Source organism: Momordica charantia (assembly GCF_013281855.1).
Source record: "Momordica charantia cultivar OHB3-1 chromosome 5 unlocalized genomic scaffold, Mcharantia_2.0 BLBB01000005.1, whole genome shotgun sequence".
NCBI classification, from domain to species: domain Eukaryota; kingdom Viridiplantae; phylum Streptophyta; class Magnoliopsida; order Cucurbitales; family Cucurbitaceae; genus Momordica; species Momordica charantia.
Genome location: NW_028275163.1, coordinates 22,979,902 through 23,119,064, shown reverse-complemented (window position 1 = coordinate 23,119,064; position 139,163 = coordinate 22,979,902). Strand labels below are relative to the sequence as shown.

General features: G+C 33.5%; 18 protein-coding genes across 28 annotated transcripts; 7 read left to right on the top strand and 11 right to left on the bottom strand.

Annotated features, from left to right (window-relative positions):
- The first annotated feature begins 9,296 nt into the window (after positions 1 to 9,296).
- On the top strand, positions 9,297 to 11,778 carry LOC111014266 (2-oxoglutarate (2OG) and Fe(II)-dependent oxygenase superfamily protein). 3 transcript variants are annotated; one of them, XM_022288933.2, is made up of 4 exons: positions 9,297 to 9,400; positions 9,497 to 9,807; positions 10,057 to 10,644; positions 11,244 to 11,778. In XM_022288933.2, exons 2-4 carry the CDS (start codon positions 9,514 to 9,516, stop codon positions 11,490 to 11,492), a joined length of 1,131 nt encoding a protein of 376 aa, XP_022144625.1. In that variant the 5' UTR covers positions 9,297 to 9,400; positions 9,497 to 9,513; the 3' UTR covers positions 11,493 to 11,778. The 3 variants fall into 3 exon arrangements, with proteins under 3 accessions (XP_022144625.1, XP_022144624.1, XP_022144623.1); XM_022288932.2 differs by having other exon boundaries at positions 9,316 to 9,400; positions 9,482 to 9,807; XM_022288931.2 differs by having other exon boundaries at positions 9,358 to 9,807.
- Positions 11,779 to 16,868: 5,090 nt separating this feature from the next.
- On the bottom strand, positions 16,869 to 19,078 carry NCS1 (permease, cytosine/purines, uracil, thiamine, allantoin family protein). Its single transcript, XM_088123607.1, is given in 2 exon segments — positions 16,869 to 18,727; positions 18,730 to 19,078. Coding segments are annotated over 2 exon segments (1,653 nt in total). The 5' UTR covers positions 18,764 to 19,078; the 3' UTR covers positions 16,869 to 17,108.
- A 3,943-nt stretch (positions 19,079 to 23,021) lies between these two features.
- LOC111014242 (protein RGF1 INDUCIBLE TRANSCRIPTION FACTOR 1) lies at positions 23,022 to 24,746 on the bottom strand. 2 transcript variants are annotated; one of them, XM_022288903.2, is made up of 4 exons: positions 24,597 to 24,746; positions 24,306 to 24,497; positions 23,960 to 24,175; positions 23,022 to 23,604 (listed from the first exon to the last, which is right to left on the bottom strand). In XM_022288903.2, exons 1-4 carry the CDS (start codon positions 24,597 to 24,599, stop codon positions 23,467 to 23,469), a joined length of 549 nt encoding a protein of 182 aa, XP_022144595.1. In that variant the 5' UTR covers positions 24,600 to 24,746; the 3' UTR covers positions 23,022 to 23,466. The 2 variants fall into 2 exon arrangements, with proteins under 2 accessions (XP_022144595.1, XP_022144598.1); XM_022288906.2 differs by having other exon boundaries at positions 24,306 to 24,488.
- A 12,197-nt stretch (positions 24,747 to 36,943) lies between these two features.
- Positions 36,944 to 41,911, top strand: VPS37-1 (Modifier of rudimentary (Mod(r)) protein). Its single transcript, XM_022289057.2, has 7 exons — positions 36,944 to 37,227; positions 38,242 to 38,463; positions 39,442 to 39,529; positions 40,827 to 40,866; positions 40,960 to 41,006; positions 41,105 to 41,225; positions 41,487 to 41,911. The coding sequence occupies exons 1-7, from the start codon at positions 37,214 to 37,216 to the stop codon at positions 41,639 to 41,641; spliced, it is 687 nt and encodes a 228-aa protein (XP_022144749.1). The 5' UTR covers positions 36,944 to 37,213; the 3' UTR covers positions 41,642 to 41,911.
- Positions 41,912 to 43,038: 1,127 nt separating this feature from the next.
- On the bottom strand, positions 43,039 to 46,252 carry LOC111014234 (Tetratricopeptide repeat (TPR)-like superfamily protein). Of its 2 annotated transcripts, none has more exons than XM_022288893.2 (4): positions 45,906 to 46,252; positions 44,632 to 45,062; positions 43,726 to 44,056; positions 43,039 to 43,453 (listed from the first exon to the last, which is right to left on the bottom strand). In XM_022288893.2, exons 1-4 carry the CDS (start codon positions 46,056 to 46,058, stop codon positions 43,367 to 43,369), a joined length of 1,002 nt encoding a protein of 333 aa, XP_022144585.2. In that variant the 5' UTR covers positions 46,059 to 46,252; the 3' UTR covers positions 43,039 to 43,366. The 2 variants fall into 2 exon arrangements, with proteins under 2 accessions (XP_022144585.2, XP_087979856.1); XM_088123730.1 differs by having other exon boundaries at positions 44,632 to 45,104; positions 45,906 to 46,046.
- Positions 46,253 to 46,723: 471 nt separating this feature from the next.
- Positions 46,724 to 47,840, bottom strand: LOC111014344 (Pollen Ole e 1 allergen and extensin family protein). The gene is made up of 2 exons (XM_022289033.2): positions 47,417 to 47,840; positions 46,724 to 47,320 (listed from the first exon to the last, which is right to left on the bottom strand). The coding sequence occupies exons 1-2, from the start codon at positions 47,580 to 47,582 to the stop codon at positions 46,974 to 46,976; spliced, it is 513 nt and encodes a 170-aa protein (XP_022144725.1). The 5' UTR covers positions 47,583 to 47,840; the 3' UTR covers positions 46,724 to 46,973.
- A 747-nt stretch (positions 47,841 to 48,587) lies between these two features.
- Positions 48,588 to 54,610, bottom strand: LOS4 (P-loop containing nucleoside triphosphate hydrolases superfamily protein). The gene is made up of 8 exons (XM_022289022.2): positions 54,304 to 54,610; positions 53,612 to 53,905; positions 52,503 to 52,730; positions 51,535 to 51,600; positions 50,706 to 51,107; positions 50,460 to 50,601; positions 49,221 to 49,306; positions 48,588 to 49,035 (listed from the first exon to the last, which is right to left on the bottom strand). The coding sequence occupies exons 1-8, from the start codon at positions 54,574 to 54,576 to the stop codon at positions 48,979 to 48,981; spliced, it is 1,548 nt and encodes a 515-aa protein (XP_022144714.1). The 5' UTR covers positions 54,577 to 54,610; the 3' UTR covers positions 48,588 to 48,978.
- Positions 54,611 to 59,023: 4,413 nt separating this feature from the next.
- LOC111014226 (Eukaryotic aspartyl protease family protein) lies at positions 59,024 to 63,310 on the top strand. 2 transcript variants are annotated; one of them, XM_022288881.2, is made up of 10 exons: positions 59,025 to 59,424; positions 59,993 to 60,122; positions 60,218 to 60,468; positions 60,769 to 60,996; positions 61,611 to 61,773; positions 61,983 to 62,056; positions 62,172 to 62,268; positions 62,352 to 62,415; positions 62,597 to 62,668; positions 62,763 to 63,310. In XM_022288881.2, the coding sequence occupies exons 1-10, from the start codon at positions 59,183 to 59,185 to the stop codon at positions 62,924 to 62,926; spliced, it is 1,485 nt and encodes a 494-aa protein (XP_022144573.2). In that variant the 5' UTR covers positions 59,025 to 59,182; the 3' UTR covers positions 62,927 to 63,310. The 2 variants fall into 2 exon arrangements, with proteins under 2 accessions (XP_022144574.2, XP_022144573.2); XM_022288882.2 differs by lacking the exons at positions 61,983 to 62,056; positions 62,172 to 62,268 and having other exon boundaries at positions 59,024 to 59,424.
- Positions 63,311 to 66,332: 3,022 nt separating this feature from the next.
- On the top strand, positions 66,333 to 71,059 carry PAB7 (poly(A) binding protein 7). The gene is made up of 11 exons (XM_022288879.2): positions 66,333 to 66,715; positions 66,808 to 67,013; positions 67,595 to 67,713; positions 67,837 to 68,030; positions 68,173 to 68,432; positions 68,540 to 68,646; positions 68,728 to 68,917; positions 69,164 to 69,459; positions 69,607 to 69,756; positions 70,141 to 70,344; positions 70,498 to 71,059. Exons 2-11 carry the CDS (start codon positions 66,815 to 66,817, stop codon positions 70,690 to 70,692), a joined length of 1,914 nt encoding a protein of 637 aa, XP_022144571.1. The 5' UTR covers positions 66,333 to 66,715; positions 66,808 to 66,814; the 3' UTR covers positions 70,693 to 71,059.
- Positions 71,060 to 72,188: 1,129 nt separating this feature from the next.
- Positions 72,189 to 77,700, top strand: LOC111014224 (cactus-binding carboxy-terminal, cactin). The gene is made up of 13 exons (XM_088123857.1): positions 72,189 to 72,703; positions 72,840 to 72,931; positions 73,439 to 73,538; positions 74,130 to 74,201; positions 74,325 to 74,387; positions 74,524 to 74,664; positions 75,228 to 75,323; positions 75,882 to 76,166; positions 76,255 to 76,417; positions 76,505 to 76,635; positions 76,721 to 76,900; positions 76,999 to 77,265; positions 77,360 to 77,700. The coding sequence occupies exons 1-13, from the start codon at positions 72,359 to 72,361 to the stop codon at positions 77,477 to 77,479; spliced, it is 2,055 nt and encodes a 684-aa protein (XP_087979983.1). The 5' UTR covers positions 72,189 to 72,358; the 3' UTR covers positions 77,480 to 77,700.
- Positions 77,701 to 79,451: 1,751 nt separating this feature from the next.
- On the bottom strand, positions 79,452 to 81,957 carry LOC111014313 (wall-associated receptor kinase-like 20). Its single transcript, XM_088123952.1, has 2 exons — positions 80,505 to 81,957; positions 79,452 to 80,420 (listed from the first exon to the last, which is right to left on the bottom strand). Exons 1-2 carry the CDS (start codon positions 81,790 to 81,792, stop codon positions 79,888 to 79,890), a joined length of 1,821 nt encoding a protein of 606 aa, XP_087980078.1. The 5' UTR covers positions 81,793 to 81,957; the 3' UTR covers positions 79,452 to 79,887.
- Positions 81,958 to 82,109: 152 nt separating this feature from the next.
- Positions 82,110 to 86,027, bottom strand: LOC111014314 (FKBP-like peptidyl-prolyl cis-trans isomerase family protein). Its single transcript, XM_022288994.2, has 10 exons — positions 85,795 to 86,027; positions 85,587 to 85,718; positions 84,734 to 84,789; positions 84,546 to 84,601; positions 84,174 to 84,231; positions 83,227 to 83,301; positions 82,965 to 83,054; positions 82,786 to 82,863; positions 82,528 to 82,568; positions 82,110 to 82,440 (listed from the first exon to the last, which is right to left on the bottom strand). Exons 1-10 carry the CDS (start codon positions 85,874 to 85,876, stop codon positions 82,413 to 82,415), a joined length of 696 nt encoding a protein of 231 aa, XP_022144686.1. The 5' UTR covers positions 85,877 to 86,027; the 3' UTR covers positions 82,110 to 82,412.
- An 800-nt stretch (positions 86,028 to 86,827) lies between these two features.
- Positions 86,828 to 89,493, bottom strand: LOC111014337 (CHUP1-like protein). Its single transcript, XM_022289024.2, has 2 exons — positions 88,154 to 89,493; positions 86,828 to 87,305 (listed from the first exon to the last, which is right to left on the bottom strand). The coding sequence occupies exons 1-2, from the start codon at positions 88,922 to 88,924 to the stop codon at positions 86,994 to 86,996; spliced, it is 1,083 nt and encodes a 360-aa protein (XP_022144716.1). The 5' UTR covers positions 88,925 to 89,493; the 3' UTR covers positions 86,828 to 86,993.
- A 214-nt stretch (positions 89,494 to 89,707) lies between these two features.
- On the bottom strand, positions 89,708 to 102,965 carry UPL7 (ubiquitin-protein ligase 7). Of its 4 annotated transcripts, XM_022289023.2 has the most exons (15): positions 102,523 to 102,958; positions 101,993 to 102,115; positions 101,513 to 101,753; positions 100,377 to 100,966; positions 98,735 to 99,733; positions 98,316 to 98,650; positions 96,775 to 97,053; positions 96,430 to 96,682; positions 95,216 to 95,386; positions 94,856 to 94,948; positions 92,788 to 92,895; positions 91,375 to 91,491; positions 90,997 to 91,086; positions 90,685 to 90,783; positions 89,708 to 90,270 (listed from the first exon to the last, which is right to left on the bottom strand). In XM_022289023.2, exons 1-14 carry the CDS (start codon positions 102,544 to 102,546, stop codon positions 90,700 to 90,702), a joined length of 3,507 nt encoding a protein of 1,168 aa, XP_022144715.2. In that variant the 5' UTR covers positions 102,547 to 102,958; the 3' UTR covers positions 89,708 to 90,270; positions 90,685 to 90,699. The 4 variants fall into 4 exon arrangements, 1 of the variants encoding a protein (XP_022144715.2); XR_015790813.1 differs by lacking the exons at positions 89,708 to 90,270; positions 90,685 to 90,783; positions 90,997 to 91,086; positions 91,375 to 91,491 and having other exon boundaries at positions 95,256 to 95,386; positions 96,440 to 96,682; positions 102,523 to 102,965; XR_015790812.1 differs by lacking the exons at positions 89,708 to 90,270; positions 90,685 to 90,783; positions 90,997 to 91,086; positions 91,375 to 91,491 and having other exon boundaries at positions 95,256 to 95,386; positions 102,523 to 102,964.
- Positions 102,966 to 105,098: 2,133 nt separating this feature from the next.
- On the top strand, positions 105,099 to 106,704 carry LOC111014236 (uncharacterized). The gene is made up of 3 exons (XM_022288896.2): positions 105,099 to 106,075; positions 106,176 to 106,285; positions 106,371 to 106,704. Exons 1-3 carry the CDS (start codon positions 105,221 to 105,223, stop codon positions 106,495 to 106,497), a joined length of 1,092 nt encoding a protein of 363 aa, XP_022144588.1. The 5' UTR covers positions 105,099 to 105,220; the 3' UTR covers positions 106,498 to 106,704.
- Positions 106,705 to 116,191: 9,487 nt separating this feature from the next.
- LOC111014268 (uncharacterized) lies at positions 116,192 to 127,348 on the bottom strand. 3 transcript variants are annotated; one of them, XM_088123956.1, is made up of 5 exons: positions 126,960 to 127,348; positions 126,496 to 126,587; positions 126,188 to 126,402; positions 125,873 to 125,958; positions 116,192 to 116,696 (listed from the first exon to the last, which is right to left on the bottom strand). In XM_088123956.1, exons 1-3 carry the CDS (start codon positions 127,188 to 127,190, stop codon positions 126,291 to 126,293), a joined length of 435 nt encoding a protein of 144 aa, XP_087980082.1. In that variant the 5' UTR covers positions 127,191 to 127,348; the 3' UTR covers positions 116,192 to 116,696; positions 125,873 to 125,958; positions 126,188 to 126,290. The 3 variants fall into 3 exon arrangements, with proteins under 3 accessions (XP_087980082.1, XP_087980081.1, XP_022144627.1); XM_088123955.1 differs by having other exon boundaries at positions 116,192 to 116,691; XM_022288935.2 differs by having other exon boundaries at positions 116,192 to 116,691; positions 126,501 to 126,587; positions 126,960 to 127,343.
- A 703-nt stretch (positions 127,349 to 128,051) lies between these two features.
- Positions 128,052 to 130,411, top strand: LOC111014379 (large ribosomal subunit protein eL24). Its single transcript, XM_022289079.2, has 5 exons — positions 128,052 to 128,193; positions 128,835 to 128,910; positions 129,113 to 129,214; positions 129,828 to 129,976; positions 130,073 to 130,411. The coding sequence occupies exons 1-5, from the start codon at positions 128,183 to 128,185 to the stop codon at positions 130,227 to 130,229; spliced, it is 495 nt and encodes a 164-aa protein (XP_022144771.1). The 5' UTR covers positions 128,052 to 128,182; the 3' UTR covers positions 130,230 to 130,411.
- A 2,915-nt stretch (positions 130,412 to 133,326) lies between these two features.
- Positions 133,327 to 136,555, bottom strand: LOC111014341 (homeobox-leucine zipper protein ATHB-22). Its single transcript, XM_022289029.2, has 3 exons — positions 136,184 to 136,555; positions 135,427 to 135,770; positions 133,327 to 133,987 (listed from the first exon to the last, which is right to left on the bottom strand). The coding sequence occupies exons 1-3, from the start codon at positions 136,278 to 136,280 to the stop codon at positions 133,697 to 133,699; spliced, it is 732 nt and encodes a 243-aa protein (XP_022144721.1). The 5' UTR covers positions 136,281 to 136,555; the 3' UTR covers positions 133,327 to 133,696.
- Between the last annotated feature and the right edge of the window lie 2,608 nt (positions 136,556 to 139,163).

Sequence of the window (139,163 nt, the reverse complement as noted above, 5' to 3'; positions counted from 1 at the left end):
CGCGAGTCGCAGGTGGCAATGGGAGAAGTTTTTTTCCCATAATCTAAATGTCGACTGGGACAAGGATTACATCCTCTGTCCCCATTTCCTGTTTTCCGCACCTTACTTTTTTTTAATATATAAATATAGTTTGCTGCTTTTCTCTAATTTATTTCAAAATGTGTAAAATTGAAAAATTAGAATATAAAATTTTACTATTTTTTAAAAAATTTATGGCTCCGCTCTTAAGTACTATACTTATGGTTTCTAACATTATTTTTGTAATATTTCATCTAAATTTTGTTCAATTTAACGTCAATGATCAACTAATTAACAAGGAAAAAAAGAAATATAAAAAAGTAGAAATTTTAGAAAATGGCTTGATTAAGTCCTTTCACGATGTTTGATAATTTCCAACTTCATCCTTATGAGTTTTGATAATGTCTTCTATATATATGTATATATAATTTATTTATTTATTTCATCGGAGACCTTTTCTCTTAATAATAATAATAATTTTTTGAAGCAAGGATTTCCCTGAATAGACACCCAACTAATAATTGTTTTTTTAACAATGATATTTAAATATGTATTAATATTATACCGAATTTAGTGATGCAAATATTAAAAAGTAAACTTAAAAATAGTATGATGAATTAATAATGTTATCTAAACTCAACTACTTCCTTGCCCAATAATTTTTTTTTATGCACAATTTCTTTTATACAAATGTGAAGATAAAGATTCAACTTTGGATCTCTAGAAAAGTAAAAAGATGTCTTAACTATTTTGTTGCGCTCATATTAGCTACGTCAATACATATAATTGATATTTCATTTTATTTAAATTATATTTTCCATCCCTTAACCATACCTACGTTATTTTATTAATTTCTAAATTTAAACCATATCTTTTTATAAACTTTTATATTTACTTTCTAATTTATGTCTCTACACTTCAAATTTCTATTTCAGTTGGCTTAGAAAAATCCTATTTTAGTTTCCAACTTTTAAAAACTATATTTTTTAAGTTCATGCAATTAATTTTTCACTAAATAATGAAACTCTAGATAATCTCTAAGTAATTTTGAAACTTGATATTTGATCTATTGCATGTAACTTCAGAAGTAAGGTTAAATATGATAAAAGAATATGATTTTTTTTGTGAAATTATATAGATTGATATAGCCAATAAATTTTTTTTTAAACATATGTTACTAATTTAATCTTGTGCACCTAAACTATGGCAAGATGAAACAACCCTAACATTGATGGTTGTTAATGGAAACAAATAAAATAGAAGCATGTTGTATATAGAAAGTGCATCAACTTTCACTTGACTGATAATTCATTGGTAACCAAAATTCAAACTTTAGTTTTACAAATTGTTTACGTAATTAACTTTATTATTATTATTATTTTGCAAATGGGTAATTAACTTTATTGTTTATTAAAGGCAGTGACACTGTTTGAGTAGAGAAGAGGAGCCCATGATTGACAGCTTTAATTAATTAATTTTAAAGTGAAAAAAAAAAAACAAAGATTGAACTTTTTCCGATAAGAAAAGGCTTTTGGCTTCATCTTTATCCAACTTGGAAACAACTCAGAAGATTCACCTAATAATTCGTAGTTTATTTTTTTTTTCCTTTTTTTTTTATATATATAGAGTTTAAAAATCTCTATGATTTTGCATTTTATCACAAAAAATAATAATAATAATAATAATAATAATAATAAATGTGGATTTGCGAAATATAGTACCTATATTGAGATTTTTTTTTGTTTGGGGTCTTAAACCTCCCCGCTCAAAAGAAGGAGCTACAATTCTGTCACCATTGAACTACGCACACGTTGTTGAGAATATGTATCTTAATTAATTTAACTATATTTAGGTGACAGAATATATAGTACAAACTAGTCTCATTCCGTACAACTTTCATGGATGAAAATTTAAATATAAAGTAGACTTGGGGCGAATCCAAGTTTATTTATTATTATTAATTTTTTTTTGAAACATGGCAAAGTGAGGATTATAATTTTATTTTTTAAAACCATCGTAGGTGGCTCACTGATCCAGAGAGGCTAAGATAAATAAACATGATTTTGAGGGAATGATTTCAAACCTCATAATGACAACTTATCGAAATTAATTTTCATAAACATGTCTCTTAATTATAGATACGTGTCAATTACTACTGAACTTAAATCACACAAAGTTCATCTACCACCGTTAAACTAAGTTAGAGATATGTAAAACCACAATCGTAAAAATAAATAATCTCGACAACAAAATTAAACTGGTAAAAAAGCATCCGAGCGTAGCAACAAAATCATTCGATCGCACGAATTCTTATAATTAACCATAATTTAACTAATGGTAGACACTAAGTTTCAGCACTCATTCATGATTTGATCAAATTAAAAATCTAAAGTTAAAATTAATTTACCAAGTTACCAAAGTCACCAACGTGATGATAAAAATACAAACTCCTAAAAAGTAATGATTTATCAAGGAGTCTATTTTGATTGACCAAATTCAATATGTAATTATTAATTAGCAACTCAATTAGTTGGTGAACAAAAATATATATGACCAAACATGGAAACTTTGAGCTCCCAACTTCAAAACCGTGTTAAATCACCATCCACTTAATATTAATTAAAAATCTTTTGAATTATAATTATCTTAATTAAAAAACCATATGACATATGACAACTTGATATGATATAAAGTATTAAAGTAAGAACTATATCATGCATTATAAAACAAATAATAAAAGGCTAAAATATTGCAAATGCAATGAACTAAGAAGCAAAAAACAAATTACATAAAAACTAAAATAATAAAGAGGGATTAAAAAAGCCAAAAAAAAAAAAAAGAAAAAAAAAGAAGCAATGTGAGTGTGATGGGATGGGATGGGATTTATATCAAATTAGGTTTCATTATTGGCATCATCCTAATGACATAAATAAAAAGGGACATTTTTTTTCTATTGGGCTTTGAGTTGACTTTTTGAATATTAATTAATTTATATCCTAAATTTGCATGCTACGTTTTAGACCATACTTAATTAGTATTATAATAACCTTGTACGTACCATTTTTATTTTGAATTTGGAGGTCAACTCTTTGACTTTTTTAATTTTTTTCTTTAAGGGAAAAAAAAAATCTTTACTTGCATATTATTTCATTAGATGTTAAATACAAGGATTGTGCTAATAAATTAAAACCCTTTAATTTGTCTTACATTAAAAAATAATTAAAAAACAATTAAGAAAATTATCATTTTTTCTATTATATACTTAGTTCAGTGTGTCAATTTTAATATTTTTAAATAAACTCTAAATTCCAACTTGAATTTAGTTGTGGAGGTAATCATCTATTATTTCTCGTGAGGTCAAGAATTTAAATTTACATCCTCATATGTGTTGTACTAAAAAACAAACTCTACATTTAAATGAGTTATTAGAGCGATAAAATTATTGTAATAAAACTTCAAGAAAAAATATAAATATTTTTTATTCAATAATTGAGTTGAAATAGGAGCATCCTTGCATGTTAAAAAAGAGAATAATTAGATGTTATTAGAAATCAAGCCTTTTTTAAGTGTACTTCACACATTCAAGGATAAAACTATAGTTATTTGAGAGCATATATTATTATTAATCATGTTCAAATACATGTGATACAGAATAATTTCTACCTTAGGGCTATTATAGTTACGACTCTCATTTCTATTTAGAGTCGTCTTAGGTCTAATTTCTATTACTTGGACGGGATATCTCATACGAAAATATAACAGGATCAATTTGTCACAGGGAGCATATATATATATATATATATATATATATATATATATATATATATAAAGGAAAGCGAATAGTTATGTTCGTCATTTCTATTTAGAATCGTATTAGATCCAATTTTTCTATTACTTGGACTAGATATCCATTATCTCATGTGAAAATATAATATGACCGATTGTGATTAAAACGAACAAAAATATAACAAACAATAAACTAAAAGCAAAATGGAGAAATAATCCTTAAAAAAAATAAAGTTAAATGGAGTTTTTCATTTTCATTTTTTTTTTTTTTGCCCCAAATTGGAATTCACTAAACAAAGTGTAATTAGTATAATCCAAACGTGACATAAAACGACACTAATATAGGTAGCAAACCCCTTTTTAAGGTGGTCAACAACTGTATTTCCTTGATTAAAATTATCATATTTTTTATGATCAATATTCGAGTCACAAACCGCTCCATAGAGAGTATATAATTAAGTAATTACTTGTACGTATTCTATCAAAATTTTAATTAATTTTTTCCACTTCATTAACTTTTTAAAAGGATCTTGAATTATTATTAATTCTTTAGAATATATTTAATTACTGTTGAGAATGTATGCTTGATAGCATTTTATCTTACATGATTTGGTGGAAAATACCACTTAAATAGTTCAATATATCCAAGGAACTCATCTTAGTTGTCTACGTAATAAAAATAATAAAAATAAATCCTTTTTTTTTCTCATTCGTAAATATGATTAAAAATCCTTGTAATGATAATCAATATTTTTGAAGTCGAAGTCCTACATTCTTTTTGGTAAAATGTAATTAGGAACAATTTTATTTATTAAATTGCTTTCTATTCTACTCGATTATTTAGAGTGTTTTATTTAAAATAAGTTAGTATTAAATTAATAAATTTAATAATGGCTATTCAAGAGAGGAGAATAAATCATTTGAATTTGAATCCTCTTGTGTGATTTTTACTCGAGTTTTTGTTTATTTTATTTTGATAAAATCGATCATCCATCTTTTAATTTATGAACAAATATGATCATAAATATGAAAATCTTACATATAATTAGAATTTATTAATAAAGTTTAAAATATTACCACGTTTGTCCCCTCTAAATCATTTTATTTAAATGAACCACGTATGATAGTTAAAGCTACATAATTCATTAGGATCTATATTTATATATAAATTGACATGCTATATATTATAGATTTTTTTGCAAAGGATTATATATTATAGATCGATTCAAATGTCAAATACTTATACCTATGATGGTAGCTACCAAATTAAAGAAATTTTGAATCGAGAAAAAAAATATGCCATAAACATAATATATTAAATTTACATTTATTTTTTTCTTTAATAGGCAGCTTTTCTCTCTCTCTTTCTAAAAAAAGGTTTACAGCAGCCTTGTCAAATTAATAAACACAAGAAAATCCAAAATATAAAATAAGATAGGCCGCCATCTCACATGTGTTTAAAAATTTTGATTTAAATTCCATTTTGTTTCCTTAATTTTTTGAATTATTCATTTTGAAAATATCTATTTAGTTTGAATCTATAAACTTTCGAAACATCCCTCCATTTTTAATTTTTGCCATTATTTCTTTATCAATAATCTAACTTACGGTCAATGTGGTTCGAATTTATGTGTATTAATATATCAATGTTGGCATATATTTAAGCCATATAATTATTGGGTGTGTATTAATATCTACGTCCACGGCCCGGCCGTTGATGAGTATGTTCTTTTTATTATTTGAGTGGCAGGATATTTTGTTGGTCCCTGAGTCTTGAGGAGCCTCGATTTTTGTGTGGGCTATTTGGAATTCTCGAAATCGTGTAGATACTATGTTGAGTGAACGTCCAATTGGTTGTATTGGGAGTTGGCCATCAGACTATATGCACTCTTATAGGTCTGCTAATTTCCAATAGCCTGAGATGGTGACTCCCAATGGTAACCGTTGTTTATGCTGCTGGCAGCCCCTCAAGATGGATGGTTTAAAGTAAATACAGATGTGTGTTTTCTCGCGGGCTTGCTTCGAGAGGGCATCGGGATGGTCATTTGCAATGCCGACAATCATCTTCTTTTGGCAGCATCATCGTCCATTCCCCATTGCGCTTCAGTTGATTTTGCAAAGGGGCACTTCTCATGGTCTTCTACTAGTGAGTGAGGCAGGTTTTTGGAGCCCATTATTCTTGAGTCAGACTCTCTCCGGTGTTTCCAGCACCTCACACAGGATGTTGAGGATTTGTCTAAGGTGGGGTGCCTCCTTATTGAGATTCGCCGACGTTGTTCTTTGTTGGTTTCGATTCATTTCACCTTCACACACTATGAAGGCAATGTAGTGGCCCATAAATTGGCATAAATGGTTGTCGTTCGACATTTGGATCGTATTTGGCTTGAAGAGGGTCCTTTAGAAATTTCTAATTTACTTGATTGTTCTACTTTCTTTTCCTAGTTTCGTTTCTTTGTACTTGTAAAAAAAGGTTTAATTTAGATAGATATTGGGTGGATGGAAACTCTTTTTTAAGACACATATGTATGATGGTTGTGAGTTCAAATCCCCCATCCCACGTGTTCTAAAAAAACATATGAAAATGAGGATTCAAACCAACGATCTTTTAATAGTATGTGGAGCGGAGTCAAATTTAAACATAGATATCTTAATCAATTGCTGCTCAAATTCGCGACTAGTTTGTATTAAAGCAGTTCTTAGAAACTTCCTAGCAATGTACGAAACAAATTTAATAACTTTGCAAGGTCAATTTAAGACACGCCCTCCCTCTTTCATTTGAATAGGGTTTAATTTGATTTACCAAAACTGGCAAATTGGCACGTGCGACATATTATATATATATATATATATAATTAGGATGAATTTTCATAATAATCCAAAGTTTTGATGGCTAACCTCTTAAAGCCATTGCATTTTCGTTACTATATCCTTTCAAAAAAAACTTGTTTGGTAACTTTATTTCTAATCAAATCTTGAAATTGCTTTTGAAATCTTAAACAAATTCTTTGAAATGTATACTTTTTTATTTCTAAATTGACTAGAATTTGAAATGGTTATAAAATAAAAAACAAAATAAAGACATAATAAAATAGATTACTTTACTTCAACTTTAAATTAAATTAAACCTAAAATTGTTATTAAATAGGAACTGATTTTCTTTTCTTTTTATTTTTCATTTTCCTAATATTGATGGCATCAACTTTTACCTTTTCTAAATATTTAATTTATGAAAAATAAAAATAAAAATGCTATTTTAATTTATGTACTTTTAGTTTTGGTTCATTTTTGTCTCTATACCTTTAGAATGTTTTGGTCCTACTTTTAAAATTTGTTTATTTTAGTCCATGTACTCTCAAGTACCTGTACTTTTAAAAAGTGACCAATTTGATCTCGATTTTCAAACTTTTAACATAAATCATACACGTAACAAAAACCATTTAATATAAATTCATGGTTACATTTTAATAAATATATTTAGTGTTGCATCGTGTTTAAATCATGATAGAAAAATGAGATTAATAAAATTAAGGGACCGTACACATGGACTAACTTAAACCAAAACCAAAGCTAAAAGCAGAGAGACCAAAATCATATCTTTTAACCAAAAATAAATAACAAAAACATGTGAACATAAAAATTGCATATATACCATTGCCACTCACCATATAGATGACTAGCTACTATGTATTAGAGATGAGAAGACAAAATTGATTGTATTGTGAAGGCTTGTGAAGGTGGACCCAATCTGATTTTAGCCTATTATTCATGGAATCTGTGAAATTGAAGAGTTCCCTTGTTGATATTCAAAAGATAATACTTCTCAAAATTTTGTAGAATTTTTGTACATCTACATGTGAAGTCTAAATTTTACATATAAATTACAATAAAATTTTGTCAATTTTGAAATATCTCTCACTTTCGATGTTACTATATAAATGTGAGAGTTTGACATTTTGATCGATATCGACACTGAAATTCATGGACTTATAAGATGAAAATTCCAACCGAGTTGATAAAGTGGATTTGAAAACTAGAATTCAAAGAAAAGAAAAAAAGGAAATAACAAGAAGGCAGAAAAGTTTTTGTGAAAAAAAATCCCAAAAAAAAAAAGATGTCGACATTGAACCAAGCTTTGACATTTAGATTCAATATATTAACTGAAATTGTCTCTGAGAAAGGGAAGAAAATAGAAAGTTAGAAAGAGACTAAACATGGAAGGTGATAAGAAATGTCTCAATTTTATATTTATGTGATACTTATATATATATATTAACATTTGACTTAAATTATACAAGTTTTAATAGATGCATAACATTTTAAAGTTGTAACTATTTGGATCTTATACGTTTAAGTTTCCAATTAATTCCAAACTTTCAGAGTTCTACTAATAGGTCATTAATACTTGAAAAGAAAAAAATTAATAGAGTTCTTTAATATTCAATTTTGTGTCGGGTAATGGAATTTGATTTGGGACACCTTGTATCATTTAAAGATTACACGACATATTTATTTCAGATAGTTCAGCGAGGCATAATCATTAAATTAATGGAGTTAACACAATGACTTATTATGCATAAAATTAATCTTCCTATTATAAATTTTATTTATTACAACTATATAGATACAACCTTAAAACGTTAAAATGACTCATTTAAAACTTTTTAAATTAGAAAGTATAATATTTGCCTACTTGTTGGCCGAACAGTAAATTTCATTCCAATTAGAAATTTGATAATCTTTTAATTTTTCTTATAAAAAGAATTCTCATATCTCTTCTTATGTAAGTATTTCCCCCAAAGGCGACTAAATAACACACCATTATAAGTTCACAAATCATAATTGAACCTGGCATTCTTTTTTTATATATTACTCATAACTTATTCAATACTACATTTTGACTAAAATTATCAAAATCTAAAACCTCTCAATTTAAAAAATATATTGATGAAAGTATTAATCTGTCGACATATATTTAAGTCCTCATTTGATAACCCTTTGGTATTTTAAAATTAAGTTAATAAACACATCTAACTTAAATTTAAAAAACAAAATAAATCCTCCACTTTTTACTCTATAAATATAGCTAATTAAGAACTCAAATGTACCTAAAAATAACTAAAAACGAAATCGTCATCAAATTTTTGTCGGGATTCGGCGGGCGGGTGAACTGAATATGCATAATTTAACATCAATGTCAATGTGACCCAAGACACAAACATGAAGAAGAAATTAAAGCCAAGGCTGGGCCCTAGCTAGGCTATGCCCTGTGCCCTAAAAAGTCAGCCATTTTAGAGAAAATAAGAAGAAGACAGATAAAATTATAATATATATCACCTTCCATTAATGAAGCTATTTTTAAGCAGCTGTGGAGTGGGTTTCCTTTGTCCCTACCACTTCCAATTCCAACAGCTTCTGACTGGATTTTGTCAACGCTTTCTAATCCATTTTTAATTCCATTTTTCCCTCCCATTGATTCACAAATAATACCAATTCTGGTTTCCCAGAAATTGCCCTTTTTCCCCTCTCTCTCTTCTCTATATATAATCTCAAACTTTGCCTCCATTTCTCCACAGAAACACTCAACACAATCCCCAAGGTGGGAGCATTATTCTCTCTTAATTTATTTCTCTCTTCTTTCTCTTTATGCCACTTTGTGTTTTTTCTGTGTCTTTTTTAGGGTTTTGTTTTGTAGTTTTGTTTTTGAAGATTATGGCTCCGGCAATGGCAGCTGAGAAGAACAATAAGGCCATTGCATCTGAAGTTCAGATGTTCCAAAAGGGAGTGAAGCATCTGTGTGAAAACGGCTTGAGCAAGCTCCCTTCTAAGTATGTGCTTCCCAATTCGGAGCGTCCCGACTTGTGCCAACCTGATGGTGGCCATGTCCTCAATGTCGTTGGCACCGTTGAGCTGCCCGTCATTGACTTCGCCGAGCTCCTTGGCCCCAATCGTAGACAAGTCCTCCGTTGTCTGAGCGACGCCTGCCAAGAATTTGGCTTCTTTCAGGTAAAGAATTGATCCTTATACTCTTTCTAGGTTTTTAAATTTTTTAGTTTTCTAATTTTGTATCTAATAAATCATATCTTTAATATTTGGTAGGAACTAAAGTGAATAATCTAACACAAATTTGAAAATTGACGAATATATTTTTAAAATATAAAGATTGGGTAGGACACAAGTTATATTAAACATCAAATATTGAAATGATAAAGCACCTAACAAAAATTTATAATAGAAAATTTTGATAATACGCAGTTGATAAACCATGAAATTTCAAGCGAAGTGATAACGAACGTGAGAGAAGTATGCTCAAAGTTCTTCGAGCTTCCATTCGAGGAGCGAGCGAACTACATGTCGTCCAACATGCATGCGACAGTGCGTTACGGGACAAGTTTCAACCAAAACAAAGACAACGTTTTCTGCTGGAGAGACTTCCTGAAGCTGACTTGCAACCCCAACTTGGAGCACCTCCTCCCCCACTGGCCTTCGTCTCCGGCCGCCTTCCGTGGCTCAGCCGCCGCCTATGCCCAGCAAACCCGAGGCCTGTTTCTGATGTTGGTGGAAGCCATTGTTGAGAGCTTGGGGGTTATGGATGAGAAAGAAGAAGAGAGGGAGATTGTGAAGGAGTTTGAAGATGGAAGCCAATTAATGGTGGTGAATTGTTACCCTCCATGTCCACAGCCTGAGCTAACCCTAGGAATGCCACCACACTCTGATTATGGCTTCCTCACTCTTCTCCTTCAAGACCAAGTTGAAGGCCTTCAAATTCACTTCCAAAACAAATGGGTCACTGTAAAACCTTTGCCCAATTCCTTTGTTGTCAACATCGGTGATCATCTTGAGGTGGGGTTTTTTTTTTTCCTTTCTCCTACTTATTTTTTGATACGACTTCAATACACCTGATCCTTAACATGTCTCTCAAGATGATGATTCGATTGATGTTGGTCCGGATCACATTTTTGAATCGGATGCTCATTTGAGTTTTTTGGACTATAATCATACCATATCAATATTCATAGGATTCCATCTCAAAATCGTTAAGGATCCCATGTAAGGGTTTATAATATAAACTCCTCTCCAATTGATTTTGAGGTGGAATCCATGTATATTAATGTGGTATTAGAGTCCAAAAGTTCAAACGAGTATCCGGTCCAAAAATGGGATCTAGTTAAGATCAAAGAGTCAAAAAAACTACGATCTTGAAAAGGCATATTAAGGATCCTACATTGAAAAGAAAATTGACCTAACAAAATTTTAAGATGGGAACTACATAAATATTAATAAAATCAAGTTGCTAGCTACAAGGGGATCAGCACTGTATATTATAAACTTTTGTTATATTGCTCCGAACTAATTTGGAAGGGTTTTTGGATGAAACTATGGTTGCGTTTGTAGAAATTTATTTGAATTTGGGGAACTGATGAAGTTGTTTTTCACGACAGATATTCAGCAATGGAAGGTACAAGAGTGTTCTTCACAGGGTAGTGGTGAATGCAGACAGGCCAAGAATCTCAGTGGCAACACTGCACAGCCTTCCTTTCAACTCCACAATCAAGCCATGGCCAAAGCTTGTGAATGAAGAGAATCCAAAGCTTTATAAAGACACTGATTTTGAAACTTTCCTTGAATACATCACCTCTCGTGAGCCTAAAAGGAAGAACTTCTTAGAGTCTAGAAAAATTATTTATTGATATATATATATATATATATATAAAAAACAGAAGGGTTTTTGGTATTTGTCAAGGGTAAAGTTGGAAGAGGGAAAATTGGATTGTTAATTGTGCTTTTAACTAGGGGTTGGGATTGGTATGATATTATGTAATGAGTTTTGGGATTTTGTGGGTCTAAAGGAAACCCTAGTTTATGATTCCCCTTTTTTCAACTTAGATGATATATATATGGTGAATTGTTGTTTTTGTAATTGAGAAATTGTGGAGGAGAATTTGGAAGAATAAGTTCTAATGTTTTCATTTTTTGGATTCTTTTCTATAATGTTTTAGAAGTCATATACCATTTGGTAACTATTAAACACATCTTATTTTTTCAAATTTAAAGAGTGCTGATCTCAACATTATATATGAGGTTTAAAGACAAAATAAATGAGAAATGTCAAACTCTTTTTTCTTTTTTTTTTTTCTTTTTCTCTCAATAAAAATAGGGAAAAAGTAAAATTATCAAATGAATCTAAGCAATATTTATGAGAAATTAATGGTCTTATACATTCAAATTGTTTCAATTAAATCATTATAAACGCTAAACGTTAAAAGAATGATGAAATATGAATTTTTTTTCCCTTTTTGTGGATAATCGAGAATTGGTGCCGTGTGGCTTCACCAGAGGATCCCTATAATTTGGGGCAAGAACTGCGAATACCGTCAAACACCCAAACTGACAATAAGAAATTCGACCTGGACACTAAGTGTTGTCACCTAAACTGCTTCCTAGGAATTGGATATCAACACTCAACCTTGAATCACACTAATCAACCCACACGCAAGTCCAAATTAATGAAATATTGAATTCAGAAATAGTAATTTTTTATGAGCTTGGTCCATTTTCTATACAATACCATAAAATTTTGTACCATGTAAGTTACTACGTGCTAAAGTCAAATAAAATAAGTAAATATTTTATCGATCTCATGGGGTATAGTATTTGATCTATTTTATCAAATTAAAAATTTAAAACACGTAGTATTTCAAACTTCAATGCATTTCAACAATCTTGAGTTAGCCTAATGGTTAAAAAATGTTGAGTAAAATTTTAAAGTATGAAAAGTGAATGAGTTCAAACTATGAGTAAAATTTTAAAGTATGAAAAGTGAATTAGTTCAAACTATTATAGTCACTGATCTATGATCTAGGATTCAATATGACACTTAATATATATTTATATTGTTATATTCTCTCAAATAGTTTAATTTAATCTAAAGCAATATAGTAATTTAAAAGTTAACAAGATGGCTAAGTTTTTTAAATTTGATATAGTTGATTGTCATAATTTTATATTCACGTATAAAATATTAGATATATGATTAAATAAAGACAAGAAAAGTATAAAATAATCCTTTCATTTCTTTACAAAATTTTCAAATTAGAATTTGTCTTATTTTATGACAACTTTGTAATAGAAAAGTATACAAAATAAAGTAAAACAATTTTTGTAGGGAAAAGAAAACTATTATTTATAGAAACAACGTCAAACACAGCCCAAAGCCATCAATTAACGAAACGTAAAATTCACAGTACAAGAAATTATATTGTATAAAATTACAAAAAATATATATTAAACAAATTCCATTAACTTTTGGCTAAGAAGAATATGCTTTTTTGACTTTGGGTTTATATAAGTTGAAATTCTTGAAGCCACCAAATAATTCTGATTGCTTAACACAAGAAAAAGAAACATGTTGGTAAACCCATTTGCCACACTTTTTTATCTTCATTTTTCTCATAATTTTATTTAAAGTAATTTGGTTTTCTACCTTTTTTTTTCCCACCGTTTTTAAATAACGATGAAAGGGCTGGTTTGAGCATAGTAAAAACAACAAAAAGAAAATTAAAAAATTGACAAAAAGAAATTCACATTTGCTAAAAGATGTGATAGATTTAGAAAGAAATTTAGAACTTTTTTATTTTCTTTGTTTTTTTATTGGTGACAAACTTTAAAATTGACTCAACCTTGCCAGCAAACAAATAAATATCTTTCATCTACACCCAAAACGCATCTCTAAATATTGTTAGACACAAAAAAGAAAATCGTTTCATATGAGATATTCTTATTTTATAATAGATATTTTTGTTTTTTAGGTATGTCGGTGAATAGATGTAATATTCTCAAACTCTACTCCAAACACAATTGTATTAATTTTTAAAAAAGAAATTACTTACTTTTATTGCATTACACTATTATTAATTTTACAGTTAATTCAAGTTTAAGATTCAATCAGATTAATACAAATTTTCTTAGGTTTTATATTACTTTAATGGCGTAGCAAAAATAAATATTGAGAATAGTATAAAAAGAATCTTTAGAAAAAGAAAAAACAGTAATATCGAAAAAAAAATGGGGTTTAGGAAACGGAAAAATTCAAACGTCGGGTCAAGTCCGGCTGTTTTATTTCGATCGGGTGATTTGACCCGTGTAGCCTCACGATCTTGACTTCGACCCGGTCTTGGTTGACCCGACTCCGGGTCCACGCCTCCCGTTGACTTTTCTGTTTTGGGCCCCCGCCGGTAACAATACGTAACGTATAGCCGCGACGGACGGTGTCGTTTCTAGCTGCCACGTCAAATGTGGGGCCCGCGTGGATTTTCTCTCATTTTTAAATTTTAATCTACATTATTGCTTCTTATTTTATTGGTTTTTCTTAAATATTTAAGTTATAGATTTCTTCTTGGAATACTACGTGGAAATTCTAGCTGTCAGGGGACGTAATACAAAAAGAAAAATAAATAAATACACTGTAAAATCGTTGACCACCATATACAATTATTGACTTTAAACTCAAGTCAACACGATTTTATGGTTGTAGCTCAAAAAAAAAAATAATAATAATAATTCAAACTTTATTTCTATTATTATTTTTAATCAATTTTCTTAGTATGTGCTACGTTGTCACCCTTTCGAGAGTAGAATGGTTCGTTTATATTCATTCACTTGCCTAATTTTATTTAGAAGGGGTTCCTTCCTTAATTCAACTCTCTAATTTTAGAATTAATTTTTTCTTTTATGGCACATTGTCGTAATGAAAAGATATTGGGTGCAATAATGTGAGGAAAAAAATATTCATCTTTAAACTTTACAACTATATTAGTGATATATTTATGTGATTATCTATGTGACATGAGCTTAAGTAGTAAGTACTTATCTCCCTTAAAGCATATATCATCGATCAAAATGTTGTAAGTTCGAATCTTCACTCTTATTGTTATTGTATTAAAAAAGATAGTATTAATCCCTTAAGTTTAGAGGTTCGAGTCCTCACTTTCATGATATTATTCAAATGTAATTATCTACTTAGATGCTAGTTATTTTAATTTAAGATGACATTTATTCAACTTATTTATAAAGATTTGATATTGTCACTATCAGTTCAATAAATATTGATTTTTGTTAACATGAGCATAGTCCAATTGATTAAATTAAACAAACATGAGCTTAGATCAGCAGCAATTGACACCTATCTCTAACTAAAAAGTCATGAGTTCGAATTCTCACCCGACTTGTAAAAAAAATTGTTAAATTAGGTTTTTCTATTAAAAAAAGGTTAAATTAAGTCCGAATCTTTCACTCTGGTTTAATTAAAAAGGAATTATTTATATACACATTTTGGATTTCATTAGTATATAATATATTCACATTGGAGTTGCAGAAAATTTTTATACAAGTCGTTGTGATGCTGAGTTAGAATTTCAATATGGGCTGCCTTCGCTTATCCAGGCCATGGATGAAGCCCATTTTAAGTGGGCTTTCCTTTCTCGGGCCACATTGAATTGAATCCACGTGCTTGAAATTTACTGGGCCGTGGCCCACCTTGAACAGCGGTAAATCTTCACTTAATGGAACGAGCTATCTCAGCTAGGATGGCAAAAGAACTCGTGGGGCTGGATCCCTGCGGGTCCAACCTATTCGGATTGAGAAATCCCTGATTTGATCGGATACGAGGTCAAATTAAAAATTTTAATCGAGGTTCTCCGCCCTATTCTCGTCCCCAACCCCATCCCATTTAATATTTAAATAATAAATTATTATATATAACAATATTAACAATATATTAATTTCTATAAATATATTTCAAACTTTAAAAAGGCCGATTATAAATAAAAAAAAAAAAGAATTAAAACGTTTTCTAATAAAAAAAAAGTTAAGGAATTGTCACCTAACTCCGCCAGGTTGCCATATTTAAGCTCAGCTATAATGGAAATGATACGAGGGAATAACACATACATTTTCAATAATTTTATTTACAATTAGCTAGTAAGATTCTTAACATTTACGATTTGGTTTATCGGCTCAAACTTCAAATTAAATTAAAAAGAAAGTGCCAACGCGGGCTCGAACGAAGGAAAGCGGCTAACCTAAAAAAATAAAAATGTTAAAAAACATATTTAATTCGTGAACTTTCATTCAAGTAACGATTTAATTCTTGTACTTTAAAATTGATAACAATTTAATCCTTACGGTTAAAAATAAGGGGCATGTCGGTTCAATAGTGAACGGGTTCAAACTTGGACCAGTTCAAGATTAAAAAAAATAATTACAAAGCAAAAAAAAAATGCTGCTCAGTCCCCGCCTTTCTCGACCTTATCAGATGCACGACTTCCCTTGGTCCGCCTCCAGGCGCCATCCACGTCGGACTTTCAAGGAATTACACGCTCGTGATAGGTCTCATTGTCGTCGGAAATTCATTTGCAGAGTCGAAATCAACATGAAAACATTAAACCTTCAGCAATGAATCAGGAAATTTCACTGCAAAATTTGAAACTCAAACCAATTGGAAATCCATTCCAGATTCATTTATTTTGTTTTCCTTCGAAAATCACATAAAGAAATAAAGCTTGAAGAAGAAGAGAAAGCGCCAATAAGTGAATGGCAGAGCTTCAACTGTTGGATTGCGAAAATCAACACGCGATAGTAAGAAAATATGTGTAATAACTGTAACGAAAAATGACGAGAAGGAATTTTGTCGAAGAGGGGATTATTTAATTTAGGGCTCACATATTGATTTTGCATTTTCAGTTAGAAATCTGGTTAACACAACGAAAATAAAGATTGTGGAATTTCTAGTGAAGAACATGTGCTTGGTAGATTTGGAATTGGACTATATCAAACTCTTCACTTCGACGTCTCATATAAGTAAAGTTGTGTTGCTGAAATCTATTGTCACGCGGTTTTCTGCTTTGTCTTTTTTATGTCTCTTCACGAATGAAGCTCGTTGATTTCGACTCTGCAATTGAATTTCCAACGACGAGACTTGTGGCGAACGTGTAGTGACATGAAAATTCGATGTGGATGGAGTCAGAGGTCCAAGGAGGGTCGTGCTTCAGAAAGAGTTGAGAGAGATGGAGACTGAAAAAACATTTTTTTCCTTTGTAACTATCTATTAATTTGTACACATGGATGAGCCATGTCATACTCTCATTAAATCTATCCTTATTTTTAACAGTAAATATTAAATTGTTACCAATATCAAGGTATAATGAGGAAATGGTTATTTTGAAAGTATATAATAAAAAGATTTACAAATATGACAACGTTTCTTTTTTTTTTTTTCACCTCCTCCGAGAGAGTGGCGATTTTTCACTTCAAAGAAGTGGGTCCAAAGGGCGAGGAACTTTTTGCCGTTTCAACAGAACAGAGAGACCCCAATAGCAAAAACCAGCCAAAAAGGAGCTTATAAACCAGGCGTTTCCGTAAATAATTCCGAATACTTTCGGAACCCTAGACACGATCTCCACCTTCTCCAAAAACCCAGGAATCACCGGCAACACTCCGACGACCAGCGCCGCCATCGCCGCCAAATTGAACCCGCCGGAGTAGTAATAAGCCCCCGAAGGACTCGACGAATACAAGTCTTCGACGCTCAATTCTCTCCGGCGGATCAGATAGTAATCCGTCAGCATTATCCCGCCGATCGGACCCAAAAGCGCCGAGTACCCAACAAGCCAAGTGTAAACGAAGCTCTCGCTGGAGCTCAGAAGCCTCCACGGCTGGAAGACGATGCCGACCACGGCGGTGAGCACGGCGCCTCTCGTGAAACTGAACACAGAAGGGCTGAGATTCACCAGCGCGTTCGCCGGCGCCACCACATTGGCGGCGACGTTGGTGGTCACGGTGGCCAGGATGATCCCAAAAATCGCCAAAACCTTGGTGGTGAATCCGCCGATGTGGCCGAGAAGGTCAATCGGGTTGGAAATCACCCGGCCGAAAATGACCCCGGTGGAGGAGGTGACGGCGACGCCGACGAAAGTGAACGCCCCCATGAAAATCGGAAGCCCTAATTGGCCGAGGATTTGGTCCTTTTGGGTTCTAGCGTAGCGAGTGAAATCGGGGATATTCAAAGCCAGAGTCGCCCAAAAGCTTATGTTAGCAGTAAGAGAGGGGAAAAACAAAGCCCAAAATTCCGACGCAGACAATTTCGAGGTTAAAGACAGCATATGCCCTAATCCACCGGCCCTAACATAAGACCAAATCAAGAGCCCAAACGTGAGGAAAACAAGAATTGGGGCAGAATACGTTTCCAGTTTTCGAATTCCGTCCATTCCTTTCCAAACGCTGGCCAATTGAACGACCCAGAACGCCAAGAAGCAAGAAAACGCGAGAGGGGAAGTTCCCAGCCATGGAAGAACATGGGAGAAGGAAGATTCCTTGATACTTTCCGGTAATAGAATGAAAATCGCCTCGCCTGCGATCCATGTTTCGATTCCGTACCAGCCGCAGCCGATTAGGGCTCGAAGAAGCGTGGGGACGTGGGCGCCGTGGATTCCGAACGACGATCGGGCAAGAATCGGGAACGATATGCCGTATTTGGTCCCCGGATGGCCGGTGAGAACCAGCGCCGCTACGGTGACGGCGTTGGCGGCGACGACGGTGGCGATGCCCTGCCACCACGCCATTCCGAGGTCGACCAAGCTTCCGGCCAGGTAATAAGCCGGGACGCCGACGATCAGCCCCACCCAAAGCGTGGCCATCTCCGGCCAGGCGAGCGTTCTCTGCTCCGGCGTCGTAGGCCGGAGATCTTCGCTGCCGAGCGTCGGAGCAGAGTCGGCATCGCGGAAATGCGGGTCGTTGGTCGGCCGGCCGGCGGCGGAGGCCATGCGGGTGAAATTAGAGCGTCGTTTAAGAAGCAATTTGGGGCTAATCGGAGAGAAAGGTACCTGAGAGACGACGGAGCGGTGCCGGTGGGCTGAGATCGAAGGGGAGAGTGGTGGAGACGGAGGTTAATGGACTGAGTCACCATCACTCCGCCGAAAATCTTCAGGATTCCGGTGGGGCAATGAAAAGGAGGATTTGATTGGAGATGAGAAATTAAGGAGTGGGTGGTGGAAAATTACTGATGTGTCCTCGTCCATGAGTGGAGAGCAAAGGAAGGGATCATTGGAATAATAATAATTTGTGCATCTCCTGAATCATGCAGAAATATTTAATTTGTAGTTGTAAACATTTTAAAGTTTTTTTTTGTCTCTTTTTGGACACCGAATATTTTTAAAGTTGTACAATAATTTTGTAATAATGAGGAACACATATGAGAAAAGCTTGATTTTTCTTTAAATTACAAATTTTTCCAGTGATTTGAATATCATTTCAATTTGCTTCCTATGCATTGGAGTATTAATTACTTTCTATAACTTAAACTTAATCTCATAAATCGTCATTGTTATTGCAATATTGAATATGTGACATGTTGTTATAATTACTTAGTGTTATAATTACTTGACTAATTGTATTAATTGACTTGTATTAGAGTTTAAAATTGAGTAAAGAATATGTGAGATTTCCGGTTGGTAAAAGATTGTCTAATTGGATAACAAATTAAAACTTTTAAAACTATAATTAAGTTCAAGAAATAAGACAAAGATCTGAAAATTTTCTGTCTAAATTTTCCATAAGAGAAGACAGTAAAGCATCTTGATTTCTAATTTGTGAAGTTTGAATTTTAATTCAAGCATGTAAAAATATAAGGGTTTATTATTTTTTGTTTCTCTTTTAAGAAAAATAGAAATATAACTAGTTTGCTAATTGTTTATTGTTATTGTTATACCATTTTTTTATTAGAAAAAGAATATAAAATATATTTTGTAACCATTTTGTGCTTCTCATTTTTCAAAATTTTAAGTTAAAAAAGTATAATTTTATATGAAAATGAATTCCTTAATTAATATTTAAATTTATTTTTTATTTATTTCTTAATATTTATTATGTATTTTATAAGTCAAGAATTATAAAATAATATTTTTATTTACGTAAATTGAAAACAAACCAACAATAAGAAACTTGATTTTTTTTGTTTCTAAAATTTCTACATAATTTTAGAAACCGTTCTCGGAAATAAGACACAAGAAACATAAATAGTTATCAAACACGTGTTTCTAAAAACTAAAAACAAGAAACGAGAACTTTGCCAGACAAATCTATAAAAAAAAAAAACTCAAAAAATATTGATAGAATATTAAAAAATATGACGGTTAATTATGTTAAAAAAAGAATATAAATAATTAAACAAAAGAGCTCCTCCAAAATAAAAAGATTAGAGTAGTGTCTTTATTTATCACTCTAAAAAATGTGGTCAAATATTTGTTAACAACAAATGTCTACTTTGTTTTTTCCAAACCCTTTTTTAAATTTTCTTTTGAACCTTTCGCCTTTTTTTATTCGGTTATATATTTTTAAATCAAAATAAATTCTTTCTCACTATCTCTCCTACATTTTAACATTTTTATTTTCAGTTCATGTGTTATCCTTTCAAATTTTGTTACGATTTAACCTTTATTATTATTATTATTATTATTATTTTAACGAATTGTATTGCTTTTCATTTTTCTTCTCCCCTAAATTTACCTAATCGTTAGAATACTTTGCTACAGTTGGACCATCTTGAAGAATCATATGTTTTTATTCTACCAAATATTTAAATATATATATATATATATATATATGTTTTTTTTTGTTACACCTCTAAAATATTTGCACAAATCCAGTTTGAGCTGGCCTTACATATTGGGAATCTGATCTGAAACATTTTTTCAAAATGAATTTATTTATTAATCTATTTTTTTTATTAAAAAATGAATTAAATTGGTTAAAAGTCAATGAGAATCATAATTTTCAATTAAAGAAAGACAGAATATTTAATATAGGTGCTGTCCAATACTGGTTGCCAGCTCACATAATAAAGCCCATCTCGAGACTCGACGACCCAACAAGGTTATTAACTGTTCAAGCCCACTTGGAAAAATGGCCATTTAGAACCCAAAAATCTTTCGTTTATGAAAGTTTCTTCTTTTTCCCTTTTTTGTTCATATTATTAAATTATATTTTTATCCTCAACACTACAAAGCTTTTAAAAAAGAAAAAATAAATAATCAATGAAGAACAAAGAAAGTTAACATGACCAATTATTTTTGCTTGAATTTCAAGAGAGAGTAATTACAAAAGTTTAAGGTGCTCCCGAAAGCAAAATGAATCTTAATACCTTTTACGCTTTTGAACCACAATAATTGTTAAAAAAAACTTACTCAAATTTTTATTTTTCATCGTTAGAACAAAATAGCATATGTTATGTTACATCCACAAATAATTTGTTACATTGAATTATTATCCTTAATTAACGTTAGAGGTACCTGCCTAGTCCATATTAGACAAAAATTAAAATTTATTATTGTCATTATTATCCAATTGAATGTAATTCATTGCAAATGAATTCTCTAGGGTCAAAACCAAAAACTTCTTCCACTTTCTTCCTATGCAATTTATGGTAGATGAATGTACATAAATCATAAATTACTTATTTTTTATATTAAGTAATATTATTTAAGTTCAATCATATTTATGGGTCCATAAGTTATTTTTAGGGATGCATTCAAAAATTGTAATGCTTTGATTTCAGTGTTCTGTGATTTGATTTTTATAATTTACAAGTTGATTGGTAGGGAAATATTCAAATTTAAAGTTCAAATCCACAAAATTAAAAACTAAGGTTCAAATTGACTTACCAAGACAAACCGAAAAATAACAACAATCTTATGTAAAAGAAAACTCATAACATCTTACATCGTTATTAAGGGAAAAACTTATTTTTCGAAATCATTAGAAATATCGAAAACAAAACAAAACGATGAAGAAGAAACAAAAATTAAAAATAATAATAAGGTAAATGGTCACAATTTAAATAAATAAGGTAGTATACCTAATTTCTTTGGCCAAATTGTGGAAGATGTGTAGTCTAAGAACCTCTACATCCATCAATCCCCATCAACCCTACCTATTTGTTTCCCTCCAATTTCCAAATACACCCCTCCACCTCACATTATTATTTCACACCTTTTTTATTTTCCATTAATCTATTTTTATATTTCTAATTATTTTAATCTCATCCAATACCAATTTTGTTTTTAGTCTTCTTCTGTTGTTGTTTTTTTCTTTCAAAATAATGGTGTTTATTAATAATTTTCTCTTGAAATTTCTTAAATATCTTTTTTGGAAAGAAGAAAAATTGAAGAGGATTTTCAAAAATGTTATGTAAAAAGAAAGTTAATAAACAGGCTTTATTTTCTTGAATAATGAAATGATATTATTTTAGTAAATTAGTTGGATAGCTTCATACCGTGTCATTCTCTCTCTCTCTCTCTCTCTCTCTCTCTCTCTCTCTCTCTCTCTCTCTCTCTCTCTCTCTCTCTCTAATTATTTTTTTTCTATATTTTGATATTCTTTTTTCTTTAAAATATAAATACCATATAAGAATGTAAAATCCAATAATAAAAGTCTTGTCCCATCACTACACATAATCACAAAATAAATATAAGATTTAAGAGTAAGTTTGATAAGCGTAAGCAAATTGATAAGAAAACTTGAAAATTAATGCCAAAATAGACTTTTTTCCATTAATCAATCTAGCTAACCCGAATAAAGTCTATCTAATTAATGTATTATCTAAATTGACCGAACTAATTGAATTTAATTGATTTGGTTGATTTTTTAGATTTCAACTTTTTTGGTTTTTGCACAATAATTTTAGGTTCTAGAAATATTGTACCAAAAATTAAAAATGGAGAAACCTTGCTATTGAAATATAAAGTTTGGTTATTTTTCAAAAATTTTCAATAAATTCTACTTCAATAACATGCTATAAATATTTATTGAATAAAATTAAATACCAAAACAAACCATTGATTATTCTTAACTAACGAGATAAAGTTTTACATTTACTTCTTAATAAATTATATAAATTTTATTATATTGTCCGATTCTTAACATAAAAATGTTTACCTAACACTAACACACACTTTCAATTCCTAAAAAAAAACATTTCAGTAATTACTAAAAACTAATAATTCATTTAAAAAATTACCATTTAGACGACAATTTCATGTAAGACACAGTCGGAAGGTTCGATTAATTCAAAAACTCAAACTCAATAAAAAATAATCGTTGGGAAAAAAAAAACAAATAGATGGCATAATTAAATAAAGATGAAAATAGTTGTTTAACCATCGAAAAAATAATAATAATAAAATAGAATTAAAGTATTTATTTATATAAACGGCCCATGTGGTCGGTGGGCCCCTGAGGACTATAAAACGGACTCCACAAAGACATGTTTTATTTTCTTTTTCTTTTTTTCTTTTTTCTTTTTTTAATTTTTGAAATTGAATTTCTCAATAAACAAATATACACCTTGCAATTATCAACATAACAATTCCTCCATTATTGCTTCTTCACATCCTCAAGATAGAATTTGTTGTATATGGGACCCAAGCTTAGAAAGAGAAGAGAAGACCTTTCTTTTTTCCTCCCTATACCCTATATAAAAAAAATAATTATTTTTCTTTTTTTTAGGGACATACCCACCATAGAGTGCCCTATATTTTTATGGACAAAGACTCCAAATTATGGTATTGTAGAATGATTAAGCCTTCAAAGAATGGGTTTGGAAGGCAATAATTATTAGGAGCCAAAAGGTGCCCTATGAGGAATGCCTTTTCTTCTCCTTGATGAAATTCCTTCTCTTCTTTCCATTACCAATGCCTCTTTCTTTGCCTCCAAGTCAAACCTTGCATCCCCATTTCTCTTCACTCCTACAAGCTATATACCACACCATTTTAACCAAAATTAAACCAAAACCAATACAATTGTGATTACAACGATCTTCTCAAACACAACGACCTGGCTCTGATACCATGTTAAATTGGAGTATTTTCCTATCAAAACCCATATCAAATTTCCCTCTCGACCCCTCAAATATGATGCAATTTGATTCCCATATCCCCCATTTTGATCCAAATTATGAATGTAGCCCAAACAGAGGGGAATTGGAGAAAAGAAAAAAAGTGGGTGATGATGTGTGAGTGATGGGTCACTAACTTATCATGAATTGTGAATGATGATGAAGGAATTGGGCAAAGAGAGAGAGAGAGAGAGAGAGAGAAATAATGCTAACCTTACAGCCGAGTGAACAGAAACGAAAAGGATCCAATAGGCTTCTGCCACAGATTTCACAAATATGAGCTCCTCCTTTCCCAGCTTTTGGCTGAGGCCTCTCATTCAGAAACATAACTCTTGCGCTATTGATCACATACGTCTGTACTCCACTTATATCCAACGAATCCTCGATCTCTGCCACTCTCACCACATCGTGATACGAAGATCTTCTAATCTAATCAAATGATCAAACCCCCAATTTCAAAATCAAAAACCAACCCATTTCTCCAAATTCAATGCTTGAAAATACCCATTCTCCAAATCCAAAAAAAGGAAAAAAAAAATTGGACTTTTGTTTGTTTGACCTGAATGACTTGGTGGTCGTTGTGGTGGGAGGAGCGGCAATAGAAGCAAAATGCGTCGGCGTGGCAGTCGAGGCAGTACATATTCCGTTCGCTGCGGGCGGCGTCGCCGTGGGTGTGGCAGATTGAGAAGAACGCCGTCTTTAGCAATGGCTCCAGCCACGGCGGCGCCGACATTATTGATTTCTGCTTCATCTTCAAACAATCCGGCAATTAACAATCAACACAACAAAATGGAATAATACGCATTATTCTAGAGAGAGATCAGAGCTGGGAATGTGAAATTTTGGTTACCATTATTATTGTGGGAGGAGCTCAATGTGCGAAAATGAAAATGGGTATCTGAAAAAATGTGATCTTTTGCCTTCTTGTCATTACTCTCACGAGAAGTGAGAGAGAGAGAGAGAGAGAGAGAGAGAGAGAGGAGAGAATTGAACAAAATTGCAACAGGCCAAGGGGAAGAGGGGCAAAGGTTAAAGTTTGGGGGAGGAGGGGGTTGTGGACGGTGGAGATGGATTTGGTGGCGGAGGAATATTTGGAGCCGTTGGATGGAAATTGACAGAGATGGCAAAGTTTGGCGCTTACGCTGCTTTTGGATCTTCCTTGCGTCTCTACGTTGGCACGAGGTCGGCCTTTCCTCTACGCTTGACCTTATTCCTCTCACCTACCATCAACGGTTACCAATCCGCCACGTTTCCTCCCACCTGCCACGTGGCCGATTATTACTCTTCTGATCTACACATGGGGCACGTCAAAAAACTTGGTTTTCTCCCCCCACGAGGATCTCGCAAACACCTGCTTTTATGATGTCAAAAAAACCAATTACAATTTACGAATAAAAATATTCCTTCAATTTGTTTGGATTTATTTCAGTTTCATCCCTCCGCTTAGTACCTTTTTAGCTTAAACATAATATAATTATTATTGTCTAATATTTGCTCATTCAATATTCAGTAATTAAACTATAATTGACATAACCAAAACAGAATAATCTAAAAGACTTCAGGATATAATATAAACCAAATAAATTCTACCTTTTAAAAATTTTATAGCATTAAACTATTTAAAAAAAAATTCTTGCGGCTATTTTCTGGTGCTGACGGCTGACTATTAAAGCTAACTTTAATATCATTAAAACAACCAATAAAATTTAAAACTCTCTTTCTTTTTTCTTCAACGAAATTATCTTTCGTTTTTTTAGTGATGGATAAAATAAAAATAAAATTACCCCCACCCACCCCTTTTTCCATAACTTTTTTCCCTTTTGTGTTTGTCTTTTGTTTGATTCATTTCATATAAGTACACTCAAACTCCAATATCACACATGCTTTCTTTATTTGGCCCATGAAAACAAATCTAAATTTGTGTATGCCAAAACAAAATAAATTAAGTTAAATGATCACCTTTTTTTTTGTCTCAATGAAATGAAAAGGGAGGTAAATGAATAATTAGATAATTGTATAAATTGGGGTTCAACTTTTGCCTTTGATTAAAATATTTTAGGTAAGGTTTTGTGGGTAGGTTTGGTAGCTAAAGACAATTAAAAATTGGCTAATGGTTTGGTAATTTGGTTTGGTTTAATTGGTTCATTTTTCAAAAATTTCCCCAATTTGCCATTCCATGTCTTGTATATAAAGGTTCAATTCATGAGTCCTTTGGTAATTCAAAGCTACATAAAATAACAACCATTTCTTTCTTTTATGGTTGACTGAGTTTAATTTTTAATTTTAAACTAATATGTCACAAATTAAAGATAATTTAAAAGACAATAAAGAGTGATAATGATTAATATTTACATTTTTCCTAATTCTATATATATATATATATATATAATAAAGAGCTTTGCGGATATTTAAATTTAAATAAATGTTACTCATTATGTATTTTAATATTATTTTAGATTTAGAAGATTAAAAAATCAATTTGTAGAAACTGACAGGAATAAGTCCATGGAAAGCAATGTCTTTTTATTAATAAAACAGTAACTATTCAATTTTATGGATAATATCTCGATAATTGCTTAAAAATATCAAAAAATAATATTTAAATTGAAAAATAAGTGAATCACGCAATCAATTGACAAAAGTGAACATATTATTGAACTTATAACATAATCAATCCTCAATAATTTTACTTTACTCCACTAATGACGAAAATAAACCAACATTATGTTGTTCACTCTTCAATTCTTGTTTTTTGGAAAAAGAAAATCCATAGCCCCTATAATGAGCCAATATAATTTTAGGACAAAATAATTAATAGGTGCAATTGGTGGGTGGGATCAAATCGATTTCCGTACAAACCCGAACCGACCCGAAAATATTTGATTTAAACCTAGGTTGGGAAGTTTTTGGGGATTTTTTCTTCCACTCTCCTCTCCTTCCCCTTGTTAATAAATATCCTTTCAAACCCAAATTGAAAAAAATAATCGAAGACATGACCATTGTCAGACTCAAATGGAACCGATTTCGGTTCGAGTCGGTTCCTTTACCTCCCTAATAATTAACTCAAACCATCTTAACCTGAATAGTTTGTATTTGTTATCAATATGGGCATAGCTTAGCGATTAAGACACCTTGCTCCTTATATAGAGGTTAAGAATTCACCATCTTCACATTTGTTGTATTTAAAAAAATCATATTCATTACAAATATATATAAGAATGTTACAAAGATAATCTACATTAATCTATCAACGAGAGCTTTTAAACTAATTTAAAATAATATTAAAGTAGAAGTTCGTAAGTTCAAACAGCCAAATAGTCCACTTGTTGGGTTTGGTGCTAATAATTTTCAAGTCCACAATCGAGAGTGAATTTTAAAAATACGTATGAAACATTAATTAAAAAGAGAGAGAGAAAACATTGATCAATGTTATATTAAGTCCACCACCTAGTAAAGATCGTTAATGTTAGATAGATATGCATCTCAAACAATTGAGTTAGATCTGACCAATCGTTTAATCTAACCAAACGCACTCGAGCACGCACGAACACATCGAAATATTTCCTCTTCGGTGCAACATACCAAAAAAAAAAAAAAGAAAATTAAAACTTCCCTTATGATCCAAAAGTGGGGAAGAAAAATGTAATGTGGAATATAAGGGAAAGAAGTAAAGCGCCTAATATTTTGGTACTTAGCCAGGAAGGAAGAGAGTATCCTGCATTGAATATATTGCGCCGACGGGAAAGGATATGGAAAGCTCTGCCATAAAGAAAGCCATCTTTTTCATTTTCCCTTTTCTTTTTTATTCCTCTCATGAAATTAGGTTTAACTGTTATTTTGATTTTTTTTTTTTTTTTTTACTTTTGCCTTTAGGTCATTTTGTGTTTGTATTTTCAAAACAATCCACTTTTATTTATTGTACTCTCGAAAAATATTTATTTTGGTACATGTACTTTTAATAAATGACCATTTTGATTCATATTTGAAAGTTTTTTCGATGAAAACTTTTCATTTAAATTTATGTCTACATTTCAAGAAATTTAAGGCTTATTTGCTAAACGTTTCTTGTTTTCTATTTCCTCATTTTTAATAAAGAAAAATGAATTGCAAAACTCCAACATTCCTGAATTCAAATATGATAAAACAAACTTCTTATTTATATTTTGGAGAAAATTGGAAATGGGAAGAAGAAATTTGTTTTGATTGTTTCCGAAATTTTCTATACAATTTTGAGAATGTTCCCAAAAACGGAGAAACAAGAAACATAATTAGTGGTAAAATACTTAAATTTCTTTAAAAATTTGGAAATGAGAAACAAAAATGGGGACGTTACCAAACGAATTATTGTCAAAATATGAGATAAAAATGAAAATATATAAATCAAAATGATCACTTTTTAATATTACAGAGGTCAAAATAAACGTTTTGAAAATACATCGATTAAAATGAACCAAATATTGAAAACGTAGAAATCAACACAGAAATTTTGAAAATATAGAGGCTAAAATCAACCCATCCAAAATGGGGAAAACGGGAAAGAAAAAGTAGAAAATAATTGCATGCCATATGCATGCTTTTCGTGAAAGGCAAACGTTTGTTCCTGAAAATAAGAAAGAAAAAAGTGAGAATAAGGGAATTTTGATTAGTGGATGATGAATCATACGAAGTGGAATGAGATTCGAATCTTTTATGTAAAGTTTGGATCTCTATCTCAATATATAATATTTTTGATATATGAATTTTATTTTTCGTTTTCTAAATGCATCATTTCTACTTTTTCTTTTCTAAATTAAATTAAGTTGTTTTAGATTTGAATTAAATATATTCTGAGTCACTCTTGTGGTGTGAGTATATATATTCTTTTTAATTCAGCAACACGTGGACGGAGATTCGAACCTGTAACTTTTTCATCGATATATACTAAATGACATAAAATAAATATGTATTAAAATTTTTTTTTCGAAATATCACAAAAGTGGTTTTTAATTGGTTTTATTCATGTAATTCTATAAGTTTGCAATTTATGTCACTTTTGTAAAAAAATTTAAACCTTATGCTATATATATATATATATCTCTCTCTTTTTTTTTTGCTATTTTTGTAATTCTCTAAAAAAAAATCCATTTTTTAATAATCTTATTTTGAATATGGCAGTATGATAAGAGAATAATGGAGGACAATGCCTCTCAAAAAATAATTAGTCACGCCAACATGATCTTGTTCAATAGTTCGATGGTAATTGACATTTTTCTTTAATCAATAAGTCATGAGTTCGAATCCGATCTCACCTCCATCCTTGCTTGTTGTACTAAAAAAAATGATACTTTCATCAAATATAAGTATAGTTCAATAATAAATGATACCTACCTCAAAAAATTAAATAACTACAAGTAAGAAGTAAATGTTGAAGAATAATTACTATATTTAATTTTGATTGCATTGGTAATTTCTAAAAATGGACATTAAAATAAATAACATAATTAAATGAGATAGTTAAATCGAAGTTGGGTTAAATTTGATCCATATAATTCAGATAGAGTTTCGATTTAAATCCCAGTAGTTTGCTTTAGTTTCAATTTTAACCTTATGGCTTTAAAACTTTCAATTTGAGTTTGATGATTTGATTAAATTTCACAAATTGTTTATACTATTAGAAACCATATTAAATATTTGACATACTTTCTATTTACGTGAAAATTGGCTTGAAATATTAGCTAATTATATTGAGTTTAATATATGATTAAAAATAGAAATAGTAACTAAGTTTTGACGCGGGTTAAAAATGGTTTACAAACTATTTGTGAAGTTTTTTTTAGTACACTACGTGAGCTTGAATTATATGGGTCAAAATTAAAATTTTAAACTATATGCACTAAAATTTTAATTCAATATTAAAATTAAATGGAAATTTAGGACTAAATTGCAAATAAAAAGTTTAATGGCTACGAAACTGGATAGTCTGGACAGCTTTTACTTTCGGAATTGATTGAAACCAAAAGCAGCGCTGATTTGTCCACGTGGCACTTTATGAAGTACATCGAAATGTATGCAAATCATATAGATATCCAAAACCAATTATTGTAAAAACCTTCAACTAAACAAAAAAACAAAAAAGGAAATAAATTATTTAAAAGATATTTTGGTATCTATACTTCCGACTTTCTTTTTTATTATCGTAGTTTCAATTTTTGTTCTCGAAACTTCTATTTTAGTCTGTGTACTTTTAAAAAGTGACAATTTTTTCATTTCATCTCATTTCTTTTGAATTTTGATAATAATTTCAGCATAACATTTCACTTGTTAAATTTATTGAGATGTAACTATAAATTTGTATTAAATGATTTTTATTGTATATGATACTAAATTAATCACTTTTAAAAATTAAAATACATGGACTAAAATAAATATTTTAAAGTATACGAACAAAAGTAAAAAATATCACTACTAAAGTAATATTTAAGCCAAAATTATTAATTTGCTTAGGAAAGCAAAAGAAAAAAAAATCGCCAATGAACTGTTTAAGCACCAATTTTAGTGGAAATGTACGCATAAGGAGCTCTCTCCCCAACCTTCCATTATATTTTATAATATTTTTAGTCAAGATTAATTGTTATTTTAGATTAACATCTTATTTTAGTCTACTCCTCATCATACTTGTAGACATCGTATTTGGTCCGGTTTCATTTTAGTTTTGTTTTTAATTATTTTATTTTTATTTTATTAAATACTATAGGATTACTTTATTATTGGTTATAAGCCAAAGTTTAAATTAAATTAAAAAATAGATTTTGTTTTAAAGAATTTGATTTAATATTAAAATAAAAGAAATAAAAATAGATTTTGTTTTTTTTACTAAATAATTATTTTGAAAAACTCCAATGACGGGAATTGGAACCCTCCAATTTACTCGAGGTGCTTAATTTTTCTAATAGCCTTCATGTCACTCATACATATTAATTCATATCTTATAACAAAGTGTGAATCAATATAACATGGGACATTTCGATCAAAACAAAAATATTTTTTTCTTGGACCAAATAAAATAATAGGATAATTTATGATAAAATGTGATACCGTTTTCGAACGGGTGTCGTAGGGTGCTAACACCTTTCCTACGCTTAGTCGACTCCCGAACCAAAATCTGTTTTTCGTAGACCAAGTTTTTAAAATAGGTGACGAATCACACCTCGTAGATGATTGGTGGCGACTCCAAACCCTTATGTCAAAAGAGACCTTTCAGGAGATGACGTCGGTCGTTCCACGTCGCGATGACATTGCGACAATACTTGTATGTTTAACATCTTGAATTTCGCATTTACATACTAAAAAATTGTGTAATATTTTTCAATAATGTAGTTTACTTCAAAAGTGTTTAGGCACGTTTAAACAAACTATTATCTTTTATCATCAAATACAATTTAAAATTGAGCTCTTAATTTTTAGATACTCTGAAAGAGAATATATAAATTAGAACTATAGTTTTTTTTAGTACAAGATGTGGGGTGGGGGGTCGAACTCACAACCTCATGATTGGAGGTATATGTCAATTATCGCTGAGCTATGCTCGCTCTGACTAGAACTATAGTTATTAATATGTGATACAATGAGGAAAAAAAATTAAGAAGTTTGCGAAGAAAAGTTCTATTATGATTTATTACTTGATGGAAGTTAAAACATAACTTAAATGGTTGGTATTGGGCACCACTCTTTATGAGTTAATAAGTTCAAATATTCTCTCTATTTATAATTTAATTTTGGTTTAAAAATCAGTTTTGTCCTTTTTTTTTCTTTCCATTTGGTGCAGGTACTTTCAAAGCGGCATCGTAATTTTAACTTTGATTAATTTGAGTCTTCTACCTTCAAAACATCTATTTTGATTTCTGTACATTTAAAAATGACCAATTTGGTATGTATTTACAATACTTTAACACCAATTTTATACACAATAAAAATCTTTTAATACAAATTTATTATTATATTTTAAGAAATTTAACAAGTGAAGTGACATGATACAATTAAATCTAAAGAAATGAAATAAAAATAAAAATGAATGTATTAAAATGATCACTTTTTCAAAGTATATAGATTATAATTGACGTTTCAAAAGTAGAGGAACTAAGACAAACGCAAATTAAAATTAAAAGTACAAACATCAAAATAATATTTACACGGAGAAAATATATTGTTTAAATACAATCCCAAGACCCAACAATACCAGTTTGGCCCCATTTCTTCATTGTCATTTAAAATGAAATAACCACTCGACCGTATCAACATTATAATGATTCGTAATAAAAATAAAAGAATAAACTAAATTTATTTAATTCTTGTAATTTTATCATATCTATATTTGCCAATTGTAAAAAAGCTAAATACAAAGTTTAAAATTGAAATATAATTCAAGTTGAAAAACCAAAATTATGAACGAGCTACCTATGATCTTAAACTTTTACAATTATTTCGTTTCAGTCACGAAGTTTTAAAATATCTATTCTACTTCCTAAAGTTTTAGATTATTTTCAAATTTGTCTATAACCATGAAGTATTGGGTTAACTGAATTGTTCCTTTCTTAATATTCACTAATCAATGGTTAAACTAAATTAAAAGATATTAATATAGAAAGAGACTAAATTAACTAATAGGGACTAAATTGAAAAAAAAAAATACCCTACTATAATCAAAGCTTTACATGTCAGGTAAATATCGACAAAAAAAAATATAAATGTTGACTGCATTTTATAAAAAATTATGAGCAAACATTCAAATTAACATATAAGTATTTTACTATTTATAGATAAATTAAAAAAATAGTGATACAATCTTTTATCTGTATTAATATATTTTATTATCATTACTACTTTCATATTTTGTTAATATTTTTTTAATTTATTAATTCATCTTTTATGTTGATGTCTACCCCAACAAACATATATATTTTGTATTTTATTTATTTATTGGTTAAAAAAAGAAAGAAAAAAAAAGTTATGATGGTGAGTAGAAGTACAAGGTGTCAGAGAAGAATGTTTTGTTAAATAATAATAATAATAATAATAATAAAAGGAAAAAAAAGGGCATGACTGTGAGTGGGACACCGAAAGCTGAGGCGATGAAAGTTGAAAGCTGTGGTTCCAAAAACAGTTGGAGCCATTATGAGCCCATATGCCTCACAGTTGGATTTTGAAATTAAATATAAATAATAAATAAATATCCCATCTCCTCTATTATTATCCTTTATCATTATTATTATTATATTATTATATGCCTCGGAATAACCAAAAATTTAAATACTTGCACTTCGTTGACAATCAAATTGTATTCTACCAACAAAAAATAAAAAATAAAAACCTTTTCTTCTTTGATTTAAGAAACTTTTTTTTTTGTCTCCTCATGTGTCTACACTTCAAAATTATCTATATATGTATTCTTTATTCTATCTAGTTGGTTTATTATTTTTATAATTTGTTTATGGTGAATTCTGATCCGACTTGAGAATTGGTACGGATCGGGTAGACCAAGCTTTTGGAGTGAACTTAGTGAGAAAGAAAACAAACTGACGTTCAAGTTAATAATAGGCTGATCTTAGTTCTCAAGGTGAGAAATTAGATTGCGTACTTGACGTCAAAATAGTATTTAGTTAGGTCGCTTGAGAATAAGTTAGGTGGTTACTATATGTCGGGCTCTTTATCTCGACACATGACGTTTTCTTTAACTAATAGCAATTAGACCAAGCTATCAGGTTATAGTTGGTCGAGCATTAAAGACAGATCGCTTTGTATTTCATGATTATGAAGAAAGATTTAGAGTTCTGATTCTTTCCTAGTTTTCCACTTGGCAAGTCATATTTTGTCCTCTAACTCCCTCATGTAAAAAACTAGTAAAAAAATAAGTTTTAAACTGCGGAGAACATTTTGTTAGAAATTTTGGAAATGTTCAGATATAAAAAAAATAACATAAAATGAGTTATATTATTTCTTTCAAAAAGGTTTCAACAAAAATGTACTATTTTTTAAATTGAAAAAAAAAACAATAACCCCCTATATTATAAATTTTATTTGCTTAAATTATTGGTCTAAATTTTCTAATTTATTGTTGACCCATTTTCAACTATATAAGAATAAAGTTGACAGAGAAAAAAGTAAAAAAAAAGCCAAAAAGAAAAAAATTGAAAAAAGAAAAGAGAAAAAGAGGGATGCAATTTTATAACATGCACAATCAATGTGAAAGGACTTGAGTTAATTCATTGTTCTTTTTCTTTATGAACCCCACTTTTCAAAAACATTGGATTTTGATATGTCTCTTCATAATGGAATGTAGACCAATTTTAGGTCAAATGTTACATTCCTCTTCTTTTTGCACCAATTAGATGGAATTTTATTTTAAAATGTATAATAGATATAATTATTATTCATGATTATATTTTGAAACTTTTTTTTTTTTTTTTGGTAATAGAGACTTACAACCATAAAAACCGGATAAAAAAATTCACACGTGTCAGCCATTTGGGAACAATAATGAAAAATGTCCTCCATCTGCCATGGTTTTTCACTTTTTAAATTATATCAACATTAACTTCTTAAAAAAACGTGCGTAGAATTAACCTATTTCATCCAGGTCAAAATGAAAAAAAATATATATTTGTCATCTTCTCATCCCTACTTTAAAATGGGGAGTTTCTTCATTCTTGTGAAGAATTCTGACACTTCTATCGGATCATAGATCGATCATGGAAGTTAATACATGAAAAAGTTACAAAATTTAAATGACCGGGAGAGAGGGTATGACAATAACAGTTAACTAGTGGGATGATGATGAAAGAAGACTATATTTTTTATGGGTAATTAATTAGAAATGTTAAACCACCAACATGATTAGCTAGCCTGCTTTGCCATGTCTTCAATCAATCATTTAATATTTGCAACTTTATGATTCAATCACATTTATCAAATCTCCATAAGATCTTTCAAAGAGATCTCTCCCAAGTCTCAACTCAAAAGGCATCTTATTCTTAATCTTATCATATGGTACCTGATTTTTAATGCCCTCTAACTGTTTGTCAAAATGCCCAGCCCAATTTGGCCGCCGCCCCATACGCCCCACGGCGCTGCCCTTTGCCATTGGGCATGTTTGGTTATTTCTTGGCAATGCGAAGTTGGAAAGCCTATTTGTCTTCTTTTGTCTTTATTGCTATGATGCAACATAATGGGATGATGTTAGAGTTGGAGCTATTCAGCTTATGATTTTGAAAATTTTGAATCTGGGTGATTTGGATTTGATTTGAGTTTTAATATAAGTTTGTATAGCTGGTATGACTAATAAATTCGTGGGTAAACTTCTTCGACTTGGATAAACCACTAAGTCGAATACTCCGACAAGTAGCTTGTTCTCAAAAGTAATTTTTTGTTTACATTTTTAAAGACATTCTTTTTTTTTTATGACCATTTGTAAAGATTGTTGTGTGTTTATAATCTCTATTTATAATTTCATGATAATGAAAGAAGAACTAAATAATATGTCATCCGGGATATGAGAGAAGAAAAAAGATATCCTAATAATTTTAACTAATTTTATAGTTATTTTTAAACCACTTATTCATGAGTTTGTGATTTTTTCTATGAAGAATATCTTGGATTGTTTTTTAGAAAAACAAGTAACTAATCCAACGAATTAAAGGAAAAATAACAACTTTTATATGATTAAGAAACATTTTTTCACTAAATTTCGGTCACGTTCATCTTGAAGTCATTTATATTTTGAGAATATTACATTACAATATATAGGACGAGAATTTGAACTTAGGACAGAAAAATAAAAATATTCATATTTTGGCGAGACCATTCATATTTAGAAAAAAAAAATGGCATATTCTAATTTATCATACAAGACAATGAAATTTTGAAATAATGCAACCGCATATTTTATTTATTAACGTATACACGTTATCGAAAAAAAAAAGTTGGGTGTTATGTTACACACAAGTTTAACAAAATTGGATGCTTTTATTTTCCTTCTACTTCTGACCTTCCAAATTAAGAAAAAAAGAGAGAAGATAAAATTTTATTCTCTCTCGTTTCTTCTTCATTTTCTACCTTTTCCAATCAGAAAAGTAAAGTATTTTTCTTTTTTCCTTCTGTTCATTCTCTTCCCTTTTTGTATTTTCTATCCCAACACAGAATATTAAGAAAATCATGAATAAATCTATTACTTTTGTTTTCTCGAAACCCAAACCAAATCGTTTACCACTTCGACATAAATAAATAAAGCAGCCATTTTTGTATTTCAAAGTTAAAATGGCTACTTTTGAATTATTGGTCAGGCCATTATTTGTGGTCGAACTGGATTGGGCCATAAACTATAACAATACCGGCCCAATTAGTATTCTAAAGCCCACTCTTCGAGGACTGGGCCATTGGCGATGGTCCTTCTATTATTATTTTTTTCTTTTAATACATGATATAAATCCATAAGTTTCAATTTACCAAATTATAGCAAAATTTGACCACCATGCTCCTAATCCATAAGGTATGATTTGACCAAAATAATTGAAATTTTACGTGATAATTATATAGTTTTTTAGTTCAACAATATATATGATTGAGGATTCTATATTTTGACATTTTAGTTAAGGTTATAATATTTTAACCACTATGCTCCAAGTCGACTATATGATATTAGATTATTGTTGTACTTGTAGTTTTCGAGTAATAGTAGTTGGGTTGAATAAGAGTTTCTTGGTTAAAAATTACTTTTGGTCTTTGAACATTTATTGAAAGTAACGATTTAATCATTGTACTTCTAAATTAGTTTAATTTTAGCTTTTGAACTTCAGTATATAACAATTAAATCTACGGAGTTTAAAGTTTGTAATGATTTTAGTTTTACTGTAAAAAAAAATTGTTAAGATTTAATAAAATTTATTATAAATCGATAAAGTGACGAGAGACCAAATGTATTTTTAAATTATAAAGATTGAATCGTTAAATAATAAAAACCGGCGCTTGATTTCCATTGACGGTAGAAACAAAGCTGTTACAAAAGTAGAAACTAAATCGTTAATAACTTTGATGAACATTACCGATTCAAAAGTATATAAATTATAAATTAAAATTTTTTAACCCATTTGGAGAGGAAATTCCACGAAATTTACTCAATATACTATTTTAATTAAAAAAAATAAAACTATTCAAATTAACAGCACCGAAGGAAGATTGAGAAATCGACTTCACCGGTATAGAAATAGAAGCCGGAACAATTATCAAACTCAACCAGTTACAATCTGAGTTTGATTCCTGGCTAAGGAAGCGAATTCGCGCACGGCGGCGGAGTTGACGTCTGATTGTCCGCCGGATCCTTGCTTTCTCCGGTCGGAGGATTCATATCCTAGGGTTTTACTTCTCATCTTGTTGTTTTCTATCATTTTTGTTTCCTACTCCCGTCCGATTACCCGAGGATCAATTATCCCTCCGACCATGTTCAAATTTTGGTATGATCTCTTTCTCTTCTTAGTGGTTAATCTTGATTCTGCATGTTAATATTGTGATTTTCTTGTGTAATTCTTTGCAACTCTGGTTCTTCGATTTTTGAGCGTTATGGTTAATAAAGCTGCCTTTTCGACTTCGTATACCACTTGATTTTGGATTGAACCTGATTGATAATTGGTTTCCGATTGATTGATTAATTAGGAGATAGTTTTAGTTTTTTGTGGCTGGTAATTGAGGGGTTTAGTAGCTTATAGGCTTATCATTTCCAGCTGTTTGGAACTTCCTTTGTTTAAGCATCTGCTATCATGCTCTGTTTTGTCAAATTTCTTGCTACAAAGGCAAGAGGGGGGTGTTTTATATCATTGAGAATGTTGGTTCGTCCCGTTTGGGGGTTCCTTAGGGGCGGATTTACTCTGCATAGACCTGGTCAAACCGCATTCAAGCATTTTCGGTCCGACACATTTCTCCCCACTGCTGTGTTTGCACTTGGCAAAGCCAATTTCTTGGGTCCCGAAGAGGTCATAGACTCGCCCTTCGAGTTTATTTCAAAAGACGTCTTAATAGAATACATTGGAGAAGTAAGGACTAAATGCAAGCAAAAGAGAGATCCATCTGGAAGTGCTTCGTTTCCCATGTCATTCTTTTAAAGCCACAATTGGGAAGTTTGTACTTGCAGAAAGCAACCGTTATAACTTGCGGGAGAGTATTTGTTATTTCATGTTGTGGATAATTTGTTCATCGAGAACAAGGTTTTTGATTAGGGGGAAAATGACTAGCTAATGCCTTCATCTGGATTTGGCATCACTTCTTTTTATTGAATAGCGAGCATTCTATTCCACCTCATTTAGCTCTGGATTTTTCTTACTTCCCTGTTGTTCAGTTAGAAGGAAATGTATTATTCTTAGTTGCAACAGTTGTTGAATGGTGATATGATCTGATTCCATTTCAGCCTTTTTCTTTCTAATATGATCAGAATAGTCATTGACGCACTCGAGTGTTTTTATGTATACTTTCAGGGGATCCCAGGAGGAACAGGTACGTCCTCCACAAGAGGTTACCACACAATCATGGTATCCAGCATCTGTTGTTGGTACCCCCAGCTCCTCTCGCCCTGGAACACCAGGTAGCACCTCCTCCAGCCATTCCAGTTCACAGAGGCTTTCTGATAGGCCACAATCTCCGTCACATGTTTCACCTGCTGAAGCTGCCGGAATTATTTCTGCTTTGAAGGACAAAAGGTAAAGTTTAAGGTCCTTGATTATCACAAATTATGTCTGTGCCCATTGCTTTCTTTTGTTCTCAGTAACTATATTCATAATAGCCAAGGGGTATCAAAAAATTCCCCCAATCAGCATTAATAAAAAAGAATTGCTGTTACAAAAAAAGAAAAAAAAAGGAAAAAAGAGAAAAAGAAGAGATATAGCTCTGTAGAGAAACATTAAAATGGATGGTACTGCAAACTCTCTTTCTTTAGAAATAGCTTTAAAAGTTCTAAAGTTTCTGTAGTCATGGCTCCTTAGCAATTTTTTTGTTAACGCCCTCTCATAGAACTCGCCCTTTTGTTTTCTTGGTATGAACTTTTTACTCCTTTCAACAACGATTATAGTCTATCACCTTTTTATTTAAAAAAAAAAATATATATATATATATATATATATATTTGGAAGAGCTTTTTGTAAGCTCCATTGGCAAGAGGCAATTTTATACCATCCACGAAATTTTCTTATTAAGGGAAAAAAAGAGTTAAAGTCAACACCTTAAATGTTGGAAATTCTCACTAGTATGGAAGATAATTAAAATATTGTAGTTCATGAACTCTTTTTACAGTAAAGTATCATGAAGAGACTAATAACAAAGTAGCAAAATTTTCATTTCCAAAAAAACAAAAGGTGTAGCAAAATTTAGTTGGTTCAATATTTTTTTCTTACTTCCTTTCCAATGAAACCCCAAACTGCAACCTTCTGTATCTTCTACTTTTCATTTCTCAACAAGGTCACTCTTTTAGTGTTAATTCTTGTGAGGAAACCTATGAAGTTGCATGCAGCATGTTTATGGGTACTTGTAGTACAATTTTTATTTAATATTGATTTAGTGGTTCCTGATTGCAAATGCACGTTATGAATTAATTAACCAAACCAGATTGCAACCTTCCTGGTTTCATCATTGAGGATATTGACCATTCTCTGTTTTATTTATCCCCTTTTTAATCTGGTCAGTGTTGATGAGTTACGAAAGCTTTTGTCTGACAAGGATGCATATAATCAGTTCCTCCTTTCACTTGACCAGGTCAAAATTCAGAACAATGTAAGTTATATTTCCTCCCTTAGTTCTTAAATGCCTCAATTTGAAGTGTAAATGTAAGGAATTTAAGTACAAATGTTAATTTGGTTGTTTCAGATAGAGGAGAACTGATTTGCTTTCTGATGGTTCTCTAATATCTTGAGCATACTTTATTTTCTTTTATTCATGCAGTTTAGCCTTTTCTGATTCCATACAAGCAAAATGAAGGGCACTTTCTCAATATTTTTTTAGTATAATACCTTCAAGGATAGAATATTCGTCTTAATGAAATTTCAGTTAAGAAAGTAGTGGTATCTTGATCACCATAGTCTATTACCCTTAGGTTTGTGGCAATGGGGAGTGAGTTGTAATTGTCATAGACTAGGTCTGTTCCGTTCTGTAACCTGCTTCCATTTAGTTCCAAGGTCTGATTGGAGATCCTTATTGGCTTTGTAAAGTGAGCCAATCAAATCTGAACGTAGGGTCCATAGTGAACTGCTCCTCGAAATGATCAGCAAATTCTGACACAATCCGTTCCCAATGGATAATAAGACTGACAGGATTTTCCTTCCTAATACATCTGTTACTATATTATATCTCTCCTGGTTTAGAATAAGCTTGGACATTTTTTCAAGGAACAGTGGGAACTAGTAACTTCTCAACAGATTGCATCGTGCGGCTAGAGCAAGCTTTGCGCTTTGATTTCTTTGTTGGAATATTTTGGCCTGGATCAATTCTCCAAGAACCCCCCTGTTGAGCCTCTACCATTGCCCTAATGCCGGCTGTATCCCTTTTCCCATACACATCCATATCAGCTTTGGAAGCCTCAACAAGAGGGTTTGAACGTGGTGTGCTTGAACTGCAGTGCCATCTTTACCTTGGCCAAGTTTGGGAAGCTGCTTATCTTCCATCCACTCATCCCAAGAATAAAAATCAATCCTTTGTACACATGCTTACTTACACGCGCATCTAATATTTTTATACATTGAAAATATTATGGTGACTACTTTAAGTATATGAAATACAGCTTGAGTTACTAATAACTGCAATGTCTTAAGGTCGTAACTGTACCAGTTGGGTCTACACGTCAAAATCAATCCTTTTAATGACTGTTTTCGTCATGATTTCTTTTGTTTATCATGTGGTTTTTATAGTTGGTCAATATTATTTCTCTCTTATATAATTGTCTCTGTAACTCCTACCCTGAATTATAATATCAAGTTTTTTTATAATGTTTGTCTTTTTCCCTTTTTAAATTTAAGCTGATCCTGATTAGCTTTGCCATTTTCTTATCAATTCTTTTTTTAATACTTGTCACCAGCTAAGAGATGAGCTGCGTAATGAAACTCTTCAGCTTGCTAGTAAGTAATATATATTTTTCTTTTAAGGCTTATATGTTTGTCTTTTCTTCTTAGAACTTCTTTATGAGACAATTGTGATTTTAACTTGAAAAGGGGAGAACTTGGAAAAGGAACCACGCATCATGGAACTCAGAAACCAGGTATGGGTTTATGAGTAAATGGTTAATTCTCTTGCTTGTTGAACATCACTTGCGCTTCTTCATGTTGAGCTCCTACCTTCTGTTCAATTATCTTGCAGTGCAGAATAATCCGCACCACAGAACTGGCTGCTGCTGAGGAGAAGCTAAATGAGCTTGACCGACAGAAAGAGGAGATTTTGAAGCTCTGTTCTCCTGCTTCGCTTCTCCAAAGGCTTCGAGGTATAATGTAATAGTAGTTTATTGGATGTTGTTATCATTGATGATTACGGTAAGGCTTCGACACTTCTATTATGAGATCCAAACCACTCCATCCAAAAGACCATACAAAACTAAAGACAATGGAGATAGGGCCTTGAATTAAACATCAAACTTGTGTTGCGACATTTTATTCCTCGAATTGTCCATTTTCACACGTCACAGTTTTATCCATTATATAAATCTGGCTTTGAATTGAACATCAAACTTGCTTTGTGTTTTCAGAGAGAATGAAGAACACAGAAGAGGAGTCAGAGAATCTGCACAGGCAGCTCCTTGACAGAGACATAGATTTGAGTTCTTTTACTCACAAATACAAGAAGCTGCGTATGGATTACCACCGGCGTGCTCTCATCCAACTTTCTGCCAGAACCACCTGAACCGAATCGAATCGAATAATACTGATAGTGGCAAATCATGTAAATTCTTACCGACAAACTTTACTCTACTGCGTATGCTGCAACTGCTACAAACTTTGTTTCAGGAGTAGAGGTTTAAATCATTTGAATCCCAGATGGGTTCTCTACCAGTTGTGTCATTAGTGAACATCTGTTCGTTTTATTGATGATAATAAGTTGATTCTTTTCATTTTGATGATCTTTTTTTCTTTGTAATCGCTGTGAAAATGATATATTTCCTCTTTTTCTTCACATCATTCTTGTACTCGTACTCTTTTCTCTCTTTTTTTCTAGTTAAGAGTTCTTTTTTCTTTTCCACTTTTTTTCCTCCCTCTTATTCTGTAGTCTTGCGTAGTTATATTTATATCTAAAGGGTTATTGGGCAAAATGACCTTATAAAAAAAGAGTATTTGATTAAAAGCCCGAAAATAAATTACAAGATGATAAGGAAAAATTTATTTTTCATTAAAATTATTTTATGATTTCAGGAGGAATTACAATACTACCAAACAAAAACTATATATACTTCATCGTCATTTCCATCCCAGTCCTGAAAATAATTTAACCATCCTTCCCTTGTCCAAAAAATTATTTACCGATCAAAAGTGAGGATAACTCAACACATATACCTCCAACCATAAGGTTGCGAGTTCGAATCCCCTCCCCAAGTATTCAAAAAAAAAAAAAATCCTTCCCTTGTTCAAAAAATTATTTACCGGCCAAAGCGAGCATAACTCAAACGGTAATTGACATATACTTTCAACCACAAGGTTGCGACTTCGAATCCCCTCTCCAAAGTGTTCAAAAAAAGAAGAAGAAGAAATTATTTACTGTAAAACCCTTCTCAATTCGATAAATTATTTTTACATCTTCGATTTTCACTTCTACCAACTTTTAAAAACTATTTTTTTACAATCCTCCCTGATCCAGATTTTTTTTTGGAAAACCAATTTTTTATCATCTTGAACCATGTTTTTTTTCTTTAGCTCAAAAGGTTAATGAAACGTTCCATTTTTTAAATTAATCTTTCAAACCTTGAAAAATGGTTCAGGACAATCCAAAACATTTTTTATTTGAGCAGAGAATCCAAACAATTTTTTTTTTTTAAGTTAACATTTTCTCAAGGTTTTAAAACTTTTTCAAATGCAGTTACAATGATAAATATGAAGTTTTTAAAGAAAAACTAGAAATTTTAAAAAGCAACAAAAAAATATTTTTATTTTTTCAGAAAAAACCGATAATACACCATTTTTCCTCAAAAAAGAACGTTTTAATGATAAATAATTTTTTTTAAAATTTAAAAAGAAGAAGAACAAGAAGAAGAAAACTGGAGGAGAGGGAAGAGAGAGGGAGGGGTATGATTGTCAACTTTGGGTATGTTGACAAATATGAAATATCATAAGGGCATTTAGCCAAATTACCCATATCTCAAAACACTTCCTTTCCAAGTACATGCTCTACTATATATTTGATAAGCACTGCAGCAGATGTATGGATTTCATACAGAAACTGAAACAATTTTCTGCCCAATGATTTCAAATAACAAGGAAAAAAAAGGCTGCAAGATGAAAGAACATTCATCTTTTTTTCTTTTCTATGCTATTCCAAGAACAATTCTTCTATATATAGGATAGATATGATTATGAATGCCGCTTACATGGCTTTGCTTTGACCTGTTAAGCAGTGGGAAGAGGAGAAACAGTTTCATCATTCTACAAGACGATCCAGCTCTTTCTCCCATTTCAATCCAAACATTTGGCGGCCGAATGGAACTATCAAGTTATAACGAAAAACCTGCAATAAAAACATCAGCCTATTGAAAAACACCAGTAGAAATATCAGGTAGAGCATAGTGAACTCATCACGATTATGGTATATTTAATCTTTTATACACACTCTCCCAAAACCGCCACTTAAATCCCAGCAAGCAACCCAATTGGGAGGTTTTTAAGGAATGGTTCAACTGATCTACTTAAAACTAAAGGGAGTTGGAGCTGAAATTTGAATTAGAACCCAATTTGAACTTGCCAATGCCATTATCAAGTACCAGGAAACCAATAACTCACCTTGTCATTGATGTGTTGCAACTGCACCTTCAAAGCCTCTGTACTCTCGGACCATTTTGAATGATCTCCATTGCGTTTACTTTCAAATGCTCTATTCAACGACGATCGCCACACCGATATATTACTCCTGATCTCCTTGTTGAGCTCAACCCATTCTGGTGCACATCCATTTTTCGACAAAATGCGGTATAATGTGTCTTCTGCTGGATCAGCATGAGGATTAGTAGAGAGGTTAAGAGGTTTCCCTTTTCCTGGTAAGTTCTCAAATTGCCCTTCTTCCATGGAATTCCAAATCCGCCGTTCAACAACATTTATCAGATCAGTTTCAGACCTATCCAAATTATTTCAGTTAGCCTTAGACAACAGTAGGTTAAAAGCAGAGCACTTCAATGGAGTGTAAAATAAAAAAAAATCTATCAGAGTGAAGACGAACTCTGAAGTTACATAGAAATAATAGCATAAGGCACAAGCATAACATGATGAATTTTGTTAATCATGGATATACTACTCGCAGAGGAATCAACATTTATAAACACAAGAATTTCCAATTAATTCTGCATATTCGGAAGATAGTTTACTGTCTCTAAATTTCAAGCATTTTCCAAGTGACTGACAACAAAATCACATGAAAGGAGGAAAATATCTCCAGAAATGAGCAATTCCGTGGAGGCAGATGATGAGGAAGCGTTTAATTTTATTGAACAACACTCGGATCAATAAATCATATTCGCACAAAACAAGAAATGCTGGATTAATAAAATATGAGCAATCGTTTAATACAATACAGACTCCAAATCAGAAATTAGCAAATTCTCAACAAAAAGTAAGCATTAGGATGAATCTCTCCGAAAGCGCAAATCAAATCAGGTAATGTAGGTATATAAAATGGAGCAGACGGAGGAGGACCTGACGGCGTTACGCTGGCCTCGAAGCTCCGGAGGAAGTTTACGGTCATTGACGGAGTCTATCACCGATGAAAGACGGTCCACTAACTTCTTCTCCGTCTTCTGTGATTTATTCGGCGAAGAAGACGAAGACGAAGACGACGATGAAGATGAAGATGAGAACCGTCGCCTGAATCCGGTAGGAACAAAAACCAGAGAGCCATCATCGGCCGGTGATCGCGGAATTAGGTACCAGAATGGCTTCGTCCTCGGAAGGCGGGCCGCCATGGCGGAGATTCGAGTTCGGGCTCGGCGGAGAATTTTTCCCGATTGGAGTTCTGGAGAAAAAGGGCCAGCTCCGCGGCCCGCAATGGCGGTTGGGGATTTTACACGTTGCTTCTTCCCATCCTGCCACGTGTGCTCAAAGGAAGCATGTCCACAACTGTTTTTGCTCTTTTTTACCAACAAAAGAAAAATAGTAGCCGTAAATTACGGCTGAGTTAAGTACATGTTAGTCATGTTTGGAAAATATATAATACGACCCTATCTCGTTAAATATGGATTTGAGAATCTTCATATCTCTCCATAAATATTAGATATAAATTCATGCTTATGCTTTTTTATACATATATTTTTATTTTGTGTTTTTCGTTCATAAATTTAACATGTGTAACATTGCTAGCTATTATGACAAATTCCACCAATCATATCAAGAAATGATTAGCGAATATAATATATGACGTTGGTAATTAATAATTATAAATTCAATTGTTATGGTTTGAACTTGTTTTAATTTGATTACTATGATTTTAAAAGTTCGGAGTGAGTCGATAGACTTTGGATCTAGTTGTTTTTTTTTCTCGTTCCGAAAGTTTTAATGTAATAGTTGTTAAAACTCTACCAATTGTCCTTAAATAATTTCTTAATTATCTAAAAGCAAACTAATTTCTCTCTATTTTTTACTCATATCTAAACTCTAATATAAGTAGCTAGCAAAATTAATCAATTTATGCAAAAAAAGACTTATTGTTATATAGGGAGAAAACATGTAAAATATTCATTATCCGTAGGTAGGGATGACTTGTGAGGTTTAACTAAAATACTCTGAAAAAAGACATTCAAAGAAAATTTAAAATCATAAGAATAAATCAAACACAAACTACAACAACTAAATTGAAATTTTAACCATAAAATTGAAATCAATCTACATGAGGACTAAATTTATAATTTAACCAAATATTTTGTCCTGCCCTTACTGCTTGTCTACTCTACCGAGGAAAGGGTTAGAAGTATCACCTTACTGCTTGTCCTGCCCTTCGAAGATGTAGACGGCCTCTCATGCTCTCTTCTTTTGCAAGCGGCAAGATCAATTTGGAGGAGCTTATTCCCTTTGATGATTTTTGCCTCATACCCAAACCTGCATTTCAGATAAATCTGGGCAGATACCATTGATAATCTTGATTCAGATCAGCTTTCCCCAATTGAGACCAAATGTGCATGGATCTTAGATTATGCTTCCTCGTACATCTTGGCATAGGACTCAAATCGACGCTCTATTAATTGTGGCGCGCTCTCAGTCGCTCCGTTGGAACCCACCCCCCTCCGGATCTGGTCTCGCTTTGCTGCTATTTCTTTCCATCATCTGCCTCTTGAGTACAACAAGCCAGCTCACTCTTTGGCCAAATTTTGCTTTACCATTTCGTCCTCATCCATTTGGTTCTCTAATTTTCCATCTTGGCTTAATTGTTGCCCACGTGGCAAGTTAATTTCTTAATAATATTCCTTTTCAAACAAAAACAAAAAAACAACCAAAGTTTGGGACAATTATTTATACCAATTTTTTAAAAAGGTTAAATCTCTAGTATTAGTAATATCTTTTTCGTTTTTGCAAAAGTATTAGTAATTATATCTATATCGGTAATATTGTTGTTAATATATATATACACTTCATTTATATTATAAATTTATTGACTGGTTCTAATATTAATACTAAATCTTTTAATTATGTCAGTCCAATAATAATATGTTGAGCCATTAATAATCTCAATTCGAATCTTCAACCCATATTTATAATGTTATATTCTAAAAAGAATCTTCAAGATAAAAATAACAAGGAGATCAAAATATTACATCTTCATTCGAGAAAAGAAAAAACCCCCCAAAACCAACAGCAGTAATTCAAACAAATTTATAACTCACAAAAAAATAGCAGTAATTGAAACAAATTTTGTGGAGATATTGATTGACGATTGACCATCGTTTTGTTTTCAATTATAACTATATTTTTTCATCGATTCACAAGATCAGTAAGAAGTTCGAACTGAAAATTTTCTTTCACTTCCGTCGTGAAGAAAGAGAAGAGTTTCAGTAATTTTTGCCGTTGTTGTCATCGGAATCATCTGTATTAGGTTCTTCGCACATCGGCGAGGTGAAGTAAAATGGACCGAGAACGTACTTGACGAAATCGCGATACGTCAAGCTCGGTCCTCGGAGTTGAACGCCGGACCGGCCGCCGGCGAAATCGGTCATAATGTTGCACGTCGGATCTGGAGAAGAAACGAGCCGCACTGAGCATTTCTTCGGATTCAATTTCTTGCCGTGTACCAACTTGTCGATTGTGATATCAAATTGCCCTAATTCGTCCGTCAGATCGCTAGCGTAGTGCATCACTCTGCTTCTCTCGTCCAAGCACGTTACAGAGACCTTACAATCTGAAATCGAGATCGTCGATTAACATCAATTGCAATCAACAGTTCGCAAAATCGAAAGTCATTCCGATTGAAATCGAAGATTAGATTCAGGATTACCTTTGAGCGGTTTGCCATTGATCCACTCGTTCCAGCCCTGGGTGCAGTCCTGGCAGAGCACTTTGCCGCCGATATGAATGACGCCGGCGTCATCCGCGGCCGCTACGATATTGGTGCAGGCGATTAGAACCGAAGCCGCCATTATCAGCCGCAGGAGAGGTGCCATCTTTGTGTCTGTGTGAAAGCCAGTGTGTGGATCGGGGAGGGTTACGGAGGATCATATAGGGAGCGGGATAGTGCGTTTCCTGCACAAGTAGAGGCGTGGATTGGCACTACTTTCGACGTGCGATCCACCATTGGAGAGTCAAAACAAAGCTCCAGCCAAATTTATATGGATGGAATGGATGGGTTATTATCTGGAAACAAGTCAAAACGAAGGTTGCCGGCGCTTTCCACTGCCTCCATTAATTCAAGAAAAGAAAAGAAAGGGGAAAAAAAGGTAAGACACAAGGTTTAACTTATATATATATATATATCATTAAAAATCTTTAAATTAATCAAATAAGTATTTTATTTAATTTTTTTTTAAAAAAATCATGTCCTCGTTAATGATAATTTTTCTTTATTTTTTTTAGTATAAAATACTAGTAGAGATTCGAACTTACTTTTTTGGTCGGAAACAGATGTCTTAACCATGAAAAATTTCTATTTCTTGATCTCTCAGTTCATCATATCGTGAGTTTAACTTTATAAATAACTTTTAATTTTATGAAATGCTTGAACTTTAAGGAAAGAAAATAACATTTTACTCTATTTCTCTCTGCATTTCTTTCTCTCTTTTTTTTTAATTTATAATTTCTAAAGCTTTCAAGAGTCTAAACTTTAGGGTTCGATTTTTATTAAAGTTTATATACATCTATTTATTTTATTTGCCCCATTACAAAGAGAAGAATCTCAAAGTTGTGTTGTTTGTGACGCAAATAATTTGAAATTATTCAACCATAAATAACATCAACTACCTTACTACCTTTCCTTGAGGCTCAAACTCTTGACATTTCTGGATTTCGTTTCCTATTAGAAGAATGATTTCTGAAGAATTCAAGACTCAAGTCTGAATACTGGATGGATTAATTTTTTACTAATAGTATCAATGGGAGGCAAGGCTGTTTAATTAATAGATAAGACATTTTCTTATAATGGCTTTTTTTTCTCTTTTTTGAGGGACTTATAATGGTAATTGAATTTCCACCAACCAAACGACTTCAATAAAATACAAACATAACTTGACAACTTCTCCCAAAAAAAAAAAAAAAAAAAACACTTAACAAGTTGGTAGTATACAACATTCTAACCATATGCCGAAAATGGACAACTCAAACACACTGTATAGATCTCTTCACCAAATTCAATTTCTTGTAAAGCAAAAAGAAACCATGAAGCAACCCTCTGGTCCACTTTCCTGCATTCAACTGTTCCGAGTTTGAACACGAAGTCTAAAATCTAAGCCACTGTGGAAGAACAGATGAACTAAATCACGCCGTGGGGCAGGGCCCCCTAATTTGTCGCCTCGGTGCATGTTCTTCTTCAATGATGATCAACCATGGCAAAGTTGCTTCTACTCATCAAAGCAAACCAGCAGATTTTAGGGCTGCTTGGAAGTCTTCAACTGTGTCTCGAACCTGAAATAAAATTTCCGAAGGTACTGAGATAGGAATTCGATATCCATATAGATCACGAAAGCAACAGGGAATTCGAATGTTTCGACACCATGGAATGGCCAACATTGATTTTAAAAGCGACAAGAAAAAATAAGCAAAGCACATGGAGTAGATCTCGAGCTCTTTTTTAGCTAGAGGAATCTTACCTCTGTTACTTGAGAGCCAAAATGGATCTGAATTTTGCCCATAAGCATAATTTCCTTGTCGCCACAGAGCAAGTTAAACACAGCTCCTGTAGGAATATCACACAACAGCCATGGATTTTAAGTTAACAAAATACCAAGAAAATGTCTAGTTTGAGTTCAATAAACTAATACTGCAAAAGTTTGAACATATCAATAAAAAAGCAACCACTTGGTTCGCAGTCACAATCGTACCCCTATTTAGAAGTTGTTAAGATATAAAGGTTCAAATATGGATGCTTTTTTTAAATCACTGGGTTATTTCAAGGGTTGATATTAGCCACTACAGAGTTGATTTTAATCTGCAGGTTTGCTTTTTAAACAAATATTTTTTCTCAAAACACATACACAAGTGTTTGGTTATATTTTGTTAAAATTTAGTTTAATCACTAGTTTGTTTGATTGCAATATATATATAAAATTGATTCTATACATATTAAATTACTATAAAGTGATTCTAAAATGATTTCCAATCAATCACTTTAGAATTGAAATAATCAAATTGATTTATAATCATTTGGGTTGATCATCCAAAAAGTAATTCTAAAATGATTTTCAATCCATCACTCCAAAATCACTTTTTTGGATAATTAACTTTAGAGTGATTATTCAAAAGATGACTATAAACCAATTTTATTATTTCAAAAGTGATTTTTATCTTGTTACCAAACACACCATATTAAAAAAAAAATTATATATATATATTGGAAAAAAAAATTTTGCCCTCTAACATGACTTGGGAAGTTCATCCAAATAAGAAAAACAGGGACAATCAGAGTAAGAAAGCCAGCCTACAGCCAAAAAACAAAGTCTTAACAGCAATTAATGGCCACAGCATGACATCGTGCCTACATGAATTGTTCCTAGATCGCATGATTAAGGGTGTGTTTGAAAGTGATCGTAGGATGAGTGATTTTGAAAAAAAATAAATTTAAGTATAATTGATTTTTCAAAATCACCAAATGATACTTTAAAAATCAATTTAAAATTATTTTAAACTTTCCTAAAATCAATTTTTTAATTTGTCAAATATCATCGGAAAAGGAAAAGGAAGTGATTTTGACAATGGCAAAGTGATTTTGACATGGCCAAAATCACTCCCAAACACACCCTAAGATTTAGGGCAAATAATTCTCCTCAACCAAAAAGTGGAGAGTTGAGGAATGAGAAAGAGAAGAAAGCATTTTAAAAATGCAAGCTTACCCTTGCGCCCAAAACGCCCTGCCCTGCCAATTCTATGAAGGTACACCTCATTGTCAGGCTCAGGCTGTGAAGATCTGTATTTCATCGATTCTGAAGGAGTTTCATACTTCAGAGGAAGATCATAATTGATAACCAGATTAACCTAGTAAAAAGGAGGATATTTTAGGAGTGGGATATCAGAACCTGCACTGGCAGATACTATTAACAAAGAACAGGATGGGTTGGGAATAGAATTGATCTCAGTACCTGCTGCTGGTCAAAGCCCCGAGCAAGAAGGTCAGTTGAAATAAGCACTTTGGTCAAACCATCTCTGAACTCTTTTACTATTTTGTCTCTATCTTCATGTCTCAGCGCCCCTTGAATAGTAGTCACATCATACCCATAGTCAACTAGTGCCTTATGTAACATGCCAGCACTGTTTCTTGTGCGCACAAATATGATCGTCTGACCCATATTCTCTCCCAGTTCAAAAATTTTGTCTTTGATGACCCGAATTTTGGCAAGTTCATCAGGACATATCACCTTGAACTGCTTTACACCCTCCAAAGATAATTCTTCTTTCTTAACAAAAAGTTGATTGTAGTCTTTAACAACCCTAGAGACAAAGTATTTAACAGTCTCATTGAATGTAGCTGAGAACAGTAGCACCTGAAACATCAAAAAAATGAGATTAATATGGTTAGATGAATCCCTAGGATGTCCTTCATATATGTGTTGGAATTGGCGTTTACAACAGAGTAACTGGAAAGAGTCCCGTGGATGTGGGTAGAAATGGGCATGACATTGATCTTTTGCAGCTCACTATTTTATCTTGCATGCAAAAACTATAGGTGCCCACTACAGAGTTCTAAAAGATATCTCATCAACCAATCACTCGTGTTACATAGATAGTCCAACAATACTAGACGATTTAATATCCTTAGGACATTCTTTTCAAATGAAATTGAAAAAAGAAAAGGCACATAAAGCACACGTAAAATCGTCATGAGGACATATGACACATACATACAGTTATTTAATAACAAAGTAATATCTTCATCTAAATCACTTCGATAATGTACCCAGTTTGACAGACCTGGCAATGAGTACTACTTTTCTCAATATCCTTCATTATCCTCAATGAATCGTCCTTAAAGCCATCCTGTAGAAAATAAGATAAAATAATCTTAAGAAACTCTTTACAGAATCTAGAAATGACAACTTAATCAAAATCACTTTAATTAGTAACAAATAATGGATAGAAAGAAGCTTCTCTTGTAGTATTAAACAACTAATAAAGCAAAGCTATTTGCCATTGTTTGAAAGGTTAGTTCACAAACACAAAAGGACACATTTAACAAAAATACATCAAAGGCGTTGGAGTAAGATCTGGGATATTGTGGTCTTCGTGTTTCATCTTGGGCCTCTCTTTCAAGCTTCTTTGGTAACTATGATTTGGAGTACTATGGTCTTTGAACAGAGACCATGTTCTCAAGCCAACGTAATGAAACTCTAGAGTCAAATACCAATACATAAAATGTGAAAAAAAGATAATAAGCCACGGCAATACATCATGTGTAATCACTGCTCGCATATCCAACTCTACTGCACAGTGTTCTGAGGTATTGGTAGTGTCCCTTCTTAGAAAGCACTATCTACCTGGTAATCATTGTTGATCTACATCCAACGACACCATTTGTTGGAAGTCACCCAGAGGCAGAGACCACTTTCTCAGACAAAAATAAATAAACTATTACGGTTAAAGACAAACAGCCCACAGAATATATATCATGTATTTTTAACATTTCTATGACTTGCTCCAATGTTGTCTACAAAAATATCTCAACATGCAAAGTGCACGTTCCTTCATAACAAAGTCCCATCTCACCGGTGGTCCCTTTGAACCATCATTAATGATAAAAGAATATAACACATCCTACATTATGAAGAAACAGTGTTTCTGAATAACAAATGAAGAAGAGATCCGTACTTCAGAGTCATGGTGCTACAACAAGTGAAATTTATACATGATAATTTTGCAAGTAATAAGTGATATGTGCTTACCTCAGCAAGCATATGATCAGCCTCATCAAAAACAAGAATCTTCACACAACTTCCTCCAAGCTTCCGAGTTGACATCAGTCTCTTTATTGTGCCAGGAGTTCCAATGACAACTTGTGCAGTTACTGGTGCTCGCTTTGATGCAGATACATAGTTAGCACTATCCACTGGAACTGCACACTCTGACGTTATCCCTGTGTATTTCCCCATTTTCTTAAGAACCTCTATATTCTGCAAATGGAGATTTACCATAATCAGATGCAAGTTGAACAATACTAAATTCACTGACGCACCGAAGAACAATTATATGATTTCAAGATCTCTATGGCCATATAATGGGCTTCTTTTTAACAATCCCTAAGGCTTTTCCTAAAAACCAACAGACTAACATTGTCAAATTTTTGTTCATGAAATTTGACTCTACAAGTTATGTGTGGTTTAGGTTCCAAAAAAAAAATTTAGACAATTTTTCAAAAGTTCAAAAATTATATTATCAAGACTAATGTGAAAGAATTGTAACTTTCATCACCAAAACTCATACTGTAGAAACATCTATCTGATATTTCAAGCTCCTTATAAAGAAACGTTTTGAGCAGAGATTTTTTTTTTGAAGAAACGAGATATATTAAAACCAGACCCAAAAGGGAAAAGACAGCCCTCGAGAAGACACTCCCCTAGAGAACTACCACATTACAGCTTGCCAATTGTGAGAAAGTAAAACTAGACCGTAACTACAAAAGAATCTCCTATGAGTAAGACACCAAGAGGCCATAGTAAACAGTACATTTTCACAAAAAATATAAAAAATAGTAGACAGTTGAAAGTTTGTCGATTTCTTTCCTTCCAAATACTCCATAGGCAAGCTCTACTAGCACAGCTCCATAGAATTTTGGCTATGTTATTCCAAATACTCCATAGTGGAGATATTATGAGTTTATGTCACGTTTAAGGTTATGTTATTCTTTCTAATAGAAGAAAAATAAACGAATGAAAGTATCACGACCTAACATGAATAAGAGACAGAAACTCGTGGATATCAAAAGAAACAATAATAACAACATAAATAAGTGCTAAAGTCATGCTGTTAAACAAAATAGAAGGAGAGCTTTTACCTGTATGGCTAACTCCCTCGTAGGACAGATGCAAAGTGCCTGAGGAACCTTCAAGTTTGGATCAACACGACTCAACATCCCAAGTACAAAACAAGTAGTCTTGCCAGAACCATTGTGTGCTTGAGCAATTAAATCTTTGTAAGGAGGAGTCAAGATCATAGGCAAACTTATAGCTTGAATTTTACTTGGCTTTTGGAATTTCATCTCAACATATAAACCCTTCAATAACTCCGGAGACAGATTCAGATCTTCAAAAGTACTAGCTGATGAATACGGAGTATCACCGGTTGTCACCTACATCAAATAAAAATTTAATTAACCGAACAGCATGACAAGAAAGCCCACATTGCACAATTATCTAGCAAACAGACTACGACTTCTAAACAACTGCATAATTTTTACGAATCAACGATCTCAAAAAAGTTCTTATCTCTGTAGATCGGGAACTTAAATTCTGTTATTCCGATGCACGAAGAACCAAATCCCAGCCCGTTGTATGCAGCCAGCTTACAGTAAAGCTAAACCTCTTTGATCCTCACCAAAACCCTAAATGTTTCCTCAACTAAAATGGGAAACAGTATTCCGCACCAAATTCATCTCTATCGTTCACATCCCATTTCCTTCGCTTCATAGAAGCCCTCTCAACTTATTAGACTAGCACGCGCACTCGATAGAGAGAGGGAGAGACTTACCGCCGTGATGTTGGAGTCTTCGGGCTCCTCAAGAGTCTTTTCCTCTCGGATTTTAAGGGATTCCATGTAATCGGAAGGCGCAGAGGATGAATCTCCAGCATCAACCACGTCATCGTCTTCTTCATCACCCCAAGCACGTTTGGGCACTGGTGTAACTACGGTTGGGGCAGAACTGGAGCCGGCGGTGGCGGCGGCGGCGGCGGCCGGCGAGGCGGTGTCGGCGGGCGGCGAGATGGTGGCGGTGCCAGAGTCTGGAGCTGCGGAATCTGCCATCGATGATTCGCGCTTAAACAGAAAAACAAGCTCCTTTCAGCTGCCGCTATCTGCGTTTAAATAGTGCACCCCTGTGAGTAAAATCGGTCAATGGTCGTCAGATCCGGCCCAACTGTTTGAAAGCCCAGCCCATAAATTATTAACTTATTGGACAAGAAAACAAATATTTACATAGCAAAATATTCACAGAAATGTCCCTTAAATTAAATAGAATCAACTATTTACCATTATATATTCTCAATCTATATATATTATACACCATTACGTACTGTTAGATTATTTTGTTCATTTTTATCATAGTTTTTCCTTCATTGTACATAAATTTTATTTGCAATATTTGATTTTAAATTTTAAATCAAATCAATTTTCAAGGTGAACTTGGTATAATATAAAATATGTCAATTTTTTACCTAACAAAATTTTCCATTTGTATTTTAGTTTTAGATAAGTGTTGCAATATTTTCCTTAAACTTGACAAAATTTTGCAATTTTTTGATTTTCAATAAGTATGATAATTCCTATGAAATAATTATAAAACATATTTCACACAAAATTATATGATTTCAAATAAAAATTATTTTTTTCTTTTGAAACTCGTGTGTCCGGATCAGCTTGCACGCACATTGACTAATCACAAATCAACCGTCTGACCCTACTATATTTGGTTGACAAGGTAACTTGTAGGACATTAAATCTTAAGGTCATTCCCTCTAAGTCATTTACTATTTACATTAATCCTCATTAACCACTTGAATATCTCATTATGGTTAAAGAAAAATGACATTATAGTTGAATTTTATGTTGAAAGTTGTGAGTTTTGACAAAATTGCTTCAGCTTCGATTTTGTGCATTAATAAAATTTAATTTTGCACCAACCCTTAATTTAATAAAATTGATGAATTCTTTTCGATTTTTACATTTACTTTTATTTAAATATTTGTGGGTGAATTAGTAGCGTCCAAATGGATGAAATTGGGAATTACGATGAAATATTATACAACTTGTCAAATTTAGAGTTGAAAATTACTTTTTTTTTTCCCTGGATTTTTTAATTTCGATTTAGTTTTTTTTTTTCATATTTTGATTCAGTTTTGATTTATTTTTTTTTCCATATCTATTTTGTTATTTGGATTGTACGAATAATTACAAATCAATTATCCCTCAAAAAATATCACAAAGACACTATTTGAAGCAAGCATTTCATAAAGTAGACATAATGTTATATTTTCCTTCCATATCCGTACGTCTATTTATTTTTAAAATAAAGAAACGTGACATTAAATAGAGATAATACCTCTAAGAGTTATGTAAGAAGTGTAGTGACCACACATCACCATCATAATCCACGAAAGAAAATAATTGTTCCAAATGACATAAAAACGATCACAAATGACACACTTATCTAATAAAACAGCCTGCCAATTTAAAAAACTGGGAATATGAATAAATTTTAGTCAACGAACCCATTCTCAAAAGTCATCGGAAAAGAATCATCAATTGAGATATCTCGGTCAATTATGACACTCCACCATGACATATAAGAAATCTCTAATTCATTATTTATGATCTAATATTATTTATATTAAAAGAAAAATAGATACAATATTTAATTTAAGAATTTATTAATATTTAAATGGGGAGTTTGGAGAGATATTTGTTCCCCACCAGGGACGCATATGGATGTGTACCTTTTTTTTTTTCTTTTTTTTTGTAAAGGTACTCATTTATTTATTTATGTCAATATGGAGCCATTTGGGTTTAAATTTTAAAACTCCTTTATCAAAAGCAATTAAATCCAATTTAAATTCCATCAAAATACACTCCTATCTATCTAACTAAACATTTACCCATTTCCAATGCATTCACCAAATAATGAGAAAAAAACATTTATTTATTGTTTTTCCTGTTTCTCAAATTTCTTACTTTAACTATTTTTTTCCCTTATGTTTAGATTATTCAGAAATTATTCGTATTAAATTTTGACTATCGTCTCAAAAAACACAATCTATTATATTATACAACTCTTTAAAATATAGATGGATAGATAGAAAAATATTTTTAAAATTTACAAAAATACTTGTAGAAAAAGCATTATGTTTTTAGTTTTTAGCTCTCCTATTCTTCAGTTTTATGTTTTATGTTTTCTATCGTTAAAAAACAAACTACATTTTGTAGTTATTCATTTAAAAATACTATAATACAAAAATTGTATCCAACGCAGTTTTTACACATAGTAAAAATATTATCTTAAATAAGTACGTTAAAAAATCTTAATAATTATTGAATATTGACGGATCTATCTTGATCGCAGGGAGATAGAAGACTAGATAAATAAGAAATAATCATAAAATAACTAATAAATCAATATGATTATGGTAATATATGTAGACATATTTGACATTGTAAAGATACAAGAGAAAGCAAAGTTTGGATATTTTCACAAGTTACGATAAAATAATTAAATAATTTAATTGGTACTAAACAACAAGTAAAAGAGACATCCCCAATAATTGAACACTAGAACATAGAGGGGAGGCAGAGATTTTATTTTCCCTTGCATTGTGGATTGGCTGGCCATTCAAACTAAAATAGTTTTATTTACATCACATTGAAAAAGCCTTTCAAATTTAAATGAACTCGAAGAAATTACAGATAAAAATCATTTAATCGAATTAGAACAATCAAATTAGTATAATCCGAAAAAAATGATTAGATAATATATTACATTGTCATCAAATACCAGGAAGTAAGAAGAATTAGTTTCCTATGCAAAATTGAACACCCTATGAAAAGGTCGATCAAACTTAATTTGAATGTTATTGGCTTGCAATCTAGATCAATAATTACAAAGGCAGCAAAATTCATTATTCCAATAATCGTTTATTCACGTCATTAAAACACTAATCTCAAAAGAGATAAAGTTAAAATACTATACTACCCCTACTAGCCGTAGTGATTTAAAAGAAATATATAAAAACAATAACTTTTAAGAACACCACATCAGTAGCCAAAACAAGTACTAAATTACCCTAATTTAATCATATTAAAAAATGGGAAGTTATAAAATAATTCTTAAATAATTTGTAGCTCATAATTTAAAGTCTGTCGGTATCAAATTGTATTCAAATATTCTGTTTTTATTTTTTAATTTAACATCTAAATTAATTTAAGCGTTTGCCATTGAATCTCATTTTCTTTAAATTATTTAATGAATATGGATATGTCATTTGTTCATTTACCCCTATATGATATGCGTTTATATTATTTGTGGTCTTATTTTGTTTTCAAAACAAAAAAAAATTAATAAAACCACAAATAATAGGTCAAATTTTGGATTTTAAGACATAATAAATTTATTTTTATTTGCTAAGTGATTAATAAAAAAATAATAGCAACAACATATATATATACATATATTTGTAGACTAAAACATTATATTTGTAAATCTTAAAACAAAAGATCAACCCGAATTTAACTGAAAATGTCGTGAGTTTGAATTCCCATTCATATATGTTTTTGTATTACAAAAAGACAACAACAAAATAAATCATACGACTCAAGTGACAAGTGACTAAGACGTGGATCCTCAAATTTCAATTCATATATTTGAATTGTAATTAACAAAATAAATATAATTTAAAAATTGGTATGCTTATTTCACATTTTGCACAAATCACTATTGATACTTTCAAATCAAGTAGAAGTGGAGCCGAAAGCTCTAAAAAAAATGAGCAAAAGAGAAAAAAATAACACTTTATTGGCCACACTTTTTATACTGTGAGTTCTTCTGCAAACTCCACTTTGATCTAACCTTTTAAAGATTCAAGATCCCCACCAAGCTCATAATCCAACTCCCAATGCTATTTATTTTCTAATATTTTTAAAATTATTTTATGAACTAGTTTTTTTTTTAAACATGTTTTAGTTTAAAATGAAACATGATCAAAAGTTTAATGTCAAATTTGTGATAACTCAACTTTTGTACTATGAAAACGACTACGTACTATGAAAAAAATTAAATGTTAGATGAGGACTGCAAATTTTTTAATCACATATACTAAATAAATAGATGTATGGTTCAAAATTTGTATAATAAAGATATGATTTAATGGACTTAAAAATAAATTTTATTGGAAAATAGCATTTAAAAGCAAAAACCTTTAACAGTTTGAGAGTATATATATGAAGTATACTATTAAATGATATCTATGGAAAAAGATAGAAACCCTAAATTAGCAATTCTGACGTGAAATAAATAATTTACATTTATGGTAAAATAAATAAAAGTTTTGGCATTTAGAGTTGAATCTCCCTCTTTAGAAAAATAAAGATAAAAATAAAAAATAACGAAAGAACAAAAATAATAGACAAAAGAAAGGGCTATTTTCGACTTTCCACATCCATTTACGAGTCCCCAGTGAGTCTGTATATAAAGCTCGCGCAGATCCATGGTGGTTTTATGATTGAGCTTAATAAACCGAACTTAATCCAAAACCAATATTTCTCTCTCTCTATTTCACTGCAATGTGCAGAAGCAAACCCACAACTCCATCTTTGCTAATAAATTGTCCCTTCTGAGAGCTCGATTCCTGTAAATTCCACCGGAATGCGGGCCTTCTCTTCGTTGATCTTGGCCATGGCGTCCGTCGTTCTGCCGGCGACGGTGGTCTACTGTGGCTTCCCCGTCCGCCTTCTCTCTCTGGACAAGGCCTTCCCTTCGGCTCGCCCTGTCGAACTCGAGACGCTCAGAGCTCGGGACCGAGTCAGGCATGCCAGAATCTTGCAAGGTGTGGTGAGTGGCGTCGTCGACTTCTCAGTCGAAGGTTCTTCCGATCCATTGCTCGTCGGGTACCTCCTCTTCGTCTGAATTTTCTTTAATTCTTGTTGTTTCTCGCACTTTCGTGTATTTGTTGATTATCTAGGCTAGGATTATTGTGCTTTTCTTGGCTGCTTGTTTGATGGATTGTACTCGATTTCTGTCGTTCCTCTGATTCTCTGTATAGCGGCTGGTAATTCGTGCAGGCGAGAGAGAGAGAGAGAGAGATACGGAAAATGGAATGAAGAAAACGAAAGAGGAATGGTCGAGTTGATCTTATTGTCTGATGATTGGAAAAAATGTTTTTCCTTCTCCTTTTTCTTTTCTCTTGTTGTTGGTCTAACAGCGAAGTAATAATAAATACTACTTTAATTATTTCTTTGCTTCTTTCTTGTTCTTCTTTTTTCAAAATTTTCGGTGGATGTTAGTGTTACTTTACTCACGCCGTAAGTTAAAGCAAATATAGCCGTTTGTTTCTTTGGGGCGTCTTTTGGCTTCAGAATTCCTGGTTGTTTCATTTCATGTTTGATTTGATTGGACTGGCTCCCGAACTTTATAGGTTAGCGAACTTTTTATTTCCATGGTTTATGGCTTGTTCAGGCTTTACTTTACCAAAGTCAAATTGGGCACTCCCCCAAGGGAATTTACCGTGCAGATCGACACTGGAAGTGATATATTGTGGATCAACTGCAATTCCTGCAATGGCTGCCCCGGAACAAGTGGACTTGGAGTAAGAGTCTTTCTTCCTTTCTTCCCTCTTTTGTTAGTTTCAAATTGCCCCATGGCCCACATGTTAAAGTCCTTATTTTAGTTTACCTTGTGCAGATTCAACTAAATTTCTTTGATGCGTCAAGCTCATCAAGTTCTTCACTCATCTCCTGCTCTGACCCAATTTGCAATTCTGCATTCCAAACAACTGCAACTCAGTGTTCATCTCAGAGTAATCAATGCAGTTACACTTTTCAGTATGGTGATGGAAGTGGAACATCAGGTTATTATGTATCTGAGTCCATGTACTTTGACATGATTATGGGACGTTCTATGATTGCTAACTCTTCAGCTAACGTCGTTTTCGGGTGAGTTACTATAGGATGGGCACAATTTTTACACATGAGATTGAAAATTACTATTTGAACGGCGTAGCACATGTAATTTAAATGAACTCTGTGAGGATGAAATAACCTTTTTCCTGACAAAATATTTATATCTGAATGGACTTTCAACCAGTATTTGCCTTGAACTAACCTTTCTACCTCATGGTCATGCTAGATTTTGAATTCTGACTGTTGTTTTCGCCAATGTGCTACTGTGGATATTGCATTTTACTTTTACATTTTCTGGAAATGCTGAATACATCATATGGTTTTCAAATGCAGTTGTAGTACCTATCAGTCAGGAGACTTGACTAAAACAGACCATGCAATAGATGGCATTTTTGGATTTGGCCCTGGGGATTTGTCCGTCATGTCACAGTTGGCAGCTCGAGGGATAACCCCTAAAGTATTTTCCCATTGTCTAAAAGGAGAAGGAAACGGTGGTGGTATATTGGTTCTTGGTGAGATTTTGGAGCCGGGCATTGTCTATAGCCCACTTGTGCCCTCTCAGTATGTCACCTTCATCATTTCTTTTTCAAGAAACTAGTTGTTTTATTCTGTAACACAGTAAATATAGTAGATCACCTATTCAGAGGATAGTCTTTCAATGTCACAGAGACACATTCAAATTATTTTCAGAAAGCATTTGGTACTACAGAAGCCTAAATTGAGAGTTCACTACTGAAAAACCTTAAGTAAAAAAGTTGCAACCAATTTCAATTTATCATAGGTAACTGATTTCTATATATATGTATATTTTTAAGAGAACTGCCAACTTGAATGTGTTTTTTGCATAACTCATTGCTGATATTAACTTTTAGGAATGCATTAGCTACTTAATTTCCTTTGCTACAAATGATTGCTCTCTGATGGTTGTTTTGCTGCACAAGCACCTCCGTTCCAATCTCTTTCCTATAATTGAGAGATGATCCACTAGATTTGAGTCTAGGAAGAAGTACATTTAAACGTTTATTTTACCAGCTATCGAAGATCTGAATTTTAGTTGGCACCCAACTGCATGGTTTACCTGCTTCAGGTTTTTATTTTACATTTGTGCTTATGTTGCCAGACAAATGTACTAGTTTTGTTTGAATGTTTGACTGTTTCCTCATTTAAAATATCAGGCCTCACTATAACTTATATCTGCAAAGTATTGATGTCAATGGTCAGACTTTGCCAATTGATCCATCTGTGTTTGCAACATCAAACAATCGAGGAACTATTGTAGACTCTGGGACAACATTGGCTTACCTTGTCGAAGAAGCATATACTCCATTTGTCAGTGCTGTAAGTTCTTTTCCGTTATGTCACCATCAATTTTTTTGTTATTGCGGTGACCTATTAAATTTGGGTGTGCATTTTTTTAATATTTACTTCTCCCCACAAACAGAACAGAAGGGGAAATAACAGTCACAGGTTGATAAATTGATAGCAATTTCTTGTTGGTTTATATGTGCAACTGCTCCAATGTGTTATTGTTTTGACTTGTCTACTAGATAACTGCTTCTGTTTCCCAATCTGTGACTCCTACAATTTCAAAGGGAAACCAGTGTTATCTAGTATCCACCAGGTTTGTCTCTACTTTTAACTGTGCCGAAAGGGGTGTAGTCTGACCTTTGAGATAAAAATTCCAATCTTCGACTCACCCAACTATTGAATGGGGTAAAATTCACTTCTATGTCCAGTGTAGGTGAGATATTTCCTCCAGTTAGCTTAAACTTTGCGGGCAGTGCATCTATGGTTTTAAAACCCGAAGATTATCTTATGCATCTTGGATTTTATGTAAGCTGTTAGAGATTCATTTCTTCAATTGTATATCAGACGATCGACGGTGTCAGGATATTGATACCGCTTTATTCTTGTAGGATGGTGCTGCATTGTGGTGTATTGGTTTTCAGAAAGTTCAGGAAGGAGTAACAATTTTAGGAGGTTAGTCCCTGAACTTAGACTTATATTTTAATGTGAATATGTGCCATAACTTGTAATGAAATGCTCCAATTTCATTTTATAAAATCAATTTGCATCTGCTGTTATACGTAGGATTCAACACTTCATTATTATATATCACACTACTCCACGCATTCTCATTTTACGTGCCTTCGTCTTGCAGATCTCATTATGAAAGATAAGATATTTGTATACGATTTAGCTCGCCAGCGAATCGGGTGGGCCAACTATGATTGTAAGTTAAAGATACACAAGTCGATGTGCATAAATCTGTACTAAGTACAACCCCATTGAACAACTTTAATTCGTATTTTTGTGAAAAAAACTAGGTTCTCAAGCTGTAAATGTATCAGTCACTTCTGGGAAGAATGCGTTCGTCAATGCGGGACAACTGAGCGTGAGCCGCTCAACCCGAGATAAGCTTCTTCAATCACTAACTATGGAAGGATTAACTCTGTTAATAACGAGTTCCATTTTGTTCTTCCACTTCTAGTTTCTGTATCTTTAGCTATAGTTCTCAAATCCCCATTCTTTGCACCAATTGTTTCCCCTCCAGTCTGTATTTATGATGATTAGTAGGGGGCTGTATTGTCAGTTGTGTAATTATTTTTAGACCATATGAGTTGCAATTGGGCCAGAAATTGAGTCACAGGTTGAACATTTTGGCCCACTGATGAAATGGGCCGTCTTCTTTGGGTTTGAAGTCAGGCCTCCATCTTGTAAAGGGCCCATATTCTGAGCAAGGCCAGAGTTGTAAATTATGTTCTAGTGTGTTGTAGAGGATCAACCTTTTTTTCCTTCATCTTTTCTTTTTTTTTGAGGATAATTGTAATTTGCTCTTGATAAGTGATAACAATTGTAACTGTATTTTAGCTTAGCATATGAAGTGTTGCCTCTTTCTATAGATGGGCAGGTTTAGATTTTTGTAATTTAATATTTTCCTGGTTAAAAAATATATTTTGTTTTTGTATTTGAAAGTAACAATTTAATTCTTAAATTTTAATTTATAACGATTTTGTCTATGCTATTTCAAATTGGTAGCAATTTAGTCTATGTAATAATTTAGTTTCTATAGTTTAAAATTTGTTACAATTTACTCCTAATGTGAAAATTTTCATCAAAATTAAGTATCGATTTATGTATAAAAAAATTTATTGAATCTTAACAAAAAATTTCACGATAGGAAATAATTTGTTATAAACTTTAAACTACAGGGATTAAAATTTTTACATAGTATAATTTAGAAATTAAATTGTTACAAATTCAAAGTTGAAAGTATATGATTAAATCGTTATAAATTAAAATTGATGGATTAAATCACGACTTCAATAAAAGTACAAAGACTAAAAATACTATGTTTCAGCTGATTTAGTGTTCTATTCATTGTTTTATTTATTTATTTTAATACGACAAATTAAATGTATGAGAGTTCGAACTCAAGGGAATGAGTATAATTTTTTTTGGGTAAATTGCAAAAACCACCCTAAAGTATGATGGTTGTTATAATTGCACCCTCGAACTTTCCATTGCAAAAATTAAACCCTCAAATTTTCAAAAAGTGAAAATTGAACCCCTAATCTTTCAATTTTAAAAATTAAACCCTAAACTTCAAAAAATTAAATCTCTCTCCTCCTTTTTACTTTCTCTCTATTCTTCCTCTCTCTACTTTGTCACTCTTAAGAACTGTCTGGTTTCTCTTCGTCGACACCATCGTATGAAATGGAAATGAAATTAGAGTAAAAATAGAAGGAAAAAAAACTTTATTTATGTCATTTGGTGTTGCTAGCAGCCAAAAAAAACTTTATTTATGTTATTTGGTGTTGCAGACTGTAAAGATTTACGGTAGATTTCGGCAAATTAACTTCAAATATCTTCTTCAATCTCCATCAATTTTATATTTAATGTATCAAATTTGTTAACAGAAAACCTCAAACTGAGCAGAGAAAAATATCGTCTGTGCAGGGAAAGGTGGATTCGATGGCCATTGCGGCGGACTTGAGGTACGACGAGAACTGCAAGAGGGCAGTGAAGCCGTACGGTCGGATCGACCTTGTGTTCAACAATGCCATCGAATAGCACAAGTGTAGTTTCATGGAAGGCATCAACGAAAGAGTGTTTAGAATCGAATTTACACATCCCTAAACTTCTGCAATTTCTATTTCAATTTCGTCCTTAATCGATCATTTTTAGAATTGAAAATTTCAAAAGAAGGAAATTAGTTACTACCAAAATGTGATGAACGATGATGGCGGAATGTGTGATAAGAGGAAGTAATTGGATATTTGCAGAGACCGTAGAGGGAGGGAGAACAGGAGGGAGAAAGTCGAAAGAGATGAGCGAGAGTAAAAATTAATTTAAATTTTCCAATTTTAAAGGTTGAATTTTTGGAAATTGAAAGTTTAAATGTGAGTATTTTCACTTTAGCAGGGTCGCAGGATTTAAATTTCACGCTTAAAAGTTTATGGGGGCAATTTTTTCACCCTTAAATTTTAAGGGTTTAATTTTTACAATTGAAAGTTGGAGGGTACAATTGTAACAGTCATCATACTTTAGGATGATTTATGCAATTTACCTTTTTTTTACTACATTATATTCATTATTTATTCCAAGTTCACAATTCTCGAATTATTTCTTAAAGTAATTAATAGAATTTAAAATGGATACCCATTATGTAAAATTTAACTAAAGTATATATTTATATAGAAATGGGGTGAGTGATATAGAAAACTGCCTTTCCTTTAAGAATAAAATAATAATAATTGAATATATAACATGTGAGGTGAGAATTTACATAGTAGTCTAGAACCTTAACTGTTTTTTTAGAATATGCTCAATAGTTTATTACTAGATCTTTTTGGACAAAGATATATATTTTAATGCAATATATGGGATTAAGATTCAAACTCTCGGCCGATAGCAACTATTGAATTTTCATGATTTTTATTAATAAAACCACTATTTGCAAAATTACATAAAATAAACTTAACAAAATTTGAACCAAGTTAAATCATTACCAAATTTAAACTACATGACTAAATTGCTACCAATTTAAAAATACATATATTAAATCACTACAAACTAAAGTTCACAAATTAAATTGTTATTTAATTGGTATTGGACCAAACAACCTATTATAATGGTATCAATAGTTTGTGAGGTTTCATGAACCAACAAAATAAATGTGATTGGATATATCTCCAACAAGAGGGTGTGAGTTTGAATGTCTACTAAAAAAAGTGTGATTAAAACAAGATCACGAGAGGGTCAAATCAGTAATTTAATAAAAGGAAAATAAAAAGTAATTACCAAAAGATTGTTCAAATTCAAAACAAATTTGGCTTAAGTTTTTCCTTAAATCTCGAAGAGAAAAAAAAAGTTTATTTTTCGCAAATAAATAAATAAATAATTCAATCTTTGACTTTGTAACCTTTCCCAAAGAGGATTCTTCTCTACCACATGACCCAATAAAAAAGCTTCCGATAAAAATTCTCCCTCCCAAAAAAGTAATATTAAAAAAATAATAATAAATAAACAAAATCTTCCGGTAAAAAAATTAGTTTTGAAGCAGTCTTAACGGGTTTGTGGGGCCCACATATTTTACCCCGCCTCTTTTTTACACATGCCCCTATTTTTACGCTTCCCAGTTGAACATTCCAAATATTCATTTTTTTACCGTCTACCGGCTGTATCAGTCCCCTATTAGGAATTACTCGCACCCCAAAAAACCGGCAAATAATATTTCAATCGTGCCCAATACGGCGCCGTTTCGATTTAATTTCTGTTTAGTAAATAAAGTAATACAACACATTAATACGATAATTTTAATTTTCATGTCATACTTTAAAATAGAAATTCCTTTTCGAATATTTCCTAAAAGGTTGTGGAAAAAGAATCAAGCGACCGGAAGGTAGATCCCACGCGCGAAGGTGCGCGTGGGGCTGATTCGATGCTAGGAATCTTTATAGCAAACGGCTCAAGCTCTGCATCCATGCAAAATCCTCACTCGTCTCTCAATCTCACTCTCGAATCGTACTCTCTCTCTCTAGAATCCCTTTCTTCCCCATAATCTCTCTAAAACCCGTTTCCGAAACGGAAATTTCCTCCCTTCAATCTGTTTTTCATCACTCTCTGCATTTATTCCGTAATAATAATCAAGCAGATTCTAAAGAAAACGTACGTCGATCGTCCCCTGCATTTTCTGGAGAAATACTAGTTGTGAAGGAGGAAGAAGAAGAAGAAGAAGAAGAAGAAGAAAAAGAAACGATTCCCAGGCATTGTTAAGGTTTGCGATATGTTCTTTTTGATGTTTCCCTGTGTGTTGGGGTTTTTCGATTGTAATCTGTTTTGTTTTTGCGTTTCTTTAATCGATAGCAGAGTTTCGATGATGGCGGTTTCTCAGACGGTTCATGTGTCCCCTGCTTCCCTCTACGTTGGCGACCTTCATCCTGATGTCACTGATGGTCAGCTGTTTGATGCTTTCTCTGAGTTCAAGAGCCTCGCCTCTGTTCGCATCTGTAGAGACTCCTCCACTGGCCGCTCTCTCTCATATGGCTACGTCAATTTCATCTCTCCTCCAGATGGTATATTCAATGTTTTCATTCCTGTCGTTCATCGTTTGATTACATGGATGGTTACCTTTAATCCGGGGATACAACGTTGGATTTCTTCTTTTCTTGCTTTCTTGCGTTGAGATTTCAAATAACCAATGTAATGTATTGATTGAAATTTGGATGAACTTCTTTTTGTTCTTCAATTTACTGTAGAATTATTCATGGACGTCTTATTAGTTAATTTTTACTGTGGTTTTGATCGTTTGCTCACTATTTTTCTCGATCTTGAAATTTGATAAATAATTAAAAAACATGGTTGTTGGAACAATGCAATTATTTTATTCACTAGGTTCATTAGAGGCCGGTTAGGGATTCTGGTTTTATATTTATTTGCTAACTCCAACTTTCTTTTCGTTTGCCTCATCTTCTGTTTGGTTAAAGGGAATTTGGGAAGGGGCATAATGGTCATTTGTAAGATGTTTTTATCCACCATTTGTTGCTTATTTGGAACTGGTGCTGTCTGTGATTAATTCTTGCATAATATCTTAGATGTTCCATTTTTTTTTGATGATTTTGTGACTGTCTTTCTCTGTCTATCTGATTAAAAACAGCAATCAATGCTATGGAGGTAATGAATCACACTGTGCTGAATGGCAAAGTGATACGAGTCATGTGGTCGCATCGCGATGCTGATGCAAGAAAAAGCGGAATTGGAAATGTGTTTGTTAAGGTTTTTGCTGTTTTTACAGAGTGTTATTTACCTGAAAAATTAATATCACGTTCTTCATATATGTATAGTTACAGCTTAATGATGTATTGTTCTTTTTCCGTTTAATTTGACTAATCAATCCAGAACTTGAGCGATTCAATCAATAGTTTAGGACTTCAAGAGCTATTCAAGAAATTTGGAAATGTTCTGTCCTGCAAAGTTGCAACATCCGATGATGGGAAGAGCAAAGGATATGGCTTTGTTCAATTTGAGACTGAGGATTCTGCAAATGCTGCCATAGAGTCGCTGAATGGTTTCACCATTGGGGATAAGCAGATGTAAATACAGATCTTTTCTCACTTCATAAGCCATGAAATATTATCTGATGATGCATATTATTAACAAATTTTAGTAACTGTGCAATGCATATTTATTTATGTGTATTAATTTACACTCACCATACAAGTACACGTGTTACAGATATGTTGGAAAGTTTGTCAAGAAAAGTGAGAGAGTTTTGGCAAATCCTGATGTTAAATACACGAATCTGTATGTAAAAAATCTGGACCCAGAAGTTGGGGAAGAGTTTCTGCTGGAAAAATTCTCGGAGTTTGGAAAAATTTCCAGCTTGGTTATTTCAAAAGATGAGAATGGGATGTCAAGGGGTTTTGGCTTCATTAATTTTGACAACTCTGATGATGCCAAACGGGCACTGGAAGCACTTAATGGATCACAACTTGGTACTAATTCATCTTTGTCCTCTTTGGCCTCAGCTAGATTATTGAACTTATACTTAATCTAATGAGTATTTTTTTTTTAAATTTCACTATTGATTACTATTTATTAGGTTCAAAGATTATCTACATTGCAAGGGCACAGAAGAAGTCAGAACGTGAGCAAATATTACGTCGACATTTTGAAGAGAAACGTAAGGAGCAAATGTTAAAATGCAAGGTAGCTTCCAAGATTTGTCATTTTCATTTTTGGTATGCTTATAGTCTCTGTCTTCTCCTAACAATATCTCCTACAATGTAGGGCTCGAATGTGTATGTGAAGAATATTGATGATGATGTAACTGATGAAGAACTCAGAGAACTTTTTAGTCAGTGTGGCACAATCACTTCATCAAAACTTATGCGGGATGACAAGGGAATAAACAAAGGGTTTGGATTTGTTTGCTTCTCTAATCCTGAGGAAGCTAATAGAGCTGTAAACACTTTGCATGGTAAATTGATAGCTCTATTAATATAAAATATTTTAAATGCATTTCGAATTACGGTGTTTTGTTGTTTTGTTTTTTATTTGATCAGAATTGTGAATAAAACATTCATTTTGCGCACAAAACATATTAACTGGTATAGCCAATCTTGTTTAAGCTTTGATATTTAGAATTCAGCATCTATTTATTGTTTAGTGTCAACCTGTCGTTTTTTTAAGTCCTTACCTGGTTTTGGACTTCGGATACCCACAGGATGCATGTTCCACCGGAAGCCACTCTATGTGGCCATAGCACAAAGGAAAGAGGATAGACAAGCACAATTGAAGCTTCAGTTTGCACAACGATTGGCGGGGATAGCAGGACCATCAACTCCGCTTTTTCCTGGTGGATACCCACCTTATTACTACACAGCACAAGGTGTTCTTCCACAAGTACCATCCCGTCCAGGTCTGATGTTTCAGCCTTTAGGATTAAGGCCTGGATGGAGAGCTAATACTTTTCCATCTCCAGCACGACCGGTCGGTTTTCAACCTTCACCTATACCTGTTGTAAGTTGCAACTTTTCTAATCTAGATGTCTTCTGCTGCCATCAGTTTCTGCATTTTGTTTCAGCAAAACCGAATTATTGTTTCTAGTTGAACTTTGTCTTTATCTCTGAACACAATTTTCTTAGCCTCTAGACTTTTACTCCACAGATTCCAAATGCTCCTAGGCAACCAAGGCAAAACAGAGGCAAAATGAACGGGCAAGTGCTTTCTCAAAATGGTGCCCAGCCTCTCTCTTATATGCCAAATCCACAGGACAGCAATCCAGTAGTTACTGCAAAATCATCCGGCAATCAACCGGTATACTGTCATGGTCTTTCTACAAATTATTCACTTGCCTTTAATGTCTTGTACTTGTCCCATAGTTCTATCAATATTTATGCCATAAGATTTTGGAGTGGGATAGACTTTCTCCGGATGGTTTTTTCTTTTTGATTCATTCTGTCTTGGGATCTTTTCAATTTTCTGGTTAATCCGTAATGTTCGGTACTTCCACAGAGGTGTTTTGGACTGAATATTGATGATTTGTTAAGAATCTTGTGGGGTTCTCTTTTTCCAACTGTAGTGACCCCGTTACTAATTCGGATTATATTTTAGTCGGGCAAATACCATTCCAAAGCCTTGTTTTATGGTGTTCCTGCCATTTATACTGCAAAATCTGACCTTCTGAGGCTTCTTTTGTAGTGGACTGGACAGGTTAAGTATGTCCCAAATGGTCGCCCGCGTGAAACAAATAAAGCTTCTGGACCCTCATCTGCTGCCTTTAGTTCTGTTGGAGATGTCTCTCAGGGATCACAAATACTGAGCAGCATGCTGGCTGCCTCTCCCCCTGACCAACAAAAACAGATCCTTGGGGAGCATCTCTACCCACTAGTCCAGAAACACAAGGTAACACCGGTGCGGTCGAATCATATTTAAATTTGTAGAGATCTTTAGTTTGTCATTGAAAAAACTGCTACTGCTACTTGGAAAATGTATATGAATGCTCCTATACAATATTTTGGTGTGTGATTCTGAGAACTGAAAATGCATAACTTGCAGCCGGAGCTGGCCGCGAAAATTACCGGGATGCTTCTGGAGATGGACAACACAGAATTGCTGCTGCTGTTGGAGTCACCTGAATCTTTGGCTGCAAAGGTGGAAGAAGCAGTGCAGGTGCTTAAGATCTCCAAGACAAAAATGTCCAACCAAGACACTCTCAGTAGTTACTTATCAGCTGAGGTTGCAGTCAACTGAAAGAAAGAAAGCAAGCAAAAACAAACTGCTCGAACACTTAATTCACTTTCTCAGCGAATTCTTCTAGCTATTAGAGAGCTTAACTCGAAGTTCCGGGAGAGTCAAATTTTTGATACTGAACAATCCAATCCATTTCTGGCCTGGAGAGGAGTTTTTTTCTTTTCAGATTTTTGAAGTCAGTTTTTTTTTTCAATTTTATTTTTTTGAGGAACATTTTAATCTTTCTTTTGCTTAGAACTACTAACCCTTTACTAGTCTAGTGGTACTCTTTTTTTTTTCTTCTCTATTTTTTTTTTCTGTCAAGATGTTTGTTCTGTTTGGAAATTGGATTTGTTGAACGCTGTTTTCTAATTTTGAGAATAGTAGAAAGCATTTTTTTTTCCCTCCCATGTGCATACTCTTGTTGTTTTATTGTAATTTAGGCAGAAATTTTTGTTACCTTAACCAATTAAGTTATTTCTTGAATTTAAGTCATAAATTTAATTTAGAAAACCATTTGTTTAAAATTGAGAAAGTTCAAGAAAGTATTTTAAATCACATACTTTGAAATATGAGCAATAATTTAGAATTTTTTAAAATTAGTATTATTAAGGCATAAAATAAATAAATATTTTTAAATATATTAAACGACTTTAAAGTTTTATGAAACTAGCATTACAAGGTAACAGCAAAAAAGATACTTATGTTATGTTTAGAACAAAGTTAAAAATTGCGATACTTTAAAAAGTATAAATTTATTATGAAATTAAATTTCTATATAACTTTTTGTTCAGGTATTTCATATTTGTCGGGAGTAGAGAGAAAATAAAAAGTTCATTAATATATTATCGAGTCTTTTAATTTTAATTTATTTATATAAAAATAAATATATGAGACAGTTAAATATAACTGAAACTAAAAAAAGTAAATTATTAAAAAAAAATTGTGAATTTTTCTAAACTCTACCGTTTTGGTCTGGAAAATTTTTAAGAACATGATTTTGAATTATCTTTTTCATTTACAAACATCAAAATTTATTTGAAAATTGAAATCCACCCAATTCTAGAATCATTTAAAATAAAAAAAGCAAATCATTACATATTGAGATAATTGGACAAACTAAATTAATGTCCTAGATTTTACCTTTATGATGTTTTTAACAAGTAAAAAATGTCTTTAAGTCATTGTAGTTTCAAATATTTATAATATATATCTAATCATTTCATCTTTTTACTAGTACTTCCATTTATTTAAATGGATGTCACCAAACACTTACTAAATATACTTAAAATAAATATGCTGATATACAAATATTTATTAAAAAATGTTTAAAGTATAGTCTGATACAATTTTGAACATTAAAAAATCTATTAGAAATTTGCCTCAATTGATTAAAGGATTATTGATTAAAGTTCAAATCCTTACCCGTTATTGGACTAAAAGAAATTTGTTATCATCTTTTTAACTTTTAATTTCACATTTATCTTATTTAAAAAAAAAGATGAAAAAAGGTGGGGAAAGAGAACAGATAAACCGGGTCGGATTGATCGAAACGGTACCCTAACTGCAACTCCAATCAATTTCTCTCTGGTCGGATCCTCGTAGTCACAAGAGGGCGTGATCGGCGATTGCTGATTTCTCCGGTGACGGACCGGCGGCGTGCCGCGATTGATATTCTCTCTGCAGTATGGGTACCCACGGCCGAAGCAGTGAGAGGAAGAGAGAGAAGACGTCATCTTCCAAGAGACGCAGCCGAAGAAGGTCCTACGACTCTGAATCTGATTCCGACGAGACGGACAGCCGTGATTCATCTCCTGTGGCGAGCTCCAGAAAGCGCAGGGAAAGTGGCGGTGGTAGCAGAAGCAGCCACCGGAGTAGGCGACGGAACTCCTCGCGCGGGCGGGATTCCGGAGATGATAGTTCGTATGAAAGTGATGGCAGCGACGATGGAGGTCGCAAGAAGATTAAGTCTTCGAGGAAAGTTACCGAAGAGGAGATTAGCGAATACTTGGCCAAGAAAGCGCAGAAAAAGGTTTCGATATGGTTATGTTTTGTTTCCTTAGTGTACTTTGGTTAGTTTCGTTGATTTATAGAGTTTCATAAATCTTTTCATTTTTGGAGTTTTCGTACTAATTTTATTATCTACTATACTCTTCTCTATTGTATAGGCCTTGCGAGTTGCAAAGAAATTGAAGTCGCAGACAGTTTCTGGTTATTCCAACGATTCGAATCCCTTTGGCGATTCCAATCTGAATGAAAAGTGAGTGGTTTTATCTTTTTTGTGTTTGCTAAAATTGCAAAACTCGTTGCCCGGATTGTACTGTTGTACATAGAATGGTCCGTATACGGCACTTGCAGTCTGATTGTAATTGGTTTTCGAATGTGCGTACAATATTCACTGGAATCACGGGCACTTTCATTCTGATTGTAATATTTCACTGACAAAAATGCTTGATCAAATCTATTCATTCTGGTGAATATAATTCTAGTGCCCCTCTTATTATAAAAGCTATACAGTTCGATGAAGAAGTATTCAGGTTTAGTGCTTGATTTTAGCGCCATACCTATCTTCTTGGAGTTTTAGCTAGTTGCCGGGGATTTATGGGAGGTTTATGTTGTTAAAATTTCAATGTATATTCTAGTGAATTCACTTCTTCTCTGTATTCTTGGTTGACCAATGGTTTGATAACTCAGAAAATTTCAAAGCCAGATACTATTACATGGTAGTTTGAAATTGTTTCTGAGTCCGTGACAACCTAATCTGCAGATTTGTTTGGCGAAAGAAAATTGAGCGTGATGTTACCCAAGGTGTACCGCTTGATGCCTTTTCAGTGAAGGCCGAGAAAAAAAGACAGAGAGAAAGAATGGTATGTGCTTCTAGTCCCCATGTTCATAATTTCTTTTTCTCTGATGAGAAAATAAACTTTTATAAATGAAAGAACATAAGAACCAAGTCAAAAAGAAAGCCTGCAGTAAAAGCGAGCCAACAAAACAAAAAGACCAAATAAAATTGCAAATAAAAAAATGGTAGAAAAAGGCTACAATTGTTATTCTTATTTTTTTTAATAAAAGAATTTTGGGGTTGCACTTAAAAGGGAAGCCCTAGGTGCTTTTGTTCATCTTGGGATGCCTTTATTACATCTCCTTAAATTCTCTGTCTTCTTATTTTTTGTTTCCTTTTACTCACGTGGGAGTTTGTATCATTGAACAATTTTGTTCCTTTTCCTCTATCAATAGAAATTTTGTATCTTGTTCAAAAAAAATTTCCATTCTAATAACAATCTAATTGGTTGTTGGTTTGAAGGGTTACATTCAAGAGTTCAAGTTTCCTTCAATTCATACTTTCGATTTAATAAAGTTCTTATTCCATTGATCTACTAATGCAATGCTGAAGTCTTTGAATTGATGTGTGATTATGCACTATTTGTATTCATTGCACGTTTGAATTTACAATGTAGGCTGAGATTGAAAAGGTGAAAAAGAGGAGGGAGGAAAGGGCTCTTGAAAAAGCGCAGCATGAGGAAGAAATGGTAATCAGATTGTCGCACAAATATTCATTATTATTTTTCTTTTATTTTAGTTAGATAGCTCTTGTCAATTTGCAAGTGCGGTAAGTTTTCTTTCATGTATTAACTCTTTTTTTTCTGCTACAGGCATTGCTAGCTAGAGAACGTGCTCGCGCTGAGTTCCAGGATTGGGAGAAAAAGGAAGAAGAGGTAGTATGCTCACTTGCTATTACATTCCGTGTACTCTTTTATGTTTCCTTTGTATGTGGTTTTCCATTATGTGTTGTGCTTTTATTGTACATGACCCCCTTGGACAGTTACTCATGGTGAAGTTTTTGGCCCACAGTTTCATTTTGATCAAAGCAAAGTCAGATCAGAGATAAGAGTTCGTGATGGGCGTTCGAAGCCTATAGATATTCTATCCAAACAACTGAATGGATCAGATGATTTTGATATAGTAATTGATGAGCCATACACTGTATTCAAGGTAGATGTCTCTCTGGTTATAAAGCTTATGGTCGTTCTTAAAGTTCTCCCTGTGGATTACTTGTGTTTTCTGTTCAAATACCAGTTGTTACTGAAGAATTAAATTATTACAAATTAACTATGTTCTTCTTAGGTGATGGTCTCGTATGCAACCTATTCCTGTTCTTTGTTTAGAGCAGGAGGAAAGGGCTTTACATCTTTAAGAGTTATGAACAGAAGCTTTTCTTATTCATCTGCATTTTTTTTTTCTCACTCTGTTTGATCTTCTCAATTTTTCTTTTCCAATTGTGGTAGCAAACTTGTTCTCACTTCGAATATGGGCTATTTCTAAATGGGAATTTTCTTGACATCAAGTGTGCTATTAACTCTCCTTTTATTTTAATTTTTAAGTGAAATCCATGCGGTCATAAGTGACTGAAGTCTTCATATTTTTAAGGGCTGGTTTTGTTCTATATTTTCATTTTGGTTTAGTTTCTAAATATTATTTTTTCCAACTACAGGCACATATGATATGTATAAAAATTCGATTGACTTCTCAAATTGGTACTGGCATGTATGATGCAGGGCTTGACAGTGAAAGAAATGGAAGAGCTTCGGGATGACATCAAAATGCATCTTGATATGGACAGGGCAACACCTACACATATCGAGTATTGGGAGGTGAAAATATTTATTGGTTTTCCTATTTATTCTTTGAAGAGGTTTTATGTCGAATTACAAGTCTCAATGGAGTGTCAGCAACTAATTCTTGACCCCGACCTTTGACAGAGCAACATGTACATATTAAGAGGGTGTTCTCTATGTGTCCTTGAATTAGTTAACTTGAAATTTTACCCTAAACCTTTCCTTTTATATTGTCAATCTACTATACACCATCGGATATTGTTTTACTCGATATTAATAAATCTTTTTGTAGTTCCCTTAAAATCATTACTTGACTAGAGCTTCTGTTTTTTATTTAGCAACTCTACGGCCAATTTTAGTATTTGTAGACACTACCTTGTGATGTTTGTTAAACTGATGCCTGGTAACTTGAGGTTGAGGGTTGAGGCTGAATGTTTGTTGTGCTTTAAGCAAGTTTTTAAATTTTAATACTGCTATCACGAGATTGGGGGGGGGGGGGGGGGTGGTTGGTTGGTTCAGTCCGTCTCAGGTCTGAGTAAGTTGTACCATCCGTCTGCCAAGCTAAACAATGTCTTGCTGTGTGCAATTTAACAGGCACTTCTTGTGGTTTGTGATTGGGAACTAGCTGAAGCTCGAAAAAAGGATGCTCTGGATAGAGCTAGAGTCCGTGGTGAGGAGCCTCCTGCTGAGTTGCTTGCAGAAGAAAGGGGTCTGCATTCTAGCATTGAGACAGATGTGAAAAATCTTTTGGAAGGAAAGACTTATGGTGAATTGGAGGCCTTACAATCACAGATCGAGTCACAGATGCGTTCTGGAACGGCAAAGGTGGTTGAGTACTGGGAGGCTGTTGTTAAGCGCCTTCATATATACAAGGCCAAGGTATTCATTGTTTGATGTTCTTTTTGTATTTCCTCTGTTCTTCTTTTGAAGCTAATGAATGAGGCTCACTATAGTTTTTCATATGCAGGCTTGCTTGAAGGAAATTCATACGAAAAAACTGCACGAGCATCTTCTACATCTTGAGCAGCCTTTAGAGGATGAGAATGAAGATAAGATGGAGCAAGAAGTCGAGATGGATGCGGATCATTCTTTACAAGTGAAAGATGATGATGATAATGAGCAAATTATAGGTATGGTTCAGAGTCTTTATCTTGCAACCCGTAATTTTACATTATGTCTAAATTCTGCCAATATATATAACTTTTCTGCTCTTCTAGAAACCCAAGCATATTCGCCAAACCTCCTTGAGGAAGAAGAGAATCAAGAGGCAGGGTCATTCTCACCAGAACTTATGCACGGTGATGAAGATGAAGAGGCGGTTGACCCTGAGGAGGATAGGGCCATACTGGTATCTCTGCAGATATTATATTTACTATCTATATATTGTTTTGAATGTCAAAAGTTAGATTGTTATAAGTTGTCAAATTTTGCAGGAACGGAAACGTATGGCTGTCTTAGAAGAACAGCAGAGACGGATTCAAGAAGCAATGGCTACGAAACCTCCCGTGCCGCCAGAGGATAATTTTGAGCTGAAAGCCTCAAAAGCCATGGGGGTCATGGAGGAAGGTGATGCAGTTTTCGGATCTGGTGCTGAAGTGAACCTGGATTCACAGGTGCCCTCTCGTTCCCATTATCTCTCTGCTTCATATCGTTTTTTATGCTCCTACATTTTCTACGAAGACCTTTACTCACGCCCCTGAAAAACATGCAGGTTTATTGGTGGCATGATAAATACCGTCCAAGAAAACCGAAATATTTCAATCGGGTTCACACAGGATATGAGTGGAACAAATACAACCAGACTCACTACGATCACGACAACCCACCTCCAAAAATTGTGCAAGGATACAAATTTAACATCTTCTATCCAGACCTTGTTGACAAGACCAAGGCTCCAACTTACACCATTGAGAAGGATGGAAACAGCAGCGAGACATGTATCATCAGGTTCCATGCGGGGCCACCGTATGAGGATATTGTAAGTCTTCTTTTAATCTGCCATTGATTTCTTTGACATTTAACTCTATTGTATTTATTTATACTCAACAACATTTTCCTTAATCCTATTACAGGCATTCCGAATTGTAAACAAAGAATGGGAGTACTCTCATAAGAAGGGGTTTAAGTGCACGTTTGAGCGTGGAATTTTGCACGTATATTTCAACTTTAAACGATATCGTTATCGCAGGTAACACAAGGTTGGTCATGGCAGTTATCGAGTTGCAAAGGTGCATGTTGCTCTGTTGCAATCTCTTTCAAGGTATCTCGGTTTTTTACTTCATCAACTAAATTAAAAAGCAACCACTGCCAAAGTTTCCTTGTAAGTTAATGATGTGACATACAAAGCTGTAAATACACAATAGTTAGGTCCTGAAATTTTTGAAACTATTGCTTCAGGCATTTCTCCTTCCCAGCTGCCAGGTTTGATGCTCCATCCTTTATCTCTCTCTGTTTTTATTTTTTATTTTGGCTGCTGTTCAATTCCCAATTTTTGTTTGTTTATGCTGTCACACTTTGGTTCTAGTTTTTCTCATTTAAATATTGATCAGGTGATAATATTGGGTGGCCAAGTTAGTAGTCCACATTTCTATATGGTTTGGTAGTGGAAAAATTGCCAAAAAAGAACCATTTTCCATTTTAGCATTCATAATTCTTAAACCCCACATTCATAAAGCAGTTGATATTTAGTTAATGTTGCAGCTATCAAAGTTTAGATTATCATATTGCTTTTGACTAATCCCATTCTTAAAAAAGTGCTTTTTATTCATATGGCCGAAAAGCCAACAGCACATCTAATAGGAGCTTGGATCTTACTACTATTATTTTTTTTTTGTTTTCTATTATTATTTCTAAATACTCGTTTGATTATGTTACGAAAATATGTGATTGTCAAAGTTATAGTTTAGCGATAATTTGTCTATATCGTCAACCAAGAGCTTGTAAGTTCGATCTCTCGTCCTGTACTTATAAAAGTGTGAATACTAGTCTTGGTCAATTCTTGTGGAAGACAATACTTTTCTTCTAATGTGGTAAATACAATTAATAAGAAATAGCATTAGCATTACGTAATATATTATATCAAGAAATTATCAAAAAATGAAAAGGCTTCTTGTAAAAGTATTTAAAAATATTATTGTTTTCTTTTTAAATAAAATTCTGACTATAGTTGAATAATTATTGTTTTTAAGAAGTTTTTTTTTTTAAGATTTATTTAAAAAGTCTCTTTTTGTGTTTGCGTGGGTGTTCTTTTTTATTTTAATTATAAAAATAATAAGCTTGTGAATAGTAATTTCAACATGCATATATATATATATATATATATATATATATATATATATATATATATATTATCATAAATAGCATGTGTTGAAAACAATGAAAACATTTTATTAGATGTTAGAGTAAGAGTCTCTTGAAACTTAATGTTTTAAAAATAGTTTTGGCAAATACTTTTTTTTTTTTAGGGTAAAATATACTTTTAGTTACACAAATTTCCTCTCCTTTTCTTCCCAATGCTCGATGACGGCTACCATTGATGAGGAAACAATGCTCCAGAGAGATGTCGTGATCATGGGTTGGGTTGGGTGGGAGGTTTCGATGGAAGAAAAGGGGAGGGGGATTTGTGGACTATGAAGAAGGGGGAAATGAGGGGTTTTCACATTCACATTTACTTATAAATTTTGGAGGAAATTCTTAGAAATTTCTTTGAAAATTTAAAATTCTTTTGTAAATCTTATAATCCACTTGTTACAATATCTTTACAAAAATAAAATTATTTATAATTTTTAAAATAGAAGCAAAGTTTTACAACGGTGACCTTACAAGGAGAAAAACCTTGATTATTATAGTTGTAACCTTTTTCTACTTTTTTGCGTGAGGAGGTGGAAGTTCAAAATATGATTTTTAGTTTGAGATACATGTCTTAATCAATCGAGTTAGACTTAGATTGGCTAGTTGTAATCATTTTTACGATATTAGCCATGTATTTTTTATACTTCAATATTTATGTGTCAAACTTTTACATAATTTACCAAAAGCAATGCAATTAGAGAAAGAAAATGACCTTTTTATCCCTGTGAAAATTCTTAATTAGCTGGTGGTAAATACGCCTTTTCATTTGGTGGGGGAGGGAGAGTTTGGACAAAAACGAAAGAATTGATGGCATTGAATGAATATTTGAGTCTATTCAGAGTAGAAAGGGTGATTCATTTAGCAGAGTGGCTGTTTTCTATGGGAAAAAAGAAAAAGCAAAATGCAAAGTGGACCAAATTTTGATGTTGATATGCAAGAAAATGCACAACAATAGAACACCAGGGATATAACTACCATCACACTTCCCAGAAAAATTCCTAAAAAAGTTTGTTTTTAGCTACCCATTCTAAATCCCCATGGATTCTCCTCATCAAAATGTCTTTGAAAATCCAAATCCACATTCTCTGCTTCACAAAGTTAGCATCTGATCCCAACTTGTATTTCTTTTTCTTTTCTTACCATTCCAGAATCCATCATTGGCATCTCCCATCTCCTTCCCATATCATTTTTACTACGAATATTGAAAGATTATAGCAAAGATTAGCATCAAATCTAGCAGTCTAAGACTTCAATTACGCTCTTCTGCAACTGTTTCTGGACCATCCAATATCTGGGTTACGTATTCGAGTTCTTGGAGCACATCCTTCATGCAAGGCCTTTCAGATTTCTTCTCCCTCAAACAGGAGAGTGCGAGCTCCAAGAAGTGTTTCACACAGATCAGAATGTTGCTGGGAGGATCGTTGCTGAGAAGCTGTTTATCGATGGCGTCGATGAACGCACCATTATGCACTTGTTGGATGACGTGGATTGCTAGATTGACACCGTCTTCAGCTCTTGTGAAATCTATGGCCTTCTGAGAGGTTAAAAGCTCAAGCAGGACGACCCCGAAACTGTAGACATCACTTTTATCTGTTAATTGGTAATTTCGATAGTATTCCGGGTCAAGGTAACCTAAAGTACCCTGTGCACAAGTTGAAACATGGCTTATTCCTGGCAAAGCCAATCTAGAAAGTCCAAAGTCTGCAACTTTTGCATTGAAGTTATCATCTAAGAGTATATTTGTTGACTTGACATCTCTGTGATAGATGGGAGGGTAGGCAGCTGAATGCAAATAAGCTAATGCTTCAGCAGTTTGTGAAGCAATTTTTAGCCTTTTTTTCCAGTCTAAGAAAGTGGAGAACTTACCATGTAAATGGTCATGGAGGGTGCCATTGGAAATGTATTCATATATCATCAATGGTTGCTCAGTTTCCACACAGCAACCTATAAGCCTTACAAGATTCTTGTGATTCACTTGAGATAGTATTCCAACTTCGTTGAGTATTTGCTCGGTGCTCTTTAGATTGCCCACTTTAGCTGACTTCACGGCTACAACAGTCCCGTCTTGGAGTTCACCTTTGTAAACTTCTCCAAAGCCACCGCTCCCTAGAACCCGGTCTTTCGAAAATTCATTTGTTGCTTTCCTCATCTCCTTCAGATGAAACATCCTGGCTGGTCTCCCACCATTGCTTGAACTCAGTATATCTTCTCTTTCTTTACAGAGCTTTTCCTGCTTACTGAAAGTTCTGGACTTCCGTACTGTAATTAGAGCTATAACCACAGCTAGAATGAAAAAGGAAACCAGACATACCGAGAGCTTTATACTGAGTCCAACCATGCTCTTCCTATTCATTCTTAGGCACGTTCCGAGAATATGATCCCAATAGTAGCTCTTTCTGCAAAAGCAACGGGAACGTCCATTGGAACCACCAGTAGGAAGACAATCTGATGCCCCACTGCAATCAGACTGAGTTCTGCAAATTGGTTCAGGTGGAGGAGCCCATTGAATTTCTAAACCTTCCTCCCACTGATTTGCAGGCTTTTCTAAATCCAGATGAAGGATGCTTCTGAATGCTCTACAGCCTGAGTTATGAAGCCTTATTTTATATGCTGAAGGCATACCACCAGGGATGAAGGTACAACAAGGGTCAACAACACTTCCACACTGAAGTGCTCTTTTTTCATCAACTCGTCCTGAACTAGCCAAGTAGTGGTGACAGAGACTAGAAGGAGTGCAATTGAGAGGCGAGACCAGCAGCCGAGGCGAACAGTTCAAGAGGAAAACTGTATTGGATGAAGTGATGTTAAAAGGAAGTGATTGGTTTAACCACAGGCCTTCACTGACCAACATGTCTTGAGTAACACAGGAGCCAGGAACCCATGGAGATGGTTGAATCACCATACGTTGACTCGAAGCGTTGATTTTGACTACAAGATATGAACTTCCATTGAGCGCATTGAAGTAGAGTTTCTGTGAGTGAGTATCACAGCGGAGAGTATAGTCCGAGTCACCACAGTTGGGATTGGTACTCAGAGGATAAGGAACTTCAAGGGGGCCACAGCTTGGGCAGGTTTTCTGGGAATAGCAGCAGTGACCAGAGAACAGAAGAAAGAAAAGGTAGCTTCCAAACAAACACGGTGTTGGGTTCTTCATAGTTGCCACGAATGAAAGGTCCAAATGAGGAAGAGCTGATTTATGGAACAAATTGGATCGAGGGTGGCGTAAATGGAGGACGGAGCTAGAGAATAAAGTAGGAAGACATGAACATTGAAAAGGTGGGAGATAGAATCTGTATAAGATGTTTTGGCTTTATATAGACTGGTGGATTCCTCTTGAATGGTGACAATAAAGGAGGTTTTTCTAGATGCATTTGTCCCCATAAGGCAAGCTACTTCCAGAAATGGCTTCCAAATTCCTAAAAAATTCTCATCTCTTCTTTTTTAACATAATTGAGCAACAAATCATGACAATAAAGAAAACCAGAAAGTTTATAATATTAAACAAGGTATTCTGTATTCTAATGGAACCTGCACTACCAACTCTCTCAGTTGCTTTCCATAAAGTACAAATGATATTTCATTAGATATGAGAATTAATTTATTATTTCAATAAAAATTAAATATTAAACATAATGGCCATGGACATATTTGGTTGAATAAAGAAGGCTCAAACCAGGTAAAATCTCCCTTCAGCACCAACTCTTGTACTTCCAATATTTGTTAATCCATATCACCAAGACATCGTGCTGATCGGGCCAGCATAGTTCTTTTCACTTAACCTTCAACGATTTTTACTGGAGACCTACATGCACAAAAAAGGGGTAAAAATAATCATAGTAGAAAAGAAAATCCACCTAAACACTGAAGAATATCAAGCACCACTACTTACCCAAATGGACTTTGTTTGATGGCTAGCAATTCCACATCCAACTACAGATCCAAAGGCGTCACAACAGTAAATCCATATAGTTGAACAGTAAAAAAGTAGGTAAAAATGTTCTTGTGGTTCTTTTCCCCCTTTCTACTAGATAGAAGTTCTTTAAATAATGATTTCTTTTACCATTGAAACAAGAATGAAAAAATCCTTTTCACCTAGGCTTGCTACTTATGAACAAATACAAGACTGGCAAAAGGTAAAGAAAGTTACCTCTATTGTTGCATTTGGAGGAATTTCCTGAACCCCTTTGCTTCCATAAGCTAACTCAGGAGGAACTATAAGCAATCTCTGAAAAATCAGATGAAGCAATTCAGCTAAACCCAAAAACTGAAAATCAGTAGGCTTTTGTAATGAGTCCTCAGTTAATCAATTCTCAATTGGTATCTCACCTGGCCTCCCACCCTCATGCCTTGAACACCTAGATCCAATCCCTTGAGGACTGTTCCTCTTTCTGATTGGCCTACATCAAATCCATAAGGCTGCAGCAATTCAAGCATGCCCACTTAAAAGCAAAATTGTAATATTATGGAAATAACCAAAACACTTACACTATCATAAGATCTGAATAAAGTTGTTAAAAGTGTTGAGTACTCTTATTGTTTAAAAGGGTTAACTTTTAAAAAAACTATAAATTGGTTTGGTTAATTTTACCGTTCCTCCACCAACACCAAGCCCTTGTCTACTTGTCATAAAGGTGATCCCTCTCCATTTAGCCACATAGTGAACCTACAAAATGACACATTATATTTTTATAATCCATGGCATCAAGTTAGTTTTTGTGACCCCACCCCACAAAATTGGACCTTGGTTGATCTTCTTAGAACACAGAATTTTGGATCAAATAGGAGAGCTTAAGTATGCACCGACATGCTTTACAGGCTAAAGAATAGAAACAGACTTGAGATGTAACAAAATTTATTGATTACCAGTCATAATTTACCAAAGAACTTTCTCGAGAATTTCAAGGCTAGAACAATTTCTTCATTCTTCTTTTGTGGCCATGGAATGCTATGGGTCAATATTGGTTAAATTCTTTGATGTGGGGAATTTGGTCTGAAAGAATCAAAATTTCAAGAACAAAAGTACTGTTGGAAGTAAAGTTTTGATCTAATCAAGGTTTTGTCGATTTGTTTCTATAAAATATCAATCAAAACTTTGTGTCTGTGTGTGTTTTTCTTTTTTTCTTTCTTTCTTTCTTTCTTTCTTTTTTTTTTTGTATAAAAAGAATAAATAAAAGAACTTTCTCGAGGGTAAAAATAAGAGCAAGCATTTACTGCCGCAGTGGGGGCAAATTGAACCAGAGTGTAATTTTCTCGGGTCCAGCATTGGATTCCATCAGAAGACTCACGGGTTGTCTAACATTTCAGGAGAGAATAAACAAACATTCCAGAATGATATGGAAGTTATTCTTCTAAAAGGTGGCATCTTAGAAGTATCAATCAGGAACAAGATATGTGCATTTTGTGCATAATTCTCCGTGTTCAAAGATTTATGGTCTTTACACATGGTCGATATATTAGCCGTTCTGTTTCTTTTCGAAAAGTGGGTAAGAAAACTTGTTAGAAGAATATAAAAATACAGCTAGCTCACAACCGTACTGCAACACGGGATCCAATCACAGCCTTAGTTCCTCCTCCAACCTTCAAATCATAGTACCTGAAGGATACATTTATTTTCTGAGTTTCAGCATATGTTGCAGAAAAACAAGACCACAACCAAGTTCCAACCCCATCTTAGAATTAGCAAGATGAGTTTAGAATATTTAATAAGAAAGAGAATCTCCAAATGGGAGTTATTCCAATAGAAGAAATTTTAGAACTTTGTGTAGATTATCATCACCGACACCGATGATGCATCAGCATATTATTTAAAGGATTAAAACATCATAAGAGACAATAAAGAACTACAAAAGAGATGAGAAAAATAATATAAAAAGGAGAAAATTTTATAATAATGGTAATGAAACTTACTTGAGACCATTTGGGAGAGTTGTAAATTCACTTTCAGGTATTTTTGCTCCTCTTAACTGTAAAAGTAGAAGCTTTTCTAACACTCCATGGAAAAAACACCAAAATTATGCTAAAATTATTCATTACGAATCAAAAGGGCAAAAGAAAAAAAAAAGAAAGGAAATAAAGGCAGAAAAAGAGAAACTTACAGCCCTTCTACTTGTGCTAACAGCCTCAGCCACATTGCAGAAATATATGCCAGCAGCTGAAACAAATGGAGGATTCTCAAAAAACAAACAAATTAGGAATCTACGTATGAATGGTGCAAGAATTGTAGAACAAGTGTTGAACTTATCAGCTGAGGAGGAAAAGAATGAATAATAGTTATTACCAATTTCGTAACAACAGTACCAATCATGGATTAAATCCCAACTATGCAATCTGCACACATTTATAGGTATTTACCCTGTTTGTAAGAATGTCATCTCTTTTAGCACTGTAGTTTTCATTATTAATGAAGCATGCATATCATTTGAAATGCGTCTGAATCAAATAGTAATGCTGCAAGACACCTCTTCTTAAACTCATTTCCATTTTCCAAAACCCAAGAACTTGATCATATAGATACTATGATCTTGTTCCCCTTTCTCATTACTATAGCTTTTCTTCTCTCATATCCAGTTCGAGAAGTTTTTTGTAACTCCCTTAGATGGCGTGTTACTCCTCTTTGTAAGAGAGAGATTTCTCTAGGCCCGTGACTGGAGAGACCATGGTCTACCTTGTGGTGGATGCCAGCAACCATCTCATTTCCAGTCGTCTCTGTATTAGGATCGACTACCTAAAAACTTAGTACATATCAATTTGAAAGAGACATTTAACAGTTAATTATGGCTCCAGATTTCATTACAACTGTAAATTAAACTTCCTAATGAATAGGATCAGAAAATCCAGCAGCAACAAGAACATTCTACATCATAAATGCCACAGACTCAAAACGTATCCAACAACATCGACAACCATCTACAAATTCTAAAGACAGTGCAGCAGAAATTATAGAGATACCCGCCGAGAGGAAAGAACCAATCAATGCCCTCCTTCCGTCACACCGCACCGATTCTTTGGGTTGTTCTAAAGGTTCTTGATGTGGGGATGATAACGAGCAGCGACAAGGGAAACGAGATGGACGTCTCTTCCCTGCAGATTCAGAGAGAATCACTCAGTTTTAAAGAGACCCAGAAAAAGAAAACAGGGAAGAGAGAGAGAGAGACACCGATAATGGCGAAGGGGTTAAAGGGCTTCTGGAAAATAGTTGGGTTTTGTTTGTAGGAAGGAAGAAGAAGGAAGAGCTCCATCCGGGTTGGTTAGTGACAGTTATGAATTCTGGGTTCCTAAAACTTCTTCTGAAACTGTGTGTTCAGAGAAAAATGAAGATGATATCCAAAATCTCATCCACAATTTCAGGTGCCCCCACCTCATGTTCTCTCACATTACACACATTGATCATTCACAATTTTCTGTCTCACCGAGTCACTGATTTTTTTCTTATTTGATTGTCACTTTCAAGTTATTTATTATAGTCATGTGAATTTTCGTAATAGATTTCAATTTTATTAAACATTTTTTAATATTCGAAACTTATTAAATATAAAATTGAAAATCTAGAATATGGAGTATTGACTCTTCATTTCTTGGCTTTTTGGATGGGGGCTCCTCCTCGAGTGAAATAGAAAAATGGTTGAATAAGTTTCTATCAACTATCCATCAATTTCTTATTACAGCATTCTCGATCATAGAATTCGGCTTGAAGGGTCAACCCGACTTTCTAAAGTTCAAAAACTTATTAAATATCATATTGGAAGTATATTAACTTGGTACAAGTGAGAAACACATATATAGAAAAAATTTAGATTTTATTTACAGAATTTGTAAGACACACTTTGAAAGTTCATAATTTTATAAACAAAACTCTCAAAAATTTAGAGGTTAAACTTAAAATTTAATCTTATAGGTTGATTTATTGGAGAACCGGGCATTCAACTAATATTAAGAACTTTTCATATCGGCGGAATATTCACTGGGGTACTAGAGAACATATACGAGCTCCTTCTAATAGAAAAATAAAATTCAATGAGGATTTGATTCATCCCACACGTACATGTCATGGGCATCCTACTTTTATGTTATATAGATTTGTATGTAACTATATATTTTTTATTGCAAATAACACTCGAACATATTTCAACGATTTCTATTCTGATTTCTATTCGAAGTCAGAAGTACAAATTACCACTACAATACCAAAATAACATATTTTTGCAATGTTGTTTTATAATTTATAGGATAGGATAAAGAGCTCATAAACTCATAATTAAATGAAGTAAATTACATTATTTTTTCCCCCAAATACAAATTATATGGATGAATTTTTTATTTTTTATTTTTTCCTTTCTTTAAGGTTTCTCATGCTTCTCATTCTGGTCTGATTTTTCTTTCCATCTTCTCATTACTACCCCCCACACAGCTTATCCTTGGAAGAAGCTTTGGCCTTGTGGAATTAGTTTTAACAGATGAGAATTCATTTTTATCCAAATTTTTGCCTTTTATTTCTTGCTTGACTCCCTCATTTCCTTCTACTTCCTCATGAATTTCTTTATGATTTTGCTCTTCTTGATCATGGTTTCTTGATAACCCTTGCTTTGAGAATGCATCTTTCAACTGTTTGAACTCATTTGAAAGCTTGTTGAAATCCTCAACTGTTACTGATCTTTCGTCTGCTTCAACCTGCAAAACAAGAAATTTAAAACCCGTAACTTTCTTCGAACCCGAACACGTACTGTCAAGGGTACGGTTAAAGTTCCACGTCGGAGGTGAGAAAATTTATCTTTTGTGAGAAAAAACACGACTAAATATATGTCATAGTCCCTATAGTTTAAAAAGATCAAATTTAATTAGTCCCTCGTATGTTAACCGTTTTCAATCATATTCATCCCGTTTGATAAATGTTAAAATTTGCTTACGATAAACTTGTCGACACAATATTTAGTGAGTTGGCAAAAGTTGGGAGAAAGAATCAAGCCGTCTAAGAGATGGTAGTTTCTAATCCCTCCAATTTTTTTTAGAAGTTAACATAACTTTCGACTTTTCTTCTTTTAAGTGGCTAAATTGATCTTTCTAAAAAATTTAGCTAATTTTATTATGTGTACCATACCACGTAGGTTTATTATTAGCCAATTTTAATATTCATCCACGGAAAAAGTTGTAATTGAGAAGTACCAACGGAAAAAGTTGTAATTGAGAAGTACCAAAGCATAAAGGAGTTTTACATTGAAAAAACACTAATACTAAAACCTATTTTTAACCAAAAAAAATATAGTTGAAAAGCAAATCCACACAAAATTAAGAATATTAACAATATCATACCTCATACCAACATTGAATCAATATTTTAAGAACAGCTTTGTGACTTTGAATCTTCTTTGACATATAAAATATTCAACAAAATTGAGACATGGGTTTGATTCTGAATGAAGATTTTAAGGAAAATTTTTTTCACTTTTGAGAAAGAAGTTACAATTTGAAGACAAAATACAATAACAAAATTGTGTGCAAAAGACAGAGAGAAATGAAACCTTGAACTTGGCTGAAGCTCTGTTCTCCTCCTCTTGCAATTCTTCTAATTGCATTTTCAGCTCTCTTACTTCATTCCCCAGCTTCTCTATAACCTTCTTCTTTGTTTCCATTTCTTCACCATTTCTCCAAACTTCTGCTTTAATTTCTTCAATCTTCAAATTCTTCTCTCTTATGATCTTTGATTGCTCCTTCAATTTCTTTCTAAGTTTCTTTACTTCTCTGTCAAGTAACTTGTTTTCTGATTTTTGACCTTCAAGCTGCTCTGAAACTCCCAAATATTCTGATACCAAACTCTCAAACTTTTTGTTTTCTTCCTCCATTAACAAGATCTCCCTTTCCAAGAAACTGATATGAGCCATGTCCAAAACCAAAGTGTTCCTCAGCTCCACCAGCAGAGATTCCCTCTCTTTCAAATTCTGGTACCAAATGAACTGCCTCTCTATTTCCACTTCTTTTTTCTCAAGATCTTCAACTCTTCTTCTTAAGCCTGAAATGACCTCTTCTATACGATCCTCGGATTCCGAGCTCGAACTTTCTTCTTCCTCCAAAGATAGTGAATTTGCAGAGTTCTGGCTGTGCAAGTTCTCGTTTTCTTTGAGCTTTGATTTGGGTTTCAAAAGATTTGTCTTGCTCTTGTAGATAGAGGCTGGAAATCCACCTCTTGACATTATAATGGCACATACGCTGCTTGCTGCAGATAGAGCTAGAGGAATGCCAATTTTGTAAAGCATTGGCTCAAAATTCCCGAGTTTTGACGTTGTATTCACCATCGAAAAATTAGTTGGTTCGATATCCCGTTGCTTTTCTTGAAAGTCCTTCCCTTATTGACTGATTGTAAGCTGAAAGGATTCAAACCTCTTGCACCCAATAGCTTGTAGATGTGCCTTAATTCTTTGAGTTAAAAATTCTGACTATTTAGAGCTTTTATGATCAAAATGGTATTGAAGATTCTTTACTAATGTGTCAAGTGAATTGCCTTTGTCTATAATCCTTTGCTTTTTTACCACTCCATGGCTTTGAAACTTTCTTTATTAGCCTTGGAATTTGAATTTCTTTGAGTTGAATCAACTCTGGTTTTAGTGGATGAATTAGGATTTCCTATTATTCTATTCTTATAATTTAAATTTAGCTAACCTTAACAACTCGGAGATATGAGAGGTTGAACCTTCGACTTCGAGGGAAGGAGTACCAATTACCACTACGCTCATGTTGACAAATTTAGCATAACTTTTTAACTAGCGATGAATTGAATAAAACACTTGTTGACCTTTTCCATCCCCACACATTTATTTTTTATTATATTTAATACAAAGGTAGAGATTTGGCGAAATATTACCAACAATGAACATAGCTCAACAATTAAGGCAACTTGCTCCTAAAAAACAAAATATTACTACTACAAGCTAGGGCAACGGTGACTGCCCAACTCAACTTTGAAATTAAATTATAATAAAGACAAATTATTAACACAAGAAATGATCCTTCTAGGTTACCTCGGCCTGATGGAGGAGGGTTTTATTCAGAATCTGGCCGATATCCAAAACATTATGAACTATCCCAACTCAAGCAATTTTAGTCATACCAAAATCACTTTCAAACATGTCTTGATGTTTTACAATGATATAGAAGTGATTTTAGAAAGTGACATAGCTATACAAAAATAACTCCCAAACACGCTAAGAAAAAAGAAGCAATTAAAAAAAAACTGAAATCACCTGAAGTTTGAGATGGAATCTGACCCCATAGGTTTGCTTCAACAAAAGCTGTCAAGATACTAGAATGGCTCAAATGGAGACACACTTTAGAAAAAACAAAAATAAAACCAAACGTAGACCAGAAATCACAATAATTTAGGAATTCACAGTTTCATCAAAATTATCTTCGAATTCTATCAGACTTTTCCTTCCAACAGGGTGAAACTGGGGCATGGCCTGAGATGAATGAGTTCAAAGAACAAGCCTGCCGCCTTGGATGTGCACTGCTTACAGACTTGTAAATAAGAGCGATTATCGCCCACGTATTGAGCACTGACCGATAACTAGAGGTAGCTATGGACTAACCAGTTGCGAGCCAGCATATATCGACGTGAGGAATCAGCAGTAATGATTAACAGACTCTGAAGCCACAGAAAGGGAGATCAGAATTGGTGAACGTATTCATCAAATTACAAGTTTGGTCCTGAACTTTTAGGATTTTGTTTAATAAACCCCAGAGCTTTTAGAGTAGCATTTAATAGATCCTCGACCTTCAATAAAGGAGTGTTAAATAAGTGCCTAAACTTTTAATGTCGTATCTAATAGGTCATTAGATCTCTGAATTTTCAACTCATTTTGACCCATTAGATATTTTATAAAACTCTCTATAGACACTTTTTAACATTCAGGAACTTAGACTTGTAATCTGACCTTCCTACAAACATATATATGTACATCTACCATGCCAAATTTTTGAATTGGTACAAGAGTTAACGAGACGTTTATTGTGTCAAAAAGAGGTTCAGATTTCAATTAGGAAGGATGATACTACATACCTCACACCAGATACTTTAAGAAAGTTCAAATCCTGAGTTGGAATTGATCGCATAGAGAAGCTTCAATCTCAAAGTGCTCGAACGTTTGTACGTAGGGAGCTACATGCAAAAAAGAGTATATAGAAAGAAAGGTGCAGATAATTAGCAGTTAGAAAACAGAAGAATTTAGGACATCACGGAATCCCTTATTCATGGTTAATCTACACTTGCACAATCATTAATTGTCAGTAGTGAGGTCTGTTTTTTCTATCAACTTTTGTACTTAAAATTTTTTTATTTTTCATGCAGATTCTTTCCATTTGTTGGTGGTACCTTGAGAGTATTGTAGCAAGTGGAAGCTGTTGGAAGCCGCTCGACATCCTGACCTCCTATGGAAGCCCATATCGGTACATCACATGAAACCTACAAGAGATTAAATTTCCATCTCAGATTTATCAATAAGTAACATTTTCTCCGTTATCTAAGATTCTATGCAGTCTAAGTAGCTCAATTAAAGTTGAGCACGGTATCACACGTTTACATTAGACTGTCCTTATCAGTTTAATATACTGATCAGAAGGAAACCCTCGACTCTGGGATTTAAAAAGAAACAACCCCAAACCCCAACAACAAACGAAAATGGTGAATAAAAATCCTATAAAGTATGAGCTGAAGAAATGCAACAAGAAACTTCAGATCGATAATGCACACCTTATGAATGGTAAAAGCCGGCTGCAGATATTTGAACCCAAGTAATGGAGCTCGAGAACAACTGGTGACAAATTTAAGAAGCGAACAACGATCTTTTGGTTCAAATCCTTTAACAACCTGTACCATTTCCCCCAACCCCAAAAAATATTAACAGAAAAATAAAAAACGAAAACGGGAGCAGCGCAAGGGGGAGAACAGAATACATCACAGGGCCGAGCATGATTAATTCCAATTGCCCTATAGCATGAGCTTTTTTTTTCAATTTTATTTTTATTTAAATACTGGTGTTAAATTTAAGGCAACAGCGTGATGCAATTGCAACTTTAAGAATTGATCTTTCTTCTACGTTGATACGTTTTAAGCATCAGCAGGAGGTTCAACAATATAAAAAAGATTTTTTTTAATCATATTTATCCTACCATCAGATCATAGAATTATCCAATTATACACAAGCATGATCTCTTACCAAAAATGTGAGCATGCATTTTATCTGCAAATTTGAAAGCCACAGATTCCAGCAGTTTTTTTTTTTAAATTATTTTTATTTTCAGTGAGCAATATCATATAGTTTTTCAATTCAATTGTCAAGGCACTCAACCTCTGTCCCCCCGTTGTCCCACACAGCAGACCTCCCCCAAGTCACACGCATGAGCAAATGCAAAACAGAAGAAAGATTTAATTGTGAGACACGCACAAGGAAACACAAGCTTCATGTTCTCTTATTTCTTAGGATTCGATAGCTTCAGCAAGAGATCATGGTATGGACAATCTTAGTAAGAAGGTTGTCCATCCACTCATATTTTTGTTATTAATTTTACCAATGATTTCCTTGTTTCTTATCACAAAATTTTAAAAAGGCCTTGGAAGATATCCATTTATATTTTTTTAGTTAACGTAGTAAACGATGTAGATAGGACTTCATGTGCACTATAGACTGATTGAAACCATTTCTTAGACCGAATAGGAGATTCTTTTTTTCTTCTAAATTTTTCCTGCAATATTAAGTTATGGCATAATTCCTAGATTTACAAAATTTTTTTGACAATGATTATAAATTTAAAGCAAAACAAATCAAAGTTCTAGGATGGTGAAGGGGAGGAGCTCTCTTGTGTCAAACGAGAGGAGCTACAGAGAAAAAAGAGTACCCTTTCTCTTACGGTGGGGCTGTAGGGGAACTCCTACAGTGAAGGAGTTTAGTTAGGAAAAAAAAAGGGGGGACTGGCAAAAAGGAGAGAGCGCGTGCGGATGTACGTGTCAGACAAGGACAATTAATTATTATTAAATATATTGCAGGTTAAGAGTTTCTTCGAATAAGGCATCAAATCAGTTAGAATCAATGCAGAAAGTTAGATATGAGTTATAACTATGAGAATGATAACCAAGCATTGCAAGTTATCGCTCCAGAGTTTATACCTCCCAGAAAATATTAATAGTTCGGCTGCCCTCTGTGTAACCACCTGTATATCGTGTATTACTCCTCAAATCATCAACGTCAATGTCATGGTTTCCACCTGAAAGCAACTACAAAATGGGATTTATATTAAAAATAAATAACAAAATGAAAATGAGGAAAAAGAAATAGTCTTTTCTAGTAGAGCCTTTTTTTCTCTCTCACCGCTTCTAAGAATTACCAATTAACCAAATCATGGGCCTCTTCAAGGCCTAAGCACTCAACCTTGCTCTTGGCTTACCATTGGCATCAAGAATTTGTCAATTGTGAGGACATTTTCAGCCTTTCTGCCAAAACTTTTGCAATAACTTTCATATGTTCCAGTCAGTTATGGAGAAGGCTTTAATTTTCTTAGGAAGTTAGGAACCATGCAAATATTACGTCCCCTTAGGCATTATTGATGGCACCATTTCAATAAAATCTTGAAACATCGAATGATGTCATACTTGATGGTTTTCTAAGAGGTTTTTTTTTTAAAAAATAATTGGACATTTCCCATGAAGCTATGCAGACTAGAGATTTAGGACTCCCGATACTAGCCCCAAAGATCACAACATCTTCAAAAGGTCTTTCAGACCATTCCTTATTACCTTGAGATATAGGACTCCCCATGGAAGCCCTCAAATATAAATCTGTCCCCAACGTGTTTCTTGTAAAGGAACTAGTAGAAGCTTTCAAAGGTTAAGGAGAGATAAATGATCGATTAATTCGCTAAACATCCTCATTCTTTTAGTAATTCTCTCTCCTGGTGGCTTTGGCACCCATCTTGTAGTTGTCACGCTGATGTCTCCAGCCAAGCACCCCATGCCATCACAGCCACCAGCAAGGTTCTCTAGTCCTGCCCTAAATGAGCTCATACATGGAACGAAGAGGGGCCATAAACTCCTGTAGTCCACCACAAAGTCTCATTGGCCAAAGAGAGTTTTATGGAAAGAGATAAAGCCCATTATAAAACCTCATAAACTGGGACTCTATTTTTTATCCGAAGGATATTTTTACCCCAAGCTGTTCCATGGATTGGATAAAGGACAATCCAGTGTCTTAGCAACTCCATGATGACTTGACTTTACTCTTCTCCACACCTTCTTGAGGTTGGACTCCTGAAGGGTTCCCACTCTAAGGGCAATTATTTTCGCTGCTCCCTAAATCCAGCTGGAACACTCTTCCCTCATTCTCCTCGATGGGCTCCATTTCCAACTGAAATTCCAATCCTGAAAACATTACGAGTTTCCGAAACAACAAGACTATTTCATTCTCTAACGACAACGGTCATGTTTTCCTCAAAGAGGGAAGGCATGTCTCCTTGCAGTTCTGGGGGAAGTCTGAAGAGTTGCTTTCATCCAAGGTGTTTTCTAAACTGCTAAAGAAAGGGAAGTTTTCCTCTAGGTGTAAGATGGAGGAAGATTCAAAACCAGCTTTCTAAAAACAGGAATAGTAATTTATTGTTTTTATGTAGATCTATTTATATTTTAAAATTAACTGCTTATTTATAGTTATTAACCTTTTTTTTTTAGTACGTTTATAGCTATTAACTGTTGTCTTAAGTATAACTTGATTTGGATGTGTAATATTTTTAAATTCACATGAAGAAATATATGAAAATACAAGGACAAAAGATGTCTTTTCAAACAGTTTTTAAAATAAAAAAAAAACAATAGGGAACAGTTAAATATATCCAAACAGACTCTTGCTACCATTGGAGAGAACATTTACTCACAAATAGCACTCTGCCATCGATCCTAACACAAGCAGAAGATTAACTCCAGTCTCCAACCAATAATTAAATCAAAACTGACTAAAAGTATACATCGCTAAAGCACTAACATAAATAACTGGAGAGGCTGAGAGGGAAGAAAGGAGCTATTCACACAGAGAACGAGATGAAAAGAGAGAGCACCATCAAGAAATATCTTTAAAAATAGATCTTTAGCATCACATGCATTACTACAATTTAGTTAACAATAGGGGAAACCAAGTCTATAGTGAAGAAAAAAATGAAGCGCATATGATAACAAGGAAAATAATGTATACCTGATTGAATTCACTTGCATTAAATAACTTCAACCAAGACGGTGATATAAGATCTGTTAAACCCCTATAGAACGCATTTGAAAAAGGTAGCATCTGCAGTTTAACGTGGAATGAACGTAAATTGGAATCAAAACAATAATTTCTGCAAAGCATAAAAGAAGAACCACTGCTGAACCATTTATTTTTTTTTTGGTGAGTTGAGTGATTAATTTATATTTCCTTAATAATTCAAACCATGTATGGATAAGATTCAACTGAACACACAAAAAGTGCAGCCTCACTTCTCTCAAAAATAACATAACCATCAGACATGAATTATCACCTAAAAAGGAAAAGAGTACATAATGAACAACCAATGACCTGTCGATTAAGTTTATAATCAGCAATTGCGTGAACATACTGCATCTTATTCTCATTTGTAACAGAAACATCCTTGCCACGATGTTTAAGCTCGATAATGTGTCGTTTGCCAAATGATTCTTCAGTAACAGTGAAATCCAGCGAGAGTTCTTTGACGTCACCATCATAGGACTGCCGTACCAAGAGATGGAACAATTAAAGTTTAAAAAACAATTATCTTTAAGATAAATATGCGCCTTTGCCTATTTCATTAATCATATTAAACAAAAAGGGTCTAGAGAATCAAAGGAATTAGACATAGCTTTCAGCAAAGGCTTAACCAATCAAGAACATGCATTATTTCGGTTATTGCACAGAAATTTCCCCATAACAGTTGGCACGTCCAACTTTTTCAGCTACACGTTCTTCTCACCTCTCATTCTACTGAACAGACTATCCAACTTTAAACTAATGACCTTTTGCTTGACCTTTTCCTTTTTCCCTTTCCACTACCATGCCCAACTCTTGGACATTAGATGGAAGTACAGTTACTGAGATGATGCTTCGAGCTGCTTCCCATCATACTAAACAGTCTGCCTCTCATCTGGGTGAGGTTTTAACCTGACCTGATGACCTAGGTCTCAATCAGTTCGCATAAGAAAATACATGTTTATTGCTTAGCCTTAACCCAGTCGAAGAACTAGATAATCATCTCATATATTCATATAAGCAGCAAGTTTTCAAGCATTAGTCTTTGAATTTGATACTTCTCTCACAAAATATTCTCATTATCTGTCACTTCCAGCACACAGTAAAAGACATAGCACCACATTTTTAACTCCATCACAGGCCAAAAATAGAGAGTTAGAACACTCTTCCATTCTCCCTCTTTCTTATATATAATATTCATCCAAAACCAAGATCCATCTCAACACCTACAACCAGTCTACTCATTTTTTGTTGTTTATTTATTAAAACTAGCATTATTTCTTTGTGAAAGCATATGCCTTTCATGTACCTTTCCATTTTTTTTTTTTTTTGATAACGGAGCTTTGCTTCCCTGTAACTTTCCATTTTAATCATGTAAAAAAATATTCAGACATTCAACTTCAGAAAAAAAAGAAAAGAAAAAAATAATACAGAAATGGTAAAGAAAACCTGTAATACTACTAGGTGGTCATTAGGGAACATTATATCATAATTTTTGCTTGTCCTTGTATATCCGAATAATTTACCTTGACATACATGAGATTCCTGTAGAGCTCTGGATCAAGTGTTGATAGCTCATCAAGGAAGCTATACCGGCCTAAGAGCTTATGGACAAAAACATGTGAAAAGGAGTAATCAAGCAATATTCCTTCATAGAGAGCCTTTCCAACAACTCTACCAAGAAATTCAATCATCTGGATACCATTGTCAAGATATCTTGCAGATGCATTGGGGATGAGAAGTCTGTCTGGAGTAGAGGTTTGAGAGAACAGTCCATATCTAAAAGTGAAGGAAAACAAAATTACTTAGATTATTGAAGGGAGACCTAGAAAGAAAGACCACAATGATTCTATGCATTTTGTCCAACTTACTCTGGCGAAAATGCTGCTTTAGCTATATCAGTCAAAAACTCTTTGGATAATCCACCACAGTCTTGGCCAGCCTCAGGGAGGCCACATTCACTAACAAATGAAACGTGGATAGCTGATTTCAGCCTTGGCCCAAGGGAATTTAATTGTCTGAATCCATCTTCAACAACATGGCTACGACGGACTACAATTTCGAATGACCGTGATGCAGGTCCACCAACTTCTACAGCCATTTTTCGGGAGACTTTGTCCATCTTGACAAACTCTCTGAACATTTCAACTCTGCCAGATATAAAAAGAAGAGGAGATGAAAAGCCTTTGATGCGAAAAACAAAATCAAAGACTTCTTTTTGAATTTATAAGTGCTTTAGAAGTTTCAATGAGCATAAGCAGCAGAAGCATGTCATGTTTCAGTCAAAGATCTGAACGAATTTCTTGTATAATGTATTTGGAAAGGGGAAAGGACTAATTTTTCTTGAAAAAGAAAAGGAACAAGAATAAAATTTTAGATAAAACTATTAACGAGAAAAAAATAAAAGAAAAATGTAAAATGTAAATGGTGAGTGGAATTTTTGTGTTTGTTTTGTGAGAAAATAAGAAAATAGAAGCTTGAGCATCATAGAAGGCCATATGAATAGTTTGTAGATAATGAAGAAGAAGAAGAAGAAGAAGAAGAAATCGCTCTTATGCCGTGGAGCCCTATAGAGTACTGGACTTCAGAAAACCATCCATCGTATTTTTCAAGAACGTAATCAAAGCAAAGTATCTAAACATAAAGGATGTAGAAGCTGAGAATTGTGCAAAAAAAAAGGTCAAAGTGATCGGTATGAAAACGAAAGGAAGAATGGCCTCATAGAAATGGCATAAGGAATTGAGTAGAGTAAAAACCTCCATGTCAACCACAGAGGAAAAAATAACTCGGCATCAAACATGGAGGTCGTAACACTCAATTTGGTATCATATGGAGGTCAAACCACTTCTGATGCTCAATTTCAACACAGTATATGCATCCATGTCAGATGTTCATAACTTCATGTGCCCAATCCCCTCTGCTCATGCTCATATATTCATAATCTTTCACATCAATATATGCACAGCAGGCAAGAATCAAAGCAAACTAAAAGAAATCAGATGAAAAAGCTAAGCACTAAAGGCTGTCAACACCCATGAAAAGTGCACCAAATGCACAATGTCAAGTTTTATATTTTTCCACCTTAGGCAGCAGCTGAAGGAAATATCACATTTCTTGTTGAAAAGTTTTAAATATAGTCTCCTTCTGTGGGGAATCACCCACATACATCTTTGAGGGTTTTGAAGATTCTTTAGAGTCAATGCAGCCAGACCAAACAAGACAGGTTTTTTTTTTTCAAAAAAAGAAACCATACAGAATATAATAAATGAAAATTATGGAGCAGAAGTTGTAACAGGTTTAGGTTCAACTCAGATTGAAATAGTAAGGAAGTTGAAGTGGAGGCAAGTCAAAATCAATGAGTAGCAAAGCTTCACAGCATAAAGAAAATAATCCTTTTAGTTAATAATCTCACCTTTCCTCAAATGGGAATACATGTGGTGTGGTAGTAATAATCGATCCTACAGTTGGAACTGTTAAAGTGTCATCTGCCCTTAAATTATCTGATAAAGCTTCGTGAGTTCTTGCAGCAACTGCAACAGGTGGTCTACTTGTTCTAGCTGGTGAAAGCCATAGAATAGGAGGACAGAATTGATGCCTGCAATCCCTCTCATACATCAGATGCAGGCACCTAATTGCAGATTCCATGAGGGATGTGTTCTGCTGACCAGTACCATGTGACAGGCCATTATACACGAATGTGTTAAGCACTGATGCAATCTTCCTTTGCTGCTCCAGCCTGAATGGAACCTAGTCCACACAATGAAGTTCACAAATAAAGTACCACACATATGAAAAATTCATACAATGGAGGGGAGAGACGAAATATCTTGCCTGTTTTTCATAGAACTCTATGTCATCTAGAACTAACAGCAGATGAGCATAAGTGGCACTGAAAAGATAGAGCAGACATGACAAATCTTTTGAAATACCTTGTGGACCACAACTCAGAGATTTTATGTCCCATAAATCGCACAAGTCGTCATCCCCCCATCTAGAACTAGATTGAAATTCAATTAAGTCCATATCATCAACACCTGCTTGTGGCTTGCTTGTGAACTTATGAAAGACATTTACCCACCTACTACCTCCATCCTTACTGACTTGCTTTTGCTTTTTGCCAAAAACTTCATCTTTCTTTTTACTACATATTTTACTTGATCCAGGAAAGTGACCTTCAACTTCACTTGTATCACTGGGGAAAAGGGAACTTTCTAACACTCCCCATAGATCGACAAGAAATCCAGGAGTAAATGATAGCATGTTAAGAACAGGTAAGGATCCCACCAACGGATTCAACAGTGAGAATATTCTGAGCATGTACATGTAAAAGTATGATATATCAAGCAGTTCCAAACTTTTCATACATTCCATATTATTTGATCGTGCAGTTCTATTTTCAGAATTAACATCTGCATTTACTTTTGTCAAAAGATCTGTGAGATGCCTCTGTTCACAAATAGGCCTAAACATATCTATGAACGACATGCATAAGGGCATAGATGCCATTACATTTTTTAGCACAGCTGCATCTGAGGGCTCACAAGAAGTTACATAATCGCTTTGGATATCTTGGTTCTTCTTTTTACTGCATCCAACATCCCCAATCAAGGCCAAAAAGTTTTCTGCCAAAGTGACAACCACACGAACATATAACACATAGTCTAAACTCTGCCCAAACCAACCAGAATCCCTGACGTTGGTTTCACTCCCTGCTACCAGACATATAATATTTGTAAGAGCCCACCCAACTTCCGGAACAACCTTAGAGCCATAATCAACTGATGGCTGATCCAGGTCAAACATTCCCAATAAAATTGTGTCTTTCATGGCCTGCCATCAACTGCCACAATTCAATCAGTGCTGGATTCTTTTAAACCAATGAGAGATATTCATAGCAGATGTAAATCTCTTTGATACTAAAATGTAACAGCTGTTAATTTTTTAATAGAACATTACAATAAAGAAATATAATTTTCATTTTGAGTTCAACAATTGTGAAGGTGGAGGATCAAACTTCCAACCTCGATGACTAAAGAAGGGTAATTAGTGCTTTATCTACTAGCAACAAAGAAATACAACTTAATTGTCCATGATAGAACTGCCAAAGCGAGCGGCGGTAATTGGCATACATCTCCAATCAAGAGGTTGTGAGTTTGATCCCCCACCCCCACATGTTGTACTAAAAAAAAGTTCATAACAGAAATATGTTTAAATTTTTATTATATGTAAATTGATTAGGTACTTTATCCTTCGGCTGTAATTTTGCAAAATCAAGAAAACGAGCATATCTAAATTCATCATTTGTTCCAAAAAAAAATGTAGCTCATTTGTTATTATCTCCTAAACTTAAGCAACACAAGTAATTAAATAACTGACAGATACATTATACAAAGTGGCAGTGAGCCTCATCAGCAGGAAGCAAGTAAGCTATTCAGTTTCCATAGTATAAAACTTAATGAATAGTGGCCCTTACCAATAGAGTCCGGAAGCAAGGTAGCAAGATAGATCTATGCTTTACAGCTGGTATGAGAACAGGCGGCAGATTTTGAACAAGCCGAGGAATTGTAAGTATATACAAACAGTATTGTTCAGCAACATGATGCCCTTCCCACGAAGTAGTGTCGCTCATATCAAAATTTATTAAACGAAATGGTCGTAAAGCTAAAGTTATTGCACTCACGGTAATAACAAGTAAATCATCTGTGCGGACAGTACTGGTGGTCTGTGAGGACTGGAGAACATCCAATTTACACATGTATTTTCTGACTGATTGGTAAAGACCACTTTCAGAAGTTCCCAGATAATGAACTAAATCCTTCGATGCTGCATCAGCATCAAAACGATTATTCTCATTTACACTCTTCCACCCATTATGATCAGTTAAGACGATCAGGCGCATGGCTAAGGAGGTCATAACAACAATTTCTTGCTCCTTCGCATGCAACTTGTCAAAATGCACAAGAATAAATAAGCATAAAGAAATGAGCTTCCTTGATTGGTAAGTCCATATTCTTCTTTCTTCAGATGTACCCATAGCCAAGGAGCAAAAGTTGTTCTTTGATTCTTGACATGAAAATTGGTGATAGCATGTTAAGTAAAAAACAAAGGTATAATTAATTAAAAAAAGAAAAAAAAGATAAGTGATTGTACCAATGAGTTTAAAATATGGAGATTTCATCGAGAAAATTTTTCCTATGAACTGATTCTCTCTTTTTCGCACATCTTTTTAATTTCCCACCCCATGTGCTAATCATTTATAGAAAGCTTCCTAAAATGAGAGTTGATATGTGAGGATACTAGTACCGAGGATTTAAATGCTTCAATTTTAATAGTGAATCTAAGCATAGCTCAATTGGTTAAGACATATATTTCTCAAATCCTCTCATCCTCACAAGAAAAAGGAAAAAAAAAAAAAGAAAGAAGCTTCCATTTTAATTGTGTTTACTAAGGAAACGGGCAAATTAAGTTTTTCTACAAAACCATGTGTACATTTTAAACAAACGTGCAGAAGGAATCAAGGTGGTGTTTACAAACGTAATAAAAGTCTAAAATGACATGTTAAAATATAACTGAATAATAACATGAGTATTTGTAAAGATAATTCCATACCAGTAGAATTGATGCTTTCAAACAATATTTTGAAGCAATTCTTCATACAGTTTATATCTCTGGTCTGGATACTTCGAGGTCGTTTCAGAAAAGATGAGATAAAGAAGAGAAATGGTCTCACAATATCATATGAAATAAATGTGCTAGCCGATGCGCCAGAATGATTATTCACCAAATCTTCCCATCCTTCTTGAAGCTGCAAGGCAGCTATCTTAGTCACTCTGTAGCGCCTCCAAACTCTCTGCACGAATTAAAATATTAGTTCGTCATTCCAAATTTTGAAAACTTGCATCTGTTTCCAGGACTAGCTACATAGATGTGAAGTATAAACATCATACTTAATTCAATGACATAGAATATAGGCACAATGATACAATTCACGAACCATTGTCTCTGCATCTTAAATAATCAGTAGCTGTAGAACGTGCAAGATAAACTAAGAATGGCACTAGTAGACGGCTACAAGTAAATGCAATGCACCTGAATAAAGAGAGCCGCAGCTGCAGCTTTTCTTGCATGTTGACGTAGCTCTCTCTCCTGGATAACCTTCAGAACAAGAGCATCCCTTGTAATTTCTTTTGCACTCGCTCCCCTCAATGATACCTGAGAATGTCTCGTCAGGAATGTAAAAAGCTTAGAAGTGATCGAACTTCTTTATGGGTATTATATCCAATGTGTTCGTCCCAAAAAATAAACACCATGGCAAACTAACCAAATCAGTCACCAAATTCCATACTAATCCCATGCTAATTGCTCGCAAATCAGAGTAAGAGAAGAAATAGGCAGCTAGTGCAAAGAAACTATTCGGCTGAAATCAGGTATACAATGTGTGTTAATCTAAAATTCTACTATTATTGAAATTTCGTTTGAATAATAATGAACGAATAACTACCTGCTGAGGAGAAGATCATTGTAAAAGAAGAAATTCGTGAAACCGGTGAATTTGTGTAAACATTCAGGCAGATGATTTTAATTTTAATTCTATAGAGGGCGGACGAGATAGAGAGAACCTGATGCTTGGAAGGTTTGTCCATGGACGTCTGGCAATGGTTAGAGCAGAGCTCCAATCCTCATTCGCTTGTCGTCAATGACGATTCGGTAAGCTAGTTATCGACGCGAGCGTACCAAACCCCTCCCCGACCAGCAGCTAGAATAGGAAATTTCAGAGATCATAACGCGATGGCTCAACAATTATCGACGATGCTACTTTTTAATTACTGCTACAGAGATCTCTGATCTGACGCAGATGATGAAAAATCCGTCGGAAGCTTGTTTCCATCGATGAGTGATCTTTTCACCAGCTACGCCATGAGGCACATAATCCTTCGTCGACGAAGAACAATACGCACCGGCGATATCTGCGGCGCCGGAGGTCAGCAGTTGAGAAATTTTGCAGTTACCAGAAAATAACAATTGTATAAAATAGCTTATTTAACTTTACTCGTTTGGATCGGCGTAGCGCTCTTCGGTCAGTCAGATTTGGTAGCTGTTTTGTTTTTTTTTCCCCTAATTTTCACAGGGTAATATTACGGGGTCATTTCAGTAAAACACGTACAAATCTCCCTTCTATATAATATATAATATGTCAATTACCGCTGAACTACTATTACGAATGTATTGAAGTTTCTGGATTCTTTGTTTCCTTTCTGTTCTAAAAATAATAAAAAAAACTAAATTTCAATTTCTTAATTTTTTTTCTTTTTTAATACAATATATGATATGAGAATCGAACTCACAACTTCTTCATTGAATATATATGTCAATTAATGCTGAGTATACTCGTATTGGCTTCTTTTTTTTAATTTCGTCCTATCATTTTGGTTCATTTTAATTTGATGTCTAAAAGTTCCAATTTTGTCTATTTTTCTTTTTTTAGTACAACATGTGGGGTGGGGAACGAGCTCACAATCTCTTAGAGATTTATACCAATTAATACGGAGCATGCTCGTTTTGGCTTCTTGTTTTAATTTCATCCTATCATTTTGGTTCATTTTAATTATCACCTTTATATGTGAGTATATTTGGTTGATTCAAAATTGAGTTCCTATTAGGATGAGTCGACCTATAGAGAAACAAGGTTTGCGAATGAAAGCTTGCATAAAAAAGATAGACACTTCGATGTTTAAATTAGTATTAGTACAAGGAATCGATCTGAAGACGAGCTAATCATAATTGCAATCTACGTGTAGAGTCTACCCTTATATTTATAGACATTCAATAAAGTTACCCACTCATTGACCACTTTGTATATTGTGCAAATTCCGACGTGAATTAAGTGGTAGTGTTGAGTTGGGAGTTAAATAGCAGTTGAATAGTAGTTATAGGTGATGTCAATTACTGCTTAGCTCGCTTTGATACTAACTTTTTTTATTGGTCTAAATGTCACGTCATTTTTTCATCACCTAACATATTATATTCGGTTAATTATATGAATTAATTTGAGAATTACATAATAGAAAATTACTGACAATTTTTTTAGCTACCTTAATTAGTTAGTTTGGTACACTTATCTACAAACTCAAATATTTTTATATACAAATCCTCCGTTAATTTGGTATCAAATATATTAGGTTACAATGTGCCTACCCACGATAAATATGTGCATAAGAAAAAAAAAATCTTATTTTCACCATTTGTTTTTTTCTCCTTTCTTATGGTTAAAATGTAACGACGATGAGTAAAAATCTTTTCTTATCACATTAAACTTTGTTGAGTTCACCTCGATAATTGATAAAATACATAAATTACAATTTTATTAGGTAATATTATTCAATTAATTAAAACATTAATAATTCTATTTAATATTTCGATGAGTACTTATTCGAATAACACTACAAAAAAAAGTAGTTTTTTCCTTTTCTAAATATGCTCAAAATTGACACCAAACATGCGATGTTCTTGACCAGTATATAGTTGGCCACAAATCTTTAAATTTAAAGTTTAGTTGAAAATATAAAATTTATCATTCATTCAGAGGGAAGGCTTGAAATTTTACAAAAAAAATTGGATTTTATTTTAGAACATGGGAGTCTAAGAAAAGGGGGGAGACAGGTCAAAATTTTAAAAATTTTCCATTCATTATATTATTTGTGTTACTTCATTCTTAACCACTCGTTTAGAAATGATTTTGACACGACTTAAATTACTTTTATCGCTCTCATAAAAATATTTGACAATAATATATAAATAAATTTTTAAAATGATAAAAATAATTTTAACAGTAAAATTACTCTCAAACCTATCTTAAATCTCTATCATAATTTAGTGTTTAAATTTTAGATTAGTAAAAACGAAATAAGAAAAGAAAAAGAAATTGTCCTAACGGATAAACCTTGCTAGAATAGAACGGTATAGCCGGGCCCAACTTGACACGTGGGTGCACACATGGAAGTCAGTCACGGCAAATATCAAACTGCCGACCTCTGCTACAAAACGCACGTGTCATCGGCCACGGAGACATTAGCAGCTTGACGACGTGTCGTCTGTCACTAACGAACACATGGCCTCCCATTAAGCACTCCCACACGACGTGTCGGCTCCAAGGCGCTCGTACTCAAAAGCGCGCGACTGGTGATTAAATAACTCCAATGCCACAGAGCAACTTAAAAGTCACAACAGAGATTCAGAAAACGCAACAAGAAATCAAAATCGCAATCGATTGAAAGAAATTCCGGTGAAGAATTAGACAACGTCGAATTTAAAATTCCAATGGCTTCGTCGAAGGAATTGAATGAGAGAGCGGAGGCGGCGGCCAGGCTCGCAGCTTCCGATCTGAGAGACGCAAACAGAGACACGCGTGGAACGGAGAGACAAGCTACGGTGGAGGTCACGGAGGCGGACCGGCCGGCGGCGCAAGATCAGCAGCAGAAGCCCGGCGTGATCGGTTCGGTGTTGAAGGCGGTGCAGGACACGTACGAACACGCGAAGGAAGCGGTGGTCGGAAAGAGCCACGAGGCAGGGGAGAGAGCGAGGGAGGATGAAGAGAGAGTGGCGGAGACGACGGAGGAGTACAGAAGTGCAGCGGCGGAGAAGGCGAGGGAGACGAAGAACGCCGCCGGAGAGACGGCGGCGTCGGCGAAGGGGAAATTAAGCGAGTACGGAGAGAAAGCAATAGATAAGACGGGAGAGTACAAGGATTACACGGTGGAGAAAGCGAAGGAAACGAAGGACGCGGCGGCCGGAAAAGCAGGGGAATACAGAGATTACACGGCGGAGAAAGCGAAGGAAACAAAGGATGCAGCGGCGGGAAAGGCCGGCGAGTACAAGAATTACGCGGCGGATAAGGCCGGCGAGTACAAGGATTACTCAGCGGAGAAGGCTAGGGAAACGAAGGACGCAGCGGCGAGAAAAGCAGGGGAATACAAAGACTACGCGGCGGAGAAGGCGAGAGAGACGACGGACTACACGGCGGAGAAAGCAAAAGAAGGAAAAGACACGACGGTGAGTAAACTCGGTGAACTGAAAGATTCAACGGTCGATGCCGCGAAGAGAGCCATGGGCTACTTGTCCGGCAAGAAAGAAGAAGCCAAGGAGAAGACATACGAAACCAAAGAAGCCACAAAGGTAATCAAAATTACTTCTTAATTAAAATCTAAATTAGTGATTCTTAACCTCTAATTTAAGAAGTAATTTAGATTAATTAAGAAGGAATTTTGAATGGCAGGAAAAGATGGGCGAAGCGGAGGAGGAAACGAGGCGGAGGGTGGAGGAGCTGAGGCTTCAGGGAGAGGGAAGGGACAGAGAGGAAGCAAAAGTGACTCTCGAACGGGAAAGGTAAAACGCGATTTCTCTTCCAAAAAAAAAAAGGAAAATTTTTCTGCCGTTTCTGATAGTTTTTGAATTGTGGATATTCCGGCAGAGGCGGCGGCGGAGAGGGGGCGGTGACGGTGGGTGCGGCGGAGACGCGGCCGGGGGCGCTGGCCTCAACTTTGAAGGAGGCGGACGACATGTCGAGGCAGACGAAAGATCGTCAGGGGAAGATGTGAATCTGATCTGAAAATTTTAAGAGGAATGGGATTTTGTTTGTTGCTCGTCGTCGTCGTCGTTTTCTGCAGCAGTTTTACTTTTTTTTAAAAAAATAATTTTCGTATTTTATGACCGTATAGTTGCTGCGTATTTTGGTTCTGCTGTATCAAGGAACTGTGTAAAAAAATGTTAAAAACGTTGATGTTAATCATGTTTTTTTCCTTAAACAGTTGTTAATAATGTTTCTTCTTGAGCAAAAATGGGTGCAGTTCTCCATTTTTTTAACCGCCTCTAGTTTTATTTCTAATTTTGTAGTGTATTCTTTTAGTTACTGTTCGTGGTTTTTAGAGTATTATCATTATATTTCGACTAATGCTTGATCATATATTTCAAGTCTTAAATCAGTTTAGGTTACTAAGATCCATTTTCGTTGTGTTTTTGATTTTTCAATTGGGGTATGGGGTTTGAGAGAAATATGTGTTAATTACTGTGTGTAAAAAGAAAGAAACATGAGAAAATTCAAAAGAAATAAACGAGATGAAATTAAGCAGTTTTCCATGAAGAGAGTTGCCGGCGCATGGGGATGGTGTCTTTGTTTGGAAGGGTTTTTTTCCAGTGGACTAGGAATCGCTTCATGAAAATATTTAGAAAATATGTTTGGAAAGGTTTTCCAATTGACTAGGAACCGCTTCATGAAAATATCAGAATATATGGATAGTTTTTTTTTCCACCCTTTTTGCACGATACTTTGATCAATTTTATTTGGTTATATATTGGATAATTATGTAATTTACAATTAGGCTAATATTTAGAATGTGCCTAATGTTAGACCCAAGTTAAAATTTTAGAGTTTTTTAGACATGGTAAAAATTATCCATAGGATACATATTAAATATAATTAAAAAATTATAGTTAAAAAATATGACGTGGCAAAAAAGCGGACAAAAAAATTAACCAACTAGCATTGTTTAACGAACATAGTTCGACCGACAAAAATAACAGCTAACTTGATAAAAAAGTAAAAAAAAAAACGCCTTATTTTCTTTCACTTGGCTATTTAATTAGGTTAAAAGTCATGATTATTTTTCATTCTTTTATGTTCTACCAAACAAATAATTAAGATGGTTTTTATTTTTATATTTATTATATTTAAGTGGCATTCGCAATATCAATTGTTTTCAATTTAAATATAACTCAAGGTGAATTCAAATTCTCACTCCAATAATTAAATACCATTTTCTAAATTTGTATGATATTTTTACTAACAATTTTAAAAACACTGACAAAATAACCTTAATAATTTTTTATATTTAAAGAATGCTGGTAAAAATGTATTTCATTTTTAAAAAATAATATTCCCAAAAGCATTTCCAAACAAAACATAATAACAAAATATTGGAGGTGTAATGTTATGCATGAATCCAGCTGATTACACAAAATGGATAATATCATTTAAATACTTTGTTTTAAATTTAGAGTAGTTAAGTATATTTTAATTATATATTTAGCTTCATGTAAAATGTAGTATTTACACTAATTACATACACCATTTTTTAAAAATAGAATCTTATCTTTATCGTCTGAAACACCAATTATAATTAAAAATAACATTTAACACTTTCTTTTTAGTGGAAATAAAGTTTCAACGTTACCAATACATACTCGAGAATAATGATATTATAGTATACTGTATGTACAGAGATAATATCATTAAATATAATGTAAAAACATAAACTTGCCGAAATAAATGAGGACATCAATTTTAATTTTTAAAATTTTGAAATTTTTGCTTTTTAGAATATTAGATCACAAAGATATATAAAAGTTTCAGAATTTAAAACACATACAGGTACACATTCAATCATGTCTGCTCAATTACCCTCCAGGCCCAAACAAAATAATTTTTAAGATTTAAGATAATAGGAAATGTAGTATAATCTAAATAAAAAAAATAACATTTTAAAAAGGGATAATATATAGACTCACAATGACTTCTGTAATTAAATTTAAATTAAAATTTTTGTTAGTAACTAATAAAAGACAAATAAGTATGTTTTATTAAAAAAAACAAGTAAAACCAACTTATTTTGTAGTATAGATATACAATATTTCTTTTATTAACAAAATATATATATACACCACAGATATTCATCATTGTTGGAGTGTTTTCTAAATATTATTTGAGTATTCAGCAATAACATTACATTCAATTTATACAACTTAAACAAGTGTGTTCATAGCATAAATTAATAATTTTTTAAACTTTGAAACTAAATAGACTCTAGATTCTAGAAACAAAGATGTAAACTTTTAGAATTTAAAAAATATATCCAACAAATATAATATCATGGAAATACAAAATTTACTGATAAATAATTCTTGTAAAGAGATTTTGTATTTTATTTTTTAAAACCTAATCTCATCGTCCAACTCTCTGTTCTACTTTCCCATGTCCGATTATTGGGAGCGGCTACACATTTAGTAATTTTAAAAAGTTGGATGGATAGGGAGAAACTACAAAATTATTTCAAATTTGTATTTAGGGGACTTGTAGATTTACGAATCTACATCCAACGGTTATTAGGAGATAACCACATTATGGCAGCCTCATTCAATAATTCATCTTAATCTGCCCCTTATATCCACCTTTTAATAATGTTCACGAATAAATAAAATCTTTATTAAGAATTTTATAAATATGCTGATTCTAAATTACCAAGAGCATATATAGCCAACAAGGTGAAATTGAGCAACAAGAGACAAAGGATGAGTAGCAAAATATACCAGTAAAAAACACAACCCACCAAACAAATATTACGGAACAAATATTTTCATAAAAATCTTAAAAGATTGGGAGGAATATAGAAGGCACATAAAAGTAGTAAAATAATGTATACAAATAACAATTTGATGACATAGCTAGCGTGTAAACTGGTTGGGTTGGTCAATTCAAGATTCATACATGCTTGAATGAACCATCTGCAACATTCAATCAAGCCTTGAAATGTTTTGGTTGGGTTATCAAATTTATAAATTTGTCTAAATTGTACAACACATAACGACTAAACTAATCTCTCTTAAAACTCAAATATTAAAAACACATTGATCTGCTTCTAGCTACCACATGAATATGACTGGGTTGGATCATATTTGAAGCAGGGATACTAAATCTCCAATTAATGCCTCTTTTAAAGGTACTTTGTACCTTTTCAAATCAACAACACAAATAACTAAACATCTAGTGCCAAAAATAATCCCAAGAAACTTATAACTCTCCTCTAGAAATCATTTCTTACTTGTAATTACTTTTGTTTTAGCTGTCTTTTTATTCCTCTTTCACTCTCTGAAGTTTGAATCTGGAACAATTTTGTTACTTTTCATATATCAATGAAAAGTTTGTTTCTGGTTAAAAATAAAAATGAGAAGAAAAACCCAAGAAATTTAAACTAAAAAGTTGAAGGATAAAACCTATAAGCCAGCTTGGTGAGGTGGAAACATATCACGGCCTTCACCAAATGCAATCTTTGTTTTCAAGATTCGGACTCACTTCAGTGGGGGAAAATGTAGTGGTTTGGCTCGATAGATGATGATTACATTGAGAATGCAATGAAGTACGGACTCAACTACATGCTAATAATAAGGAATGAACTTGCCACCAAGGTAGAAAAATTAAGACAGCAGTTGAAGGAAAGAAAGAACAGGGCCAACAAAATATGTGGAGTTGAAAGACCAAGGCATCAGATTCTCACCAAGACAAAAAAAAAAAAAAAAATTAGATTTCTAGAATTTTATGCCTATCGCCAAAGATCACCGGTAGAATTGTGAGTGCATGCGTATGTAGTTCTTTGCAGAGCACAAAATTTTAATGTTACTGGAAATATATTCTACTTGTTCCCAAGAACAATTCCGTAAAATAATTTCCTGTCCCTTTTTAAAATCTAGGAGTCCATTAGTAAAAGCTTAGAGAAAATCATGAGAGATTTTTTGAGAGGGGTGGAAGAGAGGGGAGGTTCCCACTTAGTTAATTGGGATATCATCTTGAAACCGTTGGAGGCAGGGGGTTGGGATTCGGGAACTTGAGATTCAGGAATGAGGCGTTATTGCCTGGATGGTTGTGGCGTTTTTTCTTTCAGGAGTCTAATGACTTGTGGCAGAAGATAATCATGACCAGTTTCATCAAATAAATTTTCCCGACTTACTTCCTGTCCCTTTTTAAAATCCAGGTGCCATTAGTAAAGCTCAGAGAAAATCATGAGAGATTTTTTTGTGCGAGAGGGTGGAAGAGGGGGGAGGTTCCCACTCGAAACCATTGAGGCAGGGGTTGGGATTTGTGATTGAATTCCTTCTATGGTTCCACATGAGAAACCAGTACGAATATAACCTACATGAGGGGTTGGGATTTGTGATTGAATTCCTTCTATGGTTCCACATGAGAAACCAGTACGAATATAACCTACATGTCCAATTGAAGGAATCATGAGCAAGAATGAAGCCTTATTGGCTAGATGATTGTGGCATTTTTCCAGGATTCTAATGACTTGTGGCATAGGATAATTATGAGCAAGTATGAATCACATCCTTTTGATTAGGTCGCACCTAGTGGTCCAATGATTTCAGAAAAGCCTCTCGAAGCTATATCCTCTATATTACCTTATTTCTCTAATTTTTTCTGGTGCTCTATTGGAAATTGTACTACAGCCTATTTCTAGGATGATTGGCTGGGTGGATGGTAAACCCCTACTATTTAGTAGCCTCTATGTTGAAGTCCTCGAGGAATTCCTTTTCTTTTTCTCTGGGTCTCAATCCCTGACAGATGTTAGAATCGTTGAAGGTGGCTAAATTGCTTGTGTCTCTACAGAAGGTTCTATAATTAGTCATTGGATCTCACTTGTTGTTCTTTCTTTAAAATTTTGAGTATCTTGTCGCTTACTCTTAATGTCTCGTTGTTCGCCTCACTCTAGAAGGTAAGAATTATGAAGAAGATCAAGTTCTTGGCTTGGCAAGTTTTACATAGGAAAGTTAATACCATGGACAGAGATTTTTTTTCCTTTTGCTAGATCCGCAGTTGTATGTCTTTTGCAAAAGTGCTTTTGTGAACTCGACCATATCCTGTGGAACTGCCAGTTTGCTTAATCTATTTGGGCTAGTTCTTGGAGGTCTTTGGGGTGTCCTTGGCTTGTAATAGGTAGGGCGATGGTGGAGGAGATTTTGCTTTGCCCCTCTTCTCGGGATAGAGGGACTCTGTTGTGGTGGGCTTGTTTTTTGGCTATTTTGTGGGGTATTTGGATTGAGAGGAATAATAAAATTTTTAGGGGGTGGAGAGGTCTTGGGAGGAAGTTTGGAATCTAGTTAGATTTAATGCCTCTTTGTGCGTGTCGGTTTCTAAGGCTTTTTTGGATTGAGGTTCTTTATTGTAAAACACTATTAAATCTAATTTACTAATAGAAGATCTAATAACAGTTAACAAATGTAATCTTAAACAGCAGCCCAACCAAAACAGTGTTCAACAAATCAAAGAATGAGAAAGATAAAAACAGAGGAGTTTAAGGGAAGAGATGGACACAAAATTTAAAGTGGTTCGATCAAAAAAATCTACATCCACTGTTGAAGGCCATCTTATTCACCAATGATCATGAAAACAGTATCACACAAAGAATCAAAGCATCACCCACAAATATACTGTGCTTCTTCTCTGCAAACACTCCTTGTGCTTCTTCTCTGCAAACACTCCTTGAAGTTTCTCTGCTTCTAATCACCAATTTCTACTCTACCATCAGCTCCCTCAAGCTCAGACAAGAGATTTGAAACCCTAGGGAAGAAGAGAATAAAACTTCTCCCTATTACAAAATTTTCCTCAATCTCTCGCTAGGGCTGTTCAAAAAACCCGACAACCCGATGAACCCGACGAAAGGGTTGGGTTGGGTTGGAGTAAACCTTGGGTTGGGTTGGGTTGAAAAATTCTCAACCCGACCGGGTTGGGTCGGGTCTCGGGTTAAGCCTTAAAATTTTCGGGTTGACCCGACCCAACCCGATAATACTTTATTTTTATTTTTTTAATATATATATATATAATATATATATATATATTAAACCTAACCAAAACCCTAACCTCCCCCCTCCCCTCTCTCTTCTCCCCCACTCCTTCCGCCTCCCTTCCTCCCCCCTCCCCCTTCTCTCTCTTCTCCTCCCCCCCTTCTCTCTCTTCTCCCTCTCTGTCTTCCTCCCCCCTCCCCCTTCTCTCTCTTCTCCCCCCCCTTCTCTCATCTCCCTCTCTGTCTTCCTCCCTCCATCCCATTTCTTTTTCTTTCATCTCCCTCTCGGTCTTCCTCCCTCCATCCCATTCCTTTCATCTCCCTATTGTTCTCCTTGGTCTTTCCCTCCCCTCTTCTCCCTCAATCGATCCCTTCTAGTCTCCCCCTCCTTTCTTCTCCCCTCATTCTGCGTACTCTTCCTCATTTTGATCCTCTTCTAATGATGGCGGCTGGGATGTGAATAGTTTTCTCTACGATGAATAATCGATTTCTGCAGATTTCAACTGAATCCTCTTTTGTTTGACTGCCTTCCTTCTCTCGTCTCAACCTGACGATCCAACCCGACCCAACCCGAAAATATAAGGGTTGGGTTGGGTTGGGTTGACCTTCTTGTTCGGTTCCATCGGTTCTCTATTCTACCCAACCCGAAAATTCGGGTTGATCCAAAAAACTCCCCTAACCCGACCCAACCCAACCCATGAACACCCCTATCTCTCGCACTCTCACTCTCTCTCTCCCACTACCATATTCCAACAAACTAAATAGGAAAAAGGTGTAACAAACTGTTCGGGTAATGACCCATTGAGCTGGTAAAATAAAAGGGCATTATAAAATACCACCTGTCCACCTTGGTGTACAACAACAGCAGAAATGGTAAAAAACAAATCAGCTGTCAATAAAATAACATTTCTTGTAGGTGGTTGGCTTGTTTTTTGCATGCCCATTGTATATTCTTAAATAGAAAAGAAAAGACGCCAAATATATTACAAATATTAGGGAAAAAATCAATTTCTACTCCGGTAATTCACTCATCAATAGGGGTGTTCACGAGTTTGATTGGGTCGGGTTAACGAGAATTTTTGGACCAACCCAAAAATCGGGTTGGTTAGACTAGCGAACGAACCGTTTTTAATACCCAACCCCAAACCCAAACCTAAAATTTTCGAGTTGAGTTGGATTGAGTCATCGGGTTTCATCTTCTCGCGGGCGATGCGATTTTTGCATTTCAATGAATTTACATGATACATCAAGAACAAGCATTTCTAGGATTTAATGATTCATAAAGTGGAGTCATCTGCGTTGATTTGGTAATAATAAAGATAATAACGAATAGGATCGTGTATCATCGGTCAATCCCTGGTAGAGGTAGAGGATAAGGTTCCATCAGAACAATTATTTATTTCTATTTCAGCTCGTCTTTTCTGTGCGTGAGATGAAAGCTTTGGTGGTTACGAGCCACAACAGCGATAGGCGACGCTAGCGGCTATAGGCATCGGCGTGCTTCTCTGAATGACGACATACTTTTGTGGGTGATGGCGCATTTCTTTGGGCGAAATGAGAGCTTCGGCAGTTACAAACGACAACCTCGACGCCGGTGACTACAGATGATGGCATGCGACGAACTGCGGCGAAAGCGATGTCATATGATGAGGGGCGATAGACTGCGGCAACGGGCAACTAACGACGAACTTCTAAGATTGAGAGAATATGGAACCTAGAGAGGTGAGATTTTGAGAGAAATTAAAAAGGTAAAATTGAAGGAAAGAGCTCAGAGTGATAAGATGAGAAAGGGAAAGGTCGAGATTGAAAGAGAGAGAGAAAGGTGAAATTGAAGGAGAGAAGTGAGAGTGATGAGATGAAGGAAGGAAAAGTTGCGAAAGAGATAGGGAAAGGAGTAGGCAGCATGCTTTTCCCTAGAAGCCATAAACCATACATGTTTTTCCCAAGAAACCCTAAACTTATAAAAATTATATACATCTAAAAAAATCGGTTCGGTTCCGGTTGAACCAAATTTTTTCTTTCTAAACCGAGAATCGAACATAATTTATCGGTTCAAAATTTTTTTAACCCATCCAAACCAAAAATTTACCTAACCCAACCCAACCCTACTTAGTGTTTTTAAAAGCTCGAGGCGCACTAAAGCGCAATAGACCTCTAGAACTTAGATGAAAAAAAAAGCGCGCGCCTTTTTCACGAGGTGCACTGTATATAAAAATAAAAATATATATATACACATGTATAACATATAAAAAGCCAAATAATATTCAAATTGAAACATTACAAAAGAAAGAGAGAGAGAGCAGAGGTTGAGAAATCATAGAGATGGAAAGCTGCTGCGTGGAGGTTTTGTTATAGAAAAAATATTTCCTTCCATGTGAAGGAAGGGAGAGAGGAAATCACAGAATATTAAAGGTCAAATGATTCATGTAAATGGAAGGAGAGAATTGAAAAGATTGTGGAAAGATCGAGATCTTTTCCAAAAATAAAGGGAAAGATTGGAAATTAAAAAGATTATGGGCTGACCCATTTTGCGATCTAAAAAACCCTAAATGCAAGGGTTGGTAATTAGGGTTTTTTTTTTTTTTTTTGTTATGGTTTTATAGAAACCCCTGAAGCCCTGCGCTTCAGGGGCTACGCTCCTTCATTTCGCCTCGCCAAGGTGAGGCGCAGGCATTCCACCTAGAGTCTGGGTGCGTCTATGCGCTTTTTAAAACACTAACTCTACTCACCAAGATAATTTCAGTCTTAAACTTTTAGTTTCATCCAATTGAATCATAAACTTGAAAGTTCAAGTTTCCATTTTCTAAAAAATATTTGTGGTTATATAGGAGCTATTTTTGTCCACAGAAAGATATTTGTGGGTGTTAATCTTTTAGTCATGTGGGATTACTAGCTTTGGCAATTTATTATTGAGTTTGAACACTTTTATAAGTTAATTTTGCAACAAGGTTTGAGTATTTTCGTAGTTGAGTTTAAACCTTCTTTTTCTAGATTTTGAGTGCATTGATGGTTTAATTTTATGTGGTTCATGGAAAATTTTCAAATTTAGTTTTGAGGATGTATTTGATTTATTTAAGTTTCCGATTCAATTGGATAAACATAAAAGCTTAAGGTTCACCTTGCCAAAAAAAGGTGAAACTTTACCTACATAATAACTAGTTTTGAGTATGGGAACATAGTGACTAGTTTTTTCAACTTTGTGAAAAATCCTAAAAAATATTCTTATGAAGAGGCGTTAAAATGTTGTCTTGTTTGAAAAATCTTTTCGGCTCCCTGCCCAAAGATGCAGCTCCGTTGTTAATATTCTATAACCTAGAAGATCCCACATCTTGAGCTCCGATTGTGGGTGATAGAGATGAAAGGCATTGATTACCCAGCTCTTCTACGTTACTCAAATCTAACCTTGAGCATTTTGATCTCCCTTAGCTTAGTCCTCGATTATCCATAAAAAACAGAAGAAGAAGAATCTTTGAGTCTCATCAGGTACTCAGGAGATGGTTCGTTGTCAACCAAAAAAAAACCCAGCAGCTAACCTACCTAAATATATATGATGGAACGGAAGAAAGTAACAATATTTTTCCCAACCCTTGAGTTTAACCAAACTCCAAACATACCTGGAATGTTATTTTCACCAGCATAAAGATAATAGCATGATTCGAAGTAGTAACAAACAAGAATACTATTAATCAAATAAAATGAAATTGATAATGATATTTCAATTCTTCTATTTCAGAGGTTCGATGAAGCCACTGATGGCAACACAAAGATTCTGAACAGCAGTACGCTTGGTTCAAAGAAGAAGCTCGTAGAGTCAAACAAAAGAAATACTTAAGAGAAACTAGTGGAAGAAGATTTAAAGGAAGAGATAAGGACTACCGACATAGGAGAAGGATGACCCAACATTGAGAAACATTCTAATCAAACAGCACATATCATTAGCAACTCTGTGATGGAATCTGAACACAGAGACCAAGTCAATCTGGATATTTTTCGAGGATAGAAGATTGACCATTCATATCGTATTCAATAAACAAGAACATAATAGACCAACTTTTAAATAAACTAGAACAAACTATTGTAAAGTTTATAAACTAATTAAATAATGAAACATTTTCAAGTGAAGATAATTACTTACACAAATATAGCACATCATCTTCCACGTCCCGTTCAACTGCATTTTTACTATGCTACCCAAATACAAAATAGTATCAATTAATATGTTTACAGAAAAGGAAAAATCTATATAAAAATGCATGTCGAAAATGAATGTAATGCTACTTAATTGTAATATCTTACTATGTTGAAAAAATATTCTGCTTTATTAATCCTTATATAATTATCATTAATTAGTCCAAATATCAATTATTCCAGTGCTTCCATTGTTTAAAAATTTTCTAACACCACTTTTCATCATCCCTCAATAATTCCATTTAGACTCGTGAGTTTCTTTGCCACTTGTTCCAAAAACCTACAAAACTCAAAATCATATACCAATAGATCTTCTGCTTGAACAAACTTTGTGATCAATATAAATCCTCAAATGTAATAACCAAATAGAAGTGATGCACAAATATTTTACTTTCCACTAAAATCTAGAATAATTCTGAACTTGTTATGACAAATGTCGTCTTATTTCCAAATTAACCTTTCCAAAAATTCTTCATTTTACCATTTTCATACGTCTATTACAATACATAGTCCTCCATCCTCGACAGTGCATGAATTTTTTCCCTGTCGTTCTTCAGTGTCATTCCCTGAACCCCAAACCAACATCATCTTGATAATTCATCTACTTCTAAAGACATAATTCCATAGAAAAAACTTTGAAGTTTAATCTCATTGTTTAATCCAAAAGTCCTTTATCCAAACAAAGTATCTTTATCCTTACAAAGTATCTTAATCCTTCCTTCAATACATAACCGTAGAACTCAACAAATCCAAAATATTGTAAATACAATCCAACTTTTCCCTAGCACCAATACAAGTTCTTTCCCAATGAAGTATCTTTCACCTTCCTTCAATAAATAACCATAAAACTCAACAATCCAAAATATTGTCTTGCATCCAACTTATTTAACCAATACAATCCAACTTTTCCCTAGCACCAATACCCCTATAATATTTTATTCTAGTGTTTCCATTATTTCAAACTCCCTCAAGCATATTTTCGCCATCCTTCCACTATTCCTTCTAGACTTATGAGTTTCTCCACCAATTGTCCAAAAACAGATAAATTCGAAATCATATACTATTTCATCTCCAATCTAAAAAAATTTGTCCAAGAAAAATTATCAACTACAATGACCAAATGAGAGTGATTCACAAATGTCTAAAATTTCCATACAAAGCAAGAAGATTTCCAAACTTCTTATGGAATACACCATTTCAATCCCAAATCAACCTTTTCAAGAATTCTTCACTTTTCAATTATAATGTCTTTTCCAATACATTGTCCTCCAATATTTTTTTCCTCTTAAATGCATAATCTCTAATGTTCTCTTCTCATTTCATTCTTCAAGGCAAACCGTCAACGAGTCTAAGAAAATATCTTTGTCCCATCATTTTTTATACTTCAACAACTTTCCTAATCTTTACAACCTTGTTTTCCCATTGGCCCCTGAAACAAAATTTATTACTTGGTGGTAGCTCAATCATTATCTGTGATTTTATCTTCCACAATCTTAGGACGAAAAGTCAAGTCTAGACTCATCCTCGCAATTTATCTTCCACAATCCACAAGTACATAATCATAAAACTCAATAAATCCAAAACATTACCCTTTATCTATTTTATTGATCAATACAATCCAACTTTTCTCTAGCACCAACTACTCTAATATCTTTTATTCTATTGCTTCCATTATTATTTAAACCTCTTTCCGTCAATCCCTCCGTTGTTATTTTTACACTTTGAGTTTTTCCATTTGTCAAAAAATGTGTAAAACTCAAAATCATGGATCTCCAATTTGAACAAACTTTGTGTTTAAGAAAAATCCAAAACTATGAAGACCATATGGAAGTGACTCACAAATATCTTAACTTTACACACAAAATTAGGTCATTTCAAACTTCTTTATGCCATCTTATTTCAAATTAAACTTATCAAAAAATTCTTCTTGTTTCGGTTTGAATATGTTTATTCCAATGCATATAGTCCTCCATCCACAACACTGCATGTATCTTTGTCAACTTTAAGTGTATAATCTCTAATGTTATCGTCTCATTTCCATCTTCAAGGCAAACCTATACAACACTTTTCCTCCCAAAAAGAACCATATTACTTGGTAACTCAATTATTATCTCCAACTGAAATAACAAACATTCTTATCCACCCCTGAAAAAAAAAAATTCTTTAAAAAAAATTGAAGATTGGTCTCATTATTTAATACAAAATTTCTATATCCTACCGAAGTATCTTTCTCCAATCAAAACCAAAAAACTTGACATATCCAATATGTTGTCCCTTCATATATTATTTACCAATACCATCCAAATCTTCTTGGACACCAACAGCCCTAATTATCTTTTATTCCAGTGCTTCAATTGTTAAAAAAATTCCCTCAAACCACTTTTCATAATTCCTTGGTTACTCCTTAATGTGTTATATTCTGTTCAATAAAGATCCTAAGCTTCAAAGACAAAATGGCCACAAATGAGTTCCAAAATCTAGAACAATTCCAATCATCTTTGGACATATGTAATCTTATTTCCAAATTAACTTTTCCAATAATTCTTCACTTTTCCATTTTAATGTTCTACTTCAATACATAATCCTCCATCCACTGTACTAAATGTATTCTTTTCCCATTAAGAACATAATTTCTACTGTTATTTTTTCATTCCATTATACAAAGCAAATTGTTAGTGATTATCAGAAAGTATCCTTGTTCTATTATCCTACTATTTCATCCACTTTGCTAACCTTTACAATACTTTTTCCTTGCTACCCCACAATCGAACCTTATTTCTTGGTGGTTCAATCAAGAAACATCTCTAATCCAAATTGATTTGTACATTTTCACAAAAAATGTCAAAGGACAAGCCTCATTGTCGAAGACTGTTGGCATTCATTCCAAATGCTCTAAAAATAGTTCTAGCAACTCAACTCCAAAGAATTTTATCCTTCCCTTTCAAAAAAACCACCCCTGAAACATTTCAAGGAGCCAATCTTCCACCAATCTAGGTAAGCAGGCCGAAAAACCAAACTCTCTCATTAAGAAAAACCAAACTGTGGAGGCAAAAGGGCAATGCAAGAACAAATGATCCAAATTTTCTGTATTTTCCATACAAAAATAACAAACTGAGGGAGAAATGCACCTATTCAAGAGTTTCTTCTGTAATTTTTTATGGGTGTTCAAGTTTCTATAAAAACAAGGCTCTACAAGAACACTTTGACCTTCTTTAGGTCTTGATGAAATTTCAAATTAGCTTGATAAGAGTTCTTAGCCTAGGTTGGTTTCTCTCAAGGATCCACTCCATCTTATTTTCCCTTGTCCCCATCGAAAAGGGCTCAATTTTTCTACCAAGGTCAACCAACTGTTCAATTCTCTATCCATAATTCCTCTATTGAAGCCTAAGTTCCAGTGCCCTTCAGATTCATTCCAACTGTTCGCCACTAAGTCATTTTTTTTATAGAGAAATATTGTAAAGACTAAGATATTGATGCTCCAAGGTAAGGATCCGAACCAAAAATCTTTCCAAAATTTAATTCTTCGCCCATTTTGCACCTTAAAGGACAAAATTCACGAAAGAAGAGTTGTGCTTGGCTATGTCCAACCATGGCCCCTTCAGAAGGCAGAGGGATCCATCCAAAATTTTTATCCTAACAAAGTATCTTCCTTCCTCCTTAAATACAAAACAATTAAACTCAAAAATTCCGAAAGGTTCTCCTTTACCCATTTTATTGACCAATACAATCCAACTATTCCCTGCCAGCTGCCACCAATAGCTCTAATGTCTTTTATTCTTGTGCTTCCATTTTTTAAACTCCCTCGAACATTTTATTATCAAGGAAACTTATTGGTAATTCGAAAAAAGCATCTTCGTCTCATCATCTTAATACTCTATCCACTTTACAAAACTTTACGACCCTTTTTCCTCACTTGTCTGAATATAAGCCTTATCATTTGATAGCTGAATCGTTATCTCCAATCCAAAGAACGACAAGAGCTATTTAAACAACAAATTGAATTCTAGTCTCATACTTTAATCCAAAATCCCTTTAGCAGAACAAAGTATCTTCCTTCCTGCTTAAATACATAACAATTAAAATAAACAAATCCAGAAGGTTCTCCTTTATCCATTTTATTGACCAATAACAATGCAACTATTCCAAAATATCTTCCTTCCTCCTTAAATACATAATAATCAAACTAAACAAATCCAAAAGATTCTCCTTTATCAATTCTAGTCTCATACTCAAATCCAAATTCCCTTTATCCTTCCTTCCTCCTTAAATACATAACAATTAAACTAAACAGATCCAAAAGATTCTCCTTTATCCATTTTATTGACCAATACAATCCAACTATTCCCTTCAACCAATAGCCCTAATGTCTTTTATTTTGGTGCTTCCATTGTTTTGACTCTCCCAGACATCTTTTAATATCAAAGAAATTTATTGGCAATTCTAAGAAGGTATCTTCGCCTCATCGTCCTAATACTATATCCACTTTGCAAATGCTTTTCTTTTTTTTTTAATAAGAAACGTAACTTTCAAATCTTTACAACTCTTTTTCCTCACTTGTCCCAAAATAAACCTCATATTTGGTAGCTCAATCATTATCTCCAATCCAAATAATGACAAAAACTCTTTAAATGAAAAATTGAATTCTAGTCTCATACTATAATCCAAAATCCATTTATCCTAACAAAGTATCTTCCTTCCTCCTTAAATACAAAACAATTAAACTTAACAAATCCAAAAAATTCTCCTTTATCCATTTTATTGACCAATACAACTATTCCCCGGCTCCAATAGCCTAAATGTCTTTTATTTTGGTGCTTCCATTGTTTCAACACCCTAGAACATTTTATTATCAAGGAAACTTATTGGCAATTCAAAGAAAGTATATTCGTCCTATCATCTTAATACCCTATCTTCTTAGCACAACTTTACAACCATTTTTCCTCACTTGTCCAAAGATAAACCTAATCATTTGGCAATTCAAAGAAAGTATATTCGTTCTATCATCTTAATACTCTATCCTCTTAGCACAACTTTACAACCCTTTTTCCTCACTTGTCCAAAGATAAACCTTATCATTTGGTAGCTAAATTGTTCTCCAATCCAAAGAACGACAAGAGTTCTTTAAACAAATTGAATTCTAGTCTCATACTTTAATCCAAAATCCCTTTAGCCGAACAAAGAATCTCCCTTCCTCCTTAGATACATAACAATTAAACTAAACAAATCCAAAAGATTCTCCTTTTATCCATTTTATTGACCAATACAATCCAACTATTTCTTGCCACCAATAGCCCTAATGTCTTTATCCCATCATCTTAATACTCTATCCTCTTTACACAATTTTACAACCATTTTTCCTCACTTAATGTCTTTATCCCGTCATCTTAATACTCTATCCTCTTTACACAACTTTACAACCATTTTTCCTCACTTGTCTCAAGATAAACCTCATCATTTGGTAGCTGAATCGTTATCTCCAATCCAAAGAACGACAATAGGTCTTTTAAACAACAAAATGAATTATAGTCTCATACTTATCCAAAATCCCTTTATCCTAACAAAGTATATTCCTTCCTCCTTAAATACATAACAATTAAACTCAAGAAATCCAAAAGATTAACCAATATAATCCAACTATTCCCAGCCACCAATAGCCCTAATGTCTTTTATTTTGTTGCTTCCATTGTTTCAACTCTCTCATAATTTTATTATCAAAGAAATTTATTTGGCAATTCTAAGAAAGTATCTTCGTCCCATAATCTTAATACTTTATCCAATTTGCAAATCTGTCCAACCCTTTTCCTTACTTGTCCCAAAATAAACCTTATTATTTGGTAGCTCAATCATTATCTCCAATCCAAAAAATGACAAGAAATCTTTAGACAAAAAATTGAATTCTGGTTCCATACTTTAATCCAAAATCCCTTTATCCTAACAAAGTATCTTCCTTCCTTCTTAAATACATAATAATTGGATTCCACAAATGCGAAGGTTGTCCTTTATCCCAGCTTATTGACCAATACACAATCACTATTTTTTGCCACCAATAGTCCTTTTATCTTTTATTCAAGTGCTTCCATTGAAACTGATCCTCAAATATCTTAACTTTTCACACAAATTTATATTACTTCCAAACTTCTTATGGCACATGCCATCTTATTCCAAGACAAACTTTTCCAATAATTTTTCACTTTTTAATTTTAGTACCGTCTGTTTCAATACATAGTTTTCCACCTGACTACACATATCATTCTCCTTTAGAAGATTATCCTTTATCCATCCATCTTATTGACCAATACAATTCAACTATTCTCTACCACCAATATCCCTTATATCTTCCATTCAAGTGCTTCCATAGGTTAAAATTCCCTAAAACCACTTTTCATTATCCCTCAATTGTTCCTTTGACTTACAAGCTTTTCACCACTCTTCCAAAATTTTGCATAACAAAAATCATATTCTAGTAAACCTCAAATTTAATTTGTCTAATTAAATACATACTCCTTCCACCACATTCCTCCTTTAAGACAAAATGTCAATGATTACGAGCAAGTGTTTGTTTCATCACAACAATAGTTCATCAATTTTGCCGATCTATACAACCCTTTCTCCTCCCACACCTAAAATCAAACCTGAATACTTTGACAGTCATTTATTATTTCAAAACCAAATACAAAAAATTCTTAAGAAAAAATTGCAGTCGTCTCATTCTTTAGTCCAAAATCTTTTTATCCTAACAAAGTATCTTTCTCCCTCCTTAAATACCAAATCATACAACAACTTGCACACAAATCCAAAATGCTGTCTTTATCCATCTAATTGACCATTATAATCCAACTATTCTTTAGGAACAATAGATGTAACATCTTTTATTCTAGTGCTTTCATTGTTTAAGATTCCCTTGAACCTCCTTTCCATCATCCCTCAATTGCCCCTTTTAGACTTACGAATCTCTGTGCCACTCAGGTACAAAATTTTGTAGAACTAGAAATAATATACTAACGAATCTTCTATTCGAACAAACTTTATGTCCAAGCAAAATCCTCGACTCTAGTAACCAAATGGAAGTGATTCACATTTGTCTTTAACTTTTCCCACAAAAATATAATATTATTTCTTATAGCATATGTCATCTTATTCCAAAATCAACTTCTCCAACAATTCTTCACAATCTTTAATGTTATCTTTTCCCCATTTCACTTTTCGAGGAAAAATATCAATAATTTTAAGAAACTATCGTTGTGTAGTCATCTTATAACTTCATCCACTTTGCAAATCTTTACTTTTCCCTCAACGCCTGTGAAACAAACCTTAATACTTGGTAGCTCGATCATTCTGTCTAATCCAAATAACAAAATTCTTATCTTCTTCTAAAAACATGATCTCTTTACAAAAAAACTTGTGATCTCATCTCATTCTTTAATTTAATCCAAAATTCCTTTATCCCAACAAATAACCTTTACCTCCATAAATGCATAACAAACAACAATAAATCTAGGATATTATCCTTTATCCATCTTATTTTATTGACCAATACAACCCAAATTTTCTCCAACAACAGGCTCTTATTCAAATACTTCCATTGGCTAAAATTCCCTAATACCTCTTTTCGGCATCCCTCAATTGTTCCTTTAGATTTACGAGCTTCTTCACCACTTGTCCAAAATTATTTAAAATTGAATATCATAGGCTAGTGGATCTCTAATTTGAACATACTTTATGCCCAAGAAAAATCTTCAACAACGACAACCAAATAGAAGAAATTCACAGTTATCTTAACTTTCTCTACAAATCTATAACATTTACAAGCTTCTTACAGGATATGTCATCTTATTCAAAAACTAACTTCACCAAGAATTATAATTCTTCAGTTTTAACATGTCTATTCCAATACAACGTCCTTCCACCACATTACATGTAAACCTTAGTTCTTGGTATCTTAATCGTTATGTCCAATCCAAATAACTTCACCAAGCTTCTTATAGCATATGTCATCTTATTCCAAAATCAACTTCTCCAAGAATTCTTCGCTCTACGGTTTTATAGCCCTCTACCATACTACATGTATCTTTTTCCTCTTCAAGTACATAATCCTTAATGTTTATCTTTACATTTCATTCTTCAAGGCAAAATACCAAATATTCTAAGAGAGTATCTTTATTGAATCATCTAAAACTTCATCTACTTTGCCAACCAATCTTTACAACCCTATTTCCTCACTATTCACAAATCAAACCTTAATACTTGATTCACAGTTGTCTGACTTAACTTTCCGCCACAAATCCAGAACATTCTCAAGCTTCTTATGGCATATGTCATCTTATTCGAAAATCCATTGCTCCAAGAATTCTTCTTTCTACGGTTTTATAGCCCTCTACCACACTACATAACTTTCCGCCACAAATCCAGAACATTCTCAAGCTTCTTATGGCATATGTCATCTTATTCGAAAATCCATTTCTCCAAGAATTCTTCTTTCTACGGTTTTATAGCCCTCTACCACACTACATGTATCTTTTTCCTCTACTCGTCGTCCCTCAACTATTACTTTTATATATCGAGTAGCTTATACCCAGGAGGTCACTAGTGTTATTATTTCTCCACCACCTGTCCACAAACTAATAAAACTCCAAATAACATGCCATATTTAAATTCTTGCAACATGATTGACCTTACTTTTACCTTGATGCACTCCCATTATTTGACCTTCAATTTCCTTCGATGATATTTCTACCTTCTTAAAACCACAAATGACTTGTTGACACCTACCGTAGCCTCCAATTTATTTACGAAATGCTTTTGTCCCATAGAACAAAAAACTCATAAATGCCTCATATATGTTTGGACCACTTAGTCTCTAATGGAAAAAATTAGGGTTCAATGCTCGATTTCAAACTACCCAAAAATCCAAAGATATTGTATTGTTGCATCATATTTTCATTTTTCTTAATTATGAACCTCTCTCAGGTTTAACATTCATAATAATTAGTTATTGTAATTTAATCTTTTAACCTCTATATAAAAGAATGGAATCTATAGCACAAAAAACATAAAAAAAGGAAAAGAAAAATAAAGATACAATAAAGATTAAACTTATAAAGACTAAAAACAAATACCACCAAATTTAAACAAAAATTGAAATATTTATAAAGATTATGTTGTGTGGGAACTTCACCTTATTAGGACTGCAACAATGCCAAAAATGCACTTGAGAAGGTCGCACGCATGTTGGAATCCTCCACAGAAGGCAACTAGAATTGCCTACATAAAAGGAATAAATTATAATGGATTGAAGGAATTATAAACATTTCAATCAACGTGTCTTGATGGATTAAAAAAAAATTAATTGGTAAAGTATCCTTTACCAAAATACCATAGAAATGTTGAAAATGAAAATTAATTATTTCCATATTGATAATATAGTATGAGGAATTTAAAACAGTGGTAATTCAGTGATTTTCTGAATGAGAAATCAGTATGAACTTCATACCGTATTTTGCTTGAAAGAAACGGGATGGTAGGAATTTTTTCACGTTGAGAAATTAGCTCAATATACGACCAGGTCCCACGTCTCTGTCAAATCCATCTCAATCCTAATGGGTAATACGAAATGTTTCAATTCCAACCTCCAATTCATCACCCAATTTCAGAAATAAAATCCTCCTCTGCATCCTCCTCTGTTGTGAACCAAAAACAACACGCATCCTGGTAATTCACATCAAAACACAGTACATAAAACTCGAATTCCCAATCGATGAGTTAACATTAACATCATCTAATAAAATTTTAGAAACGAACATTACATGACACATGACGAACTCCGTTGTTACACACGATAACAATGCCCCTATGCCAAGAGCCAAGAAAGCCGTGTCTTCTAAACTCCTCACCTGCCATGTTTCACGTTCCTAACGTTAATAAAATACGAAAAAACGAAGAGTACTGCTTGACAATAAAACCCTAATCCGTTTCCACAGCACGAAAAGAAAAAAGAGAAAAAAGAGAAAAAAGAAAACCCTAATTAACCTCAGAAGTTCTCAATTGACCCGAGATAAACACACAGAAGGAAAAGAGAAAACAAAACAGATAAATAAAGAATCACTGAGAGAATGCGTTGATTAAGATGACAAAAAAGAAAAAATTAATGGCATCACAGCGGAAAACAAACAAAAGAGAAACAATCGGAACAGCCGGGCGGACCCTTGAATTTTCAATCCAATCCCATCCCAAAACAATAAAAGGCCGAAACGAAGTTGTATTACCTCTACTTTTTCACCAACGAGACGAGAAGGCTTCTTCCAGTTCTGCGCTGCGCTCTCTTTGACTGGAAAGGATCTAGGGTTTGCAAAGTCGCAACGAACCATCAAAAGGGCAGAGGCCGCTGGCGCTGAAGTTGATGGAAGGCTCTGGAGAAGAAGAAGAGAGTGCGAGTGAGGAATAGAATATATAGGACCGGGCCAAGCCGGAGGCGACAGCGAATGACATCCAGTCATTCGGTGGAAATCCGCGGCCGGCGAGACAGGTGGCGGTTAAGCTTCCGACTGAGATACCGAGTGATGGCGGGAAAACGAAACGACTGTGAAGTGAAGATTGTTCAACTAAGAATCGACCGTTGAAGACGAGCGTCTGATGATACTGACGTAACGGCTAATTAATTAGTTGATCTCGTGACGTTTCTTCCGTGATTTCAGGGTTTTTTTTATTGTAATAAATGAAAAACGATCTCAAATAATAATATAACTACTGTTTTTTTCCGTACTAAATCGGAAAACTATAATTTTTCTTATATTGGGACGTGAAATTAAACTCCTGACTTTCACTACTGAATATATATTACAATCGAATTAAATCCTTATCAAACACAAAATTTACAACTTCAAGATTTTTGTTTAGTATATCATGTGGGGCTAGAGATTGAACTCACAACTTATTGATTGGAGATATATACTAATTATTTATTGAGTCGCTTTCACATAATTTCAAAATTATATTAAATAGTTCCGAAATTTAAATAACTAATTAGATAACAACTCTTAGAGATAGATTAAAGTTGTAATTTAAATCCAACTTTATTTACTTCACGGGCATCAAAGTACAAACTGAGGATCCTACAAATTTATAATTATTTTGATTTTAATAAACTGAGATAATTTTGAAACTATTAATCGTAATTGGTATAGTTACGTTCGCCTATCCCAGATGTGGAGGTTCTGGGCCTTGGTGCCGACGACCGGCCCAGATGTGAAGGTTTTGGGCCCATAACTTCACACGGCCCATTCGGCTAATAAAGGCTTGCAATATACAGCCTCAGTGATACATGCAGGTCTTTATGGAACAGAGCCCAAAGCCCAAGCCCAAGCCCAAGTGAAAATTGGGCCCAAAAAACTGTCTGACACCTCCAATATAAGCTAACGAGTTATTCCGTGAGGTTTTGTCTCTAGGGTTTCATCAACACCGCGGCAGGAAGCTTTGCATCGCAGCGGCCATGGTTCTCAAGTTCGTCAATTTCTTATCTCTACTTTCTTGTCTTTCTAGATCCGATTGTTGGTTCCATTACATATCGCCTGGATTCATTTCATATGTTTTCCTGTTTATTTTGTTGTTTCATTATCGCTTCTGCACGTTCATCGTTAATGCTAGCGAAAACTAGGGTTATTCGTGTGCTTGGATGGGAGGAACAGTTTTCGACTTGATAATCTTCCATTTGGGAAGCTCAAAATATTAAACGAAGTTCACTGTGGTTTTAAAGAAAATCTGTAATTACCTTATTTATGAAGCGAATCGCCGTTGTGTCTGTCTCTTGAGTTATTGTCTTGATTAGAATGGCTAACTTATGAATGGGCATCTGTTTTGTTCTATATACTGGTTGAGAGGAAGGATTTATGACGGGGTCGGTATAGACGGGGAATTGTTAGCTTCTTGGACCCCCTTTTTTCTTTAATGTATTGCTTCAACAAGTAGGTGCTTAGGATAATCTTATCATGGTTATTTGTGAAACTAAGATCGTAAGCTTCAGTATTCTCGTGCTTGATCTTGGTCATGGACTCTCTATGTGTGGCAAAGAAGTACACGAGCCAATATGGTGTTTTTTTTGAGATATGAATTCTTCCTCTAATAGTTTGATGCTGGAATTTCAGGACTGAACTTTGCCGATTCAGTGGTGCCAAGATATATCCTGGGAGGGGCATCAGATTTGTCCGGGCTGATTCTCAGGTGATTGCCATTTTTTATATAACTTATGATATAAGCTGATTAATCTCATTACATCATAATTATAGAGAACTCTGTAAATACTTTGTTCTTCTCTAATTAATCCCAACCTCTGTTGGGATTTGGAGCTTTAATATTCTGCTTATTTGAATCATTCTTAACATCTTTTCCCTTATTTTCGTGATTTCCTTTGTTAATCTGTTAGGTGTTCCTCTTTGCCAACTCTAAATGCAAGAGGTACTTTCACAATCGGCTGAAGCCATCGAAGCTGACCTGGACAGCTATGTACAGGAAGCAGCATAAGAAGGTAAGATTGAAATTGTCTTTAAATCATTTTTTCTCTTAGCAACATCATTTTTTACATATTCATTTTAATGATCATTTAGTGACTATTGTCTTTAAATACCAAATAGAAACCCCGTCACGTGAATAACAGATCTCTTCATGCAAGCTTTGATTCCACGCAAAATTGTTAAATATTGAAACAATCTTGTAAGTTGAGTTTCAATTATTCCGGTTTCTAATTTCTACTGGTGTGGTCTAATGTTGTATTAGTTCTACCACAGATCAGTTTTGCAAATACAAGTCACATTACTCATTATTTTCTATGTGTTGCAATTAATAAAAATAACTAGATCTAAGTCTATAGTTTAGAATTTAAGATTAATGGTGATTTAAAAGGTCGTATCTAGTCAGGCATGTGTATAACAGATTTCTAGCACTATGTTTATAGATTAATAGTCTGTGTTTTAAGTATTATTGATCAAAATGATTTCTACGTTTTCCATTGTCAAGAAGGTAGTAAAGTAAATAAATCATCCCTCTCCGATGATCTTGTGTCGTTTTCCTTCGACTGTAGTTTTGCAGTTTTGCTGTGGGTATTGACCTGACCTTTATCCATCTTCTTTTGACATGCATAGGATATTGCCCAAGAGGCTGTAAAGAAGAGGAGACGTGCGACCAGGAAGCCGTACTCTAGGTCCATTGTTGGTGCAACATTGGAAGTCATCCAGAAGAAGAGAGCCGAAAAGCCAGAAGTGCGTGATGCTGCTAGAGAAGCTGCTCTGCGGTGCGTTATCTCATGAATGACTGAACTAGAATAGAAATGTTTTATCTCAAGCATACGAATTTATACTGAATCCATTGATTTTGAATTGCATTGCAGTGAGATTAAGGAAAGGATTAAGAAAACCAAGGACGAGAAGAAGGCAAAGAAGGCAGAAGTGTTGGCCAAGTCACAGAAGGCACCAGGTAAGGGTAGCGTTCCCAAGGGAGCAATGCCCAAGGGTCCAAAACTCGGAGGTGGTGGTGGAAAGCGTTGATCATCTCCTGTTTTGTTTTGTTATTTAAATTCTCAGGTTTGGTAGATAGGACATGTTATAATTTTGAGTTATTTTTACGTGTTAAGAGAATTCGTGGGTATTAATTGCTAAACTTATTGTGCACTTAGTTGTATTTGGAAAAGTCTTATAATCGAGCTATTCAGTTCCCTTCTGGTTTTTGACCTCTTCCACTTCAAACTCCTCTCCTTTTTGTGCCCCATATTTGTGTACTGCTGCGAAATCATGCCTTGTTTGCAATGCATTAATTCGTTTAGTTTGCATTTTTTTTAAAAGAGTGTCTTTTGGGGATAATCGGTTTAGAATCACCTTTGGGGATGATCAATTTTAAAGTGATTTTTTCAAAAATTATTTCAATCAATTTGATTATCGTAGAATTGTTTTTAATTTGTTACTGTATATTCTAGATTTAAAAATGTATGTCTTTTGTTCAACCAAAATCTTAAACCAAAACACTCTAAGCATTCTTTCTATACAGGAATACATTGGATGTCAATGGGGCCTACTATTTCAACTGTGGTCTATAATTTATTTATGGAGTACTTTATAAAACTCACATCCAAGTACCTATGATCTTAATTTATTTATATCGTTGAATCTAGAAGTTTAGGATATGTTTGGTGTTTCATCTTATATCAATACATCATGTTTTAAAAGACAAATCAGTGGGACATGTATGTATAATTTTAACAACAAATTGGAGAGGTGAGAATTTGAACTTTTAACTTAAAAGGAATGGAGTAAATTCCAATTATCTAGCTAGGCATATCTTATGCTACATTGCACTTGCTATTAGCTTTGTATGAATAGCTAGGCATATCTTATGCTACATTGCACTTGCTATTAGCTTTGTATGAATAAAAATGAGGAAAATGCTTTGAAGGAAGAAATGTGATCTAACTGTTTATTTTTATTTATTTTAATGATCAAATCATGAGTATAGTTCAATGTATAAACATCTAGTTCCAGGGTGAGCTTCATGCATTTTTTTTAGTACAATAATTTAGAGAGGTGGGGATTGAGCTTCCAATCTGGAGGGAAGGAATATATGCTAATTATGACTGAACTATACTTATATTGACGGGGTAGCTTCATGCCAAAATTTTAATCACTTTAATTTGATTTTTATGCTAATTCAAAGACTTGTCATATTTTTGTGACTTTAATATAGTTGGTTGAATGTGGAAGACTCAAATACTCAACTCCTACATTTTTAGAGTTATATCATTATTTTTTAAAAAAAAAAATCTTTTATTCTAAACTTTCAATTTCATCAAACTACACCTTAAATTTTAAAAAATGTTGCAATGTTTACCTTAAACTTAAAAATGTGTTACAATAAATTATAAAACTTATTTGCAATATGAAATCGGTAGGATTTTCAAAAAAAAAAAAATATATATATATATATATATATATATTATTTTTTTAGTAGGAAAGTCGTTCCATTGCTGATTTGTGCATTGATCAGATTTAATTTTGCACAAATAATGATTCCACACAATTGGGCCGTTGATTCTGGGCCAACGTTTTCTTCTCATCTCTTGTTCTGTTATTGTTGGGCCTCACTTGAAAGCCGAAACACACTAAATGAACCGCCGGATAACCCAACATAATGTACATAAAATAATACGAAAATAAAACTTTAAATAAATATTTGTAATTATAGCAAAAATTAACACACAAGTATATCAGTGGTTATATCTAGATTTAAATATTATTTTGGTCTTTATACTTTTATAACGTTAAATTTTTATCACTTTCAACTTTTGGTCTTTTTTTTTTGAAAAAGTATTTTGGTTAATTTTGTATAAAAAAAAATTATTTTTGGTTCATTTTAGTTCACGTAGTTTTAAAACGTCTATTTTGATCCATATACTCTTAAAAAATGACAATTTTGACCCCTTTATTTTTACCTTATTTTTTTCTAATTATAATTTTAGCACGACACTTCACTTATTGAAATTCTTATAGCAATAAATTTATATTAAAGAGTTTCGATTGTGTGTAAAATTTATGTTAGAAGTTTGTTAATATCGCGATTAAATTGGTCATTTTTTAAAAGTATAGTGACTAAATAGACATTTTAAAAGTATAAGAGTTGAAATGAAAATTAAAAAGTTAAAGTACATAGATCAAAATTAACTAAACTCAAACTAAAGTAATATTCAATTCTTTCTTAAATTATAGAAGTAAATTAGGGTATTGAATTTTTCATACAGAAAAGGTTGAAAATCTATATTCTATGGAAAAATTGCCCTTTTCAATCTCTAGGATTTAAGCGTTAAGTTTCAAATTTTGACATTTTAACTTGTTTTATCGTAATTAACTATTAGAGCTTGCAAGGGGCATAATTGAGTTTTCCAATTTATAACTTTTAATTGAATTAATATCAGAATGTTTATTAACTTTTTATTGATCTCAATATTAATACCGTACCCTACAATTTCTTAATTCCTTGGATTTGAAAACATTTTGTGTTAAATAATAATAGGTTGAAAAATTCCCTTTCTACAATATTGCACCCGAAAATAAAACTTTGAAAGTCGAATGGTTAATCGAATAAGACCTAAACAACCCTCGCAAATTAATAAAGCTGAAAACTTTAGATCGTCTGAGTTTAATAATAATTTTGACAGTCAAGATATAAAGTAACCTTCTACAAAGTTAAAAGGTCAAATTCTCTCGTCCCACCTATTGTTAAACTAAAAAATAATGCTCGAGGTTTTGATTTTATATTTTTAAAAATCATACTTATTTCATAATCATTTTTCTTCAACTTTAATTGGAATGAAAGATGAGCATATATCCTAAAGACTCATGGGAAAAAGAGAGATAAAACCCTAATCATAAAACAGATTTGGATATATCCCCTTTCAATAAGTGAACATATAAAGTTCCTGAAAAATTAATCGCATGGCAAGGACTTTAGGCTTTATAGTATCACGTCACCTAGCAATGAGGCCTTGAGTTCCAGCTATACACAAGTCTCATAGTGTTACTCAGCCCAAGCAACGAACTTCGAAGCTCCACAACATAAGTCACACGACATCGATTTTGAGAAATAAGAAAAGATCAGTGAACATGAAAGAGAAATTCAATTTTATTAAACTGGGATCTTCTTAGATCAGCTCAGAAAGTTCAGATCATATAACCTCAACTCTTTTTCCTCAATAAAATTCTCATAAAATTCTTCCTTTTTTCCCCCTTATATCTAAAAAAACCACAGATTTGAGGTGGTATGATCTGAACTGTCCAAACAGATCCCAAGACACCCAGAATTAAGACTGATGATATTAGAAACTGTCAAACCTCAAATAGTATCTAAACCCTAATTTAACCTCATGATCTCACTTCACAACCTTACCTTTTTTCTTGAAGGAAAAAAAAAAAGAAAACCCTAGAGTTGGATTTGAAAGAGAAGGGCAAAGTGGTAAAAGCAACCAAATCTACTGAGGATGATAAGAAGAAGGGAGAGTGCCCCAGAAAGTTGGGGACATGGGGTTGTAATCCTCAGTGTTGAACACATAGTTGCACTGCTGATCCGGTGGCGCTTGGTAGTGATTGGTTGTGGTCGCGGCCGCTGCTGCCACTGTTGCCACCGCTCTTGGCTTGCTCGAGCAGCCAGCTCCGACCGAGGTGCTTTCCACCGTCTCTTCGCCCGATAAGTCGGTGTACACGGTCGACACTTGGTTCCTTGCAGTTTGAAGCTCTCTCAGCATGCTCTTCAGCTTCATTACCTACAAGTAAAGGGTGGATCGGAGTCAGAAACTTTTAAGGGGCAAAAATTTTAAAATTTAATCGATTTAATCTTTCAATTCTGAAAATTTAGAGCGAGAAATCAGAGAAAATGATTTTAAGTATACGTTCTTAATATAAGTATATATTTTTAAACTACGGCGAATTAAGATGGGACAATTATATTATCCACTTTGTCTTGCAATCAAGAGCTGAAATTTGACTGTCAATATAAGCATAACTCAGCAATTAAGACATCTTATTTCTTTCTTAGAGGTTGGAGGTTCAATATCTCGTCCTCGCACTTGTTTAACTAATAACAAAGTTGACATTTGACTTTTTTTTTGAACAAAACAATCAAATGGATAGTATGGAACCCTAATTTCTTCGAAGGATTTGTTTCGCATTTAATTTTTATTTTCTCTGTCTCCAAAAGAATTTTTAAGACTTGTTTTGGGTGAGTAGTAAAAATAAAGATTATTGCACATTTGAAATCATATATATATGATATTAGATCAATTTTTTGTTAAGACTTATCGAAACTATTTTATTAGATATTGTTAAAACATACAAAACAGGAGATACCAGATGAAAGTACTCTAATTAACAAAAATGGAAGATGTATCATAATTAAAAAAAAAAACTTAAATTTAGATGATCATGACGAGGATAGAAGAATAAGATCATCCCAAAAACTTCAAACATTTAAAAAAAAATTAGAGAGATAATCACTCCATAAAAATAAACTAGAACAAAACATATTTAAAAAAATATTGTAGATGAAGGTCAAATAAACTCCAAGAGGAATAATGGTTGTATATAACAAGTAGTTTAAATCTAAACTATCACATAAACCTAATTTTGATCTTATAAAGTTTTAAAATGAATTATATTTAAAAAAGAATATCAGAATGATAGTAATTATTTATTTAGTGTGGTATTAATTATAAGTTGTAATATAATTCAATAATAACAATTCTAAATTTTAAAATTAAGGATAAATTTGATAGGGTATCACATCTCTCTTATAGTAGAAAAATGTTGAAAACAAAACTTCATTTTCTTCCATGAACCCTAATCTACCATTGAAAAGCTTTTTAAAATCTCAAGATTTGGAAATAAAAAATACATTAAGAAAAAAAAACAACTTTTATAAAATTAGTCATCCAAAAATCCAGAAAACAGTTTTTCAAACCCCAGTCCATAATTACAATTCACAAGAGAGAGAGAGAGAAATTTCAACAAACCCTAGGATGTCTAATGAAAACTTTAATTTGAGATCTTCACGAGATTTGGAAACAAAAAAAGATTCTTTATCAAAAAAAAAAAAATCAATTGTCTTCTATGAAACAAACAACTTGAAAATATGAACCCAAAATGTGAACATAAAAAAGAAGGCACTTCATAGATCAAGATATAAAGCAGAAGAAAACTTCTTTACCTCCTCTTGAAGCTTGTGTTTCTCTCTAGCAATGGCATCAAACTCCTGTTTGAGAGTGTCGTAGAGATGCTCGAGCTGCTTCGCCTTCCACCGTGCGCGGCGGTTCTGAAACCAAACGGCGATCTGGCGTGGCTGCAGACCGAGCTCCTTCGACAGCTTCTGCTTCCGGTCGGGATCGAGCTTGATCTCCTCCTGGAAGCTCCTCTCGAGCGACTCAAGCTGCTCGCTGCTCAGCCGCTTCTTCTTCTCCATATTGCCATAGCCATTCACGTCCATCCCTGGGACCAGCCCTTGCAGCACCGTCTCCGAGGCCCCCGCCATCCCCGAATTCTTCACATCTATTCCTGTTCAAGATTTTCACAATGACGGATAAAATTTTACCTTCTAACTCTTCGTGCATGTACGTATATATAATCTTTCAATTTTAAATAATTTAAGAGGACAAATTATAAAGACAAATTATAAAGAAAAAGTTTCGTAAGATCTTAGATTTTAGACATATCTAAGACCTAAAAAACCCTATCGTTATTTCTTCACTCCACCCTGCATGGATCTGCAGCAGAACCGAGTTCCAATACACGAAACCGTTCGAAAATGAACCGGTTTTGTTTCGGATCTTCGTGTTTCTGATCTGGGAAACCATGTATCTTAGGGTGTAATGTCAGTTACAAGTCAAAGTAACAGAAAACACAAGAAAGAAGAAAAGGCCTGAGAAGCCCTAAAAGAAGAACCCTAAAAAGAGATGTTGGAATATTACCCTGATACTGTTCCAAGTTATAGTTGTAGAGGAAGCCAAAGGAAGATTCCGGTGCTCGAGAAACAAACGGTCTGAAACTTCCGGTGGCCCACTCCATATCTTCCGGTCGCCGACCCCTTTTTCCGATCCGATCAAAGAACAACACAAAAAAGTGATCAGATTTGAGAAGGTGAAAAAATGGGAGTGTGGGTTTTGAGAGGGAAATGAACTACAAATAGAGAGAGAGAAGAGAGAGAGAAAATTAGGGCAGTTGAAAACTAGGGCTACAGCTGAGGGTAAGAGAGTCAGCAGAGTTGAAAAGTGTTCTATGCTTTGCTTATAATGTTCATATGACTTTTTTTTTCCTCTCTAAAATTTCTTTGCAATGTGTTTATTTTGTAGAGAGAGAGAGACAAAACTACAAAAACTACAACATATATATATAGTATGTAGAGACATAAATTTTAGTACTTGTGATGAAGCTGGCACAAAATTTTATACGCAAACTTGTCACAACTTGGAGACACATGAAAGGAGAGAGAAGAGAAGAAGAAAGAGGAAAATTATTGAATGATCGGCCGCTCCAACATGACTCGCTCAGTAATTGTTGGATGCAAATTTTAAATCTGTATATCTCATAATAATCCTCGAATACAAATTCAATGTTCTTTTCTTTTCTTTTTTTCTAATTTTTCTTTCATACATTCAACGATAATACGGTGAAAAAGCTATTCGTTCATATATATTTGCGTCTTCTAATAATTTCGAGAGAGAAACTATGAGGAAGAGTATTTGAGATGTATTTAATTAAGAGTATTTCTATGTAGTTTTAATTTAAGTATTAGGTGACAATTCAATTAAAACCAAGTAATTTCTATTATATATCCTAAACATGGGGTTTAATTAAACTCTTTATTATCTCAAAATTTTCTATGGTTGGACCATATAATTAATGTCATCTTCTAAGGGTAATAGTAATGTCTTCCTTTCCTCCAACATTTGGTATGCAAAAATGAAATGTGGTATTTATATGACAAAGTTTAATTTAAGCTTAATTAGTCCAAAAAATTAAATTCAAATCCCTCTACTCCCATTTGCTCTTGTCAAAAAGAAGAGGAAAAGAAAAAACAATTTGCATATTTGGTTTTAGAATAATATGATTCAAACTATAAAAAGAAATTATTATAAACTAAACTAACATAAAGTGAATGTATATTACAAAGTGAATGTATATTCTCCTCAAAAGATTATTTATTTATTTATTTATTATTATTATTATTATTTTGAGGCTAGAAGAATTTTAGTACAATCTCTATATCTATTATTTCCATCATCAAAAAGAAAAATTGACATATAACCTTACACTATAAGAAATTTATTCTTCAATTCAATAATTCAATAATGAGGCTAATAAAATTTTGATGAAAGAGAGAAATATAAATATGGAGAGATTGACGGGTTAAATCCATTTAATTAATTAAGGACATGAATGACTAATTTAATTTCAAATTTATTTAATTATTTCTTTAGGAAATTTATAACCTTTTTATTTGAGATAAATGTCTGCAACTATACGATTTCTTTAAAAATTTATTAAAAAATTCATAAACTTGATGCTATATATATATTTTTTAATAATTAATGCCAGTTACCCCACAAAAATGAAGAGGGAATATGATTAAGGGTAAGATTCAAACACGTAGCCTCCCTAAGATTGCTTGAATGTCGTACACTATAAAGTTGTATTTGATTAAGTAAATTCATAATCATAATTAATTAATAATGTCTCCCCGATTAAATCATTCCATTATTAGGTTTCTATTTTTGTTCAGAATATTATCTATAATCCAGAAATTAATGAAGTTGAAAATTATTTGACGAAATGAAATTTTTGGTTTTAATTATCTCAGTTTTATATTTGAACAAAAATAACAATATGCGATATATATCACATATTTTGTATTTCGTTGTTTATATAAATTTGAAAATGTACTTCAATAAATGTAATAATATATTATTATTATTATTATTTATCTTCAATTTTAGTTTACATATGATCACTATTGAAGTTAAGCTATTTGATAAAATTACTCTTAGTGGACCCAAAATTAATTAGCAAATCTCTTTGACTTTTTCCCCTCCAATTTCTTAGCATTTTTTTCCTTTACACCAATTAAACTTGTCTTGAAAATCTTGAAACCTATCACACAAAATCACCCCTTTTAAGACTAGAGGTCAAATTGATTTGGTAACTTGTTTAGTTTGATAATAATGGAGGAATTCAAAATCCTAATCAAGGTTGGGCCATAAGATCATTTAAAAAAATTATAAAATATGGATTCATTAGGTAATATTTGTGTTTCTTATTACCTATTATTTGTTGTGTTTTTTATCCTTATTTTCATTTTTTTAACTATTGATTTAACATAGCTTTAATCTCCATACTCCAAACCCTTTTTTTATTGTTGTAATAAAAAGTTATGTAATTCTTACCCTTTATTTTAAAAAATTATTTAATTGTTTTATTTTCATGTAAAAATAAAAGGGAATGTTAATGTGTAGAATCACAAGTCTAGAAAAGATTAAAGAGTAACACTATAATTGGGAAGACCAATAAATTTCTAATCCAAATATTCTTAGGAGTTGAAGCCTTCACTTTATTAGGTGTTGAATTCATTAACTCTTTTAATTGGTTAATGACCTAATTAGTGTGTCAATTAAATATAAATAAATAAATTTCTAAATTGGGTTTGGTTTCTAATAATGCTTGATTTGAATTATTTGTAAATAGAAATTTCCTAAATGATTTTGTATGACATAGGCATAATAATGCTTTTCTTCTATGTTTTCTAAAGGGTGCTGATCCAAAACTTGCTAAAAGAGGAAAATATGACATAAAGTTAATTAATCAAGCTTTGATTGCTATTGATAATTGAGCAAAATCATAATTAAGAGTTGAAAAAAAAAAGATTCCATTGAATTATTCCAATGCAATGGAGAA

Bases quoted from the DNA above. Each gene is read 5' to 3' on its own strand.
- LOC111014266 (XM_022288931.2), top strand. From the start codon at position 9,448: ATGCCACTTTGTGTTTTTTCTGTGTCTTTTTTAGGGTTTTGTTTTGTA. The intron at 9,808-10,056 runs GTAAAGAATTGA...GATAATACGCAG, and splicing joins AAGAATTTGGCTTCTTTCAG to TTGATAAACCATGAAATTTC. The intron at 10,645-11,243 runs GTGGGGTTTTTT...TTTTCACGACAG, and splicing joins ACATCGGTGATCATCTTGAG to ATATTCAGCAATGGAAGGTA.
- LOC111014242 (XM_022288903.2), bottom strand. The intron at 24,176-24,305 runs GTCAAACAAACA...TCATTTGATTAG, and splicing joins ACGACCACCAAGTCATTCAG to ATTAGAAGATCTTCGTATCA. The intron at 23,605-23,959 runs GTTAGCATTATT...TGTGGTATATAG, and splicing joins TCTGTTCACTCGGCTGTAAG to CTTGTAGGAGTGAAGAGAAA.
- VPS37-1 (XM_022289057.2), top strand. The intron at 40,867-40,959 runs GTAAGTAATATA...TAACTTGAAAAG, and splicing joins TGAAACTCTTCAGCTTGCTA to GGGAGAACTTGGAAAAGGAA. The intron at 41,007-41,104 runs GTATGGGTTTAT...ATTATCTTGCAG, and splicing joins TCATGGAACTCAGAAACCAG to TGCAGAATAATCCGCACCAC.
- LOC111014234 (XM_022288893.2), bottom strand. From the start codon at position 46,058: ATGGTATCTGCCCAGATTTATCTGAAATGCAGGTTTGGGTATGAGGCA. The intron at 45,063-45,905 runs GTGATACTTCTA...TTGGTAAAAAAG, and splicing joins AGGGCAGGACAAGCAGTAAG to AGCAAAAACAGTTGTGGACA. The intron at 44,057-44,631 runs GTCCTCCTCCGT...TAATTTGGATAG, and splicing joins GGCCAGCGTAACGCCGTCAG to GTCTGAAACTGATCTGATAA.
- LOC111014344 (XM_022289033.2), bottom strand. From the start codon at position 47,582: ATGGCACCTCTCCTGCGGCTGATAATGGCGGCTTCGGTTCTAATCGCC. The intron at 47,321-47,416 runs GTAATCCTGAAT...TCTCGATTTCAG, and splicing joins CAATGGCAAACCGCTCAAAG to ATTGTAAGGTCTCTGTAACG.
- LOS4 (XM_022289022.2), bottom strand. From the start codon at position 54,576: ATGGCAGATTCCGCAGCTCCAGACTCTGGCACCGCCACCATCTCGCCG. The intron at 52,731-53,611 runs GTAAAAGCTCTC...CTCCATTTGCAG, and splicing joins CGAGGGAGTTAGCCATACAG to AATATAGAGGTTCTTAAGAA. The intron at 49,036-49,220 runs GTAAGATTCCTC...ATTTTATTTCAG, and splicing joins TTGGCTCTCAAGTAACAGAG to GTTCGAGACACAGTTGAAGA.
- LOC111014226 (XM_022288881.2), top strand. From the start codon at position 59,183: ATGCGGGCCTTCTCTTCGTTGATCTTGGCCATGGCGTCCGTCGTTCTG. The intron at 59,425-59,992 runs GTACCTCCTCTT...TGGCTTGTTCAG, and splicing joins TCCGATCCATTGCTCGTCGG to GCTTTACTTTACCAAAGTCA. The intron at 62,669-62,762 runs GTAAGTTAAAGA...GAAAAAAACTAG, and splicing joins CGGGTGGGCCAACTATGATT to GTTCTCAAGCTGTAAATGTA.
- PAB7 (XM_022288879.2), top strand. From the start codon at position 66,815: ATGATGGCGGTTTCTCAGACGGTTCATGTGTCCCCTGCTTCCCTCTAC. The intron at 67,014-67,594 runs GTATATTCAATG...GATTAAAAACAG, and splicing joins TTTCATCTCTCCTCCAGATG to CAATCAATGCTATGGAGGTA. The intron at 70,345-70,497 runs GTAACACCGGTG...CATAACTTGCAG, and splicing joins CACTAGTCCAGAAACACAAG to CCGGAGCTGGCCGCGAAAAT.
- LOC111014224 (XM_088123857.1), top strand. From the start codon at position 72,359: ATGGGTACCCACGGCCGAAGCAGTGAGAGGAAGAGAGAGAAGACGTCA. The intron at 73,539-74,129 runs GTATGTGCTTCT...TTTACAATGTAG, and splicing joins AAAGACAGAGAGAAAGAATG to GCTGAGATTGAAAAGGTGAA. The intron at 76,901-76,998 runs GTGCCCTCTCGT...AAAAACATGCAG, and splicing joins AAGTGAACCTGGATTCACAG to GTTTATTGGTGGCATGATAA.
- LOC111014313 (XM_088123952.1), bottom strand. From the start codon at position 81,792: ATGAAGAACCCAACACCGTGTTTGTTTGGAAGCTACCTTTTCTTTCTT. The intron at 80,421-80,504 runs GTAAGTTCTCCA...ATTTGCATTCAG, and splicing joins CCTCCATGACCATTTACATG to CTGCCTACCCTCCCATCTAT.
- LOC111014314 (XM_022288994.2), bottom strand. From the start codon at position 85,876: ATGGAGCTCTTCCTTCTTCTTCCTTCCTACAAACAAAACCCAACTATT. The intron at 84,232-84,545 runs GTAAGTTTCATT...TGTATCCTTCAG, and splicing joins ACTCTCCCAAATGGTCTCAA to GTACTATGATTTGAAGGTTG. The intron at 82,864-82,964 runs GTGAGATACCAA...CTGATTTTTCAG, and splicing joins GCATGAGGGTGGGAGGCCAG to AGATTGCTTATAGTTCCTCC.
- LOC111014337 (XM_022289024.2), bottom strand. From the start codon at position 88,924: ATGGTGAATACAACGTCAAAACTCGGGAATTTTGAGCCAATGCTTTAC. The intron at 87,306-88,153 runs GTTTCATTTCTC...CTTGTTTTGCAG, and splicing joins GAGCTTCAGCCAAGTTCAAG to GTTGAAGCAGACGAAAGATC.
- UPL7 (XM_022289023.2), bottom strand. From the start codon at position 102,546: ATGGACAAACCTTCCAAGCATCAG. The intron at 102,116-102,522 runs GTTCTCTCTATC...AGACATTCTCAG, and splicing joins ACAAACCTTCCAAGCATCAG to GTATCATTGAGGGGAGCGAG. The intron at 98,651-98,734 runs GCAAGATATTTC...TGTGTGGACTAG, and splicing joins TAGAGTTCTATGAAAAACAG to GTTCCATTCAGGCTGGAGCA.
- LOC111014236 (XM_022288896.2), top strand. From the start codon at position 105,221: ATGGCTTCGTCGAAGGAATTGAATGAGAGAGCGGAGGCGGCGGCCAGG. The intron at 106,076-106,175 runs GTAATCAAAATT...TTTGAATGGCAG, and splicing joins AAACCAAAGAAGCCACAAAG to GAAAAGATGGGCGAAGCGGA. The intron at 106,286-106,370 runs GTAAAACGCGAT...ATATTCCGGCAG, and splicing joins GTGACTCTCGAACGGGAAAG to AGGCGGCGGCGGAGAGGGGG.
- LOC111014268 (XM_088123956.1), bottom strand. From the start codon at position 127,190: ATGACTGGATGTCATTCGCTGTCGCCTCCGGCTTGGCCCGGTCCTATA. The intron at 126,588-126,959 runs GTAATACAACTT...GAAACATGGCAG, and splicing joins TCGTTGGTGAAAAAGTAGAG to GTGAGGAGTTTAGAAGACAC. The intron at 126,403-126,495 runs GTTCGTTTCTAA...GTGAATTACCAG, and splicing joins TTCGTCATGTGTCATGTAAT to GATGCGTGTTGTTTTTGGTT.
- LOC111014379 (XM_022289079.2), top strand. The intron at 129,215-129,827 runs GTAAGATTGAAA...TGACATGCATAG, and splicing joins ACAGGAAGCAGCATAAGAAG to GATATTGCCCAAGAGGCTGT. The intron at 129,977-130,072 runs GTGCGTTATCTC...ATTGCATTGCAG, and splicing joins GCTAGAGAAGCTGCTCTGCG to TGAGATTAAGGAAAGGATTA.
- LOC111014341 (XM_022289029.2), bottom strand. From the start codon at position 136,280: ATGGAGTGGGCCACCGGAAGTTTCAGACCGTTTGTTTCTCGAGCACCG. The intron at 135,771-136,183 runs GTAATATTCCAA...AATCTTGAACAG, and splicing joins TAACTTGGAACAGTATCAGG to GAATAGATGTGAAGAATTCG. The intron at 133,988-135,426 runs GTAAAGAAGTTT...CTTTACTTGTAG, and splicing joins AACACAAGCTTCAAGAGGAG to GTAATGAAGCTGAAGAGCAT.